The 144,179-nt window shown below is 36.4% G+C and overlaps 4 protein-coding genes across 5 annotated transcripts; 2 read left to right on the forward strand and 2 right to left on the reverse strand.

Moving 5' to 3' along the window:
- Positions 1–15,497: 15,497 nt before the first annotated feature.
- LOC110445563 (ankyrin repeat and death domain-containing protein 1A-like) lies at positions 15,498–70,189 on the forward strand. Of its 2 annotated transcripts, none has more exons than XM_021490227.1 (16): positions 15,498–16,617; positions 30,338–30,410; positions 55,648–55,751; positions 57,082–57,180; positions 59,431–59,529; positions 59,873–59,977; positions 60,890–60,988; positions 61,321–61,419; positions 61,800–61,898; positions 62,444–62,542; positions 63,081–63,179; positions 63,828–63,926; positions 64,290–64,385; positions 65,336–65,534; positions 66,039–66,167; positions 66,677–70,189. In XM_021490227.1, the coding sequence occupies exons 1-16, from the start codon at positions 16,576–16,578 to the stop codon at positions 66,745–66,747; spliced, it is 1,611 nt and encodes a 536-aa protein (XP_021345902.1). In that variant the 5' UTR covers positions 15,498–16,575; the 3' UTR covers positions 66,748–70,189. The 2 variants fall into 2 exon arrangements, with proteins under 2 accessions (XP_021345902.1, XP_021345901.1); XM_021490226.1 differs by having other exon boundaries at positions 15,499–16,617; positions 59,873–59,980; positions 66,677–70,188.
- A 12-nt stretch (positions 70,190–70,201) lies between these two features.
- LOC110445564 (3-oxoacyl-[acyl-carrier-protein] reductase FabG-like) lies at positions 70,202–77,106 on the reverse strand. The gene is made up of 9 exons (XM_021490228.1): positions 76,965–77,106; positions 75,872–76,011; positions 75,406–75,498; positions 74,818–74,956; positions 72,039–72,079; positions 71,631–71,700; positions 71,352–71,388; positions 71,186–71,240; positions 70,202–71,009 (listed from the first exon to the last, which is right to left on the reverse strand). Exons 1-9 carry the CDS (start codon positions 76,999–77,001, stop codon positions 70,815–70,817), a joined length of 807 nt encoding a protein of 268 aa, XP_021345903.1. The 5' UTR covers positions 77,002–77,106; the 3' UTR covers positions 70,202–70,814.
- A 6,206-nt stretch (positions 77,107–83,312) lies between these two features.
- On the reverse strand, positions 83,313–90,418 carry LOC110445565 (3-oxoacyl-[acyl-carrier-protein] reductase FabG-like). Its single transcript, XM_021490229.1, has 9 exons — positions 90,193–90,418; positions 87,753–87,892; positions 87,260–87,352; positions 86,505–86,643; positions 86,248–86,288; positions 85,029–85,098; positions 84,660–84,696; positions 84,358–84,412; positions 83,313–83,690 (listed from the first exon to the last, which is right to left on the reverse strand). Exons 1-9 carry the CDS (start codon positions 90,227–90,229, stop codon positions 83,505–83,507), a joined length of 798 nt encoding a protein of 265 aa, XP_021345904.1. The 5' UTR covers positions 90,230–90,418; the 3' UTR covers positions 83,313–83,504.
- Positions 90,419–96,296: 5,878 nt separating this feature from the next.
- LOC110445566 (very long-chain acyl-CoA synthetase-like) lies at positions 96,297–109,282 on the forward strand. The gene is made up of 11 exons (XM_021490230.1): positions 96,297–96,463; positions 96,709–97,084; positions 97,792–97,902; positions 99,024–99,242; positions 101,070–101,228; positions 103,501–103,625; positions 104,230–104,421; positions 104,676–104,787; positions 105,213–105,408; positions 105,798–105,895; positions 106,568–109,282. The coding sequence occupies exons 2-11, from the start codon at positions 96,715–96,717 to the stop codon at positions 106,876–106,878; spliced, it is 1,893 nt and encodes a 630-aa protein (XP_021345905.1). The 5' UTR covers positions 96,297–96,463; positions 96,709–96,714; the 3' UTR covers positions 106,879–109,282.
- Positions 109,283–144,179: the final 34,897 nt, after the last annotated feature.

Consider the following 144,179-nt stretch of genomic DNA (forward strand, 5'->3'; position numbering starts at 1 on the left):
GTATTTCATTATTTATCTGACTGCTCTGACTGGTATTTCATTATTCATCTGTCTGAATGCTCTGACTGATTTCTCATTATTTATCTGTCTGAATGCTCTGACTGATATCTCATTACTTATCTGTCTGAATGCTCTGACTGGTATTTCATTATTCATCTGTCTGAATGCTCTGACTGATTTCTCATTATTTATCTGTCTGAATGCTCTGACTGGTATTTCATTATTTATCTGTCTGAATGCTCTGTGTTAGAACGTTATTATGATATGATGATATTGTACTCGTGCATCACTGTTGTACCACATTCTGGAATAGGACAATAGTATCATCAATTTTAGAACATATTCTAAAAACTGGCATAACGATTTCAGAATATGTTACAATGTTGTAAGGAATACAAATGCACGTGTACGTTCCTTTGGTATCAATTTTAGAACAGATTCTGGAAGTTAATTTGTTATAAAGTTTATTTATTTTACAACAATTATGAAAATTTCACATCAACTTAAATGGATTATTCCTGTGGTCTGGATGTTGGACCTCGGATGTCTTAATGACGGAGGAGACAAGGCTACCAAGGGGAAACCCAAGTGGTCGGGCAAGTGACCCATACCTTTACCTGTCGATTAGGAATCGAAACCCGGCTGACGTTTTGAAAGGCAAGTGCGCCACCCGACCGCTATAAAGATTCTGGGATTTGACAGTACCTATTCAGATTCTAGAGATTGGCAGAACAGGTTCTATAATATAACGACGTTCCCATCTTCTGGAATATGCCAATATGTTCCCCGTGCATCAATGAAACAACATGACGATACTTTCATTTTTCCTCAATATTAGAAAAGGGTCTAGAATTTGACAGCATATCCCCCCTAGTATGCCAATGTTAGAACATCATCTGGAACATGATTGTATTCTTTTATTCATCGATATAAGAACATATTCTACAATATAAATTCGGCTTAAAGACGTCAGTTAGTTATCGGCGAAGGACTCCAGACTGCAGGACGACAGTTTATCATTGATGTTATTGTAAACAGGCACCAGGAAGACAATACGTATTTCACAATGCTCATTGTCCTGTGTTGCTGTCCTATACTAAAAGCCTCTCTGTGAGCAACATGTTACTGTGTTTCTGTCGGAATAGTCAACCCACCTTTTATATCATATTGAACAAAGCTATATGTATTGCTGCTCGAAATTGATTACAGGCTACCCGTCAGTCATATGAATCGAAATATATAATTGTAGTTAACTTTTTGTTCAAACTCAATATCAGCGCTCACAACCAGTTTGCATACGGCTTGGCTCGGCAATAATGATATTGTGGGTAAAACCTCCACAAGATGTATCATTTACCGACATGAATTTGGTCTGTAACTATAGAATGATAAAAGACCGCAACGCCCTCCTTGATACCAATTGACCCTTCGATCGGTAGACCAGACAACGAAAATGTTCTGATGTATTTTTGCGGCTGAAATGCTTCGATGGAGGGATCTGTTGTTCATGCCCCTCTCTGTTGGGTTCCTTTGAAGGTGATATTTCAAAAAGTACTGTAGATGACGTAACTAATATTTGTGGAAGTTTAAATACAATGAACCAAGTACACACCAATATGTTACCTCATTTACATTTCTGCCTTTCATGTAGTTTTGAGCTCTATTATACAATGTGTATGTGTTGTGTAAAGTGGTTTCTTGCACAGCATTATCGATTTCACCAACTCTAAAATTCATGTCTATATGATACTGAATTTATCATAATTACTATTCTATAGTAATAAGCAAATTAAAACATAGATATCAGGAACGAATTTAAATGTGTCGGGTAAGTGGGTTTGTCCGATATTATGGGATTGCAAGAATATAAACTCAGCGTTCTTTTAGTACATTCGCACTACATTTCATGTATATGCTTTATGCTTTAACATGTTGCTCTGGCACTTCTCAACTCTTTCCTGTGTTTCTCTTGGTATGGTTAGCAGTCTGTAATACACAAAATCAATGCGTCTCTATGCCTGCAGCAACACATTACTGAACCTCACGTCTTGTTTTGTCTCGCAGAAATGTGTGTAGTTATCACTGAACTGATGCCTTGTGTGCACAGTGTCACACCACTTACACACAATACCGGCATATACTACTGCAACTCACGTGTATTGTAACAGTAGACTTAGTGTGCAGGGTGACACACCACTTACACAGAATACTGTCACACATTACAACTCACCTTTTGTGTGACGGTAGACTAAGTGTGCATAATGATGTGCGCTGCTTACATATAACGTGTGTTGAATGGTATGCACTCGTCAAATCATTCCTGTACTCTAAAATATACTATAACTATTTTTACTTTCATCAATAATAAACTATCACTAGTTCATACTTGTAGTCGTTGGCGTAGGTTATCCATGATAAAATAACTACGCATGATAGTCTGATTTGAACATTCTTTATTCACGCACTGTAGGCGTGGCCTGAATTTGTTTACCATAACTTCAGGAATTTGTTGGCTGACTTCTGCTTTAGCTTGCAGTTGCACTTGTAGTTCGAAATTATGATATTTGAAACAGGTACATGCATACATGCAAGCCAAATGTAAAGGTAAATATCAACAAAACACATCAATGTTTAAAAACAATGTACCCTCGATAAAAACTGACTATCAATTCTTTCCATATCTTATATATTTTGGACATCGCCAAAATGATATACCTCATACCCCTTGTCACTTTGTCTTGTATGCTTCTATGTACACACCACTGGCACTATTGTCACACAAGATGGTTCCCCCGTTCTGACCTATACAAACCTTAGTTTGATGGTTCCCCCGTTCTGACCTATACAAACCTTAGTTTGATGGTTTCCCCGTTCTGACCTATACACACCTTAGTTTGATGGTTCCCCCGTTCTGACCTATACACACCTTAGTTTGATGCATTGTATAACATTTACACTGATAACTACCATACACTGACATTACACCGATAACTACCATACACTGACATAAGACGTATTACCTAAACGTATACATATACAGTTTGTGTCTATCCTCACTGAAAACGATGTAATAAGTGGAAGAATGATTTTCCAAGAACCTTTTAAAAATTTATGATTTCATTTCGATGGGCGATATAATGTCTCTCAAGCAATAACGTAAAGGCTGTTATAGTGTTATGTTTCACCAATGATAAAACAGTCTTTGACGCACAATCAAAGACTTGAGTGCCTAGTAATGTGAAAATTATGATATTCGAGGGTTGTTCGCGAACGGCACATGCAAAGGTAAATCTCTCAATTCCCCAAGACCTTCAGATCGATAGATCGTCTAGCATTAAATAGTTACACTTTTTGCATTTGGAGTTTACGTTGAGTAGTGTGATAATATAGACCTAAAATTGAACGAGTGTACACGTCTGACATTTCAATTTATATTTGGGGATCGGCATAAATACGGAAATTAAATTAGCTTTCTTCCGAAGCGAAATTTGATATAGATTCCATGAACTTAACTTCTACTTAGGGTTCAATTGAGACGACGTCAGGGATCACGTGATTCAGTCTTCAGAGTCTGTATTACGAATTCTCATACTTCAACTTGGTGGGAAAAAACCCGGGTTGGGCAATTGAACCCTAAGTAGAAGTTAAGTTCATGGAATCTATATCAAATTTCGCTTTCGGAAGAAAGTTCATTTAATTTCCAATTCCATGAACTTAACCTACTTAGGGTCCAAATGAGATTTCAGAGATGAAATTCGTGTTACGGTAATAATCAGATACATTGTGTACACAAATCAGAAATCAATATATAATTCAAACTGTAACTGTATGTTTAACTCTATTTACAGGTTATATATACAAGTACATGACCAGCCCATAAAGTTAACAGTCTGTCTGTTAATATGTTTAGTTCTTTGTTGTAGAATTTATGAAACTCGCTGTCACAAGCCCATCCGGCTGTTTCATAATGGTAGGCATCGAAACATTGGCTGCTTTAGCAGCGGACACTGGGACGCTTCTAGTGCTGTGCGGTTTCAAAATAGTCACGTCCACATCAGACAATATGAGTACTTTCCTAATCCAGTTGGATATAGTTTGTTTACAAACAGGATGATGTGTTGCATTTTTTGCTAGAAACAGTCGAGTATGGTCACTGTTTCGCATAGTTTGTGTTCGTCTCAAATATACCAATAAAGTCTGCACTACACACAATCTATGGTCTTGTTTAATCGCCATTAGTTTGATTGGACTTATGTGCTGTCCAGGTCTTGGTTGTTTAAGTAGATCTGTCACAACAAACGTCGCACAATCTGAGTTTACAGTGATATTACGTACATCAAGCATATGAATTGTTTGACATATTTGACTTGTGAGAATTGCTAACAACATGACTAATTTGTAACTAAGTAACAGAAAAGATATGGTATTTACAGGGCTTAAGGTTTCCTGGTATTCTAACACAATCGATGCATCCCATGTATTGGTATATCTCGGCAGAGCTGGACGTTTCTGAAAAATACCCTTCATAAACCGTTTAACAATGTTACTGTCTATAGTATTCTTGTTTCCCACTATTTCTAACAGGGAACTAATACATGATTTCGCGGTATTGATGGAACTGTAAATAAGGTCCATTTTAAACATGTCCTGCGATAAATCTAATATGTCAGTTAGAGATGGACAAAGTGGATCACTCTGTCGTTCACTACAAAATGACATCCATCTGCGGAGATGTACCCCATATTGTTTTTGTGTAAGACTTTCGTCATGCTGCCATGATAATTTCGGCAGATTTCTTCGAAATTCCTCGATTCTTTGTCCCTGATAACTTGCAAGCAATCAGTCGAAGATTCTGTATCGGATGTTCCTTGTTTGGTTTGTTGATCAGACGTAGAATTGGTCCTCTGTTGGGGAGTAGAACTGGTGTGTCTACCAGAAGTCGAAGTAACGTTGGGAACCAGGTTGGCGTTGTCCATAGTTGGGCCATTACTACAGTTGTGGGACCGCACAACGCACCAAAAATAGCGTGCGCACACCGTGCATACATCGTTCACACACCGTCCTCACATCGTCCACACATGGTGCGCACAACTGTGCACAGTACTACAGCGACCGTCAGGCTGTCAAGAATGTTTGGCTCCAAGGTAACAAAACAGGCAAATAACAAATTTTATGAGTGTCCGGAGTTTTACCTGACCAGTGCCTGACACACAGAGCTGATATACGATACCGTTTGACCGTAATGAATAGTATTTGTAATTTGCATTCGTTTGCCTATAGCTCCCCTTCACCTGGATTTTCACACCCCCGGCCTTACCCGACGAGTTACGTAAGTGCCCCAGGCGGGGAGAAAACTAAGGTCCAGGTACAGGTACAAAGCGGTTATGTTTACCTGTATACGGGATTGTGTTGTAATTTTTTACATGTGTCGATTAAGTTTGTTTCAAAAACACAGAAAACACAATTTCTAAATATAAGAATGTATAGACAGAAAGATAAGTGTATAGATGGTGCTAGAATATAGAAACATACGTAAAAATCAAGTTTATATGATTAAACACGAAACCGTATAAAGTGTTAAGGCATTCCTCAATTTACACCAACCACGATTGTTATCGCACAACGTCCGTCCATCGTGCGCACAGATGTGCGCAAGCAATGATCGTCCAGCTTTCTACAGATCGCCCATCGTGCATACACCGTTCGCACACCGTGCACACATCGTGCGCACACCGCACATCGTGTAACGTTGTGCGATCCCACAACTGTATCATCTCTGCCCCCTCCTCCTTCTCCTCTGCTTTCTGTATCACTCGGCCAATGATGCTGAAAGAAGGAAAGGCATAACATAGTTTAAAGGTAGCCCATGGCATGGTGAACGCATCAACAGCCACTGCTGTTAGGTCAGGAAGGAAAGAGATATAAGTATCAATATGAGCATTAACACGTGACGCGAAAAAAGCAATGCATGGATTGCCAAAATGTACACATATGCTTTGGAATATGTTGGGGTGTAGGCGCCATTCCAAGTCATCAGAAAGCTTCCGTGACAAGTTATCGGCCTGAGTATTGTGAATCCCTGGTGAGTGGCATGCCGATAGCCATATGTCCCTATGTATGCACCACAACCAAATCTCTCGTGCGAGGTCAGTTAGCTCGCGTGTCTTGCCACCCATATTTTTAATGTAATTGACAGCCACTGTGTTGTCCAAATAAAGTCTTACATAAATATCGGATTTGCTCCCACAAAAACACTGTAGTGTTAGGAAGGCTGCCCATAGTTCAAGATAGTTCTTGCTCGACATAAGACCAGTGTCCCTCAGTTTGTAGTACTGTACTACCGCGCACTAGACCACCCCAACCTGTACCTGAGCTATCAGACTCTAGCGAAATATCAGGTGGTCCACGATGTACTGGTTTCTCACTAGTGGTAATGTTATATTACCACCATGAATTGATCTGTCGCGCGTTTGTAGATAAAATCATTGTCTTCTCAGACCGACCTTTCGAAAGTTTTAATGCATTATCTTTCTCATGTTCTAGCGGCTTATAGAATAAAGATGCATGTGGTACTGCTGGTTCACATGCTACGAGCTTCCCTATAAGTTGAGCCACATGTCGAATGGAATGTTCGTGCTTTTGTAAAATCTCTTGACACTTTTGTTCAACGTCCTTTGCTTTCCTGGTTGTCAATCTGATTGTAATAGTTTTAAAGTTAAGCAGAGACCCTAAGAACTCAATGCATTGTGTCGGTGCCGATACTGATTTCTCTAGATGAACAGTCAATCCTAGCGAATCAAGGAGATGCACTGTGTCTGTGATGTTTGCCTGACAACTAATGACCGTGTCAGCTTTCACTAAGGTGTCGTCAATATATGCAAAGTTTGCATATCCTCTTTACCGAAGCGTAGAAAATACAGGTTTCATCACCTTAGTAAATATCCGAGGTGCTGAGCTCATCCCAAAAGGAAGACAACAAAATTGAACAATTGTCAATCCACAAAAATCTAAGGTACTGCCTTTCTTTTCTTCTGAACAGGTCCGGAGTAGTACGCATCTTTGAGGTCACTAGATGCAAACCAGCAGTCCCTCGTCATTAGAGTGATGTCTGACTTCAGTGTTTCCGTCTTGAAGTGTATGTGTTCAATATCATCATTGAGTTTTTTGAGATTTAGGATAAGACTATACGATCCATTCTTTTTTTGGTCTTAAGAAAATTGTCGATATGACCTCAGAGTATATACGGTCTTCTGACGATATCAACTGAATGACTTGTGTTCGTTGCAGTTTATTGGCTTGATCATCCACAAAAACGTGTTCATCTTTGGAAATTTTTAGTGGTGATGGTGGTTTCTGTTGATGAGGAATTTGGAGAAATTCAATAAAATAGCCTTGATTTTGTGTTAAGAGCCATCTATCTGATGTGATAGATTTCCAAGCATCCATGTCTGACCTTCCCTGCACAAAAAAAATCAGAAGTGTTAAGAAGTTGTGAAAGAATGCTTTTACTTACACCTACATCCATCTGGTGAGTGACTGTGTCAGTTATTCTTTCTTCATGTGTTTGTGGCGGTCCTGTAGTGTTCTTGTGGCTTGAACCTCTGCCCCCTCCGTATGAGCCTTGGCGGTGTTGGCCATACTGGTTCTGACCCTGATAATAATTTTGCTGATGCGTTGTGCGTCAGAGAGTTCTTTAATTTTGTTTTCAAGGTCATCTCCCAAAAGCCATTTCGTAGGTGGGTCTGAACCATCACACAGAGCCTTGAAGTCTGAATGTAGAAACGGCTTTAAGGCCTGTCGGCGGCGGTAGGTTACATCACTGAAACCTACTTATAACAATCTGAATGTATCATGCGCCAGCGTGAGACAATCTTTCACTGCTGTCGGTGATAAACCTCTGCTTCCCTTAGTTAATATGTTGGTCAGGTGTACCAAATGATACATGGCACCACATATGTATGTTTGTGTGAGTCGAAGACCGCTGTCTTTGGTTTTTGTTCCAACTCTTTAGAGTGGAAGTGACACTGCTGATGATTTTTTTGGACTGTCAATTCACAGTTCTCCGGACACAATTGTTTCTGTAACAACTCCTTGCGTTGATCGTCAATATCCTGAAGGAAGACATGAGTGTCAAAATCTTCCTCTTCGATTTCTTCTTACGCCTCCGCGTCAGAGCTGACCTCGTGCGTAGATCGATGGCCATGGTCTAACGTCCCTGGCATTCCCTTGTTGGACGATAGGTCGCTGAAGTTATCAGCTGGCGACTCGTCCGATTGTCTCTGTGGAGTGGTTGGCGGTCGAGTTATGGTCGCCGTTTGGTGTCCTCTTGACATTTGCGAAAGCAGCATCAGCATAGATTAATTCTGTGCCAGTGACATAGCACTGTTCGCATTGTTCATGGGCGCGGCCTTATTGGATCCCGCGGCCTCTCGTCCTACCACGTTTGTAAATGCGGCACATGTTCATTTGCATAATTAACGCTGGGCATCGGAGACGATGATGGAGGTTGAACAGAATGGCGACCGGCCACTGTTGTGATCGTCGCTGCAGACATAAATGTTTCACACAGAACGTTCAATGGCAGAATTATCGCTCCGGTAACGGAGTTCATCCAAGAAATGGGTAGGTGTGGACCAGAAATGGTGTTTTGAGTCGAAGTCTGATTGTCAGACATGGCGTACGTAGATGAGTACAGGAGGTCGACCAGTGTGCTGACCCAAAACGTTAACAACACGAGACCACGTGGTCCGTAAGTGGTGAAAACCACACTAAAATGACGATCGTCACTTTCTTTACAAAGTCGCTAATCCAAGTGGTGTAATTCTTGTTAAATTCCTGGAATAAAAAGGAAATTTGAGAGCACAAACAATAGTTGCTGTTGCTGAATCAAGAACAATCTTGTCTCTGAATCACGTGATCTCATTTGGACCCTAAGTAGGTTAAGTTCATAGAATTAGCGCATTTGTCGAACGTTTCTCTAGTACATGTATGATGGGAACTTTTGATAGCTGATAGTTATCTGGACTAACGTTTACGATGTAGTCCGGTCGGGATTTTATATCAAAAACATTCAAAACCTACCATTATGTGATCCTAATGAAGGACATAAACGAATTGATAAGCAATGTTTTATATGCTTTCTCAGAATTGATCATGTATGCTGGTACCACACTCTCTAATAAACAGCAAATCAAAGAGAATTTTTTCGGCTAATTAACATAAAAGATGGAAAATGTACCGTTGGAGTTTACAAAATTTATAAATATACACATTAATATAAGGATCCTATAAACAATGTATAAACAAGGATCCTATATGCTTAAACGCCTGTTGTTTGCAACATACGTGGGTCTGTAAGGACTGTTTGCGATATAAACGATAGTATACATCTGAAAGGAAATCGTTTTCAGAATATACTTCCTATATACTCGATATCTGATGCTAATAAAGATTCCAAGTATTGTTTTGACGACATTATGATGTTGAATAACATCCAGTGTTTAGATTTTAATATCAACTTATTCAACTTTTATTAAATGTAAACTTGCACTGTGTCTAGTTTTTTCTTCTTCTGCGTTGTTGTATTCTTTATCGAGGCTGTTTGGTGTCACTCGACATATAATGAACGAGTCTTGTTCTGGCCGTCTGTATCAGCGAACATATCCCACTGATTTGTTATTGCTTCCTCGTCGGTACAATCGCCGGCCAATCTCCTGTTCAATCACACGCCTAACGGAGCAGTCGTTTAGTCTACGCTGAGTTAGTAGTGTCTTTATCATTGTTCGAATTCTTCAGGGAACAGTGATATGATTGATTAGTTGGATACTCTTTAATTAATCTTGCGTCCCTGGTCCACCGGGGATATTCTTAGGATACTGGGCTCTCCCGAACATATCACAATGGGACAAAAATCAACGCACGAAATCGTAACAAAACATGCACATATGTAAGCCACGTGAACCTCTCTAGTGGCGCCTCCACCATTATCTATTGCATCAGTAGTATATTGATGTTGTTGTGCCACAAACAAGCACACATTCGACAGAGTGGCAATCACTCATACTCAATATGCTGCACAAACATTGCAGGACAAAGTTAACATAACATATTGGCTGGGATATGTCCCATAGGACTAATTTTGAAGATGTGCATGCATATATGGGGAAAGTGTTTGCTCATTGAAGCATGCAGGTTAAATAGAAAAGCACATGCATGTGAGTGACATTAACCATTTATCGTTTCACCGATGTAGGTAATTACGTGTACTGTATACACAGCCACAGGAGACTGTAATTACTCCCCACCCAATCACACCATCTGTCGGCAACGTGTGCAGAGAGTACCGTGTGAGGAGTACAGGGTTTGCTTTATAAAGGTACGAACAGAACTCTTTCTCACATTTTCCCCTCATTGTTTGAAGGTCAGGTATTCCACTTGCGCGGTAATTTGCTACAGGAAACCCTTTTTTTATACCGTATACTATTGATTTAACGTAATGTCTACCCACTGTAAAAATAGATGTCTGTCTCATATATCTGTTTCTGCAACGAATGGTCCCTGTTGAACAGTTTCCATGTCAAGCATTGAACGGTACAGATGTCGGTTACTCAGAAACGGTAATGAATATGTTAGTTAACACATTCTATCATTTACAATCCTAAACTACGGAACATTGCAACTTGACTATTACAGCCATTTGACTTGTTGCTTTTCTATGAACGGTATCCATCTACAATGTGGTAACATAATAAACAAATGGAGAGTAATTAGCTTTTCAACACAAAGTCGATTACAATCGAACCAAATAGCCTTTTTGTAGTACTCCAAAATAAACTATTAACTAATTGAACTGAACTCACAACATTTTGACTTGTTCGGACTTTAGTGACGTGACCTCAAACGTTTAATAAGAGTCATTTACAAATGTATAGCATGTTACCCCATCGGGATATAACCATAAACGGATAGGCATATAACCAGGAGGCTTACATATGAGAAGTGTTAACGTCGTAAAACACATGAGGCATTTAAAGTCAGTCAAAGTAAATAATAGATACAGTATTGAATAAAGTTCAAGAGGTTTCTTGTAGTGTTGAATACGTATGTTGGGTGTGTTGGATGCTAAATATGTATGTTGGAAAGTGTTATGTGTTAAATATGTATGGTAGGTGTGCTGTATATATGTACGTATGCAGGTTTCAGTTGTTGTTGTATATGTATGGTATGATTTGTTGGTATGCTGTATACGTATGTTGAGATGTGTTGTGCGTTGTATATGTATGGAAGGGTGTGTTGGTATGCTGTATACGTATGCTGAGATGTGTTGTGCGTTGTATATGTATGGTAGAGTGTATCGGTATGCTGTATCCGTATGTTGAGATGTGTTGGGCGTTGTATATGTATGGTAGGGTTTGCTGGTATGCTTTATACGTATGTTGAGATGTGCTGGGCGTTGTATATGTATGGTAGAGTTTGTTGGTATGCTATATACGTATGTTGAGATGTGTTGTGCGTTGTATATGTATGGAAGGGTGTGTTTGTATGCTGTATACGTATGCTGAGATGTGTTCTGCGTTGTATATGTATGGTAGAGTGTATCTGTATGCTGTATACCTATGTTGAGATGTGTTGTGCGTTGTATATATATGGTAGAGTGTATCGGTATGCTGTATATATATGTTGAGATGTGTTGTTCGTTGTATATGTATGGTAGAGTGTATCGGTATGCTGTATACGTATGTTGTGATGTGTTGTGCGTTGTATATGTATGGTAGAGATTGTTGGTATGCTTTATACGTATGTTGTGATGTGTTGGGCGTTGTATATGTATGGTAGAGTGTATCGGTATGCTGTATATATATGTTGAGATGTGTTGTTCGTTGTATATGTATGGTAGAGTGTATCGGTATGCTGTATACGTATGTTGTGATGTGTTGTGCGTTGTATATGTATGGTAGAGATTGTTGGTATGCTTTATACGTATGTTGTGATGTGTTGGGCGTTGTATATGTATGGTAGGGATTGTTGGTATGCTGTATACGTATGTTGAGTTGTGTTGTGCGTTGTATATGTATGGAAGGGTGTGTCGGTATGCTGTATACGTATGCTGAGATGTGTTGTGCGTTGTATATGTATGGTGGAGTGTATCGGTATGCTGTATACGTATGTTGAGATGTGTTGGGCGTTGTATATGCATGGTAGGATTTGTTGGTATGCTGTATACGTATGTTGAGATGTGTTGTGCGTTGTATATGTATGGTAGAGTTTGTTGGTATGCTTTATACGTATGTTGTGATGTGTTGGGCGTTGTATATGTATGGTAGAGTTTGCTGGTATGCTGTATATGTATGTTGAGATGTGCTGGGCGTTGTATATGTATGGTAGAGTTTGCTGGCATGCTGTATATGTATGTTGAGATGTGTAGGGCGTTGTATATGCATGGTAGGATTTGTTGGTATGCTGTAGATGTATGTTGGGATGTGTTGGGCGTTGTATATGTATGGTAGTGTTTGTTGGTATGCTGTATACGTATGTTGAGATGTGTTGGGCGTTGTATATGCATGGTAGGATTTGTTGGTATGCTGTATATGTATGTTGGGATGTGTTGGGCGTTGTATATGTATGGTAGGGTTTGTTGGTATGCTGTATACGTATGTTGAGATGTATTTGGCGTTGTATATGCATGGTAGGATTTGTTGGTATGCTGTATACGTATGCTGAGATATGTTGGGCGTTGTATATGTATGGTAGAGTGTAGCGGTATGCTGTATACATATGTTGAGATGTGTTGTGCGTTGTATATGTATGGTAGAGTGTATCGGTATGCTGTATACGTATGTTGAGATGTGTTGGGCGTTGTATATGTATGGTAGAGTGTATCGGTATGCTGTATACATATGTTGAGATGTGTTGTGCGTTGTATATGTATGGTAGAGTGTATCGGTATGCTGTATACGTATGTTGGGATGTGTTAGGCGTTGTATATGTATGGTAGAGTGTATCGGTATGCTGTATACGTATGTTGGGATGTGTTAGGCGTTGTATATGTATGGTAGAGTGTATCGGTATGCTGTATACGTATGTTGGGATGTGTTAGGCGTTGTATATGTATGGTAGAGTGTATCGGTATGCTGTATACGTATGTTGGGATGTGTTAGGCGTTGTATATGTATGGTAGAGTGTATCGGTATGCTGTATACGTATGTTGGGATGTGTTAGGCGTTGTATATGTATGGTAGAGTGTATCGGTATGCTGTATACGTATGTTGGGATGTGTTAGGCGTTGTATATGTATGGTAGAGTGTATCGGTATGCTGTATACGTATGTTGGGATGTGTTAGGCGTTGTATATGTATGGTAGAGTGTATCGGTATGCTGTATACGTATGTTGGGATGTGTTGTGCGTGGTATATGTACGGTAGAGTGTATCGGTATGCTGTATACGTATGTTGGGATGTGTTAGGCGTTGTATATGTATGGTAGAGTGTATCGGTATGCTGTATACGTATGTTGGGATGTGTTAGGCGTTGTATATGTATGGTAGAGTGTATCGGTATGCTGTATACGTATGTTGGGATGTGTTAGGCGTTGTATATGTATGGTAGAGTGTATCGGTATGCTGTATACGTATGTTGGGATGTGTTAGGCGTTGTATATGTATGGTAGAGTGTATCGGTATGCTGTATACGTATGTTGGGATGTGTTAGGCGTTGTATATGTATGGTAGAGTGTATCGGTATGCTGTATACGTATGTTGGGATGTGTTAGGCGTTGTATATGTATGGTAGAGTGTATCGGTATGCTGTATACGTATGTTGGGATGTGTTAGGCGTTGTATATGTATGGTAGAGTGTATCGGTATGCTGTATACGTATGTTGGGATGTGTTAGGCGTTGTATATGTATGGTAGAGTGTATCGGTATGCTGTATACGTATGTTGGGATGTGTTAGGCGTTGTATATGTATGGTAGAGTGTATCGGTATGCTGTATACGTATGTTGGGATGTGTTAGGCGTTGTATATGTATGGTAGAGTGTATCGGTATGCTGTATACGTATGTTGGGATGTGTTAGGCGTTGTATATGTATGGTAGAGTGTATCGGTATGCTGTATACGTATGTTGGGATGTGTTAGGCGTTGTATATGTATGGTAGAGTGTATCGGTATGCTGTATACGTATGTTGGGATGTGTTAGGCGTTGTATATGTATGGTAGAGTGTATCGGTATGCTGTATACGTATGTTGGGATGTGTTAGGCGTTGTATATGTATGGTAGAGTGTATCGGTATGCTGTATACGTATGTTGGGATGTGTTAGGCGTTGTATATGTATGGTAGAGTGTATCGGTATGCTGTATACGTATGTTGGGATGTGTTAGGCGTTGTATATGTATGGTAGAGTGTATCGGTATGCTGTATACGTATGTTGGGATGTGTTAGGCGTTGTATATGTATGGTAGAGTGTATCGGTATGCTGTATACGTATGTTGGGATGTGTTAGGCGTTGTATATGTATGGTAGAGTGTATCGGTATGCTGTATACGTATGTTGGGATGTGTTAGGCGTTGTATATGTATGGTAGAGTGTATCGGTATGCTGTATACGTATGTTGGGATGTGTTAGGCGTTGTATATGTATGGTAGAGTGTATCGGTATGCTGTATACGTATGTTGGGATGTGTTAGGCGTTGTATATGTATGGTAGAGTGTAGCGGTATGCTGTATACGTATGTTGGGATGTGTTAGGCGTTGTATATGTATGGTAGAGTGTATCGGTATGCTGTATACGTATGTTGAGATGTGTTGTGCGTGGTATATGTACGGTAGAGTGTAGCGGTATGCTGTATACGTATGTTGAGATGTGTTGTGCGTTGTATATGTATGGTAGAGTGTATCGGTATGCTGTATACGTATGTTGGGATGTGTTAGGCGTTGTATATGTATGGTAGAGTGTAGCGGTATGCTGTATACATATGTTGAGATATGTTGGGCGTTGTATATGTATGGTAGAGTGTATAGGTATTCTGTATACGTATGTTGAGATGTGGTGTGAGTTATAAATGTATAGTCGAGTTTCGTGGAGTAGACGTATGTTGAGATGTGTTGAGATGTGTTTGGTTTTGAATATTTATGAAAGGGTTAGTTGGATATGATTGGGCTGATCATTTTGTTCTCTAGAATCAATTTACTGACGTAATGGCGAGTTTATTGTGTTCTGTTTTATTGAGAAATGGGAGTCGTATTGATTACGTTCTATTATGCTATTACATTATTTCCATTGTATAATTGGCGTATATCAATGCAACTGAAACCCAGCTATAAAGTATATGGACATTGGTTATATGTTTTCTAGGAATACAATTTACATAGGCAATCATGCACGCTTTACCCACGACTAGGGAGCACTATATACGTGTACAATTCATTTTGTTGAAAAGATATCGTCCTACCGCAGTGTTCGGGGCGACTCTGGGTTGATTAGTCGGCCATAGCTGGTATTCATGTGCCAGGGATGTACTGTTTTAACCTATTCGAACCATTTAGGGTTTGATGTTGCCGTTGATACTTTTGATTACAGACAGAACTCCATGTGTAACGAAGACTTTGTATCAAGGGCGTACATGTTAAACAAGTCTTTTTGGCGTCTCCAGCAGAGCTCCTAGTGTCAAAGGCGTAACCTGTTCCATACTGTACTAGATTTGTTGTTGATGTAGAAGTTTTTGTCAGCAGCAGTGCTCCCTGTGTCAATGGCATACACATTATACAAAATGTTTAGAGTTTAATGCTGCACGTGTTGTTTTAGTCACCGTCAGAGCTCACAGTGTCAATCATATACCTTAATTGCCATGGTAAGCAGTTGGAATTTTAGGTCATAGCAGAATACGATATACCTTATTTATACCATTGAAGTTTGGAACTGCCGTGAGAATCTTTGTCGCTAAATCATCTCCCATTGTCAGGGGAGTTCCTTTCCCCAATCCCTGTCGTGGATATATCGCAGACACAAAGAGCAATCAGAAGACAAAAAAATGCTCCCACAATGAGCGATGGAGTCGCAGGGTAAATTGAAAACAATCGAAACTGTGTGCTTCCGTGGCGTGCGTGTATAGCCCACCATTGGTGCAATGTACACCTGTCCTCGGTGCTGTGCTTTCTGGCACTGTTTTAATGAAAATTCTATTGATTCGCCAGCCATGTTTAATCATGCGAGCGCTGACACTACTCCCCAAGCGTGACAAGTCATAGAAGACACTGGTCTCTGTACCAAGCCTACGGTGAATCTACCATAGCTAGCCTTTGGATATTGTTAGAATATGTGTGTTTTACGGTTTTAAAATGCTGTTATGTTCCCATGGTTACGCGGATATTGAAACATATCGCACAACACATGTTCTTTCTTGGAAATTCCCTAAAGCATGTCTCCTAATGTGAAGGAAGTAGGTAATGGATGGTTGGTGATTTTCGCTGAAACGTTCGATGGACAACCGCCGTAATTGTGTATTTAACCGTGCTGTGTAGAGCTGGCACCTCGGTGGTTGTGTTACATGTGGACCTGATTCGGTGACCAGGACGACAGGATGGACCTGTCCAGGATTATGGATATCCTCCCCTCCTTTGAGGTTGTATACTTAATCTTCTGATCCCCATGTATTTATTTATGGTTCATCTGGGGCTATTCTGCTGTATTTAAACGAGATATTTAGTTTATCCTATTATGTAGGTTGCTTGTACAATATTTTATATATTTATGTAAAAATGATCATTTTTAATATTTTCAAACATATTTGTTTGTAGTAACTTAATTTTAACTTGATGTATTGTAAAAAAAGGTAAAATGCTAATTCAATTTTCAAATCGTTCGTTATATTTTTGTAAACAAGGATTTGCATAGGAAATTGGTAGTGAGCTTCTCTTTAGCGTGATTTAATCTAGTACAATGCATATTTCTCATGAATCAATACATTGCTGGTGTCGTATTACATTTAAAGTGTTAGGTATACATCTAGCCTCTATAACCTAGATACTGCTGCCATTCCTGTGTATCTTACTTAACAACAAAAGCCTATTGACATTTAGTATTGATTAAGTCGTAAAGACTGACACTGGCACCTCTATTCGCCATCAAGCACATGTTTGAATACGTAGTTACCTCCCTTACATCCTTGTTCGATCGTTTACGGCTACGCAAGCAGAAAACCGATATAATTTAATATCAAATTTGCTTTAAACGGCTATGTAAATAAATATCATCAGACGGCATCGATTCTTCCCCATACATAACCTCGTAGAGATGAGTTATTTGTGTTCTGCCGCTATATTAAGGCCTGGCGACCCAGTGGAGAACACAGACCTGCACCATTATCCCGTAATGTGATGTGCTATGAATATTTTAAGGATTCACTTACACAAACTATTTGTCGCCGTACAAGCGTTTGATAAAATCGGCTATAGCAAGGCGACCGTTATTGCTATGCCCTCGCAAACACTGGCTTTACCGTGGAAATCATGTTTATTCTGCGATAACACAAGTCTGGTACTACAATGTATGTGTTGTAATATTCTGGTATATGAGGAGACCATTGATAGTCATAACGGTTTCTAGTATAACATACAAATAAAAATCTTGGAATATTTCCCAGCTGAGCAGGTCACTAAATGTTAAGGTGGTATTGCCGGATAAATTGTTACATATACAGACCTATATTTGATACCGACAAGCTGTACAGCTTCACTTAATCAAAACAATTGAAACGTGTAAATGAGGTTTACATGAAATATAATCCCAAGTGATACATTGGCAAAGGATTTCATTACAAGAAATACATTAAGATTACACATGAGATATCATAACATCATTATAAACACATCATTATAACTGATCCATTGGGGTTTACATGATATGTCACTATTTATTATATAATACAGGCTATTTCCGTGCAATATTGCCGTTCAATAAAAACGTTATAGCACACGTACAATAAACATGCAAATGAGTCTTGTCACCGTGAGAAACAGGTCATATTCCTACGCACTACAACTTCTACGTTTGTAAACAAAATGTCTGACCGAGTTACTGTTTGCAATGATAGCAGAGGCAGGGGCACTGGGAGGATAAAATTAACAAAAGAATTTAATAAATTCAATATTATATAAACACGAGTGTCAGCTTCACACAAATTTAACACCTGCATGTTCAACTTCCACTTGGACTTCTCCGAAATACACACAATCAATGGCGAACACGTGTAACCGGTCAACTTCATCAGTGTTCCAGTTTCATGGCGGATTCCACAGTATATTTTCTGGCTCAGTGACAGGCGGAAACATCGAGGTTCACATTCAAAAACAACCCTCTCCAAAAACAATGCGCTTGTGTTACAGAGAGTGACAATCACTGCAGTCCCTGTATGTATATTGTGATGACCTTAAACTTGACAGTGCACGCGCCGTTGTGCCAAATATATGACGTCACTGCTTTTTCGTAAACACCAATTCGTTGAATGGTTGTCGTATAAAAAAATATTATTAATGTTGTTATGATAGTTATTAAAACATTGGTTGATGAAGAAAACTTAAATGATTATAAGTTTCTGAACCTATTTTTGTTTGTGGCGCAGCGAGCTCTAAACAAAATGCATGTAATGTGTCCTTTCGTCAGCCATCGGTACAATTTATATAGAGGAGACGAATTATATAATAAATAGAATCTAACACTCGTGTTCATGTAAAATTGAATTTATCAAACTCGTTTATTGATTTCATATGAAAATAATAAACTCGTTCAATAAATTCAATATTACATGAACACTCGAGTCAGATCCTCTATATATGATACATGCACATTGAGGATGAAATGGAGATAGCCATTAATTAATGTTAGTTGATCATATTATGGCAATGGCAAGTTCACGTTCTGATGGTATTTAGTGTGTATCCAAATCATACATGGAGAGGCATCAACAAAGCAAAATGAACATCTTGACAAACAGTGTTTTAATGCTAGCTTAATTTGCACGTAGTGTTACCCTAGAAGTCTATTAATTTATATTGTTCCAGTGTCTCTGAGTATATACTGGTCTTGTAAGCAATAGTCGGCGAGGAGTCCGGAAATAAATACAACGAATACGAAAAGTTTTTGTCATATGTAGGACTCTCCCCTTGGGAAATCTACGTCTCTGTAAAGACCACATCCATCATTTATTCGTCCTGGCTTAGCTGTCTCTCAAGTGTGTCAAAGGGAAAGAGAAAATAGCGTGTGTCAGTGTGTCAATACGATACCGGCGTAGACGTCATCTTGTACCATCGCTCGTTCGAAAATAAGATTAGTTATAATAGGACAATCTTATATTAGTATTCAGCAGGGGCGACCATCGAAGACGTGTGCTGACTCTGGATAGGGCTGGAATAATAGCTCTCGATATCAGTTTACTAGGCATTACCTTGGAGAGACATCCAAACTACAATCTCTACAATGAGATTCGTTCTGCTTTTTTTGATGACTCTAATTTAATATTTCAATAATCTGCAAGATTCTTACCGGGAGAATGAATTTTATATTGTTGTGACATTCTTGATTGTAGTCTGTCACCGTTTCGAAATATTTACTTCTTGTCGGCAAACATTACTTCCATATATATATATATTTCACTGGTTGTGCTATATTAACCTCAGCGTTGTTTCCAAAGGATCCTGGAACCACAAGCTCAAACACAAGTCCAGTTCAACTTTCACATCCCTGTTTGAGACCTATCTTATATTGATCAGGTACTTAGATGTTTCCCATGACTCTCTTCCCTGGTTTGATAACTTTGTTCCCTTAATGTCCCGCTCTCTCACTAGTTTTAATCTTTTTTTCTCTTTAAGGTGTCTGCTGTGACCTATAAGACGTTGTCATTCCTCTATTTGTTCCTTCAATGAACCCTATCAGAAAGCTTATTTGTACCTAGACAAGACGTTTGACAATATTCCCCTTCCTCGTCATAGTTTGCTGCATAGATCTTCCATCAGTCGTCACTGATGCAGAATAACGGGTAATTCCTGGAAAAGCTCCATCCTCTACAATGAAACCCATGTCATTTTCCTCTCAGGAAGGTTTCGTCCGGTTCATGAAACCTGGTTGTCAATTTGTCACTTCCATCTCTTCCTCTTCTTATCTTTCTGTACTACTTGTCATATTTGTCACCTACTGCTTTAAATTTAGGAAACCAACATCTTGTCTTCCGATTCAGTTGTTCCTGATGATATGGAACAAACACATTTATATTCTTTACTTCCCACACCACAGTGGTTGTAGTCAACGTTTTCCGTGTTCTTGTTTTTGTTGACTCGCAGTTATTCGTGCATTTGAAGTCCTCCAGTGCCATCTGCATGCTACATTTTACGACTATCAACGCCTTATTATAGTTCGATCTTACTGCTCTAAAAGACAGCCTTTCCAAAGATGTAACTCATGTATAAAACAAAGAAAATTGGTCAAAATGCATTATTCAACTAAATAACGTAGTTAAACATGAGTAGTCATGATTAACGTATTTGATGTACTATGTAGTTTTACATCCTTTCTCGATAAACAATCGTATTTCAATTTCCTTGTAAAGTCTGATCGTGGCAAGGATTGTTATTCCATAGAGGGTTTTCTAACGTCTGAAATTACAAGTTGTAAATACATCTTAGGAATGAACGAATCGATTAATCTCAAAACTGGAAAACTTGGAGTGATATTGTATTACATTGTTTTATGGATTGGAGTCCATGTACTTTACCAACACACATATCCGACACCTAGAAATCGATACTCCTATCCTCCGGTTTATACCTCAGAAATGGGGTTAGTATTGCTACGTCCATAAAGAAGACGATTGGTTTGTCATCAGCGTTGCTGTTTTACTGACAGGTCCAAAAATCAATGGTATGGTGTGAGGTTAGCCCGTGCACGCGCTCCGTCATAGAGCACTTCACATATAGGGTGACGATTCGTTCAACAAATCCAATTGAAAAACGCTTCCACAAATGGTTCGTCATTTCGACATTAAATATTAATAGTTCAAACTGTCATTGTATCTATAGATAGAAAAAAGGTGGTGAAACCATGATGAACAGCGGTAATGGCGGGTATACACACTATAAAACGGCATGTTAGACTAGAAGGCCCAGTTAGACCCATGTGTCCTGTACAATATGTGTTCGTGTTGGTTAGGGATCATGTATATTACAAGGGGTGGGAACTAAAAAGAACGCTGGAATTAAGTGTACATTTGTGATAAGTGAAGGTTCTGTGGAATTATATTACATAAACCGTAGAAATGGAGACATATAACCGAGTGGGACCCCAATCACCCAAATATGGAGCAAAGGTCTTCACCATGGGCTTGGAGTATGGTATGGTATTAAACAATCTCGGTTTTTTTTATACTGAAAAACATCAACAGTGTTGTGTTTACAGTCCCTAACAAGACTGGCTACAACACACACGTTCTAAACTCATTTAGAGTTAGAGGTTCCTTCAGCTTCTACTGTAAAGCTAGTAAATGACTTTTTTTACAAATTATGTGAGGTTTCAAAATATTTGTCTATCAAAAAAAAACAATCAACTTACAACCAAGAAATGTTCGTGTCATACCGGATTCCTCATGTCATACCGGAAGCTTTTGTTGACTCGGTGCTTTATTTTTGTTCAATTCCTGGTGTCATACTGAATTCTGGTATTGATTCGGTGCTATGTTTCTGTATAAAGCCTCGTGTCATACTGGAATCTGGTGTTGACTCGGTGCTTTCTTTTTGTTCAATTCCTGGTGTCATACTGAATTCTGGTATTGATTCGGTGCTATGTTTCTGTATAAATCCTCATGCCATACCGGATTCTGGTATTGATTCGGTGCTATGTTTCTGTATAAATCCTCGTGTCATACTGGAATCTGGTGTTGACTCGGTGCTTTCTTTTTGTTCAATTCCTGGTGTCATACCGGATTCTGGTATTGATTCAGTGCTATATTTTAGTACAAATCCTCGTATCATATCGGAGTCTAGTGTTGATTCGGGGCTCTATTTATGTACAAATTCTGGTATCATACCGGATTCTGGTATTTATTCGGTGTTTTATTTTTGTACAAATCCTGGTGTCATACCGGATTATGTTATTGATTCGGTGCTATATTTATGTACAAATCCCGGTGTCATACCGGATTCCTCATGTCATACCGGATTCTGGTATTGATTCGGTGCTATTTCTTTTTCAATTCCTGGTGTCATACTGGATTCTGGTATTGATTCGTTGCTATGTTTCTGTATAAATCCTTGTGTCATACCGGAGTCTAGTGTTAATTCGGGGCTTTATTTATGTACAAATCCTGGTGTCATACCGGATTCTAGTTTTGATTCGGTGCTTTATTTTTGTACAAATCCCCGTGTCATACCGGATTCTGGTATTGATTCGGTGCTATGTTTCGGTATAAATCCTCGTGTGATACCGGAGTCTAGTGTTAATTCGGGGCTTTATTTTTGTACAAATTCTGGTGTCATACCGGATTCTGGTATTGATTCGGTGCTTTATTTTTGTACAAATCCCAAATTCATACCGTATTCTGGTATTGATTCGATGCTATGTTTCTGTATAAATCATCGTGTGATACCGGAGTCTAGTGTTAATTCGGGGCTTTATTTATGTACAATTCATGGAGTCATACCGGATTCTGGTATTGATTCGGTGCTTTATTTTTGTATAAATCCTCGTGTCATACCGGATTCTGGTGTTGATTCGGTGCTATATTTTTGTGCAAATTCTCGTGTCATACATGTTGTTGTCCCATCAAATCTGGATAACTTCGTCATGTGACTTTAGCTGACAGGGAGTCGTAAATGAATACAAACAAATAGAAGACATGTTTTATATATCTGGGTTTGTTATGACCTATTTGTACTTGCACAAAAGCCTGTTTGATTAATTATATTGATTACATAATTTTTTCAAATAAGTCGTGTTTTGTCGTTTTCGCTTAAGATTCACTACCCATATTCACTTATTTTTTGGACTTCTAATAGAAATTATCAGAGATAACAAAATCAAAAATATAATTCATTTTATTTTATCAATTTCTTCACGATTCATCAACAAATTGTCAACAAAAACTGACACCTATCTTTTGTGTTTGGCGATTATAGCAATGGGTTTGTCACCAAGAGGTTAACATCCACATTTGGGTTGTTAGGGCCGCCTCAAATAGATAAATATATCAAAATCTGTCATTTGTAAAATGTTCAAGCTAGATCCGAAAATGACTGTGATCAGTCGCCATTTTGACTAGCTGTCATTAAATGAAAAATATATAGTGAACTCCTATAATTCCTGGTGGCAACGTATAAACCGCTCTGATAAAAGTAAACCATATGCCCATTGTCTATACTACCAACACTCTCTGACGAAATGTCACCTGGATCAAAAGGAGATGGCGAAGCCATGACGGTTTTGACTTGCTAACTCCAAGAAGACCAGAAGACTGTAAATCCATAGATATGTACATGACAATAAAAATAAAACAGTATCAAATAAAGAACTTGTAGGAGGATTGATTGGGGATTATTTTTCCCGATGACAACTCGTATACGTTCAGATTTGTAAGAAGACAGGGGATGTAACTCCGATCAGTAAAGCCAAGGGAGGTTACTCCCTTTGGTTTAAATGTGTAACAACACTATTCATTAGTACTCTGATAAACGGATCTATATATTATCAAATAAATCCAAACATAACAGATGTCACCGCGGTGTCCTGAGTGACTTATGCAGACATCAGCATTAGTGATTGAGCCTAATGATATGTAAGGTTGTGATATTGTTCTATTTCAATAAACTCCATTGCAATGACGTATCTTGTTCTTTGGTTCACTTCAATAACACATGTCAATGTTAGGTTCATGCTTCAATTGACGTTGATATTATGACATTACAATACATGTTACACACACTGATGTCAGGTATAATTGACGTTGATATTATGGCATTAAAATACATGTTACACACACTGATGTCAGGTATACTTGACGTTGATATTATGACATTACAATGCATGTTACACACACTGATGTCAGGTATACTTGCGGGACACCTATTGCTTGCTGTATGTCTCATTGTTTTGACAAGTATTTATGTTAAGTTCATTGCGTTTTTAATATCGATAAAGTTTGATTTCTTACAATTGCTCATGAAAAGGTTTGGCTCTTTCAGAGACATATACAGTATAAGGTTCATTTTTATATCACGTGTAGATGTTTGGTCATTTGCTTTCTATATTTGGTTCATTCCTATATCACGTTGTGATTGTTTGGCAAATTGCTTTCATTCATATGAATTTTTGACATTGTCATCATACCTGATTGGTCTTGCACGTGGTGATGTTTGATTTAATGCAATTACACATGATAGTATCAAGTAAGTTACAAATACACATGTTAATATCAAGTAAGCTACAAATACACATGTTAATATCAAGTAAGTTACATATACACATGTTAATATCAAGTAAGTTACAAATACAGTTGTTAATATCAAGTAAGTTACAAATACACATGTTAATATAAAGTAAATTACAAATACACATGTTAATATCAAGTAAATTACAAATACACATGTTTATATCAAGTAAGTTACAAATACACTTGATACTATCAAGTAAGTTACACACATGATAGTATCAAGTAAGTTACAAATACACATGTTAATATCATGTAAGTTACAAATACACATGTTAATATCATGTAAGTTACAAATACACATGTTAATATAAAGTAAGTTACAAATACACTTGTAAATATCAAGTAAGTTACAAATACACATGTTGATATCAAGTAAGTTACAAATACACTTGTAAATATCAAGTAAGTTACAAATACACATGTTAATATAAAGTAAGTTACAAATACACTTGTAAATATCAAGTAAGTTACAAATACACATGTTGATATCAAGTAAGTTACAAATACACTTGATACTATCAAGTAAGTTACACACATGATAGTATCAAGTAAGTTACAAATACACATGTTAATATCAAGTAAGCTGCAAATACACATGTTAATATCAAGTAAATTACAAATACACATGTTAATATCAAGTAAGCTACAAATACACTTGTTAATATCAAGTAAGTTATAAATACACTTGTTAAGATCAAGTTAGTTACAAATACACTTGTTAATATCAAGTAAGTTACAAATACACATGTTAATATCAAGTAAGTTACATATACACATGTTAATATCAAGTAAGTTACATACACACTTGTTTGTGTTGGATTCATTGTTTTGATACATACTGATATTGATGTTTGGTTCACTGCTTTTACATTTGTTGATTTGAAGCTCTATGCAGCATCGCCTGTTGTCTCGATCAGTGCAATAGCAAATGTTGAGGTTAGATTCATTGATTAAATTCTTGTTGATTTTTGTTTCAAGCCAATTGGACATGATGTCCATTGCAATAACTGCTATAACACAAGGCACAGAAGTTTGTTTTCTATACTATTTGCAGTCTTGTATTCACAGTTACAGTACTTGTTTAAGTTTACTGTTTGATGTATTGATATATTCCCCTGCTATACTAACAAAAAACGTGTGTGGTTTGCTATAATATAATCTGTTAATGTGTGGAAATTGCTCTCTAATTGTATGACATATTTGTATCGTTTTGGAAAATAACGGTATTTGCAATGTAGGGTATCACAGGAGTGTTGGAGGTGTTTCTATGATAGACTTACCCTTTGTTCATGTCGGTCTTATTCAATTTACCTTAGATTTACTTCAAAACTGTAAAAAATAGACATTATGTGCCAGTGTTTTTTTATGTACGTTGTTAATTAGCCTTTGCGTTGATCTACGTTACGGCCAGCCATCGAACATGTTTATTGTTGCTCATACTGCTTTTATGAACGGTTGCTGCCAAAAAAGATTTAAATTCAACGTTAAGCCGATTTTGTTTACTGATCAAAATATAGGGCTTTTTCATGCACAAGGAAGACATGATAGCGACATCATCATCAAAGGTACAATCTCTACAACGATAATATGTTTATTGTTCCATTGTGCGTCTGATAAACAGAACAAAGTTGGTACAGGAAGTGTGTATTGAAAATAGGTTAAGAAATATTTAAAAAATGCCAAACATAGAAAATACACGGAAGTTGTCTTTGTCTAAATATACCTAACTGCCACATGCCAATGGAAGAGGTTGTTGTTATGATAATTGCTTTAGCTATGTCTCGTGTTCTGCGGTTATTATTCTTCATCATCAGAACTACTGTATTCGTCACAATAAAAAACTTATTTTGAATGATAAAGTGTTGTCGTAGCATATTCAAAACCCTCTTCACAAACCCAGCTCCAAATTATCACAGCATACGTATGACTGAAAGATTATCTGCATGTAACTGCATAAATGGTCCTACAGATATAAATTATTATATAACTATAATTTAATCTTGCTTGTAACAAGCATTTTCATTGGCTTAAAAGTTTATGTTATCAGCCCAAAACGGTAAAAAACTGACGTCGCCGTTTGTAACGTCGCTTTTGATTTGCTGATACAGCGGCGTAATAATTTCTAAGAGAATAGAGTCCATCAATAAAAGTGGATCTCCACAGGGATTGTGTATAGTAGATTATATCATAAGGATTAACTTGAATATATTTTGTATGTTATGGAGCTATTACACACAAAACCGGAGTGTACTCTCATCATAAACTGCTTCACAGTTTATTTAAATTACACTCCCTTTTTGTGTTATATCTCCATAACATTAAAAATATATTCAAGTTAATCATTAAATACAAACGTAGGACTAGATGTTGATATGACTGCATACGTTGTATGTTGGTCTACATGTCCTTATGACTGCAAACGTAGGTCTAGATGACTAATTAATTCACACGCCTAAATGAGTATGCATCTTGGACTAGATACATTATAATTGTATACATGCAGGTGAACCAAATCTATCAACCGTACTTGGCATGTCCTGTAATGGAGTGATAAAAAATATCAGATGAAATTCGGCATGCCGGATAAAACACCCAAATCTAGTCATGTCATCAATAAATACGATTACTCAAATAACCGCAATTGTGAATTTAATAAATATTTGATACGAAAAACCATCCATTTCCTCCTCTTCATTACTCGCTACAGAGTGCGTCTGATACTACCCAGCGGTGTGTAAACATGCATTGGTGACACAATTGTGCAGATGTTCGAACCACAACAACGGTACTCTTCTTCTTCTTGTGGATAATAGCAATCCTTCACATAAACTAAAGGTTACATGCTATGCGCTGGGAAATGTACAAGGGAATAAGGGTTATTTTTTGGATTTTTATTAAATATAGATAAAACTATTTACAGGGTACAGATTTAGAATGTTGAAGACAGGTATGACACAGGGATAGCAGACTTGAATGCTTCCACTGTGTCAGTTGATACGGCTGAATGAGGGAAATGATTCCATTGACTGATGGGTCGAGGATAGAAGGAAAATGTATACGTATCTTTTGTGGTCTGTATGTGTTTAAAGGCATGATGAGTGTGGTGGCTGGATCTGGTTCTACTGTCAGCTGGTATTAAAAGGTTTGTTGGATAAATTGCTACTACATTATTCAAAATTTTGTAAAACATGACCAGTCTGAAGTATAGTCTGCCAGTGTAAAGGGGAGGCCAATGTAGTGTTTCCATCATTTCAGTTACAGAGCTGGTGTTATGATATCTGCTGCAGACAAACCGTGCAGTGCGTCGTTGGACTTTTTCAATTTGGTTACTTTGGTTGTTGTTATGTGGGCCCCAGACAGGTGAGCAGTAGTCAAGTTTTGGACGGACAAGGATTTTATAGGCATGATTTTTTACTTTGGAGGAATTTATTTTCAAGTTTAGGTTTGCTTGTAACGTGACGACAAGGTATTTTGCCGAATCAGTAATTTCCAGAGTGTGACCATGAAGTTGATAATTTGAAGTAAATTTACTTTGACGTCTGTTGAGAACTTTTAGTACTGTGCATTTATCAGGATGGAAACTCATTAGCCAATCTTTTTCCAATTTTCTAGCGGCACTCAGATCTGATTGTAATTTCTCAACATCATCTTGTGTTTTTATGGTTTTATAAATTATGCTGTCATCGGCGAAGAGGCGTAGAGTGCTGAATTTGATATATTCTGAAAGATCATTAATATAAATGAGAAACAGGATAGGTCCGAGGACCGTACCCTTGGGGCACCTGAAGTTACAGGGATTGTAGATGATTTTTCACCATTTAATACTACGGACCGTGTTCTGTTGGATATAAATGAAGACATTCAGTTAAGTGTGTTGTTCTGTATACCATAGAATTTTAGTTTATAAAGTAGGTGGGGGTGAGAAACCTTGTCAAATGCTTTAGCGAAGTCCAAAATTATAACATCAGTCTGGAAGTTGTTGTTCTGTGTGGAGGCACGATCCTGGATGACAGAAATTAGCTGTGTTTCACATGATCGAGCTGGCCGAAATCCATGTTGTAAGTCATGTAAAATTTTGTTGTTTTCCAAATGTTTCATAATGTTACTACATAAAATATTTTCGAGGAGCTTACAAAAAATACAGGTGAGTGAGATGGGACGATAGATTATAGGATTTTGTTTATCACCTTTTTTTGTTACAGGGCATACATCAGCATGGTTCAAATCATGAGGTACTGTGCCCGAAGTTAGTGATTTTTCAAAGAGTAGGGAAGAATTGGTGCTACAAAAGATTTAGATTATTTAAGAATTCTGCCATGTATTTCATCGGGACCAGTGGCTTTGAAGGGATTGATGTTGTTACGTAATTTTTCAATGCCTTGTATGAATGTCATCCATGGTAGGGTGGGGACTGGGGCCTTTGTCTGGGATTGGTGTGTCGGTACCAGGTGTGAAAGCCTTCTGGAATTGACCGTTCAGTATATTCGCTTTTTCAGATGGTTCATTGTATAATTGTCCATTATTTCGTAGTGGTGGTATGTTAGGGCCTTCAGATTTTTGTGATTTTATGTAGGAGTAGAGGTTTGTTGATCGCTCTCTGGGATGTTTAATATCATATTTTCTATATATGTCCAGTAAGCTGATCGAGTTTCCCTCTGTATTTCTAATTTAAGTGCCCTTAGAACATTGCATTTGGTGTCTTTCCCTTGTTTTTTTTGTTGTTTTGTACATCCTTTTATACTTTTTTATTTTCTTCAATAAGCAACCCTTGATCCAGGGGGAGTTCTTATTTTCCTTTAATAATTTTTGGGGGATATTCTCAGAGATGGATTTTGAGAGACTGGTTTTAAAGGTACTCCATATTTCATGTATGTTTTCAGTATCATAGGCTTCTTTTAGAGTTTGATAGATGGTCTTGAGGTCGTCATTGATGTTTTCCCGGTTAGCTTTATTAAACTTCGGGATCTAACGGGGTTTGGTATGGATACGTCTGAGTGATGTTGATAATTCTGACAGTACGATATCATGGTCGGCCTCGCCTAGGGGTGGGATTGTACGGATGTTGTTGATGATATTGGGATGGTTAGTTAGAATAAGGTCTAACATTTTGTCATTTCTAGTTGGGATATTGACAAGCTGATAGAGGGAATGGTCATTAATGATGTCAATTAGTTGTTGGTGGGTGTTTGGGTCTCTCGCCAGCAGAGCGAAGACTCAGGGGGGATAACTCTCATACTTTAACGTTTGCAACTATCCATATGTATCAATTCTCATTTATTATTCATTTGTTTCGATTCTGGAAACGGAATCATTGTATTGAAATAGAGTGCATGCTCATACAATATACCGTAGCAGTCACTTGATGAAGGAGATTTCAAATTGATGGCAAGTAGAGATATACGGTACGCTACCTGTTGCCCGAAGCGGCCAATCATAGGTATAATCCCTGATGAGAATTGCCGTAGCAGGAAATTAATTATCCGCTTAGTCGCGACCTTTCCCTGTCCAACACTTTTCCGTCAAGGGATGACAACGTTATTACACCGCGGGTGCACGTCTCTATAGGGCCACATTCGACTTAAACAGCGCGCGCACAGACTGATGGACTTGAGATATGATCCGCGGTCCAGTGAACATACTTTAGTGGTACATTTACGTAGTTCTCAGAACAGGATGTATGTATTATACACACAGGTGAAAATTGAACATAACCCTGCATACGTGTTAGAGGTGCCAGTGTCAGATACCCTGTGTAACACATGAGATAATGGTGGTAATCGGTGCGATGTAGGGACTGTATACCCATGGAGAGTACCTAACAGTCCGTGTATATATAGACATGACGGTTAACACAATGGCCATTAATTCACAGGTTGAGGAGGAGCTGAAGAAAAAACTCAAGGATAATGACTGCGGAATGTCGACAATGCTCCAGGCCGCGGCAAGTAAGCACCCACTCCCGATTTAAGATATTTTTTTACATTTTGTATGGGTCCATCGTCTAATGTTAACATATGTTTACCGACCCATGTCTATAACGTCACATGTTTACACACACACACGCGAGCACCAGTAGCTTTCAAAACATTTTACAAGTGGAAACACCACATTCTGTATTTATCATACTACCATATTCTTCACGTGCTTATAGTATTTTGCGTATGCATTCGAGATATACTACTTTTGTGTGACATCATCAAATGATTGTGTCAGACTTCAAGATAAATATGACGTCACAATGCTGTCAATAAATATTTATATATATAAACGTCAAGAACTGCACAAAAATGTGTGTTTCATAGTAACATTCGAGAAGTTCTTCATCGTTTGATTTATCAATATTTTAGATTTGGTTTCCCACTCTTAAGATTATTAACACTTACCTTGTTCGTCAGAGACTGGGACTGTCGTGCAGTGTATCTGAAAGAAAGAAACGTACAGTGTATACACTGGTTTTGTTATGCTTATACGAAACTCAAAATAATAAAATATCCAACTAAATATGTGTTGTACAGTTGCTTACCGTAATATCACACTGAGGAATCTGTCGTCACCTGTTTACATTGTACATGTGTCTACCGGCACTTATTTACACTGTACAGGTGTTTACTTTTACATGTTTACATTGTACAGGTATATACCGTCACATGTTTACCTTGTACAGGTATATACCGTCCCATGTTAACATTGCACAGGTATTTACTGTGCCATGTTTAAATTGTTCATGTGTCAACTGCAACTTGTTTACGTTGTAGATGTGTCTTCTGTTACATGTTTACAATGTACAGGTGTCTCCCGTTGAATGTTACATTGAACAGGCGTCTCCTGACGAATGTTATATTGTACAGGTACATACCGTCACATAATTACATTGGGCAGGTGTCGCTCGTCGAATGTCTCATCGTACATGTGTCTCATGTCGAATGTCTCATTGTGCAGATGTCTTCTGTCGAATGTTATATTATACAGATGTCTCCTGTCGAATGTTATATTTTACATGTGTCTCCTATCAAATGTTATATTGTACAGGTATCTCCTGTCGAATGTTATATTGTACATGTATCTCCTGTCGAATGTTATATTGTACAGGTATCTCCTGTCGAATGTTATATTTTACAGGTGTTTCCTATCGAAAGTTATATTGTAAAGGTATGTCCTGTCGAATGTTGTAATGTACAGGTGTTTCCTGTCAAAAGTTATATTGTAAAGGTATGTCCTGTCGAATGTTATATTTTACAGGTGTTTCCTATCGAAAGTTATATTATAAATATATGTCCTGTCGAATGTTATATTGTACACGTGTCTCATGTCGAATGTTATATTGTACAGGTATCTCCTGTCGAATGTTATATTGTACAGGTATCTCCTGTCGAATGTTATATGTTACAGGTGTTTCCTATCGAAAGTTATATTGTAAAGGTATTTCCTGTCGAATGTTATATTGTACACGTGTCTCATGTCGAATGTTACATTGTACAGGTATCTCATGTCGAATGTTATATTTTACATGTGTCTCCTGTCGAATGTTATATTTTACATGTGTCTCCTGTCGAATGTTATATTTTACTGGTGTCTCCTGTAGATTGTTACATTGTACAGGTGTCCGTCGTCTCAAAAGTACAAATGTGTCCGCCACATACTTGAACAAATGTTTACCGTCGTGTGGTTACATGCTCCACTGCTTCTTATACGGAAACTATTTGTGTTGATGCATTGCTTGCAACACTGTTAAACCTGACACGGTACAATCATGGACAACCAAGTTCACAGTCAATATAAATACAACAGTTTTAAAAAAAGGCGTTTCGACGACAAGACTTCGTGAAATTGTCTTTGTTGTATTATCGTTATTAGAACACTGATATGCTTGTAGTTCTATTCGAGCGTTTAAGGATGACAACCCACCGACAGCTGTCTTTTCTTTTGTGCATGTAGTATTCCGGTTTAGATTTTCAAGACAGGGGGTCTTGTTTTTGTCATCTCATGCACCTGTGTATAACAGCATTATTAAAAATGTAGTTATCCATGAAGTATTAAGCCCTATATAAGCGCTGAACTGCGATTTTGGAAACACTTATGACGGTATGTGTACTGTAGTACACAGTTACACGAATAAATCAGCGACTTAGTACATTAATCCTAATCCGATTATACCTTAATCTCGAAATCTGATTACGGCTCAGATTGGTCCGCTTGTTACTGAAATAGTACTACAGTTAATTCTGTGGATGTTACCCAAGGGTGTACGTGTGTGGTGTTTGAAAGCATTTGAGAGTAGAAGCCACTCCTGTTATGCGATCTATTTATTTATAAATACCGTCGTTTACTAAAATAGTCTGTCTCATTTTGTCTCATATTATAGTAAAATCTGCCTTTTTTTACAGTGTTTCAGACTGTTTTTAGATTTTTATACTCTGTGATATATGTCAATGATGGAATTAAAAAACCTTTTATTAGGTCAGATCTATTATTATTCTTAGTCTTAATAAAAAATATTCTTTTTTTATTTACAAGCTGCAATGTGATTTTAATTATATATTTTATTCTAAATTGTGATATCTTGTAATGACATGCCTATTTTACTTGAATAACTATGATTATTATTATGATAAATGTGTATACCGCTTATCCGTGGAGTGCTTGAGCTGACGCGGATGAGTGGTCGCTTTTCCTTTACAATTTAAATTAATTTTGCTACTGTCGATATGACGGTACATGTAACAAATGTAATAACGATTTCTAAATTAAAGTTCTATTTTGAAAATTTTCTAAATACAGGTTTTATGCGTGTTAGACATGTAAATTGTACGCATTTCGATACACAGTTTTTGACTTAATATGTCTGTACAATTTTCACATGCTAAATTGACATCTTAAACAAGCATACTTCTATGTACAATGTAGATTTGCAATGTTAGTGCTCGATTGTTATTTAATTTTAACACACATATATGTACAATGAAGATATGCTGTATTGATGCTTAAACGACATAAAACTAAACATACATTGTACATATATGTACAACGTCAGTATGCTGATATATAGAGAATAAAACATGCCTTTTCCCATATCACACCCAGTATCAACCCGAGACTCCAATATCAGCCCGAGGGGAAAAGGGCATATTTTATTCTGTTTATTGCATACTTACGAATAAGATACGGATAGATCTTCTATCTGATGAATTATTTTTCTTTTGAAATTTTGAAAAACAAAAAAAATCAAAAGGGTTCCGAATGACGTTGTTGGTGGGCTGATTTGGGTTAAAGCAATTGTGTCGTATCGCATATACACAAAAAAAAACGCATTTTTCTTTAAGTTTGTAATAAATTGATATACACAGTGTATAAAACAATATATATGTACAACGTTCATGTGCTTTACAGACATATAATCATCACATGTGTATGCATATGCACAAATACTGTGTTTACATCTAACTACTCACGGGTGTAAATATGCCTCATTATACCCATGTAATTTAACATGTACATACATCTAAAATACCCACATGTTATATCGACATATAACTTTACATAGGCACAATGTTAGCTTACTATATTTCCATAAAACTATACATGGGGCATAGACTTACAAGTCTGATTGAAACAATTTGTTGAGCTATTTGAATGATATTTGTATAAGGAATCTGAAAAGTTTTAGTGCTTCACTTCAATAAAATGATGAATGTTCTATGCAGTGGGAATACTCTAGACAATGAGGATGTTTGTGAATACTCTAGACAATGAGGATGTTTGTATTTGACATCTCGCAAAGGTTTTGGGAAGTGGAAATGCCAGGATGAGACGTTTGGCTAAGGTTCTAGGTAGTAGGATTGTTTGAAAGAGATATTTGGCAAATATCGTTACAGTAATAGTTTATGTCAGTGGGAGTGTTTGAATGAGACATTTCGCAAATATTCTAGCTAGAAGTACTGGTCTCAGGTAATGGAAATGCTTGATTGAGACATTTTACAAAGGTTCAAGGTAGTCGGAATGTTTGAATGAGGTATTTGGCAAACATTGTAAAAGTACTGGTTCAAGTTAGTGGGAATGTTTGCATATGACATTTTGCCAGGGTTCTAGGAAGTGTGAATATTAAAATGGTACATTTTCGCAAATATTCGTTAGTACTGGTTAAGATAATGGGAGTGTTGAAATGAGACATTGGCAAAAGTTCTAGGGTAGCAGAGAAGAGTAGAAATGGCTTGACCCTAAAAATAAAGGGCATGACTCGGATAAACATGGATAGCGCATTCATCCTGCACAACACACCTACATATATACATATATTTATAAACTACATTTTGAATACGTTTTTTTAGAAGAATGAATGCTTTTTCAAAAAGTAATTTCCCCAGATTTGGGACTTGTGAAAACCATGGTTAGTTACCACATCAAAAAACGCCAAAAAATGTAAAAAAAAAAAAAGGAATTAACCCAAACTTTGGACCACGCAAGTAGTATTTTTTTTCTTATAACCTGTCTTAAATTAAATATCACCTACTCGGTCACAAATACTCACGTTTTAGTATAGGTCGTCAAACTAAATTTATTACAATATTTACACATGTGCTGAGTATAAAAATAGACTTCACGAAAAGCTAACTTTTGTTGTGTAAACGCAGATTCATAAATTGGCAAAAAAGTAGTCTCAAGTCAAATTCGATTTGGTTTTTTTAAATGTGAAGCCCACATAGTCCAATTCATCATGTATATGCCAATTTTAGATTTTTTTTAAACTTTTGATACATGTAATATTACAGGGGTTATTCATTGTACAAAAATATCACCCATGGCCACCGTACGCTACTGTACACTGCTACCTAGATATTGGGATATTTGAATGAGACATTTGACAAAGGATCTAGGGAGTGAACATGTTTGAAGGAGACATTTGAAAAAGGATCTAGGGAGTGAACATGTTTGAATGAGACATTCGACAAAGGATCTAGGGAGTGAACATGTTTGAATGAGACTTTTGACAAAGGATCTAGGGAGTGAACATGTTTGAATGAGACATTTGACAAAGGATCTAGAAAGTGAACATGTTTAAAGGAGACATTTAACAAAGGATCTAGGAAGTAAACATGTTTAAATGAGACATTTAACAAAGGATCTAGGAAGTGAACATGTTTGAATGAGACATTTAACAAAGGATCTAGGTAGTAAATATGTTTGAATGAGACATTTGACAAATGATCTAGGGAGTGAACATGTTTGAAGGAGACATTTGACAAAGGATCTAGGAAGTGAACATGTTTGAATGAGACATTTGACAAAGGATCTAGGAAGTGAACATGTTTGAAGGAAACATTTGACAAAGGATCTAGGAAGTAAATATGTTCGAATGAGACATTTAACAAAGGATCAAGGGAGTGAACATGTTTGAATGAGACATTTAAAAATGGATCTAGTAAGTGAACATGTTTAAATGAGACATTTGGCAAAGGATCTAGGGAGTGAACATGTTTGAAGGAGACATTTAACAAAGGATCTAGGAAGTAAACATGTTTAAATGAGACATTTGGCAAAGGATCTTGGTGAAGGAAACATTTGACAAAGGATCTAGGGAGTGAACATGATTGAAGGAGACATTTGACAAAGGATCTAGAAAGTGAACATGTGTGAATGAGACATTTAACAAAGGATCTAGGGAGTGAACATGTTTGGAGGAGACATTTGACAAAGAATCTAGGAAGTGAACATGTTTTAATGAGACATTTAACAAAGGATCTAGGGAGTGAACATGATTGAAGGAGACATTTGACAAAGGATCTAGAAAGTGAACATGTTTGAATGAGACATTTGACAAAGGATCTAGAAAGTGAACATGTTTGAATGAGACATTTAACAAAGGATCTAGGGAGTGAACATGTTTGAATGAGACATTTGACAAAGGATCTAGAAAGTGAACATGTTTGAATGAGACATTTAACAAAGGATCTAGGAAGTGAACATGTTTGAATGAGACATTCGACAAAGGATCTAGGGAGTGAACATGTTTGAATGAGACTTTTGACAAAGGATCTAGTAAGTGAACATGTTTAAATGGGACATTTGGCAAAGGATCTAGGAAGTAAATATGTTCGAATGAGACATTTGACAAAGGATCAAGGGAGTGAACATGTTTGAATGAGACATTTAACAAAGGATCTAGGAAGTGAACATGTTTGAATGAAACATTTAACAAAGGATCTAACATGTTTGAATGAGACAGTTAGCAAAGGATCTAGGAAGTGAACATATTTGAATGAGTCATTCGACAAAGGATCTAGGAAGTACATGTTTGAATGAGACATTCGACAAAGGATCTAGGGAGTGAACAAGTTTGAATGAGACTTTTGACAAAGGATCAAGGGAGTGAACATGTTTAAATGAGCCATTTGGCAAAGGATCTAAGAAGTAAATATGATTGAATGAGACATTTAACAAAGGAGCTAGGGAGTGAACATGTTTAAATGAGACATTTAACAAAGGATCAAGGGAGTGAACATGTTTAAATGAGACATTTGGCAAAGGATCTAAGAAGTAAATATGTTTGAATGAGACATTTAACAAAGGATCTAGGGAGTGAACATGTTTGAATGAGTCATTCGACAAAGGATCTAGGAAATGAACATGCTTGGAGGAAACATTTGACAAAGGATCTAGGAAGTGAACATGTTTGAAGGAGTCATTTGACAAAAGATCTAGGAAGTAAATATGTTTGAACATTTGACAAAGAATCTAGGAAGTGAACATGTTTGAATGAGACATTTGACAAAGGATCTAGGAAGTGAACATGTTTGGAGAATACTTTTGACAAAGGATCTAAGAAGTGAACATGTTTGAAGGAGTCATTTGACAAAGGATCTAGGAAGTAAATATGTTTGAATGAGACATTTAACAAAGGATCTAGGAAGTGAACATGCTTGAAGGAGTCATTTGACAAAGGATCTAGGAAGTGAACATGTTTGAATGAGACATTTGACAAAGGATCTAGGAAGTGAACATGTTTGGAGGAAACATTTGACAAAGGATCTAGGAAATGAACATGTTTGAAGGAGTCATTTGACAAAGGATCTAGGAAGTAAATATGTTTGAATGAGACATTTAACAAAGGATCTAGGAAGTGAACATGTTTAAATGAGACATTTGGCAAAGGATCTTGGAAGTGGGAATGATTGAACGACCATTTAACAAAGGATCTTGGAAGTGAACATGTTTGAATGAGACATTTGGCAACGGATCTTGGAAGTGGGAATGATTGAACGAGACATTTAACAAAGGATCTAAGTATTGCAAATGTTTGATTGAGACATTTGGCAATTTTTCTAGGAATTTGAAAAGTGTGAATTAGATATTTAGTGACGGTTCTTGGCAGTGGTAATGTTGTAATGAGACGTTGGCAACGGTTCTATGTTATGGTCATGTTTTAATGAGACATTTGGCAAAGATCTAAGTTGTGCGAATGTTTGAACGATACATATGGCAACGGTTCTCGGTAGCTGGAATGTTTGAACGAGACATTTGGCAATAATTCTAAGTCGTTGAAATGTTTGAATGAGTTATTGAGCAATAATTCTAAGTAGTTGAAATGTTTGAATGAGTTACTGAGAAGGTTGAAAAAGACATTCCGAGACGGATCTTGGGTGTGTAAGTCCTTGTTGGAGATATCTACTAAAGGGTCTGTGTGACAAGGATGTTTGAATGATACATTTGTACATTTATATGGGTCTTAGGAGTGTTGACTTTTGAACGATACATCTGTTGAAGATTTTTGGCAGCGGAGACATTCGGTAAAGGGTCAAAGTAATAGAAACGATTGAAAATGCATACAGCATGTACATGTATAATACAGCTGACCGCGTCTACGTTTGCTACTAGCCCGCAACACGAGAATAAATAATTGATGGTTCGGAGTCGGTGGGCCTATGATCCGGAGCGTACGTGCGATACACGTGTGCTCGTTAAGACGTTTTAAGATAGCAATAGAAGCATGGCCATTAAGTTCGTGACTGTTTTTCTGGTAAGATAAACATGACACCAACAAAGCCCCACATGCTTTCTTGCATCATGTTTCTTTGTGTAAGTTCTTCAAATATTTAGAAACATTAACGATGATAACAAATCAAATCGTTGCACATAGAAATATACAATATATACTAGCGGATAAAAATAACTGTGCATGCATAAAATGTGTTGTAAAAATAAATGTGTATGACGTAGAACAACAAGGTTTTCGGGGATAATTTATTTGTTATTTAATAACAGTCACATTCCATTTTCCACGTTATGGAATCAATACGTTCCGCTCAGGAGTGACGTAAACACAGCAGTGGTCAATACCGAGTTCACAAAGTTAATACCTCGTATGTCGACCGTTTGCCTAAATGCAAGCCTGGTAACGTCGACGCATGGAGCCTATCAGACGGTTCAAGAATGCTTGTGGGAGGGCATTCCAGATCTGTACCAACGCTGCAGCCAAATCAGTCAACGTCACCGGTTGATTAGGTAATGCCCGTAATCTGCGCTTCCTTTCATCCCAGACGTGATCAATGGGCGACAGATCGGGGGATACAGCAGGCCAGGACAACACGTCAACGTTCTGCTTGGCCAGAAAGTCCATAGCGACATGAGCTGTGTGTGTCCTGGCGTTGTCCTGCTGTAGCGTTATGTGACGTTGCTGCCCTTGCACGATTAAACGACGTGAGTCCGGAAATCTCGTCACGGTAACATAGCGCGTTTAAATTCCCGTCAACAACCACCAGAGGCATTCTCCCGTTGGCTGTGATGCCGCCCCAAATCATAACGCTGCCTCCGCCGAAAGAGCGTCGTTGTACCACACACGCGTCACGGAAACGTTCTCCAACGCGACGATACACTCTGAAACGGCCGTCACTACTATCCAGGTGGACTCGCGACTCGTCCGTTAAAAAAAATGCCTGCCCAATCCCGTCGAGTAAATCGCAAATGCCTTCTATACAGTTCAGACGTGCTACACGATGACGTGGCAGAAGAACTGGGCGGATTGCAGGACGTCGCGGACAGATAGCTCGTTCACGCAATCGGTTCTGTACAGTTCTCGGGCTTATTGGTAGCAACCCAGAGATTGTCCGTGCAGTCAAACTTGTCGTTTAGAAGCAATTTCTCAAATGGACAAGCCGAACATGGTTGTCCTGTTGACGTGACGTCACACGTGGACGTACCGCACGAGGTCGATCGCCGACGTGGCCAAACTGTTGATGTCGTCTCCACAAATCCCGGATTGTGTTTCGATGGACATGAGAACGTGTAGAGACAACGGCTTAGCCCATACCAGCTTGAAGCATACCAATAATCTGGAGGCGGTCATTTTCATTGAGCCTCGGCATAGTATTAATCACAAATTAAAACGTTATAATGCTCTTTTTACTGTTCACTGGTCTCAACAGAGTGACCCAACAGTTGAAAAATAAACTTTCATTGTCGAATTGGATGGCTGGCCGAGAAAAACGTGCAAACTGGTCAACGCCTATAGAGAGCAAACTACACGGGAAAAACTGTCAATGACACACGGATAGTGTGTATGTGCCATACTCGGTCATGTGTGTGAATTTTCATGTATATACAGTTGTTAATACATGTTCTATAACAATTCTTCGCATACACAGTTTCTTTTCCGCTAATATATATATATAAGTACTGAAAATGTGCACATATATCCAAACACACGCGGGCACTTAGTGAAATTTCCAATCTGAGAACACTTCAGTTATATAGTCTCTTTGTGCTTTCCAGTATAGATGTTTCCATAGAAACGGATATTGATATTTTTAAGATACTGGAGAGACTCGCCACATAGTGTGTTATACTGCTTCGTGACGGTGCTACATAGCGCTGACCTTGTAATGGCTGTGTGTGTACTGAATCCATATTCACATCCAATCATTCTGATGTAAAACTCAATCAACGTATCTATTATACTGTAAATTATCTATAAATTTCCTGACTTCTTCCCGCCTTAGTATGGTATACTAGTGTTCCTCATATCTCATCAATCGTCTGTTGTATATCGTGTCTTCCTAGAAGAGGGTATTGGCTACGGGCATCATGATTAATGCTTACATAATGTCACTGAGAACCCAAATACCTGATTTCAATTAATTATGAATGATTATATATTACAGCCAGATATGCCAAACTGGATGCAGTGTATAGTTAGCATTGCCTTTACATACACTGTGCTTCATATTATATACAGTGTATCTTGTGCATTGTGGGGGGAAATCTTAATGAAGACTGCATGTGTCGCCGGTCTCAAATCAATGACATATTAAACTGTGTCGTGGTTTCCTTTGTTTTTTTGTAAAAAAATTAATCGAACATGCAACTGTGCAGATATTCGAAATATTTTATCTTTACATGTGGAGACGCATGTGGAAGACGCCACTCTTAGTATGGTCCAACGGCAATCGAACGTTCTATTCTTTGCGTAGATTTTCAGTTTCAAGTTTATGATGAAGCAACGGCAGAATAAGTGGTTGTGTGTTCCACCTATGCAGCCTACATTATTGTTTTTACATAAATACACTATTAATATCATTTTTGTCTGGAAATCCTGACGCTTTAACCCAGAAGACGGTTGATATTTTATCCAGAGGAACATTGTCAATAGAAATAATTGTAACAATCGCTGCTTCTCTTTTTTAGAAGATGACGTCATTACCTAATCGTTGACATTTAAACGTACATAAGCGTGATGTGTGACAAATATTGAGTGACAATGGTGCTAAATGCATAATTAATGCCATTAACTATTTATAAAATAAATATAATTAAATTAATTGAAGTATGCAGGATCCGTTCCCTCGAGGTTGTTGGACTGTCAGTTACTCATTTTCATAAAAAAGAGATTGTGGTCCAGCAGGTTTGCTGCATTTTCAACCAAATTTGACAGCCAATGGTTTTGCGCTAGTTATGCGACGTATTTTAAGATTGGCCATTGAGAGAAATAAAGCAATCTATATAGATTAAGAATACCGGTGTTCTCACATATCTCATTAAAAATCATACCAATCTTGACAAAAGTATAAAGTTTTGATGATGAAGCTGGTCTAAATGAACATCCTTCGTGGATATCTTGGTGACAGCTTTGTTTTATTTGAACTTTTGGTCTCTCGCACCCGCTCGGAGATATCAAAAATAGCATCCAATCGATTATCTACAGGGGAAGCCCGAGTCTCCTCTGGCCCTAACACCAAACGTAGTCACTTTGACATATATATATAGATGTCTGTCAACATGCATATGTCTAAGTCTGTTGTAAGGGTCAGAGGGAACTCTGGCTACTACATTGTACCTGCGACCAAACGATATAGCGGATATAACAATAAAAATATCCCAGAAAAACCACAACTGCCGTCCATTTATTTCAAATATTGAATGGCGAAAACATTACTTCTATATTATAACTTAGTTGAAAGAATGAGAGAAAAATGATGCATTTACCTCAAGCATGCTTGTAACAATAGTATCGATGCATCTACCACAATATACAATTATGTCGGCCCCTGTAAATATTGTTCAGACCAGGTCCGTAACTCAGGGATAGACCGAAACGGAAGTCCACAATTGTTTTATTATATGACATTTTACAATGAGATTAATAATGTTTTATGTCGTAAACATATGGAGGGCATGGACCATTTTAGAATCACAGAGTGAAGGACTTCAAATTCAAAATAACATACACAAAAAATTGAATTTCAGATTCAATTCATGTGCTATTTAATTTCAAGTAAATATTATTTGCCCAATCGACATCATCAATAATTACATAGTTCAGAACTTGATGAGATAATTCATTTGTAGTTGAATTCAGCTGTGTGATTGGTAACAGAATTACAGACTAGCCTGGGAATTACCTAGGCCTATTTTTAGTAGTGGTTTGCGTCACTTTTCTATTTATAGGTCGAGGTCTGTAACACTTTTCTACTTAAAGAACGAGGTCTGTAACTGATGATTTGATTGCAATTGGCTGTTAATCGATGTCTTGGAAATTACCCAGGTATATTTTTAGTAGCGATTTGCAACACTTTTCTATCTATAGATCGAGGTCTGTACCTTTTTTCTTTTCATAGAACGAGGTCTGTAACATATTTACAGACTCGTCACATAACGTCGCTCCTCCAATCAGGGCGGGGAATTAGCACCAGGCATTTAATTATGTGTGGTATTGCATGTGGTTTTGCAGTCACTCAGTTTTCCCGAGGAAACCAAACATCCATTTGTTAATGGGATGCATAATGTACATTGTAAATATATACTCCAGGTATATTGCCAATTTTCCACAAAATTACCTATTTAAACTACAGGTAGCATTCATGCTGATGAATAAACCGTACTTTATAGTTAAGATATGTATGAAAGTCAGCAGTAGTAAGAAAAATATACATACAATGAATATACATGTATATGTATATGTGTATATATATAATTGATCTACCGATTGACAATGGTTTAGTATGGCGTTTACCTTGTTTATTTTACATAGTAAATATCTTAAATTCACAACCGATGAGTTGGTTTTAATGCTGCTGTTTCTGGATGAGAGGCCAGGAACAGCGAGATATTTGCCATTGTAGCTATTCAACCCGATCTAACTGAGAATGTTCATTGTAGGTGTGCGCCCAAGCAGCATACACACGCATTGTGTATAGAGTGACTATTATATTAAGTTTATCATATCTACAAATATGTCATCTTTTAAAATGATGTTTAAATTCAGTTCATAGATTGTAGATCAGTGGCGGATCCAGAGGGTTGAAGAAATCCCCCCACCCTGAGAAGTTTCTTTAAAAATCATGTATTTTTCATCACTTCCTCAAATTTTCCCCGTATTGAAACTCCTTGGAAATTTGGAAACCGCCCGAATAGATCTCTGGATCCGCCACTGTAGATACATTTGTACTTAGTCCATATGCTGTTTTTACATTTTATAATATTTTTTGACACGTAATGATCTAGGTGTACACTATATCCTTACTGACCGTGGCCAAAACTTCAACGGATTCACACCAACCAAAACCTTACTGTACCCGATAAAATGAAACTATGTTATTTGTATGAAGTTTTCTATTGAAACTTTATGAAATATATTAAAGTTTATTTACATACAGTTTCTCTGTTCTCGTTAAAGTTGTTTGGGAAACGCCATTGTACCTATATGCCTACCTATGCCATTGTACCTATTTGCCTACCTATGCCATTGTACCTATATGCCTACCTATGCCATTGTATCTATATGCCTATGGCATTGTACCTATAAGCCTACCTATGCCATTGTACCTATATGCCTAACTATGCCATTGTACCTATATGCCTACCTATGGCATTGTACCTATATGACTACCTATGCCATTGTACCTATATGCCTACTTATACCATTGTACCTATATGCCTACCTATGCCATTGTACCTATATGCCTACCTATGCCATTGTATCTATATGCCTACCTATGGCATTGTACCTATATGCCTACCTATGCCATTATACCTATATGCCTACCTATGCCATTGTACATATATGCCTACCTATGGCATTGTACCTATATGACCACCTATGCCGTTGTACCTATATGCCTACCTATGCCATTGTACCTATATGCCTACCTTTGTTCGGCTAGTATTCCACATTCGTTTGCATTATCAATATAAGCAAATGTATTGGAGCATTCAACATTTTACCTTACTCAGTAGAATATAAACGAAGTGCCTGTTAATTGTCATTATAAGGTATATCGAATGCTTAAGTGGCTAAGCCGAAACCTTAATCTAAGACTGTTGTGAGTGCGAGTCATGCTAATCCTGACAGTTTCATTCCCACCTTAAGCTTTGAATCCAGAAACACTTCGGAATACAGACTGGAAAGCTGTCTCCCGAAAATAATAGCTGAATATATAGCTGCATTATTGCATCTCCGGAGGCTGGATTAGGGTTAAGAGTTCTGAAGGGAAGGAAATGGAGTCAGAATCTAAAAAAGAAGATATATACTATGACACATGACATGTCAACGTTATTGTTGTCTGAACGATAAAATTTGATAATTGAAGTGATATGAAAGGGATCCTCACTTCATACATTCCTGCTGAGACAACTGTTAAGAATCTGCAGTAACAACACGGTACTATCCGGCCTACAGTGGATGCTATATCAAAAAGAGAGCGTTCTACTCAAATAGATTAACAATGGAACCTACCACTCGAAGGCTGAATAATAATTCGATAATAATCGTTTTTCTACAGTCTACGTAAAGCTTGAAACCGTTTAGATGACTTGTAAATTCAGCCTTTCATTCACTTTAATGTGTGACAGGGACTAAACTTAATACAATCGGTCGTGAACAACATTTTGAGGAACACTTTGTCTCATTTGCTAACAGCAATATCTTCTCTCAAAGGAATCAAATATATGTCTTAGCTTTGAATACAAGTGACCGTTTAAATGCTTGATCGATACGGTGGCTGGTTTGCTGTCGAGATGGCGTCCCCAGAAGGCTAAACAAATCGCTACGTCACAGATACATCATTCATTAATCCGGTGTAATTGTCAGGCCAGAATGGTTTAGCTGTGACCGCTACAGACACCAATGTTTTGCATGCGTTGGTCCCACTTTCACCCTCCGCTCTCTCGTCCATATCTCAGCGTTTATGGAGCCTGATCTCGCAATATACTGGATGTCTGTTTATTTCTTTTGTGAATATGTGGTCCAACGATTGCGAGGTCTTACACTCAAGTAAGTACAGTATGGCATTGTCCACGCAATGCAGCCTATTTTGTTTGTGTCATCGCAATGTATTTAGTGTTATGTTTCCCAATGCATTCTTTGAAAGCCTCGGCTACATAAAACATACTCTTTTAGCACTAAACGTTTAAGACCCTGTTTAGGACTCCGTAACGCTAAGTGTTCATCTATCAAAGTTAATGCATACTGACCTGTAGCTTGCATATTGCCATTTGATAAGACACGCCCGCCTCTACATGATGGGATTAGCAATCGTATGTCGTGAGAGTGTAGCCATGCAGTAACATGTACATGTACCAAAGTACATGTTTACCGGCGTTTTCGGTAAACTGGTCGTCTGCTCAGGAACAAGCGTACTGAGACTAAATACTGTACATTGCAGAATTGCATGACGATGTTTCTACATGTTGCGTTCTGTCCGCTTTGCAAGTATGGAAGCATGCATCATTGCCATTAAGGAGCTAATGCCTGTTTCAAAACTGATTAACACTCTGCCATGTAGACTGCCGTCACGTGGTTCAACAATACATCTAGTCGAATTGCTGAACAGACGAGTATATAACACCAAGAGCATACTTCTTTTGTGTTTTGTCAGCCCTTTGTATTATTATATGATCGACAATTTAGTTTCTTTATTTACTGAGACTTTAAAATGAAATTATTTCTTAATCGAAATTTCCGTCAAAAGCTACAAATTGTTCCCATATCTAAATTGCTCAATCTGCTGCATGCTGCTGTTTTCTCTGATTTGTCAAGACCAGAGCCAAGTTAAACGCCACCTTTGTCTAGTGTCTGTCAGACATTCCTTTCACATCCGTACTTCAGACCACTGTAAGTGATGTCTGTCTGTATGTCATTACAGAGCTGCTGCACAGACTAAAACAAAATGAGAAATATTTACTCCTTTGTGTATTTGCGTATGTCTGGCGAGCCAATCTCATGTTTTTAAGAATTGGTCAAAGTACAATGGATTACTCCCAATTAACTTTCCTGGCGTGGATCCCGTGACTTGCCTGGGTCTCTCGATCTTTGGTTGATTATAAGTCAATTTAGACTTTGCTAAATTTGCTCCCTTGGATGTTTGATTTTATGTTTGAAACTAGGCAGATATAAGCTAGTAAAATAATGTTGGAAGTCAGTCAATAAGTACCCCTTACGTATGGTACAAAGTGTACAGTCGTTTTTAACAATGAGACAAGGGTAGACATGGTAATCGCTATATAGGTGTGGTCGGGAGGCGCAGTGGACAGCGCACGCGCGTTTCGCCAAGATGGCCTGAGTTCAGTTCCCCGATCAGACGTGTAAAGGTATTGGGTTACCTTGCCGATCACGTGTTGTTTTCCATTACTCCAGTTTCCTTCCTCAATAAGGCCATGTTCGCTTCAATCCGAGCCAAAAAGAGTTATAACTATCAGTTGGAAGAACTGGTTTTATAACTGTTGTAAAATAAATGTATATACAACCTCTCTATAGCTTGGTCGGACTGTAAACTTTCCTTATGGATAAAGTAAAATAAATGTATATACAACCTCTCCATAGGATGGTCGGACTGTAAACGTTCCTTATGGATAAGGTAAAATAAATGTATATACCACCTCTCCATAGCTTGGTCGGACTGTAAACGTTCCTTATGGATAAGGTAAAATAAATGTATATACAACCTATCCATAGCTTGGTCGGACTGTAAACTTTCCTTATGGATAAGGTAAAATAAATATATATACAACCTCTCCATAGCTTGGTCGGACTGTAAACTTTCCTGATGGATAAGGTAAAATAAATGTTTATACAACCTCTCCATAGGTTGGTCGGACTGTATACTTTCCGTATGGATAAGGTAAAATAAATGTATATACAACCTCTCTATAGCCTGGTCGGACTGTAAACGTTCCTTATGGATAAGGTAAAATAAATGTATATACAACCTATCCATAGCTTGGTCGGACTGTAAACTTTCCTTATGGATAATGTAAAATAAATATATATACAACCTCTCCATAGGTTGGTCGGACTGTATACTTTCCGTATGGATAAGGTAAAATAAATGTATATACAACCTCTCTATAGCCTGGTCGGACTGTAAACGTTCCTTATGGATAAGGTAAAATAAATGTATATACCACCTCTCCATAGCTTGGTCGGACTGTAAACGTTCCTTATGGATAAGGTAAAATAAATGTATATACAACCTCTCTATAGCTTGGTCGGACTGTAAACTTTCCTTATGGATAATGTAAAATAAATATATATACAACCTCTCCATAGGTTGGTCGGACTGTATACTTTCCTTATGGTTAAGGTAAAATAAATGTATATACAACCTCTCCATACCTTGGTCGGACTGTAAACTTTCCTTATGGATAAAGTAAAATAAATGTATATACAACCTCTCCATAGCTTGAACGGACTGTAAACTTTCCTTATGGATAAGGTTAAATAAATGAATATACAACCTCTCCATAGGTTGGTCGGACTGTATACTTTCCTTAGGGATAAGGTAAAATAAATGTATATACAACTTCTCCATAGCTTGGTCGGACTGTAAACTTTCCTGATGGATAAGGTAAAATAAATGTTTATACAACCTCTCCATAGGTTGGTCGGACTGTAAACTTTCCTTATGGATAAGGTTAAATAAATGAATATACAACCTCCCCATAGGTTGGTCGGACTGTATACTTTCCTTAGGGATAAGGTAAAATAAATGTATATACAACCGCTCCATAGCTTGAACGGACTGTAAACTTTTCTTATGGATAAGGTTAAATAAATGAATATACAACCTCCCCATAGGTTGGTCGGACTGTATACTTTCCTTAGGGATAAGGTAAAATAAATGTATATACAACTTCTCCATAGCTTGGTCGGACTGTAAACTTTCCTTATGGATAAGTTAACAAAAAATGTATATACAACCTCTCCATAGCTTGGACGGACTGTAAACTTTCCTTATGGATAAGGAAAAATAAATGTATATACAACCTCTCCATAACTTGGTCGGACTGTAAACTTTCCTTATGAGTAAGGTAAAATAAATGTATATACAACCTCTCCATAGGTTGGTCGGACTGTAAACTTTCCTTATGGATAAGGTAACAAAAAATGTATATACAACCTCTCCATAGCTTGGTCGGACTGTAAACTTTCCTTATGAGTAAGGTAAAATAAATGTATATACAACCTCTCCATAGCTTGGTCGGACTGGAAACTTTCCTTATGGATAAGGTAAAATAAATGTATATACAACTTCTCCATAGCTTGGTCGGACTGTAAACTTTCCTTATGGATAAGGTAAAATAAATGTATATACAACCTCTCTATAGCCTGGTCGGACTGTAAACGTTCCTTATGGATAAGGTTAGTACAGTATCTATTTCAACAGCAGAACAAACAGGTTTCACATGTTTCGATACATCTCCGTGACAAATCAAAATCATGGTCATATATAAGAAGCTGAAACCCTAGTCGGCATTATGTTTCCTTTATAAGTTCAAAATGATGATGAAACTATTAATCAAAAGTTTGTGCAAAACGTATGGCAAAAGAATTGCTCGTTTGGAAAAAAACAAAAGTATGTTTAGTTATTGCCTTTAAATAACGAAGTCAAAATGATCATCCAAAACACGATAATGGTCATCCAAAACACGATAATGGTCATACAAAACACGATAATGGTCATACAAAACACGATAATGGTGCTCACAAACAGACGATGAGTGATAAACCCGCTAAATGTCTCAGGAAGTCTAGACTATGTCCGTCAACTGTCTCTTCGTCAGATGATCTAGAGGTGTTATATTAACAACTATGTGTCGCCACTAGTTCTGGCAATATCCTAATTATATCGACTGAGAGTAAAAGTCTACGACATCTTTTGATGAGTTTTTGCGACCCGAAATAAATGATGCTGATTGATGGTTTATCTGGTGACCGATATCAAAAAACGGAATGTTGTGAGAGGGTGTATATGATTGGTTCAGTAAAATTACTCGTTACCAAGTCAGTAAATGGCAGATGTGACATGTGGAATACTTCCAAGGAAAACAATGTTTATGCAATAAATAAGGAACATATTGAGCGTGATGTTAGGATGATGACATGTAAAAGATTTGTTTACTGCACTAATTTTTTTTTACTCAAGATTCAAATTGTTAAACATTAAACACGTGATATTTTAACTACTGTAAATTTAACATTCAAATACCTTAGACATTTTGTCAAGTAGATATTTCATTGTTTGCTTACGTGCCCGCAGGAAGGGACGAAAGTGAGGGTAAGAAACGAAAATGTTAAATCACATACACTATTCAAGATTCAATGAGAAGGAGGTAATAAGGAAAAGAGTTATTGGCCAGCATACCCTCATACAATGTTTCCCCGCTGTTGACCTATACAATGAACCACAGTCACAGTTTTCAATGGAATTTTCAGTATAACTGTATCAACATCATAAGTATACTTCAAGTAGTCATCAGACACAAAACAAATAGAGAAAATATCGACGTTTGTCAATTTTGTTTAATTAATCAGTTTCCTTTGAAATCGTATATTTCAAATCATTTGTATGAAAACAGTTTAATTATGAAGAGAACTAGCACGTAAACCATCCAAAAGCATCATATACTAGTGAATCAAACGTATTTATTATAAATAGAAGTTGAGCAAAACTAAAGTAAAGATAATACAGCAAATCACATAACTGATCCATTTTACTATGTCTTACTGCTATGTCATAACTATGGTATTACACATCTGTAATAAAATACTACTTTTATCACAATACAACATGATACATTAACTGTAATTTTAAACTAATTTGAAAAGTTTGTTTTGGTATTTTCACTGCCATTTAAAACTGTACATTATTTATTTTTAAAAAGAAAGAAAAAATCTTGAACTACTTTGCACTGCACAGAACGACAATACCATGATCGGCAGTTTTAACTGTCAACTGAGAACACAAAATTGTCTCTGAATTTGTTTGGCAAATTATGAATAGTATGTGATATATAAAATCTTCCATTCGTGGTCATGTCATATTGAATTCATACATGCATGTATTAATATATAACACGCATTTATTTCTACAAACAAACAAAAACAACTCCAAATTCTAACACCGTATCCGGTCTCGTGTACAACACCAGGATCGATTGAACACCTGGAGTTTATCATAAGGCTGCCACATGTGGACTCCGGTGGGGAGGGAATATAATAACAGTGCTCTATCATGCAAATCCCTTGCTGACACTGGCAATGATTTAGGACTACTAGTACTAGACAATCACTCCTATTATTCAACATCCCCAACATAACTATATTGATCACTTTGAGCTGCTATTGACATAGGCCATACCCGGTGATTAATTTCAATTACAATCGTGTGCGTTCACGCTCGGTTATTTTCCTTCATGTTAATTTGTTGTGTTCCGAAGTTCCCGCAAAGTACATACAAGATAGTCACTTGCTTTCAGTACGCGCTCACATGAAACATATCTTCTGGTGCATTGTACAGAAGAAGAATTGTTCGAGTTTCGAGCATGTTTCGAGCATTGAAAAAAACACCTTCTAATAAGCTTAGAAGACATTAGTCCCACTCAGGCCCTGGCCACTGTCGATCCTACACTTCGTCAATGATGCTACTAAGAGTTTGTAGAGTTATTGTTCTGTGTCAAACTGAAAGACGAATACCCCACCAATGTAAGTATATATACACCCGAACTGCATGATAATAACATGTTTTTCAATTTGTGTGAGAGGAAAGGCTAAAGTTACATGTATATAAGTTCGTTGACGGTAACACGAGTCCACGTTACAAAAAATGTACTACCTTAATATTTAGTAATGAGTGACTTCGTAAAAAAAACAATGTTTTAATGTCATTTGTATTTATTGAGTATATGAATAAACGAGTTACATGTTTGCTTCGCAAATTTGAAGCCAGCTTAGTTCCGTTACAGTAAGTACACATTACTGGTATCTAGAGCCACAGCTGTGTAGCTGTTACATTGTACACGAGTTTAATCACGGGTTAGGGACCAGACATAGCAATGATGTAGAGACCGGATTCCACAAACGTATGCGATATTCAATATATGTCATTGATTGTTAGCGAGTATTGCGTATGAATACCAGATCAATGATAAGATTTCATCTTTACAGAAAGTGACAAACATTTCTCATATGTGACAGGGATTTTACACATATGTAAGTCCGAGTTGATAAATCGTGTTGACAGTGTCTCGGTGTAGATGAACATTGTGTAAGCCTATACTTGTTTGTGTTGACAGTGTTCCGGTGTAGATGAACCTTGTGTAAGCCTATACTTGTTCGTGGTGACAGTGTCCCGGTGTAGATGAACATTGTGTAAGCCTAGCCTATACTTGTTGTGGTGACAGTATCCCGGTGTAGATGAACCTTGTGTAAGGCTATACTTGTTCGTGGCGACAGTGTCCCGGTGAAGATGAACATTGAACCTTGTGTAAGGCTATACTTGTTCGTGGTGACAGTGTCCAGGTGTAGATGAACATTGAGTAAACCTATACTTGTTTGTGGAGACAGTGTCCCGGTGGAGATGAACATTGGGTAAGCCTATACTTGATCGTGGTGACAGTGTCTCGGTGTAGATGAGCATTGTGTACGCCTATACTTGTTTGTGGAGACAGTGTCCCGGTGAAGATGAACATAGTGTAAGCCTATACTTGTTTGTGTTGACAGTGGTCCGTGTAGATGAACATTGTGTAAGCTTATACTTGTTTGTGGTGACAGTGTCCCGGTGTAGATGAGCATTGTGTAAGCCTATACTTGTTTGTGTTGACAGTGTCCCGGTGAAGATGAACATAGTGTAAGCCTATACTTGTTGTGTTGACAGTATCCCGGTGTAGATGAACATTGTGTAAGCCTATACTTGTTTGTGGTGACAGTGTCCCGGTGTAGATGAACATTGTGTTAGCCTATACTTGTTTGAACATTGTGTAAGCCTATACTTGTTGTGGTGACAGTATCCCGGTGTAGATGAACATTGTGTAAGCCTATACTTGTTTGTGGTGACAGTGTCCCGGTGTAGATAGACATTGTGTAAGCCTATACTTGTTGTGGTGACAGTATCCCGGTGTAGATGAACATGGTGTAAGCCTATACATGTTTGTGTTGACAGTGTCCCGGTGTAGATGAACATAATCCTAAATTATACTTGTTTGTGGTGACAGTGTCCCGGTGTAGAGGAACATTGTGTTAGCCTATACTTGTTTGAACATTGTGTCAGCCTATACTTGTTGTGGTGACAGTATCCCGGTGTAGATGAACATGGTGTAAGCCTATACATGTTTGTGTTGACAGTGTCCCGGTGTAGATGAACATCGTGTAAGCCTATACTTGTTTGTGGTGACAGTGTCGCGGTGTAGGTGAACATTGTGTAAGCCTATACTTGTTTGTGTTAACAGTGTCCCGGTGTAAATGAACATTGTGTAAGCCTATACTTGTTTGTGTTGACAGTGTTCCGATGAAGATGAAAATTGTGTAAGCCTATACTTGTTTGTGTTGACAGTGTTCCGATGAAGATGAAAATTGTGTAAGCCTATACTTGTTTGTGTTGACAGTTGTTGTGGTGACAGTATCCCGGTGTAGATGAACATTGTGTAAGCCTATCCTTGTTTGTGGTGACAGTGTCCCGGTGTAGATGAGCATTGTGTAAGCCTATACTTGTTTGTGTTGACAGTTGTTGTGGTGACAGTATCCCGGTGTAGATGAACATGGTGTAAGCCTATACATGTTTGTGTTGACAGTGTCCCGGGGTAGATGAACATTGTGTAAGCCTATACTTATTTGTGTTGACAGTTTCCCGGTGTAAATGAACATTGTGTAAGCCTATACTTGTTTGTGGTGACAGTGTCCCGGTGTAAATGAACATTGTGTAAGCCTATACTTGTTTTTCGACAGTGTCCCGGTGTAGAGGAACATTGTGTAAGCCATACTTGTTTGTGGTGACAGTGTCCCGGTGTAGATGAACATTGTGTAAGCCTATACTTATTTGTGTTGACAGTGTCCCGGTGTAAATGAACATTGTGTAAGCCTATTCTTGTTTGTGTTAACAGTGTCCCGGTGTAAATGAACATTGTGTAAGCCTAGACTTGTTTTTGTTGACAGTGTCCCGGTGTAGAGGAACATTGTGTAATCCTTTACTTGTTTATGGTGACAGTGTCCCGGTGTAGATGAACATTGTATAAACCTATACTTGTTTGTGTTGACAGTGTCCCGGAGTAAATGAACGTTGTGTAAGCCTATACTTGTTTTTGTTGACAGTGTCCCGGTGTAAATGAACATTGTGTAAGCCTATACTTGTTTTTGTTGACAGTGTCTCGGTGTAGATGAACATTGTGTAAGCCTATACTTGTTTGCGTTGACAGTGTCCCGGTGAAGATGAACATTGTGTAAGCCTATACTTGTTTGTGTTAACAGTGTCCCGGTGTAAATGAACATTGTGTAAGCCTATACTTGTTTTTGTTGACAGTGTCCCGGTGTAGAGGAACATTGTGTAATCCTTTACTTGTTTATGGTGACAGTGTCCCGGTGTAGATGAACATTGTGTAAACCTATACTTTTTTGTGTTGACAGTGTCCCGGTGTAGATGAACATTGTGTAAGCCTATCTATACTTGTTTGTGGTGACAGTGTCCCGGTGTAGATGAACATTGTGTAAATCTATACGTGTTTGTGGTGACATTTTCCCGGTGTAGATGAACGTTGTGTAAACCTATACTTGTCCGGTGTAGATGAACATTGTGTAAGCCTATACTTGTTTATGTTGACAGTGTCCCGGTGTAAATGAACATTGTGTAAGCCTAGACTTGTTTTTGTTGACAGTGTCCCGGTGTAGAGGAACATTGTGTAAGCCATACTTGTTTGTGGTGACAGTGTCCCGGTGTAGATGAACATTGCGTAAATCTATACGTGTTTGTGGTGACATTTTCCCGGTATAGATGAACGTTGTGTAAACCTATACTTGTTTGTGTTGACAATGTCCCGGTGTAGATGATCATTGTGTAAACCTATACTTGTTTGTGTTAACAGTGTCCCGGTGTAAATGAACATTGTGTAAGCCTAGACTTGTTTTTGTTGACAGTGTCCCGGTGTAGAGGAACATTGTGTAATCATTTACTTGTTTATGGTGACAGTGTCCCGGTGTAGATGAACATTGTGTAAATCTATACGCGTTTGTGGTGATATTTTCCCGGTGTAGATGAACGTTGTGTAAACCTATACTTGTTTGTGTTGACAATGTCCCGGTGTAGATGATCATTGTGTAAACCTATACTTGTTTGTGTTAACAGTGTCCCGGTGTAGAGGAACATTGTGTAATCCTTTACTTGTTTATGGTGACAGTGTTCCGGTGTAGATGAACATTGTGTAAGCCTATACTTGTTTGTGTTGACAGTGTCCCGGTGTAGATGAACATAAACCTAAACTTGTTTGTGGTGACAGTGTCCCGGTGTAGATGAACATTGTGTAAATCTATACGTGTTTGTGGTGACATTTTCCCGGTGTAGATGAACGTTGTGTAAACCTATACTTGTTTGTGTTGACAATGTCCCGGTGTAGATGATCATTGTGTAAACCTATACTTGTTTGTGTTAACAGTGTCCCGGTGTAGATGAACATTGTGTAAACCTATACTTATTTGTGTTAACAATGTCCCGGTGCAGATGAACATTGTGTAAACTTATACTTGTGTGTGGTGACAGTGTCCCGGTGTTGATGAACATTGTGTAAGCCTATGCTTGTTTGTGTTGACAGTGTCCCGGTGCAGATGAACATTGTGTAAACCTCTACTTGTTTGTGGTGACAGTGTCCCGGTGTAGATGAACATTGTGTAAACCTATACTTGTTTGTGTTAACAATGTCCCGGTGTAGATGAACATTGTGTAAACCTATACTTGTTTGTGTTGACAATGTCCCGGTGTAGATGAACATTGTGTAAACTTATACTTGTGTGTGTTGACAGTGTCCCGGTGTAGAGGAACATTGTGTAAGCCTATACTTGTTTGTGGTGACCGGGTCCCGGTGTAAATGAACATTGTGTAAGCCTATACTTGTTTGTGTTGACAGTGTCCCGGTGTAGATGAACATTGTGTAAGCCTATACTTGTTTGTGTTGACAGTGTTCCGATGAAGATGAAAATTGTGTAAGCCTATACTTGTTTGTGTTGACAGTGTCCCGGTGTAAAGGAACATTGTGAAAGCCTATACTTGTTTGTGGTGACCGGGTCCCGGTGTAAATGAACATTATGTAAGCCTATACTTGTTTGTGTTGACAGTGTCCCGGTGTAGATAAACATTGTGTAAGCCTATACTTGTTTGTGTTGACAGTGTCCCGTTGTAGATGAACCCTGTGTAAGCCTGTTCTTGTTTGTGTTGACAGTGACCAAGGGTGAAATCAACTTCCACAATGCTGCCAAAGAGAACGATTTACCGGCCATAGAGAAACTTCTCTCGGACAGAGTGGACATCAACTGTAAAAACAACGTTAGTTTGTTTTCTAATTTTGTTTTGGTGTGTCCTGACTTTGAAGAATAAATATTTTCAATACGTCGTGTGTAAAAACGTAATATTTAGTTATTCTCCTCCATTGGACATTTGGAAAGATTATATTTTTCTGTAACAGTTAGATAGATGTTCACTTACCGATGACCAATTATAATAGCACTGCCATTGTGCAAACATATAGGCATTGCTTTACATAAGTGTATTTTCCTTTTTGACATTTGATCTTGTGGATAATGATAAAGTAAACACATCTTTACCAATCTTAATGGTAGGGAAACGAAATATCGACTCTTAGGGAAGAGCATTGACTTTCTAACCTTCGGCTAAAGTGAAAAAAACTGCCTCCGATTAAACTATCACAGTAGTCTCTTTAGGGGGATGATTTCTCAATCCTACCCTCAGGGCAAGGACTATCCTTTTCTTCGCATTCAAAATGTCTCATATGCGTATTGCTTTGTTCTGTTTATTGACCGTTTGACATTATTACTACACATACTCATCCAGTGTATGGGTATTACTTTGTTCTGTTTATTTACCGTTTGACATTATTACTACACATACACATCCATTGTATGGGTATTGCTTTGTTCTGTTTATTGACCGTTTGACATTATTACTACAAATACACATCTATTGTATGGGTATTGATTTGTTCTGTTTATTGACCGTTTGACATTATTACTACACATACACATCCAGTGTATGGGTATTACTTTGTTCTGTTTATTGACCGTTTGACATTATTACTACACATACACAGCCAGTGTATGGGTATTACTTTGTTCTGTTTATTTACCGTTTGACATTATTACTACACATACACATCCATTGTAAGGGTATTGCTCTGTTCTGTTTATTGACCGTTTGACATTATTACTACACATACACATCCATTGTATGGGTATTGGTTAATATTAATGCAGTTAAAGAGATGATGTGAATGAGGCCAAAAGTGACACAATTGATCTGGTTAATAAGATTCTTATTATATGTTAAATAGATAATACTGTATATGTAATAATAACTTTGCCCTGTTGTTGCTTCCTTTAATTGCGTTGTTTCTTGTTTAATTGTAAACGCCTGTATGACTCTCTAATCAAACAATTTCTATAAGCTTCCTTCTTTTATTTTAATTAAAATATATAACATGCTGATCTACTGATCACTGTTTTAAGTGTGCTTGCAGAATTCTCATTGGTTGAATCAATGCCAAGCTAGCTGAAATTTGCAAGAAAAATATTTTTAGTGCTTTCTTCTGACACAGTTAGTACAATTTGTATTTGATCTTACTGTTAATTTTTAACCACAGCTGGACAGAACAGCGCTTCACTGGGCTGCTGCTAATGGCAATACGGCTATCATTGAGAAATTGATCGAAGGAGGAGCGGATCTGGAGGCTAAGGACAAGGTAATGACACCTACAGGGCTACCAGCTATACATAGACTCATGTCTAATTTGTCTTGTTAAGATGCGACTAACAATTGCAAATGCTGTATGTTGTAAGAAAGCGAACCCCTTTACAATCAAGTACTAGTACTATACCACTTCTTTCTCGTGACGTATCGAGAATGTTCTTTCATTACGTGACGATCATGGATACATTTTTGAAAACTTGGTTCAAGATTTAGGATGTGGGATGTAAGCAAATACATCATACAACATACAAAATTTGTCATAAAATATACGGTTCATAATTATTTCATTAAGCATTCCTCTTGCTTTCCGAATGATTTAAACAAGTTTTAAATCTCTACGCATGCCGCTTTCCTTAGATATGTTATTTAAAGAGCATATTCCATTTAAGTTCCCTTATATTTAAAGTTTGACATCAGCCATTTACATCTCACACATATTTTTAAATCATTTTGATAATTTCCTTTTATCATGGTCATTTTCATTTCCATTTGCTGTATCTATGATTTGCATATTGGGTCGACTTGTTGTTTCGGCAACTGATCCTGGTGTGTCGACTACTAATCATGTTCTGTCAACTACCAATCATGTAGTGTTTATTACTGATCACGTTGTGTCGAATACGGTTCATGTTGTGTTGATTACTGATCACGTTGTGTCGCCTATGGATCATGTCGTGTTGATTACTGATATGATCGCATATTGATCATGTTGTGTCGACCATTGATCATGTTGTGTCGACCATTGATCATGTTGTATATTGTGTCGACCATTGATCATGTTGTGTCGACCATTGATCATTTTTTGTGGACTATTGGTCATGTGTAGGCAACTGGACATGCTGTATGGACTACTGATCATGGCATGTCGACTACTAATCATGGCATGTCGTGCTGTGTCGACTATTGATCATGTTGTGTCGACCATTGGTCATGTGTATCCTGTATGGACTACTGATCATGGCATGTCGACTACTGATCGTGCTGTGTCGACCGTTGATCATATTTTGTCGACTATTGGTCATATGTGTGCTGTATGGACTACTGATCATTGCATGTCGACTACTGACCGTGCTGTGGCGACTATTGATCATGTTGTGTCGACCATTGATCATGTTGTATATTGTGTCGACCATTGATCATGTTGTGTCGACCATTGATCATGTTGTGTCGACCATTGATCATATTTTTTCGACTATTGGTCATATGTATGCTGTATGGACTACTGATCATTGCATGTAGACTACTGATCGTGCTGTGTCGACTATTGATAATGTTGTGTCGACCATTGATCATATTTTGTCGACTATTGGTCATATGTATTCTGTATGGACTACTGATCATGGCATGTCGACTGCTGATCGTGCTGTGTCGACTATTGATCATGTTGTGTCGACCATTGGTCATGTGAATCCTGTATGGACTACTGATCATGGCATGTCGTCTACTGATCGTGCTGTGTCGACTATTGATCATGTTGTGTCGTCCATTGATCATATTTTGGTCGACTATTGGTCATGTGTATGCTGTCTGGACTACTGATCATTGCATGTCGACTACTGACCGTGCTGTGGCGACTATTGATCATGTTGTGTCGACCATTGATCATATTTTTTCGACTATTGGTCATATGTATGCTGTATGGACTATTGATCATGGGATATCGACTACTGATCGTGATGTGTCGACTATTGGTCATATGTATGCTGTATGGACTACTGGTCATTGCATGTCGACTACTGATCGTGCTGTGCCGACTATTGATCATGTTGTGTCGACCATTGGTCATGTGTATCCTGTATGGACTACTGATCATGGCATGTCGTCTACTGATCGTGCTGTGTCGACTATTGATCATGTTGTGTCGTCCATTGATCATATTTTGGTCGACTATTGGTCATGTGTATGCTGTATCGACTACTGATCATTGCATGTCGACTACTTATCGTGCTGTGTCGACTATTGATCATGTTGTGTCGAACATTGGTCATATTTTGGTCGACTATTGGTCATGTGTATGCTGTATGGACTACTCATAATTGCATGTCGACTACTGATCATGCTGTGTCGACTATTGATCATGTTGTGTCGACTATTGATCATGTTGTGTCGGCAACTGATCATGTTGTCATGACTTCAGAACAGTGAGTTGGCTATTTGTTATGCTGTGTATGCAACTGCTCCTGATTTACCGCCTGCATATCTTCTGTATTGGCTTCTGACGATGCTGTTTATTTTATTTCAGTATGGTATGCGGCCAGTTTTATGGGCAGCCTGGTTTGGTCACTTGGACGCCCTCAAACTACTCATTAACTCTGGTGCTACTGCTAAATGTTCTAACAAGGTGCGTTACTTTACGTATTCGTGATTCATTCCAACCTCGTTGAATCCCTGAATTTGATTATAATTTTTTATAGTATCAACTGAAAGTTTGCTATATTATAACGTTGTTTTCATAATCCATCAACATCTATGATGAAAACAACTGTAAAGTTTAGAATGAAACATAGTATATATATATATATAAAATACCTTTGTCTTTCTGTAGCATGGCTTGTGGCGTATTCATTATGTCTCAGTGATTGTTTTGTTTTCGTTTTTGCTTTTTGACCTTTTAAACATGGTGAACAATTACTGTCTTTTGATTAGTTAAATGTGCGTAACAATTCCAGATATCTGTGTTTCAGCAAGGGATGTGTATACTCCACTGTGCTTCACAGAACAACAACGTTAATGTCATAAATTTCGTGCTGGAATCTCTCGAAAACGTCGACGTCAATGAAATGGAAAAGGTAGTACGTATTCAATAAGTATGACAAGGTTCATGTCAATTTTCGAAGGCAAATCGTACACATGTACTCCTGTAATGGACAGGTAATGCTATGTAATTAGTATTACATAGAAGTACTAATATATCTACAATAAAAGCTAAATCATATCCAATTGCAATGCAAAGCTACTATAAATACATTTGTAATATAAAGGACAATGAAGTAAATATTCAGCTATAATACAATCGAGATCATATGCAATTGTTATGAAAAATAACATTAACTCGACGTATTTGTCGATAATAGAAGAAAGAGAGTATACATAGTCAAAAGGTAATATATGAGAGTGTGACAAGGTTGTACACCTATTTATTTAAAAAAAATGTGAATAGTTTACAATTATAATAATAATGAAATTACACAAACAAGAAGTACATACAGCTATTGATATTAATGAGATAATAGTTTTATACATTAATATAAAAATCGATATGTTCAATAGCCATGTGCAACGGCACACATCTACGGAGGAAATACCATTCTAAATTAATCTGAGTACTAGTCCTAACCTATATCGGGTTTTTAAGTGACTTTAGTTAGATTTCGGTAGAGACAATGTGTCTATAAATACCAACAATTGCAGGGCGTAACTGAGTTAGCTTGATTAAAACCAGAGATATTAAGATATTGAGACCTTGAAAGCAAAACGATTTTATTTTTGATAATAATGTGCTTCAGAGACATTATTGTTTATTACATCATAATCACAAAAGCAATACTAAATGCAACGCCAAATGGATTACCTAACAAAGAAGTTGTTGCAGTAGATGTTATCGAATTAAAAACATTTCACCAATTAAATTGATCGTTTTATGTCGATTCATTCCTAAGACCGTTCAATAGTTTAAAAAAAAAAGTGTTGTATTTATGTAGGGAGAGCGGACAGCACTACATCTAGCCGCGGAAGCAGGTCATTTAGAGACTGTGATGCGGCTCATAGACATGCAGGCTGATGTCAATAAGCGCGACAAGGTAACGGAACTTCCGCGCACCCAACCAGACAGACACCAGATAAATGCCATATGACACGCTAACGATCTTAATCAGCGTTTAAGGATGATGCCCTTTATAGTAAATTCACTTTGAAGGAACCAAAATATAACAATAAATGGTGCAACAGACCTGTGAATATATCCATAACAAATTGGTTTTCAAGTTTATATCTGAGTGCTACATATATCTTCCTTTATATTCAATTATTTGTAATCTGGTTGTTTGAAATATCTGTTGAGATAATGTTGAATTACATTTAGATTGATGATGTGTCGTTTTCCTTTCCTATTTATGTACCGTGTCACTGATAGGTTGGGGAGACAGCACTTCACCTGGCAGCCCGGCACGGTCACGTGGAGGTGATCAAACGCCTTCTCATGGTGGGTGTGGAAATCAATGACAGAGATGTGGTAAGTACTAACTACTCCTAGACCATGTAAATAGGGACGTTGTAAGTACCTTCTCCACCTAAACCACCACACCATGGACGTTGCAAATATTAATTACTAAATAAAAATCTCAATAGGGACGTGACAAGTATATTTTACTCCTAAATCATCTCATTAGTGACTTGAACGTACCAACTACTCCTAAACTTTCTCCCGAGAGAAAAGGTAAGTACTGACTATTCCTAAACCATCTCCTCAGAACCATAGTAACCAACTGCTCCTAAACCATCTCACTAGATATGTGGTATGTTTGTCAAGCCAATTCTTTTTCTGTGATGTTATATTGCACACAACCTTGGTCTGATCTCAATTTATTGACGGTTTTCAATTTGTTGTTGAAGGATGGGCGGACAGCGTTACATATATCAGCAGAAAGAGGTCATGCAGACGTGGTTGATGTGCTGGTGGAGTACAATGTAGGGTGTAACGCTGAGACCATTGTGAGTGCTATTTAACTACAGTATTGGTACTTGTTCTAATGTGTTCGAAACTATATGTTTAATGACAACATATTTCCGTTTTTATTTACTACTTTGCTGGTCACCAATATCTGTTAAGGTACCGTTTTGATTTAAAAGTTTTGAAAATGTCGCCAAGCACTTTTATAACGCATAAACATTGTTGGAGATAAGATGGCAATAAAACGAAATTTTAATGTACAATATAATTATGATTTTTCTGGTTTTAATTGACGATTTGATGAGCTATATAATATCGTTCTTGTTCGGTACTATTCTACAAAATTGCAAAATAGTTTCGCAAAAAGCCACATTAATGTATGCTGTAGCTGAATAATTGATATTGGTTATTTAATATGATGCATATGTATCCTGACGAGCCATGGAGGAGTTGAAATATCTCTGTCTAGTACTAGTATTATACAAAGCAAGATTTGTATTTGAATAGCATATACATAATATTAGAATTAGTTTGTATCAATTTACTCTCTCCACAACAGTAAAAATGCGTTCATGTCTCTTTTCAGAAAGAGTTTTCTCCCTTGCACTTGGCTGCAATGCATGGTCATTACGACGTAGCCAAATCACTAATAGAGCACGGTGCTAATATCAATGCTCAGAACTTTGTAAGTTTGTGTATTCAATCTTATACTGCTACAAATATGTAATGATCGTCTGTTTGCAACTTTCATAAAAGAACGATATGTATGTGTGTCATGTAATTATCATTATATAATAGAACATTAGTAAGATAAGGTAATGTGAAAATAACCAAATTAATAGCATACCTTACACCTCTTCCCTGGTTCTTAGGAACACTGAAAGTCTAAAAGTCGAGGCCTAGTACCAAAGTTATGGGTTTTGTTAATTTGTCTTAAAAGGTATTATAAATATATGTCAACTGGCAACATTTCTTGTAAATTATAGAGTTGTCAGGTTGCCAATATTGATAGATTATTCCATACAGTACACTGTATTTATACTCACCTAATATAGTTTGTTATATGAGACATGTCTAAGTTAAATAACGCTAGTTATAAAGGTGAACCATAGCAATAGGGCCGGGTAATGTACGGTTGGACTATCGTTGGTGAACGTTACTACTAGTACTCTGACACATCAATTGATACAGTCTAACGTACGGGCTATTTTGTATTTTAACAGCAAGGGAACACAGCTTTACATCTTGCCGCCACAGGGAATTACAAAGAGGTCGCACAGCTCATTGTGGAGTCAAACGCTCAAATAGATCTAGCAAATCTTGTAAGTTATTGATTCTTATTTTTCTTTAAAAACCAATTTTCGTGATATTTTTGCGATATGGTCAATCATTGACAGTAAGAAACCCAGACGCTATCTAGCCGTAGTGGCATTGCGCATCATTTTAGCAATACCTGAAATCCAGTGTAATTAGTGCAATTGGGTCGTTATACGATAAAGCAATGGTAAAACAGATATAGCACGTGCCAGTCAGATGTGGTGCGAGTCTTGATAATAATGCTACACAGCCAACAGTATCACATGTACAAACAACTCAAATCACGGACAAATATATGATAATGATAGGTACAAGGGAAGGCAATATCGAATTTTTTTCCGTTATGCCACTGGATGATAAGACGTTACAAAGTATTGTGATTTCATTATCTGCCTTATACTACCACTCCTAACTGATGTAGGGATGCACTGAGACATCATCGAGATTGTGTATGGTCTGTCAAAGATATATGTGTCATGATAACATGTATTATTGATGCAGAGATACATTGGACGTCCCAGATTCTTCAGATTTAGCTATAAATTAAAGTGAGTTCATGCTTTCCAAAGTCTATCATATTTACAGAATAAGCCCGATATGCATACATTTCGTTTTATAAATAGATATGAATAGATGTTTATATATATTTACAGAGGTCCCAAACACCTCTTCACGTGGCAGTGGAGAACGGGTTCCAGGACACGGTCGAGGTTATGTTAGCGGGGGGAGCCAGTCTGCTCACTAAGGAAAAGGTACCATCCTTATTGATGTTGTCCATTATAATCAAGACATTTAGTATCTGAGCGCTAATGACTATCAATTTACGAATAATAATGTCATAATGTATCAAACGGCCATTAGCTGTGGCCATTGTTTTGTCTATACGACAAATCTGTCAAATCTAAACTACATATATTCAATTTATAATATAATGTCAAGTTAACCTCACCAGAAAAATCGGGTAATACTCAGTTTGTTCGTTTGGAACGAGTTATGATTTCGACGTATTGATTTGATAACAATCCTTTTTGGACTTTTTTTTATAATTTAATGGATAACCATCCTTTGTATATCAGATATATTGTAGGCCATACACTACATTTACTTTTTTCCAGTTAGGGAAAACCCCGTTACAGCTAGCGTCCCGAGGCAGTTTTGTTGCTATTGTTGACATGGTCATCAAAGCAGAACGGTACTACGCTGTAGCAAGGGTGAGCATATAATATGTTTTTCCTAATCACCACGTGAACAACTATTCAGTTTTTTAATGTGTTAAGAATACGGGTTTATAATTTGAATATACAAAAAAAAGGATTGATCGTGGACCCCCATATGCGTTCTTATTGTTGAGGCACCTGGAACGACATAGACATGTTTCTTTCATTCCTTCAATTGGTGAATCCTTGTTTAGCGTAATGACAATATGATGCAGAAAAATGTTTGCTTTGTTTGGCTCCCTACAATGACAAAACTAAATGGTATACAGTTGTTTTTCTTCCTTCGTACATTTCCTAGTAATCGTTAAGTCATATATGTACTATGAACAACATGAATGATCACGGTAAGAAATAACTTGTGTGAAAAAGGGGACCTACTGAAAACATTCATTTTCTTCCTATTTTATGATCCATATATTTCAACTTAACTGAAATTAGTGACCGACCTACTATGGTGTGTTTTACTGCATTTTTAGAAACTTATCAACACGCAGTACAGGAAACACCTAACGTGTCGGGACAAATTGTTTAGCCTTCTTGTTTTGTTAGGATCATGTTGTTTTCATATTTCTCTTTGCGATTGTTCTGTTGAATTTGTTGTCTTTGTTCCAGCAAGAATTTAGTTCTGTTTTTCATTTTGTACTTTGATGTCTTTGCGAATATCTTTTATTTTGCTTCTAAATTTTCAGCTTTGATATTTGAATATACAATTTATTATACAATGTCTTACTTTGATTAAGATCATTCAAAATTGAATTTCCTAAAACCAACTAGCGCTGGTGACATTGACACGCTACTGACATACGATGGTTGACTTCATCTTTTGATTCTTATGTCTATTTGACATAAGACTGAACATAAACAAAACTACTGGTAATGTACGGAATATATGTCCGGACTGACCCTAGCGCTAGATAATAAGACGTAACCAATACCTTCCTCAGGACTACCACGAGAAGGAGCTCGACTATGTTGATCCACATCGGTACCTCAGACAACCCATCCACCCATCATCCATCCAAATGAAAGATATTCTCTGGCGATTAGCAACAAAGCAGCTGAAACCTGGGGACTGGAAGAAACTCGCCATACAATGGAAGTTTACAGCCGAACATGTCCGCGCCATAGAACATCAATACACAGGTATGTCAGTTGATAACATAGGTAATTAACAGTAACTGCAGCATGCACACATATGTACTAACGAGTAAGTAAATTCTCATTTTGTATTATCGAAATCAGTTTTTTTCAGTATACGGACTTTATTTAGTTACTTTTACTGTATCAGATTGGAACTCTTTTGCATTGTTAAAAGTAACAGGTGAAAACATTGAATACTGCCATATATTCACACAGCATTCATAATTATTCGTTTTATTTATTTATTTTTGTTTATAAATTGTCTTTATGGGCGTTTTGAATAATAAAGAGAAAGACGGAAAAGTGTAAGCTTGATGTTGGTGAGTTATTTCCCTTCATTGCTATAACGCTGTAGTCCATATGCAAAAGGGATAAGGTATCGGTAAGAAATATTGTAACGACAGTTAATGTCCAGGGAAGGTAAATGACAAATAATTTCGTATCATATTTACCATGAAGCATTAGGTTTTCAGGATTTGTATAGTTTATGTTTTGTACAACATTCAGGAACTAGCAGTTATAAAGAACACGGATTCCGGTTGATGATGATATGGCTACACGGAGTCCGAAAAGACGAAAATATCATGAAACTACTGTTTGAATCGTTAGTGGCAATTGACAGACGGGTGCTGGCAGGTATGGCAAGTGTTGTGTAGTACAGACATAACGATGTAGTTTAGTTATATATTCCATTTTATTTCACATTTCATTATTGACCATATTGTTTTTGTATACATTAAACAGTTTTCGTTTTTAGGTTTTAGGTTTTCAGGTTTTATCAAGAACTAAGGTCATTTAAGACGCCTGATTCCATGTATGACACCGAGTAGGATATGTTCATTGTATTGGACAAATGCCAATAAATAATAGATAATTTCATGTAAGTTAATGACGTTATTAATGACCTAAAGAATGCAAATGAAAAGAGATGAATTTCTCATTTGCCTTGAGGCGATTTCGGCACAAACGTAATCATCAAACCAATCTGTTTTACTTTCAATAACTTTTCAACTTGTAACATGCCCTGACGTGTGTTGGTCCCTGATCAATACATGGTATATAAATGTATTCCTGAGACTGTGACACGGTTCTGACTTTGCGTTTTCATACAGAATATGAACATTCATATTCTTTTTATATTTCAGAACAAATACGACGGCGTGCAGATTTTGGTCACGATAAATTCTGTATGGGCAATGTGTGCAATGTAGCCTAACTTTGGTGTGTACAAACAGGTGGAGTTAAACCGCAGTATAGCCTTAAGTTGGTGTGTACAGACAGGTGAAGTTAAACCGCAGACAATCTATGCCAGTGTAATCATTGGTGCACTTCGTATACTTAAACAGAAGAGGTTATAAAGTGATACCTATATTTTGTTAGCATTAGAAACGAAATTTTATATTTACACGGAAAACAAAATATAAAAAATACGTTCAAATAATTTTTATTCTTCTGTATACTTTAAACTCTGCTGATTGCCTGGTTAGACATGTTTGCTTTTACGGTAGACATTTTGTCTTACCAGTTTTCGAACATGTGGTATTTTCAACAGTATCACACTACTGTTTCTGTTTATTTCGTTAATGTGAGGTTCTGACATAACTTTATTGACATAAGCTCTGCTATTACATGTATGTCTACGGTGCCTTATATATTAAGTTGGGCGATATATGTATTGTGAAAGAGATAAACTAACGCACCAACGTGTCTTTAGCAGACCTACACCATTTTACTACACACAGTTATGCGCGAAATCTACGTATATCTATATTGCTGGTATCTTGAATTTCTCAAAGTATTACACGAGTCTTGTTAAAGGCCGTCCTCGTGTCTTGATCCTCTACTTCAATTCTGCCTTGTTTGATACTGTTTTTATAAGGTTGGATATGTAATAGGTTTTCTACAATAAGGTCATTGACTGAATTACGATATAGATACTTTTTTCACATTTTCTATTTATGGTGTTGTTAGTTATCTAGAATATATCATTTATAGTAGTGTTTGCAAGTCCTTTCTTCAATATGTCTGTACTTGGCGGTTGATGTTCAATGGCTTAGTTGCCAATCAAAATGATAATTTATTTAGTTAGTGCCGATACATCGTCTGTAAAATTATTTGTAAGTTGGTCCTGTCTGTTATTGTCAAAAAAGACATCAACATAGAATTATTAAATATACTCAATCACACAGTAGCTGTCAACATTTCTTTTATGAATTCCTTCAAAAGAACATGTATGGCTCAGGCGATGTTAGCCCCAAAAATACACCAACGTTGATAAAAGTATAGTTTGAATACTTCTGCAATACAATTACGACAAGTGTTTTTTTTAGAATCTAGGTAAATTCGCATCAATTTATAAAATTTGAAAATTTAGTTACTTTTGTCAGGGTTTCTATGTTTTCCTTTTTGTTTTCTTTTTTAATCATTGTTTACATTTAACAACCACGGATATGTATTTCATTCTGGAACAAACGTCTTCCCCTAAAGACATATTAACTGGTGCTTTCACTTTTCTTATACATACTTTATTCATTTAGCACTAATTAAAAACGAAAACGAATTTGATTTGTCATAAAAGTATCGGGAAGTAGTCAAATTTGACTTGATAATTTTAAAACTCACTGAAAGGTTTTAATTTTTGATGGATGTTGGAACTCAAGAGGCCTCAACCAAACAATATCATTTGAGAAAGGAAAATAGTACACGACCCAGTTAATTAAAGAAATTAAACATACACCTTGCTTATAAATGGGTTTAATGTTGTAGATGAAGCCTTATTCTTTAAGAAAATACCTCACAAGAAACACGAATGTATTACTTTCAATTAAGGAGCCAGCATGTTCTTTTTCGAGAAATTATTCCTTCTATCAGATTTCGAACTATACAAATGTCTGTTAATTATTAAAATCTCTTATTTCGTTTGTATGGTTTATAGTCACCAAATCCAGAACAATTGTTATAGTTAGTGTAATCATATAACTAATTGTGATATACGACAAGGGAAAGACGGATGAACTGTGTGCCGACACTGATTTTATAGTCTGTTCGGTGAAAACAAGTTATTATACTTAGTTCTGAAATGAATAACAGTTATGTATATGTACTACTCACATTTTGATTGTCCTTTTAATTCATCAGCATGCAAAAATTCCAAAAGCATTATTTAAGTCGGAAAATGAGCAACAGGAAAAGGGTTACCCTTAGCATCAATTACAGCTTCACAACGTCTGCGCATGCCCCGAATGAGATCGCGTATCCGGTTTTGTGTGAAAGTGTTTCATTCGGCTACCGAGACTGTTCCAAGCTCCTGGAGCGTTCTTGGATGAACATTTCTGGCAGAGAGAGCTGTGTGCAGCATGCCCCATGAACAGTTGAATAGTCTCTTGCTGTAGATACTGCTCAGTCACTCTTGCTCTATGTGGCCTAGTATCATCGTCCATAATGATGAAGCCAGGGCCGATAGTGTCTGACATAGGCATCAAGGATTGCATGCAGTAAATCTGGGTACCATTATGGAAGACTTGGGGGTCAGTTTTCCCACGAAGGCTTATGCCTGCCCACACCATCACTGAACCTCAGTCATATCGGTCATGTTTCACAACGTTACCTGCCTGGAACATCTCCCCGTGTTGTCTCTATACTCTAACGCATCGGTGAAGTGGAGACAGAATCTAGACTCGTCAGTTAAAAGAACCGGTTTCCATTCCCTAAGAGTCTAATTGCTGTGAGTCTGGGCGCAATCTAATCGGTCCCTAACATGGCTGGCAGTTAAGGAAACTCGTATTGCTGGTCCCGTGGCCTTTACCAGCATCATGAGGACGGTTCCTAACTGTCTTGAGTGGCTACCCGGGTACCAAAAGCATTTAGGAGGTCATTTCGTAAAGCTGTGGCAGTCTGGAACCTGTCACGCCGTGCCTGTATGAGCAAAAAGCTTAAGCTGTCTTGGCGGTGCGTTGTAGTCCTTTGAACGACCTTCAGCAAGACGTCTGGAAGGGTTTCCGTTAGTTTGGAAATTATTCTACATTCTATTCACCACACTTTGAAACACCGCAGGGGTCATCAAATTGATTTCCTTATCAAATTGAGCAACGCCTTACTTAGCTTTTGAAAGGGGTGTACACGTGGAAAAACGTGTGCGCGCTTTTATGGTTGACTGAACACACCCACACAGGACGATTTGGAAGGGTAACATATTCGCCCAAAACCTTTCCGGAAGGAAAATATAATATCCTTTCTAAATTCTTGATTTTTTATTCAAAATATAGGTGATTCTTAGCAAAATGTGAGTAGTAATATATATCGTAGTGTAGAAAAGGGGAAATGTGTATGTCTGTGCATTAATTACGGTAAGTACAGTAATTGTTTATGAATTGAGCTGATAAAATGATCAAGATTCACTACTAGCATTGAATCATAACGTCTTCACCATTCTAAGTTAGTCTATTTGACGGTGCAAGCTAGTTCGCTAGTTCAGTGCTTAATCCTATTTATTGTTTAACCAACGTTGTTTAGACTATCAATATAGAGTTTCTTTTGTATCTTCATAAATTTTACTTGCGATATCCTTTATATAATTGTTATCATTATACGTTGTTCATTGGGTCGTGTAATCTATTATGTTTGATGCATAATCCAAAAAAAAGAAAAGAAAAATATGAATAAATAAAAGAAAATATTCAACGTGTTTATTTCTGTTTTTAAACCAACACGAAACACTATTTGATATACATCCACTGTAGTTGTTATATCATGTGGCAGCAAATTCGAAATGCAAAGACATTGGCAGTATACCTGACTGTAACGGATCCCCGGAATCCCGAGACAGGTTGCTGATACATATAACTGTATAGCTGACTAACGGAATCCCGAGACGAGACATGTTTTGATATCAGTATACAAGACGTTCACGGAATCCCGGGGAAAGTTGTTGATATCAGCATACAATACCGTCAAGGAATGCCGAGACAGGTAGTCTTTGTCAGTTTTCCTTACTTTAACGGAATCCTGGCAGAGAGTGTTGATATCAATACAAAGTATTTACCAAAATGTCACGGAAAGCTGAGATAGGCTCTCGATATCAGTACTCCGATCTGATGCATACCCATGTGTTCACACAAATACAACAAATAATTTCAATTCTATTTTTGCTTATATTTTTGGCTGAGGCCTGCGAATTAAGTTAACAACCATCTGATATAAAGACGATGTGCATTATATTATGTTAAATCTAAATATGTGTATCATAACAGCCCTTTGCATTATGCTACATATAACAATTATGCTTCATGCGGTCATTGGCCGTGAAGCAAATCCAGCTCCAACACAGTGACGTCCGCCGTCGACATAAAGGGCGTTTCCGGTTGTGAAGGACGCCATGTCCGACGCCAGAAAAGCAATTGCATTGGCTATCTCCTCGGTTTTTGGAAGCCGTCCCATTGGGTGTTTGCTATTTTCTCCCATCATCGTTTTCTGCAAGATCTAGTAAACACATTTCTGAAGTTTATACAAAACATCATCCTTCAACGGAATTATTTAAACTGCAACATGAATAATTGATCTATTTAATGCAAACAAGCATGGTATGATGTAACAACTAATCACTTAGTACTTCACTTACTTACATTTATATTTATACATTTAGAAATGATATTTACCTCAGTATTTCCGCCAGTCATGCCATCATAGAAATTCGTGAACACAACGCCAGGTCTGTAATAATTGAACACATTTTGATGAAGATAGTATGCCGGCCGATGCATCAATTTACATATGTTTCTAGCGCTATCAAAGACAGAAACAAAATGTATTAAACGATCTTACCTTACTTCATTCACACGTACTCCAAACTGGGCCATTTCTGAAATAGAAAATATGTAGTATATGTCTACCATATATATCATTGATGACCGTTACTAAGTCGCGTCTGGTATCGAGCGACCTGTGACAATCATTTCACAGGTTATTGTCGGATTTCAATTGGCTAGCTATCACGTCCAGTTTATAGGTTTCTGTAAATTATGCTGTATTGCTATATTTCATTGCCTTAAAACATTCAAGCTTGCGGTGTATATAATGTTATTTTATTCGAGTCGCCCTTACCCAGTGCCAGGGTTTTTGTAAACATTGCCACAGCTGCTTTAGTCATTCCGTAAACGCCAGTATACGGCATCTGTAAATATACAATCAATTTACATTAAATTTACTACATCATATATATATATATATTGTTATTTTGTCATCGTAGATCAATAAAGTAGATTAATTAGATTTTGAAATAATTTAATATTTTGAAATTGAAATAATAAAATCCCAGCATTTAAGTCAAAGTCGCTTCGTTTGTAACTATTCTAAAACACGCTAAATACAAGGACTGAAATTAAGTGACCTTTCTTGTCTCTTTTTACAACTTTTTATATGCCGATTAAGAGAGAAATATTTTTTACACCAGGAGATGGAGCAATATTAAGTGACTGTCACATTGTGAAGTAAGAAATACACCCATCTTACCGCTTCCTCTGCTACAATGCTTGCAAGATTAACAATGTTACCTGTAATGATACAAGAAATCAAGTTTAGTATTTCCACACGATGATGAGATTTTTGGCAGTAATGTGCCTGCACCGCGGCGTTTCAGCCTTGGGCGATACACAGAAAACCCCGAAGACTGCCGTATTTAGAGTGGCAATTTATTGTTGTATTAAAGTAAAGGACTGTAACTAATAGAAAAGAACTTCTATTAGTATTTTTTGTTGATTTACAAATGAAGATGAGGTATGTCTATACTGACCTGAACATAATTTTCAAATGCTTTACAATATTGTGATTTATTTCTCCTGTAGATTCACGTACGAACAATACATAGCTCTAACAGAACCGCGATTCCTAAGTTTAACAATAATTATTACAGTATTAACTCTCCCTAATGATGTCACTAATAATTCGCCAAAGGTCAACTCGACCCAATAATTTGTATGAATTATTATGGACAATGTACTTGGTCGACATGACTGACTAAACTGATGGAATTAACCACATGGCAATGTTTATCGCGACAATGCCAGGGTTAACATCGACAATAGCATAACAGTCTCAATTACACAGTAAAATAACATGTTAATCATTGCAAAGGTACAAAACTTACATTATGGTATCACAAACTTCCAGAAAAGAAGAAAAGCTTGTAATGGCCAACCGCACGGTGTGTATGCCTTATTACATGTACCTAGAAGAGTTCTTATTGACACTACCGATACATATGCTGATTACATGGACAAAGGGAACTAACTCTGCCACCCTTATGACCTGTTCATTCACAGAACAATGACGGCACAAGTAATAGTGCAAATCATAGTAAAGTTATTAAATATACACAACCAAAATTGGGGACACAGAAACCAGGCAGATAGTTCACTTACGTATTTGTTTCTTTAAATGCCGTTAACCGAAAAAATGTTGCACAAGCTGTAAAAAACATGTTGTAGATATTTGAATTTGTAACTACTTTCTGGTAAATCTGCAACTTACAAACCTGTATTAATCGAACGTTTTAATACATAACGTGGCAAAAAGAAAGACAACTTAGCCGAACAGACTTTAAATGATATGATTGGTCGAAAAGAAGTTATCATCCCCTCGTTTTACACTTGACATAGTTTTTATTGATTGATGACGTGTAGAGGTGCCCCAAAACCAAATATAAACCAGATGGAATTAAATGTTTATAAACCGATAGCATTATAAAAAGGGAAGGGAACACCTGAGAAATGAGTGCGGTACATTATAGACAGGGAAGGGAACACTTGAGATATGAGTGCGGTACATTATACACAGGGAAGGGAACACCTCAGATATGAGTGCGGTACATTTTACACAGGGAAGGGAACACTTCAGATATGAGTGCGGTACATTATACAGAGGGAAGGGAACACCTCAGATATAAGTGTTGTACATTATACAGAGGGAAGGGAACACTACAGATATGAGTGCGTTACATTATACACAGGGAAGGGAACACCTGATATATGAGTGCGGTACAATATACACAGGGAACGGAACACCTCAGATATAAGTGCGGTACATTATACACAGGGAAAGGAACACCTCAGATATGAGTGCGGTACATTATACACAGGGAAAGGAACACCTGAGATATGAGTGCGGTACATTATACACAGGGAAGGGAACACCTGAGATATGAGTGAAGTACATTATAAACAGGGAAGGCAACACCTGAGATGTGAGTGCGGTTCATTATACACAGCGAAGGGAACACATTAGACATGAGTGCGGTACATTATAAACAGGGAAAGTAACACCTGAGATATGAGTGCGGTACATTATAAACAGAGAAGGGAACACCTCAGATATGAGTGCGGTACATTATACACAGGGAAGGGAACACATGAGATATGAGTGCGGTACATTATACACAGCGAAGGGAACACCTCAGATATGAGTGCGGTATATTATTCAGTGGGAAGGGAACACCTCAGATACAAGTGTGGTACATTATACAGAGGGAAGGGAACACTACAGATATGAGTGCGGTACATTATACACAGGGAAGGGAACACCTGAGATATGAGTGCGGTACATTATACACAGGGAAGGGAACACCTGATATATGAGTGCGGTACATTATACACAGGGAAGGGAACACTTCAGATATAAGTGCGGTACATTATACACAGGGAAAGGAACACCTCAGATATGAGTGCGGTACATTATACACAGGGAAGGGAACACCTGCGATATGAGTGCGGTACATTATACACAGGGAAGGGAACACCTGAGATATGAGTGAAGTACATTATAAACAGGGAAGGGAACACCTGAGATATGAGTGCGGTTCATTATACACAGCGAAGGGAACACATTAGACATGAGTGCGGTACATTATAAACAGGGAAGGTAACACCTGAGATATGAGTGCGGTACATTATAAACAGAGAAGGGAACACCTCAGATATGAGTGCGGTACATTATAAACAGGGCAGGGAACACCTCAGATATGAGTGCGGTACATTATAAACAGGGAAAGAACACCTGAGATATGAGTGCGGTATATTTGCTTAAGTACTTTACTTCCAGAGCTATAAGTGTAACTGAATTTATATGAAATGCCAACTAATATATTGGATCAATATGAAACATTTCACTTCAATGTAATATTAAATGGATCAGAGAGAAAAAAGCGATACTGATCAATGTTAAGCATTTTGATATTACACAAACATTTAACACAAGTTGTACAGGTTATTTCACTTAGTTTTAAGAAAATGCCTACCTTTAGATGCCTTAAGATGCGGAACAGCTAGTTGTGTTATATAGAGCTGTGCCTTCACGTTCAGATCCATCAAAGAATCATACATGTCCGATGGTGTTTGTGACAGTGGTGCAAATCTTCCTATCCCAGCATTATTTATCTATAACATAAACTTAAAAATTCTTAAGTAAAAATGGCAAACACAAATGTACAACCTGATTCATCTGTAAGGACAAAACCAGAAATCGAAACATTAATACAACAAAATGTACTGATATATAAATCAAATCAAATCAATGAATCTGCAAAACACGAAGGTCGAACAAAGAGTTTGTTTAGGTAATTGTTGCATTGTCTAATTAAGAAACTTTTACTTTGTCAGCTAAGCAAGATAATGTTAACTTTGTCTTTTACAATGAAAAACATTGAATACCAATAGTTTTATTTCATGTCATAATGATAGAGGTAAAAGGTCTTCATTGAAGTAGATTGACGTTCTTGCGGTAGAAAACCTTACTAAGAAGTAAGGTTGTCATAGGAACGTAGCTCTTAAGAAAGTCCTGTGAATCAGGCTTTGACATTAGTAGCAAACAAGCTTTAATATCTTACCAACACATCCAGTCTGCCAAACTTTGAAATGCATTCATCGATGACTTTCTTTCTGTCGTCTTCATTTGTGATGTTTGCTTCGACAGCAAGAACCTGCAACAAAACAAGAACAGCAATCACAATCTGATGCCACTGTAATTCTTATCACTCATATTTCACAAGATATCTATTCTCGTGTTATTTCGCGAGGATAATATCTAACCTTCAGGACACGCTTATGAAATCTTTTCTACTGAATCACTTAATGAGACATGTGATATTATCTAAGTAGATGAATAAACAATTCTAGAACACCAGCTAATCTTATAGCGGAACATAGTACACAACTTTATAATACACATCGCCATGTCTAGACGAAATTGACAAATATTCATTGTATGTGCTTTTACTATGATCGATGGTTTTCGTTAAAAATGGAAATGCGTTGGACTTGAAATATACGAAAAATTCATAAAAAGAATCTTACATCATCTTCTGATAGCCCTGCCTTTTTGCATTCCACTGCTACAGCTTCAGCACCACTTATATTGAGGTCGGCTAGTACTAGCTTAGCTCCATATTTAGCAAAAAGAAGCGCCGTTTCTCTTCCTATTCCCGCTCCTCCACCTTTTAAGAAGAGAATCAATAAAAAAGTTATTCATCATTCTGTTCACGATTTTATTTTACATCTTGTGTAGGAGTTGTTCTCTCGTGACAGAAAAATCAAAAAAGGTATTCAGGACCAAGTAAAATGTACCTCAATGTCAGGATACTAAGAAAAAAAACAGATTTTGCGTTTGAATAACAGCTCATTTGCATTCGTTTCTGTTGGTGTATTCAACATAACATGAACGATATATTTTACTTGTCATGTATTCTTAACGACACGTTGGGCAATACATGTATTTGCGATTGTATATATATATTGTTTTCATTTCGATAACGCTGTGGACTGAGATAGAGGGTATCGCTCAGCCGTGATAAAAATACATTTTTGAAGGTCAGCTGGAATCTTCTCCTGGTTTCTGACCTCACCTACGTTATGCACATTCAGCCAGTTGCTACTTCCCTGCTCACTCGTTGGTTTAAACCTTTTTTAATTTAAATTTGTTTGACAATACATCGAAATTCATATGGTACATTTTATAGAACAGAAAAGTAAACAGAGACAAGTGTCATGACACTTATGTAAACTTGTTACCTGCTTGATAAAAAAAATCAACACTAGCTACAGGAATGAAGTAATACAAGTATGTACAACAGAACAAATATGGGAATACGGGAAGGGGTAATGGATTGATATGCAGTGGAAACCAGGAATGTTCACAATTATGCTTAATAATTTGGTCATAGTATAAATAGTGTTAAACTAAAATTACTGTGTAAACTGTGTGTACTGCTTTATGACCCTATGTGACTATATTTAGTACATAGAGATACTGACTTTACGTGTGTCCAAAGAAGGGAACTGAGGTTACTCATCTGTGTATTTCCCTATGTACACAAGGAGGAGGAAAGTATATATTTACCTTGACATCATGGTACAAATGACATTTAGCGTACGAGACAGTTTACCATACCTGTGATGATAGTCACTTTGTTCTGGAGAGATTCCATCACTGGAGTTTCTAGTCGTCCTGCCCGTTGTCGTATCACCTGTAATATGGAATGTACACACCAGCAGGTTGGCTCCAGGACATCCTGGCCGATAACGTGACGCTTAGTCGTATAAGATAACACTTGATTATGTATAAGAGGATGCCCATAATCTGTCGCCTCACCTAGCATACGTTTAGCATTTTCCTATATACAGGCAAGGTGTTTGGTGTATGCTAGGTAAGATTTGGTGTCGGGGAACAATAGGATTTAATTACAGATAAACTATTGTCTGTTTTCACCATACATGTACATATGTATAATTATATGGGGCAACGAAGGATTTCCAACAGTGTGGACAAGTTTAGGTTGTCAAATTTTCGGAGCGATCCGCTCCTTTTTCAAGACACAGTGAAACAGAACAGTTACATGTACATATACATCATATTACAAGAAGATATAATTGATATACTATAATTGAAAATATAGCTATTATATAAAACCAATAATCCCCTCGGACTGCAGATGCATGTTATTATCAAATAAGTTAGTGCAGGAGGAATAAGTAGATGAAATAATTTGATAATTACATGCATTATTCCTGCAAACCAAAAGAGGCACATGAATTATTCCTGCAAACCAAAAGAGGCGACCAAGTGTGGACCCCCTGCTGTGACTGTTAGATCCATCGCAGAATTGAGAGGCGACTTATGAGACATTCCGTAGCAAATTGAGATTTTTCACATTTACCGGGCCAGATTTCCACATGTACATCTTCCACATTTTTGATATCCCTCGTTGACTCACTTTATGTGATTCACTCTTGCGCAAGAATAGGTCCTCTACATCAGCGTTCCTTGTCCGCGATGCTCTCAGCTTAATTGCTGCCTTCGGCTGTCTTTAGCCGAGGGGACTATTGGTTTTATATAATAGCTATATTTTCAATTATAGTATATCAGTTCTATCTTCTTGTAATATGATGTATATGCACATGTAACTGTTCTGTTTCACTGTGTCTTGAAAAAGGAGCGGAGCGCTCCGAAAATTTGACAACCTTAACTTGTTCACACTGTTGGAATTACTTCTTTGCCCCATATAATATTTTAAGTAATTCGTATCTTACGGACATACCTCCATATGGGATTTTACCGTCTATATTACGTAATAAAAGGAATTTTGGTCAAAATATGGGAGGTTATATTGGCAGTGTATTTCACGGCATAAAACCCTATATAATTCCACTAAATCAACTTCATAAGGTAATAATACAAATTAACAAACTTTATTTCGACCTTTTTTTTCACAGTGTTTGTATATGATTATTAGTGGCACAAACTTACGAAACAGAATACCACACATTGATATCAGGCTGAAGAAGCAGATGTTTATGGACAATTTCAGCAAATTCGTTTGTATATATTAATAACCAAAGCATCCACGTGTACTGCTTATGTTGAGCTAAACTTATATTGTTTCAACTTTGAACTGTGAACTTAGATAAGTTTGTACGTTTCAGGCAATGGTAGATAATATGGAAACATAAGGAATAAAATGATCAGCTGTGAAAAAAAGCAAATTGTATTAAGCATTAAAAGTTGTAAATTTTACATTTTCCTTTCAGTCGCAGCTTGGTATTGTTGTTGAACACATCTCCAGTATACATGTTCATTTTTTCTACTTCTGATAGAGAATTTGTAACAATTATTTAAAAGGAAATATCAACCTATGCCATTTTCAACAACAAAAGTAAATCTGTTTTTGTTCGTTAGCCATACCAAAAAAATGATTAATCAGAAATGTTCTGTTATGGTACTTTTAAATTAACTCTTTTAAATAAAATAAAAAAAACATAATTGAAACCATTTTGATATCAACTTTCTACTGTCATAACTAACACAATAAAACAAACACTCCGATTTCATTTATGAAATATATATCATTTATAATCTTTTTTGGACAATGCTTTACAGATTGTTTAAATAAAGACTGATATTAAAGTTAGTTAACAAGGTTTTACTTCTGATCCGCAAAAACTAAAGATTTCAATGATTGGAATATCATGCGGAGGAAGGTACATTACCCGTCTGATCTCTCTATGTTGGATCAACTTTCAAAACAAAGACGGGGGCCATATCATTAACCGCACAGGTTTATGTTTAATACAGTAATACAAGACCTTGCTTCGTTAAAATACACTCATCCTATCCATATACTTGACAAATTAGAAAAAGAATGAATTTCGTACATAGCCCCCTGCTCTGGTCAGACCCAAAACAAGAAGAAAACCACGTTCGGCTTACCTGCTGACACACTATTTGGGTAAGTTATTTGTGCAAAGTATTAGTATGATAAGGTAAACACTGGGCCATAAATTAGTCTTATCAACCACCATCCTTTATGTTTATGAAAACGGACATTATACTGACATGTACAGTCTACATATCCACCTTTCGATTGATACATGTCATTGCATAAACCAACATATTACTATCTATGGTATCAAACGTTGAATCCACTTTGTATCCTTTATTTATAGACTTGTACGTTTCATCTTAGATTGTAGATGGCCTGTATACTCTGCAGCATTTGATGGAATACACGCCAGGTGCCACACCAGATGAGTACAAGTTCAAGTTTAAATCATTTTCATTCCGTGGAAATCCCTTTTTGAGGAATACTAGTGTCGGGAAACCTGAATTCACTCCAATTAAAGCATAACGTCGCAAATGACGTTTTTTTTCTTAGTTGAAGCTCGGTTTATATTTTGTTCCTTCTTCTTAGGCGTTTTTTTCACTCTCATTCATTCTGTAAGTATATTTATCAATAAAAAATGGTTTTAAACAATAAAAGTATAAGGATGTCAAACTTTGGGAGCAATCTGATCATTAATGGAGACCCAGAAAAACACAGAACACTTACATCACATTTTAAAACATGCAACGTTTCTCTGCCTTTTTCAGGATTTGTATGTTGAATGTTTTCTGCATACTTCCAACATTTAAAAGTACACTTTATAAGTCGCCATTAGTTCTGCGCTATCACCAGGAGGCAAATACACTAACATACCCTGTCTCCGGCACATATATACACATGTACACATACACACCATACATGGAGGCACGTCCTTAAATGACCTTAAGGACGTTAAACAAAATAAAACCAAACCAAACCACAATGAGCATAGGAGGTTTAGATAACGGAATTAAATAAAAACGAGAGTGATCTGTATTCTTCGTAATGGAACATGTAAATGAGATGTTTCCTTGGTTATCAGACAAACTAATGTTCATTTGCATGCAGTAATTAAAAGAAATAACAGACGAGGACCAAGTTATTAGATACAAGATGTACTTCTCTGTCGATACAACTTTATACTTGGAACCTTTAAGAAACCACTCGTACTATTTCATTATGTTTACATTAAGATCGGCATTTATTACGTATCAAGCCGAATTACAGTTGCGTGGATATGTAAACATACCATGCTGAAGAAGTGATTATTCTAAGGTCGTCTGAAGTCAGCTGTTGCTTCGTTTGCTGTTAGTTTAAAGGAATTAAAGTCATTGTTTCAAAAAATGGTCGAGCAATTAATGGTACTAAGAAAAACATGCAGTTCGGGCCGTGTTTTAGCCATATCTAGTGGCGAAAGCATGGTAAAGACGCTTGACTCCCACGACTTAATGAGATCATTCATATGTTTTACAGTAGTATTAAATACCGTTTGCATACTGCCAGCTACCAATTAGTTAGTATTGTAACGTTCAAAATGACATATTGTTGCAGTAATGAGCTCGGAATAACCGTTAAACAATATACGAGTGTTTTTTATGCAAAAGTATGGTGGAATGTTAATTTCGACGGAATTGCTGTATATCATATTACTGATGTTAATGTCACCTATCCGATTATTGGCAAATTCGACTTTAAGAAATTCTTGAGCTTTCGTAGCGCAGTGAATATCTTCTCGAATAGGCTTCAAAAGTCATAGCATCAATACTTATATGTAGTATTTCAGCTTACTTCAACGCCATATGAAACAGTAGTCTGTATCAATAATGTCTCCACTGAGAAATGAACAAACTCTTTCGCTGGTAAAATGCATCATGGACTTGACAAATTTCGTACAGAATCTGTACGGTAATCATAACCAAATTGTGCAGCAGTTTCTATTTAAGGTTCATCCCGTTGTCTACCGTAAGGTGTTCTAAGTATATTTTTTATTTATTTTTCTAGCATGCAGTCATTCCGAGGCGGAATAGAATTATCGGGGGGGGNACCGTTCGTTCGATGTCGCATTGTCATTTTGTTTCACTCACATACACCACAAATAAATCCAATGAGAATATACTTAATATTTGTCATATTTCTTTATGGAGACTTAAGAGAACAGAGATTTCTAACATACATTCTCATATTAGCAAATCCTTAGGTTAGCAGAGTACAGTAGAAATGGCTTGACCCTAAAAATAAAGGGCATGTCTCGGATAAACATGGATAGCGGATTCATCCTGCACAACACACCTACATATATATATATATTTATAAACTACATTTTGAATAGTATTTTTTTTAGAAGATGCTTTTTTTCCAAAGGTGATTTCCCCAGATTCGGGGACCATGTTTACCACATCAAAATACGCCAAAAAGTGCGAAAAAACATGATTTTTAACCCAAAACTTGACCCACGCAAGTAATATTTTTTTCTTAAAACCTGTCTTAAATTCAATATCACCTACTCGGTCGCAGAAACTCACGTTTTAGCATATGTCGTCAAACTGGATTTTTCACAATATTTACACATGTGCTGCGACCAAGTAGGTGATATTTAATGTGATATTACAGGGGTTATTCATTGTACAAAAATATCGCCCATGGCCACTGTACGCTACTGTATACTGCTACCTTAGCATTTATGTTTAGGTGGCTATGGAATAATACCAAATCATTCAGAATCATATAAACGTGAGTGTTTTAACTTTACCTGTATTTAAGGGTAAGCAGGGTAAGTAATATTGTTTTCTGTGATAATTTACCATAAGAGTGAATAGAATTTTAAGATATATATGTATATGCACTTAAAGGGTGTTTTGGTACTGCAATAGACTATATGAACACTAGTATATACAGACAAGCGGCCAATACAAGCTAGATACAGATACATGGACTGTGTTACCCTTAACATAAATGAACTGTTCCGGTCGATATTCGTATCCAAATAAATATTAATGCAGATATATCGGAAGTTGATGGAGTAACTTTCTAATATGATGTTAACTAAAGTTAAAAGAGGATATCTAACTGTCTTCAGTAATACCTAATAACATATTTTGTGTGATATCTTTCACGAGTGCGCAGGACGATTGAAAGATATCAAAATAATAGCCACACGAGTTAAAATCAAATGGTATTACTGAAGGCAATGCTATATATTCTATTAATTTCATTTTTGTTTTACGAAAACCTACCCCGGATTGCGAAGCGACACATCGAGCTGACAATACTAACTTTGGATCCTTTTACCACAAGTATATCTAGGCAATCCCTCGCGACCAAATATAGACCTTTCTGCTTATATTTTGATAAAATGTCAATAACACATCTTGAAAATTCTTTAATTACCTATTTCTATAAATCAAGTACCTCGTTCATTTATGTAATGATGTTTTCCAAATTACTAACGAAATGTCCTTATTTCATAAAAGTCCCGTGATATCAATTCAGATCACAAAATAGTGTGGAGTGGGGAAAATGCAGAGTTGTTGTGTCACCACTTATCCTGATATCAACAACACCTGTGTAATATATATTTAATCACTATCACTGTCAGAGATGACCCTAGTTATCTTATACTTTTAGCCAATCGCTTAGCCTAAATTTGCACTTGTAGGTAGACGCTGACACCGTGTTTCCGCCGAAAAAGCTGAATTGCTGACTGCCATAGTAGCTGGCTTCCTTAAAATGAATGTTAACTGTGGAATTAAACGTTTTGTTTCCCCAGCGAAAATCCCCCCATTGTAAGTAAAAGGTTTGATTATTCTGGGCAGATGTTTGTATAGTTAAGCTAACCAGGTTTTGATCATATGGTCCACTTCTAATTGTCCTCATGGTAGTTTGTAATCAGTGATCTGATAGGTCAAATCAGCTAAAGTGATATCTTTCACTAAATTAAATGATATAAAATATTTCACTGGTACAAATGTAATAAATAAGGCTACATTGTATCTCAGCTCTTTTGCCTGTTCATAGCATTGAAGTGTCTATACTTAAAATGTATGTACAAATAAAGTATTAAAAGATAAGTAACCAAGGTATTTTAGATGATATTTATTTTATTTCATCTTCTACAACTATATGTCCATGATATTTTTTCTAATGTTTAGTTGACTAGCATCACATATATATGTACGGGCGAAAAATCGCAATGCAGCCAACCAACCACTCTGACTATGAATTTATGTCTCCCTTAACCAATTAATGGTATATATTTGGTTACAGCAGTAAATGTGATGGACTAGAGGCACGAGCTACTGTGGTTTTAAATGGGGGTTGTATCTGGCACCGACACAATGGCGTCCTCCATCCACGTAGAAGAAGTTACCGGTACTGTAGGAGGATAGATCACAGGCAAGGAAGGCAACAGCATTGGCAACCTCTTCTGGTAAACCTAATCTTCCTAGTGGGTGTTCGGAAACAACACTCTTCATCACATTCTACAACAAAATATGTACAACATTTACAATAAAAACTGCGTTTGTTTTTCAATGAAATGTATCATCACGATGTTTTGTTGGAAAATAAGCTTACCAATAGTTGCATGGTTATAATTATATTGCATGGAAGAGTGTAAGAAACAAGCAAAACAAGTTTCCGTTAAATACCAGAAAACTACTTACATCTGAAAATAGGAACATGATTGAAGTCAAACACAACCATACTATGATATACACAATGACCGCTAATGCTCGGTACTTTTAAAATAATATTTTATTTTCTTCTTATCATGAATGAAATTCAGTTAAGGGTTTATCCTATTATTAGAGATCGTATTCTGTTTATCGATGCCTTAAATCATATTATTAGAGATCGTATTCTGTTTATCCATGCCTTAAAATCGTATTAGTTAAGACTGAATTTCGTTGCCTGGACAATTGACAAATCTGTTGCAACCTTGCAGACATCATATTGACTTTTGTACCTATGTTTACTGTCATCAAACATGTTTAGTGCTTTATGTTACCTGTAAATTGCTTCAAATGTCAACAAAAAAAACGTGACGGATAGAAGATGTTTGACAAACCTGCTGGCGCAACCTCAGCAGAATGTCAAAAATGTCGAACATCAGTGGTAATACATTGTTTGATATTACATTACACTCACCGCAACGTCTTGTCCAAAGTCGACATCATACAGGCCAGTATGCATTGTTCCAGGGCTGTAAGAAAGCATTGTAAATATATATATACAAAAATATATATCTAGCAACATAAACGGTTCAACAATGAATGGGTTATAGCTTCGTTTTAGAATAGGTTTGTCTTATAATCATAAATTCGGGGAGTTTATTATATAGTCGGTCACATGTACATGTAATACAGCTACATCTGTATGTTATTTATTAGTTTGGTAATGATGTTTTCCAGACAATTCGGAAGATAAATAAGTAGTAATGCAATACACACCGCACTGAATTCACGCGCACTCCAAATTCGGCCAATTCTGAGAAAATAAAAGTTTCAAAGCTAAAAATATATATCATTAAGAACAAATTTTACCTTTTGTTTATTAAATTGTGTATATTTTACATTCCTTTCCTTTAGAATTTAAAATTTATTCCATACTTTTACTTCTTATTAAATAGATAAAGGATAAAAAGAATCTTAAATTCATAAAGTCCCAGTTTCTCTTCATCTTGAGTATACATTTGCATTAACGGAGATAATTTAAAATGAACTTAAACCTATAACGCATCTTAATACAAAGATATTTGAATGGAATTTGATAACGATATATTTTTGTTCTCTTGCAATTTAATCCAACGTGATACATACCCAGTGCAAGCACTTTAGTGACGCAGTCAATGCCCGCTTTAGATATACAGTAAACACCCGCAGCTGCTACCTGTATAGACAAACTTAAGTTAGTCAGACGCTTACGATATATAATAAGTATATGTAGCCATGCTACCACGTGTCTAGAATACAATATTCTTTAATAATTTTTCGAACCGTAAATATGTTATGTTTAAAAATGAAGTATAAAATGTTGTACGCTTTTAAAGTAGATTTTATCATCAATTTGGTACAATTCCATTCAATTTGATAAATACAGTGTAGATGTTATTTAGCATATCAAGTGAGGACATCATTTATGTGAAAAACTACTATGGTTTAAGGGTTTTATTGGGTGTATCCATGTGTGTAATGTACGCGAGTAGAGGAGAGTGTGTTGATATATTTGCCTCCTTGCGATAGCGCGGTTTGATGCCGATTATAGAGTACTACCTCACTGCAATGCCACTCCGAAGGCACCCGGAACATTATTCAAACTCTTAATATTATATTCAGAACGGGTAAACTAGTTATTGCGATTAACCGTTTTGATGAACGCTTAGCAGGTAATACCAACAACCATTTTAAGGACTTGGTATTTCCTGACGTAAGGACAGAACACATTGTCTTCCCCACAGGGGCGAACATTCAAAGCTAAGGCCAACCTGAGGTATAAGCACGCACGGAAACAGAAACGGTAGAAGATGATGGAAAGTTTTCAAATGTTGCAATGGGTGCAGCAGGTTTAGTTTGATTGCTGTTTGTCCCCAATAAGAGGGCACAAATGCAAATCCAAAATTCTATTTGGGGATGTCACATGAGTTGCCTCTCACAACATGCAGGGGGTAACAGCAGTTATACTTTCCCAACCTCGGAACTGCAGGGGTGACAACACTTCATAACATGACACGATAATAATTCCTACCAAGTGATGATTTTCATAGGTGTCGTAAAATGGAAATATATGTCAACTATATGGAAATTCAAATTGATATTAAGAAGATACATTAAACAAATGAGTATGCACCACGAGCATCCACTTCTATAAGATGTTATAGGTGCAATTGTGCGCTCCAGAATGACCACATTCTGTCCACTTGTGTGTTATCTTTCCCGATTTCTTATCAAACACAATTATGTAAATTAAGATAGAAATTGTGTTAATACTTCAGATTAAAGGTAGTTGCAGACAAAACAACAGATATCAAATGTTACTCACCGCCTCTTCAGCAACGATACTTGAAAGATTCACAATTGTTCCTGAAATCAAAGTCAGTTGTACTTTCACATATCTGATGGAAAAGGTAAGCAGTTCTAATGTCAATTGGAAATTTGTTATTTTATGATACAGACCAGTAATACACAGATAAACAGAAAAAAGCACTCAAATTTTGTTTTGTTGATAGTTTTGGTGAGACATATGTAATATCTGGGACGCTGTTTCTGTATTTAAATGGGAAGATTAAAACATGCTACCTTTTGTCTTTTTGAGATGAGGGACAGCCAGTTGTGTAAGGAAAATTTGTGCCTTCAGATTGACATCCATCAGAAAATCATATGTATCGGAGTTTGCATCCAACATGCTCTGCTTACGGTATATGCCAGCATTATTTACCTGCGTAATCAAACTATAGTTATGTAGTGAACCAAGTTAAAAAATTCTGTAAAACAAATTCCATACACCAAGATTAGTGTAATCAGGTTCGGGTATATCACTAGACCCTACCGTTAAATGGTAGATATGGCCTGGTACACTTTCGGTTACCTTTTAATATCGACACAAATGTGTAAGTCAATATCATTCGGTTGCAAGTACTTTTAAACTTATTTCTACCCAGATAAAATGGTGTATTACTTGTGACGGTAAAGATTATTTCATATTTATAATCAATAATATGATATAATAGTGTTGGTTATTAAAGCATGTAGCATATTTTTAGACAATATAGCTCATGGAATTAGATCATCAGATCAGTTTTGGAAAAATATATTAGGCGAACATTTTAATTACACTGAAACAATATTGCAAAGGTTTGTTTAAATAGTGTTGAATTGAATGATTGCTTGCAGCAGAATTCAATTAGTAATAATGTGATTCGATTATTGTTATTTTACGGAAGTATATGTATTGAACTGAACATGTGAAAATGAGCCTGATTAAGACATTTATGTTTAATATCGTCAATTGTTATTTCGAGTTATGATCATAAAAATAGTATCAATACTCTTACCAAAATGTTTATCCTCCCAAATGTTCGTATGCACTCATCTACTACTTGTTTTCTGTCAGCATCCTTCGTGATATCACATTTAACGACTAAAACCTGAAACAAAGGAATGTAATGCTTACTTAGTTAGCATATATACAAGTATATACAAACATTCAATCCAAAATACTTAGGTATGGGCAATACATTGATAAATTTCCATTTTTTCATAGGACCCCTTTGTTGTAAATCGTACATTACATATTCCACATTACAGCCAACATGGAAGAACAGCATGTTATAAACGATTAAGTTAACATGAAGCTTATAACACCACGTGACACAAAACAAACAAAATTGTGGAAGGGCTAGTATGCTACATGGGTAAGTGACGTATTTGTAATAGATAAAGTTGTCATACATGTAACTGAATCGTGAAAAACGATGAATATACAAATAAAGACTTAGGTAATAAGTATTATTGCTTTTCTAATTACTGTTTAACATGCACTGTTACCTGACTCTTTTTGAGACCAGCGTTGACACATTCAGCAGCAACGGCCTCAGCTCCCGGTAAATTCATATCAGCCAGAACTACCAACGCTCCATATTTGGCGAAGAGCAGAGATGTGCACCGACCAAATCCAGATCCAGCACCTGATTAGCATAATATCCAAAGATTTGCAGTGCATAAACTAACAGTATTATACATGTTTCTATTTCAGCGAAGAGTGGAGGTTCGCCCGACCACATCCAGATATATGTTTATCATATATAAACTAACAGTAATGACATTTTCATATGTTGTCTGTCATTGTGCTAACATGCAGAGGTGTTATGTACATTAAGTTATTACACGCAAACAATTGAAGTCTACATTCTTCATAAAATACCTATTAACATATTTACATTAAATAATTATATAAATTGTTTATTTGGTAAATGTGTTTAGTCCACTGAGCACACAACGTGTGGTTAGCTAGCGGTGATTAGGTAGGGTAGAAATGTTGTGGTTAGCTAGCGGTGATTAGATAGGGTAGAAACGTTGTGGTTAGCTAGCGGTGTTTAGGTAGGGTAGAAACGTTGTGGCTAGCTAGCGGTGATTAGGTAGGGTAGAAACGTTGTGGTTAGCTAGCGGGGATCAGGTAGGGTAGAAACGTTGTGGTTAGCTAGCGGTTATTAGGTAGGGTAGAAATGTTGTGGTTAGCTAGCGGGGATTAGATAGGGTAGAAACGTTGTGGTTAGGTAGCGGCGATTAGGTAGGGTATAAACGTTGTGGTTAGCTAGCGGTGATTAGGTGGGGTAGAAACGTTGTGGTTAGCTAGCGGTGAATAGGTAGAGTAGAAACGTTGTGGTTAGCTAGCGGTGATTGGGTAGGGGGGAAACGTTGTGGTTAGCTAGCGGTGATTAGGGAGGGTAGAAACGTTGTGGTTAGCTAGCGGTGATTAGGTAGGGTAGAAATGTTGTGGTTAGCTAGCGGTGATTGGGTAGGGTGGAAACGTTGTGGTTAGCTAGCGGTGATTAGGTAGGGTAGAAACGTTGGGGTTAGCTAGCGGCGATTAGATAGGGTAGAAACGTTGTGGTTAGGTAGCGGCGAGTAGGTAGGGGATAAACGTTGTGGTTAGCTAGCGGTGAATAGGTAGAGTAGAAACGTTGTGGTTAGCTAGCGGGGATTAGGTCGGGTAGAAACGTTGTGGTTAGCTAGCGGGGATTAGGTAGGGTAGAAACGTTGTGGTTAGCTAGCGGTGATTAGGTAGGGTAGAAATGTTGTGGTTAGCTAGCGGTGATTAGGTAGGGAAGAAACATTGTGGTTAGCTAGCGGTGATTAGGTCGGGTAGAAACGTTGTGGTTAGCTAGCGGTGAATAGGTAGAGTAGAAACGTTGTGGTTAGCTAGCGGTGATTAGGTCGGGTAGAAACGTTGTGGTTAGCTAGCGGTGATTAGGTAGGGTAGAAATGTTGTGGTTAGCTAGCAGTGATTAGGTAGGGAAGAAACGTTGTGGTTAGCTAGCGGTGATTAGGTAGGATATAAATGTTGTGGTTAGCTAGCGGTGATTAGGTAAGGCAGAAACGTTGTGGTTAGCTAGCGGTGATTAGATAGGGTAGAAACGTTGAAGTTAACGTGTCTGCATTATTATGCATGATAAGGCTTCAGTTTAACTGATAATACTACGTCGGCTATGTAACCACACCTTCATTGATAAAAAAAAACCTGTTTTATTGGACGAAAAACCATGCGCGTCAATATATTTCTTTGGAAAAAGACCATGCACGGGCAAATCTCTTCCGAGCCTCAGACTTTGTGGAATTGGGTTGCACGTATGATTTTTGTAGATATATTATGGTACTCTGGTATGCTTTTGGTTGATTCAAATAAACATCATCGTCTGCCAATATAATAGCGATTGAAATTGAAGCTTGTGAGTAGCTAATATCAAAAATTGGAGAAAGGCATTTAAAAGACTTGAGCCAATTTAATGAATTTTACAAGCCAAACAAAACATTTGTTCAGCTTGCTCAAGATAAACAGTTGAGCTCAGCAAGCGGCCTTTTCGTTTGAACATTCTCTCAACTTCGTTATATTACACATTAATACACGCACCTATCTTAAATTTATATATAAACTTATAGGATGACGTCATATGGTACGACCTCTTATGACTGGAACGTCTTATCGATATGGTTTTGGATCATTTTGAATGTCCGCCGCATATTTATGTTTTCTTTGACAATACCTTCAATGACATTATTCATTATTTTAAAACAGACTTTGCTCGACATATCTCTGACAAGCATTTGTGTCGCTACGAAAACCGCCTCGAAACTCTTTGATACCACTTTGTAAAATAGACTTGTAAAATGAAAAAATATGTAAATATTACAAAAAATCTAACCAACGCTATTAACATTATCATTAATACCTCTAATGCAGCCTTTCACTCATATAATCATAGTTTACCTGTAACAATCGCTACTTTATCCTTCAGTGACTCCATAGTGATCCCTGTTTGAATCTATAACTGAAATGGCAACTGGACTTGTTCTTCTCCCGGTTCTTCGCAATATGTGGCGATGTTCTTCTGTGGTTAAGATAGCTACGGTACAATTCGTTTTCTACCATAGAGAGTCAAGAATTCTTGCCAACTTATAGACACGTGGAAACAACCTTGCGATTAGGGTGACCTTGTAACACATTTGGTGACTCCGTGTACATGACTAAGATAAGTACTGTATACGCATAGGCTCATAAATATGAGAACAAATAGATATATGATCAAGGAAAGTACTGCTTTAATCAAAAGCTAATAGGAAAGATTGAATACAGCTTTCCCAACAAGTGGTAACTGGTTGTCACAGTTATCTAACTAGAGTAAAATTATCATGAAACGTTTTAAAGACAGTTAGTTAACCAACACATAGTGGGTGTGTTGTTACAGAATGTGTGTTAAGGTTTGGTTTGGTTTATAGGGTTTTTCATCCTTTCAAATGTTAAAATCATTTAAAGGCGTGCCTTGTGTAATGTATGCATGCATGAGTGTCTGTGTGTTGGACGCATGGAAGGTGATTGCCTCCTTTTGATAGCGCGGATCTGATGCCGACTTTAAATGGCTACCTCACTGGAATACCGTGCAAAATGCATCCATCATGGATGGTCGGGTGGTGCAGTGGATAGCGCACTTGCCTTTCACCAAAGCGGCCGGGGTTCGATTCCCCGATCGGACGTGAAAAGGTTGGGGTCACCTGCCCGACCACGTGGGTTTTCTCCGGGTTCTCCAGTTTCCTTTCACACTAAGACCCTCACGCGCTAACATCCGGGCCAACACGAGTGATTTATATAAGTTGAAATAACTTGTTTCATGATAGTTGTTAAATAAATAAAGTTTATATTATATAAGGCAGCCATCACAGTAATCCGCCTAGTCACATTATACTGGTAAAGAATGAACCAGTTGTTTTCATTGTCCGTAATGCTGTACGGTAACTAGGAAAAAGCACGATCCATGTTCAAGAACACCCGGCATGGGGACAGAACTTATTGCCTTCCTCACCTGAGCGTACAACTTTAAAACCAAAAGTGAGGTCTTGCCAAGCAAAACGATAAGACACAAACCTTTGTTAAAGTACATGTGTATAAATGATGATGATTGGGAAACGCGTGCTTCTGTCTACAAGTGAGAGTTTGTGTGTTATGTCTGTTTGATGTTGATGTAACAACAACAAAATGAAAGAAAAGAAAAAATAAGAAAAACAAAGTGCACATGGGAAATAATCCACACACTTGTCTCGTCTTATCTAGAAACACGTAACATCTGTTTATCTTTCTAAGGGCATTTTATGCAAACTCGTGAGAATGATTTAAAGAGTGTCTGCTGACTATCTTTAGATGTTTTGTTCTATTCAGACACAATAAATAATACGGTCAAACTTTAAAAAACAAACTGCTCGAAGATAAACGTTTCTTCCAAGGGCTGTGTAAACTAATAAATCTAACTATATAATTTCATCACGTAGCGCGGCATTTCTTGTTGTCCATAACATGTAACAGTACAGCTGACATATCTAAAGTGCCGTAATCCTGGGTTTAAAGAATGACATTTATGGTGTATGAACTAGTTACTTCTAGTCAAATCCAATACAATATTTCATGTACCCTAAATAACCATCATCGAAATATGAAATTAAAAAAACGTACAGTTTTCCACAGAACAGTTATTTCCGACACATGCACAATCACTTTGTTAAGTCTAACCGGAGACAGCTTTCCATTGCAAAAATCAAACAATAGTTATGCATATCATATTTTTTTCCTTTCAAAAATCAAATATAATACACGTATTCCAGAGGTAAAAATACCAAGTTAAATATTTCTAAGAACATTTTCTGATACTACTCTTTTTTTCAAATATGTCAGAATTACGCCTAGCCCGTAAGTCTGGTTGGTAATATTTTTTTTATAATGGTCAAATATTGAAAAAATTACAAATAATACAACCAAACCCCTACCCAACCAGTCATCCGTGGTTAGTTTCAGAGGTTGGAAAGCATTGACAAAAAATTGTATAACATGGCAACAGGTTGGGTTCATTTGTTCTCTCTCGATAGCGAAGGCGACTGGACAAATGAAGGTAACAATGCCCTAAAGTAGCGTCTAATTGTCCCTTATTATCGTTTTTTAGCCGGGTACGGACAGTAATGAGCGGCTCACCGTCCCTGCAACACGGGGTCGACGGGGCGATACCAATCCTAGCATTGTCTCTTCATCACGCGAAATCATGAAGGTTGGGGATGGTACAAATCTGTCACTTTAAATCAGCCTTCATATTCTCTCACCCTGTCTGCATAATGTTTCATTTTCATACTGGGTCAAAGGAGGTTATAAAACTAGCATAGACGAGACAGATAAGATACTCAAACTAAATCGGACAAGTCAGGATGAGTAAGATAAATAGACGGACTGTCAGAGGTCCACACCGAATCCAGTTATATTGAAATATATTTTTGTCTTCGCTCATCAATTAAATTCTTTATAATATTACATTTTGAGCAGTTATTAATAAGAAGTACAATGTGGGCTGTTTTCAGATGTGTATGGATTGTATAATCATCAAGCATAACAAATGTGTGCATTTATGTTTGAAACAATTAATTGAAATAATATACAAAAAATCATGATTTGTAAACTGATTTATTACATAAATATTATACAATTCAAATGCATTGATCCATAAAGAGTGTACGCTACTGGTGTATAGATCCGTGCAAATAAGCTGTCCCCGTGTCGTTCAATGTGAAGTCTGGAATGTACACTTTCACTGTTACAAAAATAAACTGTTAACGTCCTTTATCAGAATGAATGTACACTTACACTGTTACAAAAATAAACTGTTAACGTCCTTTATCAGAATGAATGTACACTTACACTGTTACAAACATAAACTGTTAACGTCCTTTATCAGAATGAATGTACACTTACACTGTTACAAACATAAACTGTTAACGTCCTTTATCAGAATGAATGTACACTTACACTGTTACAAACATAAACTGTTAACGTCCTTTATCAGAATGAATGTACACTTACACTGTTACAAACATAAACTGTTAACGTCCTTTATCAGAATGAATGTACACTTACACTGTTACAAACATAAACTGTTAACGTCCTTTATCAGAATGAATGTACACTTACACTGTTACAAACATAAACTGTTAACGTCCTTTATCAGAATGAATGTACACTTACACTGTTACAAACATAAACTGTTAACGTCCTTTATCAGAATGAATGTACACTTACACTGTTACAAACATAAACTGTTAACGTCCTTTATCAGAATGAATGTACACTTACACTGTTACAAACATAAACTGTTAACGTCCTTTATCAGAATGAATGTACACTTACACTGTTACAAACATAAACTGTTAACGTCCTTTATCAGAATGAATGTACACTTACACTGTTACAAAAATAAACTGTTAACGTCCTTTATCAGAATGAATGCATTTTTACATTGTACATAGCATCAGCGTTATAATATTCGGAATAGCAAGTCTTCTTTTGATGGTGGCACATTGCTGACGTTTTGCGTGACAGGGAAGATAACTCGTGCAAGTTAAATGTTTTTGAAATATGACGCGTTCCTCTGTTTTCAAAAATGAACAAAGGCACACAGCGTTTAATTTCGTCAGTATACAAGTTTTCTAAACATAGTTTATTACTAAAATTTTATCCTAGTACGATTAATCACTCTCTTATACAAATGTAGATAAAAAACACCACTATTTTGAGGATACATAATAATATTTACATCTGTAATTTATACAAAACTGTTTGGATTACATATCACATTATGTATATTCCCTGTCAAACCATGTATTTTAATAGGCATTTCTCAATTGTGATTCTAAAACATACGGTAAAGATAACATTTATCAATTACATGGACGGCATATTTCACATATAGTGGAAAATGGAGGACATAAAATAATTAATTTTGCGCACCAAATACTTGTTTCTTTAAATCGTGTTTATTACATACTACTGGACAATGATTTTGGTGCCAGTTTTAGCTAGAAAGAAACATTACATGCAGTCATGTCATGAAGGAAGAGATACCATATGTCCCTTAAAGATCATGATGGCAGCCATCAAACATTCCATACTCATCTCTGGGACCTACTTTGTCCGTCAGCATTCGACATCTATCATGAAAGTTGTATATCAGTCGTTATACGGACACTCTGATTCTAACATTCATTTGTGGTATACATTCCCACTGGAACTACATGTTCACATGACCAGTACAATGAGAATTACATGTACACATGACCAGTGCAATGAGAACTACATGTACACATGACCAGTGCAATGAGAACTACATGTACACATGACCAGTGCAATGAGAACTACATGTACACATGACCAGTGCAATGAGAACTACATGTACGCATGACCAGTGCAATGAGAACTACATGTACACATGACCAGTGCAATCAGAACTACATGTACACATGACCAGTGCAATGATAACTACATGTTCACATGACCAGTGCAATGATAGCTACATGTACACATGACCAGTGCAATGAGAACTACATGTACACATGCCCAGTGCAATGATAACTACATGTTCACATGACCAGTGCAATGATAGCTACACGTACACATGACCAGTGCAATGAGAACTACATGTGCACATGACCAGTACAATGAGAACTACATGTACACACGTCCAGTGCAATGAGAAATACATGTACGCATGACCAGCGCAATGAGAACTACATGTACGCATGACCAGTGCAATGAGAACTACATGTAGACATGACCAGTGCAATGATAACTACATGTTCACATGACCAGTGCAATGAGAACTACATGTACACATGACCAGTACAATGAGAACTACATGTACACACGACCAGTGCAATGAGAAATACATGTACGCATGACCAGCGCAATGAGAACTACATGTACACATGACCAGTGCAATGAGAAATACATGTACACATGACCAGCGCAATGAGAACTACATGTACACATGACCAGTGCAATGATAACTACATGTACACAAGACCAGTGCAATAATTTGTGTTATTGTCGACGTTAATGGGCGTGACAAGAAGTCGTTGATATTTTTCAGCCCCTAGTTTGTCACTTATGCTATGTGTATAATATGTCTTCACTCATAGATGAGTCATACTTTATTACATCAAACATCTTTTACACTAATTAATTTATCTTTTGACATTTTTTTTTCAAAATTCTTAACTTATGCCTTAATCCCATTGGAGATATGATACAAATAAATAGGTTTAAGTCGAGATCGAAATTCTTCTTTTTCTGAATGGCCCCATTCTTTTGCCAACCAGGACAGTATACCTCATCATTTATACAACAATTAATTAGCTTCTCCGGGAGATGTTTTAAACCAAATCAGTTAAATATCATTTCACATGCAATTTGGCAATAACTGTTTTGCTATTTCTACTATTAATTTATGCAAAAAAAAAATTCCTTGCCGAACGAATGGTTCATTCCAGATCAACGTAACATACAACCGCATTTATATATGTTTACGATATTAATCAACTTCCCATATTGGCCTCATCTCCTTGCACCGTAAATTGTGCCCTTCAGTTGAATGAATTTCCCCAAGTTAACTATGCATCCTAACATACTCCAACAAAGCATTAATACATACATTTTGCAGTAGTGCATTTTGACATGTATATGATATTGAATTAAATACATGAAAACGAGAGAAAATAATGTATATACACGTACTGTTGGTAAAACTAGTTTAAAAGTGCTACTTGTCGCGCAACCTCTTTCAATATCTTTGAATTACTTCACACGCGTCACGTTTCTATAGTGTGTATATAGGGAAACATGCGCCACCGGACGATCTACTTGCATAAAGGAGGAATTTGACTCATTAGAAAACCAACGCAGGCGGGTTTTTATGTATACGTGTTTGGCAGAGTACACATTTTGTTTGATTGTGGTCTATCTGTGTATCTGCTACACTGTTATCATTCCACCTTGTCCCTTATTGTAGTTCTATATACTGACCTGTATAAAGTGATACAACAACAGCTATATGTATAGGTATAAAGGCATAGCATGGTGTTTAAGTCAGTAGTGTTATCGCACAGGGGACATGTTCTACGATAAATCTTATCTAAAGGGGCCTTACTGAGATAGTCGTACAACGACATCACGACAGGTAAGTCTCATGCGCTAACACAGATATTTGTTATCACATATTCATTTTTTTAATTAGTTAATACTAATATCATCATTTCACATTGTTCATCACGGAACTAGTGTAATTAGAACAACATGATACATGAACACTGGAACATAATATCATTTTAAATTCTCCATTGTATGCATTATGTTGCTTCATTAGCGTTGCCAAATATGTCTAATTTGACAGTATAACACTTGCTTATTTTGATTTCCAATCAGGTGACAATGCCTCCTAGCCGGAAAAACGTTCTTTATGGTGCAGCAGGAACAGTAGGTGGCGCCTTAATCGCATGGCGTTCCATGTTTCCATGGATCGGGGACGATTTGACCACCATGTTAGGCCTTAAACAAATAAGTGACAAGATGAACCCGGATCTAGACAACGGGGTTTATATCATTGATAAGTTTGAGGAGCACGTAAAGCAACATCCCAAAAAAGTGTTCTTGTATTTTGAAGATAGAGAATATAGTTATGAACTCGTCGACGCCATGGCAAATAAAATCGCAAATATAATTCTGTCCCTTGATATCTCGCCTGGCGATACAGTAGCCGCAATGATACAGAACGAACCCTCGTTTGTCTGGACACTTCTTGGTAAGTATTCCGCTGGAACCCATTGTGATACAAAGAGAATAAAATCAAACTTTATATTTCCTCCATTTTTATTAAGCTTGGTATATTCAAAGGTTCTTTTAAAGTAGAAATTAAATTTATGTTTAGGATTCCTCAATGTAGTAATATAATATACTTGTCAGTAAATAATGAAATAATTGTCCATGACAATGTTGTAAGGTTATTTACTAACCCGAAAAGCAAGCCATCATAACCTAAATTAATCAGTTTGATGTGAAATAAAGACAGCAGCCGTAACAAACCTTGAACGTTCGGGAAAATGCAAAAAAATAAAAATGTTTACAAGTAAGACAGAAATACTGAATGTGCTATGAAAAAATAGTGCCAGTGCCTTTTCGGGAGGGTAAAGGACTTTTGAATTACTTTAAAAATGGAATTGAGATATTGACATAACACTTATTGATATATTTGCCTAATGTGTACCTAACATTGATATCACTGTTATGTTGTACTTAGTGCTATCTCGTAAAATTATTTTCTTGTAATGCTTATTTTATTCTTTACAATTGCAATCCTTAGTATTAGTCAAGTGTTTCGGTCAGATATATGTTACGGTCAGATACAGTAATGATAGTACTTATATCAAGCATCACCAATCCATGTTGATTACCACCACCTTTATCACAACAATAGATATAACGTCCATTGATATAAATCATTTTTCACAGGACTACAGAAAATCGGTATGGTGGATGCCTTCATTAACTACCATCTAACTGCCGAGCCGCTTCTCCACTCCATCCGGGCCAGCAATGCCAAGGCCATCATCGTCGGCTCGGGTACGGGGGAGAATGTCTAATCAATTGATGTTAATGCATTAACCAGACTCAGAGTTATATATGTATTGTAATTACACATACATTTAATTATGTCATACAGTGTAAGAAGCGAAATAATGGTTTTAACACTATTACTTGCAGTCCGATGAGTTCTGTAAACCGTTCTTTGACTTAATAGGCAACGCAATGTCATTATAAAGGCAAACCAAAAACTTGCCAATGTTTCCCTTTTTAAATTTAACGTCAGTATTATATTTCTTTCATCGATGGTTATTAAGATCAAAGGAATGCAATGATTGTTTAAAGTGTTCCGACAAAAGGGAAGCGGCGCCCATCATACCCTTTATAAAGATAGTAATTTGCTGCAATGGATAATTAGTTTTTTAACTAGTCTTGTGCAAACCGTTCCAGAATAAACTCATGCCAATTAACTATATGATTAGGCCAATCCCGAGGTTTAATAGTCAACTATCAAAGTAAACTGACATTTACAAAATACGTTTTTATAAACTTTTCATTTTTGTGAATTCATCAATGGGATTCTACTTCTACATGTAGCAGCAAAATCTTGTAAAAAAGAAAACAGGCACCCGCATGCCGACTATCTAGGAGGCCGTTTGCTCGATTGTAATAGATATTACAGCGGGCTTATCGAGCAGGACCATCCACGTTCTGCAACGGAATGTCGTTTTGCACTGTTATGGAAGTTGATGATATACTTGTCCGTGATAAATGTATAGGTTGTTTCCATTTGCAATACTGATATTGCTGTGTAGACCACATCCTTTTACCGACCAATATTTGCTTGACATGCGCCATATCCGCACTGCACGTTCCATATCTGTTTTACTTCCAGATAATAACCTTTCAGAAAGATCACATCATATCTGCTATCGAGCTGTGCTATCGCCAACAATTCTGACATACCAAACTATGTGTACTGTGAAATATGTGATATAAAAATAATAGGGTATGCCAATTTCTGTAAGTGATTCCGAATCAATGCTAGGATATCTTGTTTTCATACTGAATAGTATACAACAGAATTCGTTAGCATAGCACATATACAGATGCATACAGATGGTTATAGAATCATATTTTTTTTATTAATCATGTTATAGGAGAAGGCTTGTTAGAATCGATTGAAGAAATAAGGAACAGCTTATCAGACAACATACCAATGTATGTACAAGGACGTTCAAAGTGTGAACTCCCGCCGGGATATCATTCGTTGGATGATGCCATGGAGAGAACACTTCCGCTTCCACTTAGTAAACACCTACGTTCACATGTAACGCTGACGTCACCAGTATGCTACATATACACATCTGGCACAACAGGTACATCGATATTTACCTTACTGAAATACGTAATAGTTTTGGTAGTTGCAATGTATTTTGTTCCAAATTGGCAGGAGTAACAATACACTATATGCTATTTAGTTTTCAAATATATCAATATTGATACTCAAAAATGTTATGTATGTTTCATCAAAAGTATTGATATCTATAAAATGATAAATCATATTGTCGAAATTAGCCGTTTAACCGACTGTATCTATATCTATGTCAAATTGATACATCAAACACCATAATTAATATGAAATAAATGTTCGTATACAAGCAAGTATAGAACGAATGCCTAGGAACTGTTACAATTTTCATATGACACAAACCAGAGTAGAAGTATTATAAATTCGTAAGTTTACTGTCAAGGCTTTAGCATAGAAAAGGTTGGTGAAGAGAATAGGCAGGTTTTATGGTCATAATTATTTGGAAATATTCTTTTTCCTCGTGCAATATGAATTTAGGTTGATGATGTGGAATTTGCTCATGTGTTAACCATGTTGTTTCGTCGTCCCTCTCCCTAATGTCATTTTGTTGACATTACTTGGATATCATCTGGGTTTACTGCTTCAAAGCTGTGTAGTTTTATCCAAGCTTGTTTTAGTATAACGTAATTAATGTACTGTTGCAAATTGGGACACATTAAAAATTGGCAACAGACATGGTTGTTTGTATGTCGGTAAAGACATCACATTTACATGAGGGAGGAGGGAGACTTGTCTTTAATAAAGCATTATTCGCCTACCTTTCCAGAAAGCAGGTCTTATTCTCCTTGACTTGCAATTGAATCTTTCCTTTGTTGATATCTAATCCTCATTGTACTGATTTTGAGATTTAATTACGATTTTGTTGATACTTCGCTATTGTCTTCACTTTGTTTCCTGTAAACGATACATCGCCAAAGAAAACATAAATGGCCTGAATGATCACATTAAATCAGCCATTCTGTATACTCAAGACTTAAAACATAGCGATGATGTCACAAGTGTCCTATGAGTGGCATGAACTGTCCACACCTGTTTTCTAAGTGCTCAACTTAATGGACAGTTGTGACAGCACATTGTAGGGAACAGATGTGCCGAGCCAATTGGAGTAATTCAGCGATATAGCTAAATAAAACTATAAGCGCATATGCTTTTTAGTATAATATGAAATCAACATATACAATACCAGCGATGTACTATCCTTAGAATTCACAACATTCAAAATTAAACAGCTAGCATACTGTACCAGCAGTGTTAATATCCATGGAAATCACCACATTCAAACGTCAACAGCTATCCTGTCTGCTTGGTGTATTCAAAATTGTCTTTCTCCTTTTCAGATAGGGATGACAAACTATTGCTTAAATCGGAAATTGTGCCCCTTATTTTCCGCTTCCATTTCCAAAATGTCAATCTCTCAAGCATCCTTAAATTTTGACTGAGTTTAAAATGATAACGTCCTCATTGCCAGGAGACATTGTGCCATATGGACACGTGTGAATCCACAGACTCCAAAATCATGCATGCATGAGGTTTGCATGAGAGTGGCAATAGGTTCACCTTATACTATCCAATAAGTTAAATGGGTCAGCGAACACCAATCGGGAATTTGTTACCTGAATCAGCATTAGAGGCATTCAGAGGGGACTTTGTTTTAAGTTATATATAAGCCTAAAACTGTCCAATAAGTGAGAGAAAGAACAGGTCTCGGCATTAACGGGCCTCGACACCTGTACTTTCTCTCACTTATTGGACAGTTTTCGGCTTATATCCATAACTTAACATACTGTAACACCAATAGACAAAAGCTTACCATATCAGTTTTTGACTGTTCCAGGTCTGCCCAAACCAGCCATATGCAATCAAGCTAAGGCGATTGGCTCCTCGAAGATTTGGTCTTCGTTTGGTTTCAATGCTGTTGACGTATCCTACGCGGTAACCCCTCTCTACCACAGTGGAGCGACTTTTCTTTGTCTGTTTAACACCATTGCTGTCGGTAAGAGATCTGGACCTAGTTCAAAATGTATCTAGAACGGCACAAAGATAACTGCTGACGTCATGCGCTATTTCCCATACAAACTTGAAAAGACTCCGCAACTTTCGTTAATAATTCATTTGATTTTGATTTATATATATATCATATTCTCGATACATAAATTGTAACAAATGACATTTTGTAAGTAACTAATCAAGTGTCGTAAAACATTTTCCGATTTAATTGCGACCAATATCCGGCGCACGCACTCAACGGAAGCCCGCCGTAATCAGGTCAGAGTTATATTTGCGGTCCGGCATGTTGTTGATGTTGATCGTGCAACCGGAGAAGGTTGAATTGGTGAAAAAATCCAGGCGTAAAATTGTTTGTTGATCTCACAGACACTTGAGACAGGCAGCTGGTGTTAGGGATCAAAGCAGAAGATACCGATAAGTTCGGTAGTGACACTGTTAAGTCGCTCGGAGTTGCAAAGACCAACTTCAGTTATAGTCTTATAAGATGAAGCTGCTATTGGCAGTACTTTAGTAGTAATATAGAAGGGCTTTGCCACACCAAATGTAAATATTTAACATTTACCACAAAACGCAAAGAGCACACATAAGTATAGAAATTCAAGAAACGGTTAATTACGGTGAGAGATCTCCCCACCCTACCCACATTTCAAACTCATAACTGCCGTACTTACTGTAGTAAAATAAAGATTTCAAAAGATATCTTTATGTGGCATATAATAACAGCATAGCCAATAAATATGTATAGCGAAATCTAAAATAAAAATCTACCCTTGTATCGTGGATCTTTGGCTTTGTCTACTGTAAAATGATGGCTTTCCGAATGTAACTGTTCAACTGTCCTATACTGTATGTTAATACTTAAGGAATGATTTTTATTTTTTCAACATTTATGAGGTCATAACAACAATGGGTTTATGGACATATTGAATGAATCGCGTTAGCGTTACATTGACGAATCATTTCAGTGTATCGATATAACAACGAATAAAACAAATAAACAGGGTTTGTTCCTGCTTATACACGGGTGCAACGCAGTGGCGAGAACAGAGTTTTTTCGCGGGGAAATGTGACACTATCGTGAGAGATCTTAGCAACCGTCAACAACAATAACACGACAAAATGTAGTTCCATATTCAATGTTTATTTGTAGCACAGGACACGTGAATACGTGGATATTTCACAAAGCACAGTTCAATAATATTTTAAGATGTAAGAATTAAGCATCTAGTTCGGTCGTTCCAAGTGAGTAGTTTTTGTAGTGTATTACTACGCAGTGTGATCAGGTTACTATCAGTTCCCACGTGCTGAGATTCTATGAACACCTGTGTTATGCATTTATGAATGTAATTTTTGTCAATGGGTCTACGCATACAGAATGTAAATATAAACATCTGCATATCAACCAAGAACCAACGGTAGCCAGGTGTCTGTAGTTCCTTAACAGCCTGCACCCGACACTGGTAGACTAATCCTCTCCTGATAGCACATCCGGGTTCGACGCGTGTTAATTGTAGTTAGTATTTAGTGGTTATTAAAAGGCCTGTTTTCATATCAGACCCCAAATTGACCCGAGCTACCTATATCAGGCCAAAGGGCCGAAGGCCTGCGGGCCTGATATAGGTTGAGGGCCAATAGGCATGTTTTAACATTTTTATCATACACCTTTTACTAATGAAAAGAAACACATTAAAACAAATAGTTTTCCGCATCGTGTTGCCATTATCCCTGCTGTCGTCAAAACTACCGGTGTCCCCCATTTCGATGTTAACAAACCTTGCCTCTTGAAACCTTTGATCATTTTCGTTGTCGATAAGTTCATCTAATTCAAGTATTCGTTGAGCTAACGACTCGAGTACTGCCTCCATGAGACTCCATTGTAGACGAGAGGTGCAGACGACAACAACAACAAACCTCTAAAATGTGAAGCGGTCACCGGACCGGTCTATGTTGAAGACCCGGATGCGGGCTGATATATCCGAAAGCGGGCTGATATCACCGGATGCGGTCTGATATCGACATGTTATTACACGGGCGGGCAATATCGATAATTGGAATTATATATTCAATTTGGTCGATATTTCAAGCAAGTATATGATACATGCTGATAACATATCCCTTAAAAGGTTAAGAGAAGTGAATTGACTCGTATTACTATGGACAATTTGATAACTTATTAGGTTAAGGATTTACCAATAGAATTCACCAGTACTGTAGCCGCGTTACGTGTATAATCTCCTATATTATCCATTGTAACCCAGGTTGTACCATGGCACTACGCCGGAAGTTCTCCGCCCGCCATTACTGGGAAGATTGTCGCAAGTACAAAGTCACCGTGGTGCATTACATTGGAGAACTCTTCCGGTATATTCTAAAAGTTCCTGAGGTATGAATAGTATTTCTGACATTTTTTATGGAGTTAAGATTATAATTTCTTCTCTACTACAGAGCTTTTTCTAAGTATCTGGAATTTCTAAATTCCCTTGAGGAATAAGAAAATATTAAAGAATACAGATGTGTAAAAATAAAAGATTTACATGGAGATATTGTATTGGTTGTCTGTAGTTTAACGTCCTCACAATAACATAGGTCATCTAATTACATCTCTCACTTCTTCATATTAAGATGAGTTCTTCAGGAACCACTGCCGCAAAAAAGAGAGCATAGAAGAGCAAAATAACAGATACAAATTCCAAGTGCATCTAAAGATCATTTTTGGTCCCTTTCCCCCCCCCCCCCCAAAAAAAACCCCACCTGGATACAGTTGCTTTTTCTGAAAAAGCCTTATTTATTTATTTATTTATATATTCATTTCTACTAAGCGTCCTTGGTTACCGTTACATTGAGTTTTAAAGTTTGAAGCTAGGGTACATGTATGTTCTAATTGTCCTAACGAATGATGTTCCTTTTATTGAATCAACTAAAACATTAATTTACTGTTTGTTAATAACAAGGTTTATTTAGTGGAATCATTATTTATTTCGTTACAGTCACCACTTGATGGAGTTCACAATATTCGAGTTGCAATGGGGAACGGTCTTCGATTGGATGTATGGAAGACGTTTCAGGACCGTTTCAAGATTCCTATGATCGTTGAACATTTTGGGGCTACCGAGGGGACATCAATCACAATTAACCTCACCAACAGAGTGGGGGCCATCGGCAGGATATCACCACTGATGGTGATATGTTCAAGTCAAACATAATGAAGTCGGGGACAATAATTGACATCTATTTATAACATTTACTATATTGAAATATCACACTGAATTTATACAGCGATTTACTCAAGTAAGGGTTTTCTCTCTTCATGTAACTAAAACCCAACTGATGTTTTTCATCAACCAGATGCCAGTAAATGAATGTTTTCAGCTTTTATTATCTTCGCATTGTCTTATCGATAAGTATAATAGTGTATGAGCTTTTTCTGTTATAGCGACTGGCTTCCAAATACAAGATGAGTGTACCGGTGCGTGTGATACGTTTTGATAGGATAACAGAGGAACCAATCAGGGGAAAGGACGGATACTGCATTGACTGCGGCGCAGGTTTATATACCTAGATCTGTTGAAAATCTATGAGATATTACCGTTGCTGTCATCCAATTGATTTTAATTTGTTTAAAGTTTGTAAAGTTTGTCATCGGAAATTTCAAAACGTGGAAAATATTGAAATATTTAATATAGGTAGGGTTTACTGTCGTTACATAAAATAAATGTAAAATTAATTATATAAAACTAAGTTTGATAGGCAGGACTGTAAATAGATAGATTAATGTAAGAAACATTTTTACGAAGTGATCTGAAAATGTATTACATAAATAATGTACTGAGCAGGTAAACTAGAACTTCAGTAAAGTACATGTAACTTGGCACATGGACAATTGGTATGTAATCCACAAAATCGAAAGATGTTATTCAATAAAATATACAGTATATGTATTTCATTGTATTAAGAAATGTAACATCAACAGGCGAAAACGGTTTGATCATTTCTGCCGTACCGGAAACTACGACACAATTCTACCTGGGATCCAAGGCGATTAATGAGAAAAAGTTCCTCCGGGACGTATTTGTCAAAGACGACGCCTACTTTAATTTTGGTGACGTAGTTGCCATTGACAAAGACTATTATTTGTACTTCCGGGACAGACTGGGGGACACATTTCGGCAAGTAACACACAAACACGGCAAATGCATGTATCAGTAATGATTCTATTCAGGAAACATGAATCCTGTACATAAAGACAATGATTTATGTTAAAGTATTGTTTCTGTTTACTGTGTTCGTCACCACTGCATATTTTGGGAATGTGTAGAAAACGATAGTGTTCATAACTTAGTATTTTTCTCCTGGTGTCAATCTAATTTTACTCGAACAACTACTGACTTTGAGCTTGAACATTGAAATGACATGCATGCGTAACCTAGCCTCCTGTATTGATCAGCATGAATGATTGTTTTATTATTGTCGTTACACTATAAACTGTACTTTTAATGTTTGTTAACAAACATTATGGAAATGATTTAAGTGTTCATGGTATGTTTTTACGTTACAGTTGGAAAAGTGAAAACGTGTCTACACGTGAGGTAGCTGAAGTGTTGAGTACCCTGTCGTTTATACAGGATATCAACGTGTACGGTGTAGAAGTACCGGGTTAGTATAGAATCTTTATGGCGAAGATTATTATTCTTATTGTTTTATTTAGCGTTATTGTTAAATATTTAACTGTTTTGGTTTACATCCATCTTCGATATGAATACTTTCTGGAATGTGTAAAACTGTGTAAGTAGGCTTTATGCCTAATTTTCTCGTTCTAGTTGGTATTCAAATGACTATGATTACCAATTAAATGTCATTCAATACCTATATTAACCTATTTTTTCTGTTTTTAATACATCTGCATTAACATTATAAAAGTTGAAATTAGTTTATCATACATGTTCAATTAAATGTATGTACCGCGTATGGTTGGTATGTGAATAGAACAGACATCTTCAAAGGAGGGTGAGCTGTATACGACGTTCACCGTTACAATTAGGTCGTCCTTATAATAATAAAAACAGTTTGTGGGAAATAGCATATACAATCGATATGAATAGCAATTACTTAAATGACTTTATAAAGTGAAAGTGTCACAGTGAAGTAAAAATAGAATTATGATATTATTATTTATAAATTGTTACAAAAGTCATCTGTATATGCATTCATGTGTTTGCATCCATTTTACTTAAACTTTAATGCGTAATAACACGTATGTTTATACTTGTGTCTATTAAGTACATCCAGTCATACTATGACTGACCAAAGGAACTTTTTATTTTGTAGATAATGATGGGAAAGCAGGAATGGCAGCTATTTTGTTAAAGGATGACGTTTCCGTAACACCGGAAATACTGCAGCAAATCTACCGGAAATGCGCAAAGTCACTTCCAGGGTATGCTCGGCCTATATTTCTACGGTTTCAGGCCAATTTCGAGGTTACCCAAACAATGAAGCATAGAAAGGTTGACCTTGTTAAAGAGGGTTATAACCCTGACCTCACAAGCGACCCTCTGTATTGTGTGGATGTAGAAAACAAAACATTTTCACCGCTAGTTTCTTCATCTTATCAACAAGTTATCAAGTCGAGGCTATAGAGAAAAATACTGTAAATCGTTTTGTATTCGTGTGAACTTTAACTTAGATACGGTGCAGATTTATTGAATTTTCCAACTCAGGTGGTGATATTTTGATATTGAGAGCAACTAGCTATGCAATTTCTATTTGCATAAGATTGATGTTAGCAAATGCGTTGTTTCGTTATATAATGCGAAAATTAGTATCCCTCAAAAATAAAGATAGGATATTTGTTAAAGGAAAATAGTATGAAATAACATAAGAAAAAACTACTCTGCGTCAATCATTCAAGAGCGACTACTCGTTTAGCCTTACATGACAAAAATACATTCTGTTTACGTCACATTATACTATGTCAGGAACGATAACTCAGATTATCCTAGAGTCTATCCTGTACAGTACAATGATGGCAAGATGATTCACGTCCCCTCTCAAATTCTGGGAACCTATTGATATTACTTCTTTTTTCAATAATGGTGACATTGTACTATCTTGCTGGGAAATTGTCTGTAAATTTTATAAAAAAAAACGACTGTCGGACTCCTGAAACGTCAGAACGTTAAATGAAAGTATTGACAGGCAATTTACTCCTATATTTTTGTCTTTCCTTTTTCACCCTAGATAGCGACCATACGTTGTGATTATCCAGGACATTAAAGGTTTATAACGTGAGTTGCATTTGGTCGGGTTTGTTCATATTTTTGATGATCATACATACGATGAACTTTTGTTATTACATCGGTTGTTGAGGGGGAGTACGTAACAGTCTATTTCAATTATAAAATGTACTAACCTTTCAAGACACTATATTGATCAGTGTGCTTTTGTAATTTGATTTTTACAGGGGCGTAGGTGTCCTGTCATGTAAGCAAAGAAGCAGTTCCATACACATACAGTATTCATAAATATTATATTTAATTCAATATTATTGTATTAATTATGTGTAGTTCGAAACCGAAATAGTGATGTACCGTCTTGATGGAAGAAATTCTTAAAAGGGTTCCTTAAATAAATAATAACTTTGTAAAAAAAGTCTTAATTATTAAATGCATCCAACACTCAAATTTTGCTCCCAAAACCCAATGAAGAGCACCTAAGATCTAGATATCCAATGATCCCTGGAAAAGTAGCGGTCTCCCTAAGATAACTAGATCACAACGTGTGCTTGCACATCGTTAACTGATAAGCTAAACGTTGTTTAACAAATATGATACTATGATATAGTGTGTGATTAGTTTTTTCGACTTACTCTCTATTGATTGGTGTAAACTTATCACATACCTCAACAAGAGTAGCGCAATGGTACTTAAAACAGATTAAACAATTATTATATTTATTAAGTTGTAAACCTTAATTCCTAAAAGTGTCTATCAAATAACATTTTAATACATGATATAATTTGATAATTAATTTTGATATATAGAGTGGCTTTTATTGTGTGTTAGATTTATGCCAATAGAAATTCGATGTTGCAATACGAAGGTGAGCCTATAAGTATTACCTAATGGGCGAAATAGCGATTGGAATCTTATTTATATAACACATAGTAGTCAATATAAAATGATGGAGACTGAGATGGATATTCGTTGTGTTGTACATTTCCCACATTGTCATCGCACATAGAAATAATCGAACCATTTACGTCGTCACAAAACGAGATAAACATATTTCGTCAATAGATCAGTACCATACATATGTTTAAGCAGATTAAAGAAAATCAGCTCTTACAACATACATGTACAATGAACCGTTTAGCTGTCAACTCATCCCCCCTTTGTCGTTGGTAATAATAACAATGAAGAAGAATATAATACATTTAACTCAATTAAATTAAGAATAAAACATGAAGTGAAATGAAGGAAAATGTGTACCGGACATTGATAGAAAAATCACCCGATTGTGCTATCTGATATTGATATATCAATTTTGATCTTGCCCCATCAAATAAAATAATGCGATAACGCCAATACACATTTAAAATGACGTCGTAGGCAACACAGAAGCGCGATGATTGTCTGGGCTGCGATATCCATTATGCGTAATTCCACGTGATACTTGTTACCGCTTCGAGTATTTTCAGATACATCTACATCTAGATATGCATACAGGAATATGTCTCATTCGTAATAACGACAATATAATCCAATATGGACACTGGATCCGAAGAAACAAACGTTCGTTGGATACGTATTACTGCAATGGATATATACGCAAAATAATAAGAACAGTGCAGAGAAGGGAATTTGGCAGATTTTTAGGGCAATTCACTCCCTTTTCAAGACAATTCAGGGCACTATGAAACCAATACTACAACATAAAATACATAAACACAAATCAGTTATCACTTATGAAACATACTGTTGTTATCGCAAATCCCTTCTTTAAGTATGTAACCGAAGACATATTATCGTAAAAAAACCATCTTGAGGAAATAAATAAAAAAAAATGTATATGTGCGTGTTTTTTTTTTTTTATCTAAGAGGTACACGTGGTATAACATAAATAGTATTTCAAGTGGTGAACTTGAGGTAGATAAACGCAAAACGCTTGATAACAAGGAAATTTTGAAAAATTCTACAGTTAACTTTTTGAAAAAGACCCTACACGACCAATCTTCCACAGGCATTGTTACACCATAGTTTACACTGAAGGGAACCCAGCTTCATGAACTACATGTACTACATGGGATAAATGGCAGATAAATATAACGAAGATGACATATTTGTTATGATCACTAATTTAATTTGTCCATGTTTGTATGTTGTCAAATTAATATCTAATATCATTCCAAAAGCCGTAAACATGAATCATGCGGTCATGACCTTTCAGATAAATCATTAGGCTCCGAGTACACTATTGTATTGCTAATATAGAATGAAATACGTTAAGTAGAACTATTTATTGACTTAGAAGAGAACCTGTCGGTTGTTTTTTCATAAATCATATTGGGATTGACTTCCATTTATTGTGGAGGTACATCAGTACGTTAAATGATCCGCCATTCATACTTGGCTTTACAGAAAGTAAATTAAAAGTTTATTTGTAAAACGTACTTCACCTAAACTTAAGAGTATCAGCATCATAACATCACATATGCATTCCTGATTAGTAGAAGACTCGTTGGAGACTAGCTAAGCAGTGCTATTAGTCCATCGGTATTTTTATATGAACTTAACTTAAGTCTTATTAGAAAAATAATGCAGACAGACAAATTATATGAACTTGATTTTCATATTTTTATTCACGTTCAGGATATATTAACAAGTACCCTAAAATCCGGAATAAACCTGATTTGAAAATATGTGTACTATTATGTCAGATTATTTAGAAAATAAGCCGTGTACTAGTTTGTCAGGTTATCCAAGACATAAGCCGGATTTGATGAAAAACGCCAGTCATCAACGCTCCCGGCCCAAACACGATTGACAGATACTTATCACATTACAGGATTAACTATTTCAGTACGATACCTGGACACTTCCATGTATCAGTAAATAAAGCATCGCAGGTGGTAGAAAGAATTGATCCCTCTGCTTAAATTTTTTCTATAGAAGACGTTTGATCATTCATGTGCTCATTCTTTATTCGAATAATTATTAGCTAATAGGAAAATGATCAGTTCACTTAAAAGATACCGCTATATATACAGTTCAAAGTGACATGTGATTGCATACCTTGGTATGGATGAATTTGCTGAATAACAACAATAAGAGGACTAATCCAGCATATTTGTGACACATATTAGATTTTCCCGGATAAATCGCTCTGTAAACTGTTGTTATTGTGTTGATATTATGGTTTACGGTTAAATACAAAAAAAGACATGTGCCTAGCAATCGGAAATCAAAATATATAAAACAAAACTGAATCAAACAAAACTGAATCAAACAAAACTGAATCAAACAAAACTGAGAAATAAAAAGAAAATGCCACTAACCGCGAAGAGCCAGAAAAGGAAGGCATATGAGTGATTAACACATTACGACAAAGAACATATGTTTGTGTTTAACTATGGCGGGTAATTAGGCAGACAACTCTGATGCTTAGAATGGTCGGGTGGTGCAGTGGATAGCGCAGTTGCCTTTCATCAAGGTGGCCGGGGTTCGATTCCCCGATCGGACGTGAAAAGGTTAGGGTCACCTGCACCAACCATGGGTTTTCTCCGGGTACTCCGGTTTCCTCCAACACTAAGACCCTCACGCGCTAACATCCGGGCCAACAAGAGTGATTTATATAATTTGAAATAAAGTTTAAGTTTATATTTACACATATACTACACTTTTGTTGGAGATGTTTGTTAATTGTTGACCATAAATCGGTAACTATCAACATGTAAAGCTCACGATGGCGCCTGTCTGAGACATAATTACAAAATATACCTTGTAAACTGTAAACGATGTGAACATGTGAAGCTCACGATGGAGCCTGTTTGAGACATAATTACAAAATATACCGTGTAAACTGTAAACGATGTGAATATAACTTGTAATAATATACATTTGGTGTTTAACAACAATTAAAGGCTTCAAACAAAACGAAACATCCTGTGATATAATGGACAATTTCATGTATATATTGTTCTATGTGAAATACGTATAAAACCTATTTTTCAATGCAAAGACGGAAAATTGAATCGCTTTTATTCTTTTAATTTGTGTCAATCCTTTATTTTATAATGTATGTTGGTAACATCTCTTTGTACAGAGTATAACGTTATTTTTAAGTAGATATATACATATAATTTTTTCTGAAGTACATGTATTTCTTTTAATTAATAACATCAATGTAATCTAATTAGATATGTAGACTATCAGTGTTGACTGTGACTTGGCAATGTTTCACTTTACTGTTGGGTTTTTATACACAATGGACTAATCTGATACGCTAGTTTGTTTCCACCGCAATACGTCATGTGTCGACCGCGCACGTCGTCTCCTACATCAGTACCGAGCAATATCATACACGGAAACCATAAAATTCAGCCTTCACTGTCACTGCTGCGGCGGGATGATAGAGTTATGGCGACAACGCGACACCTTTATTCATTTTACAGTTGAGCACTCTACCTAGTAATTGAAAACTGAGCTTCGAATTGTGTCAATTTTGTATCAATATACCTGCTTTGTCAGATTGACGTGTTGAGTAGGAACATTTTCCCTCACTTGAAACATTTCTTTATTATTGAACGAAATCTATGTTAACGATTGATCGTTTGTTGTTACAATCCTTTGACAATGTGTTGTTTAGTCCTTCATAACATTGTTTTCTGTTGGTTGACAACATCATCGTAATTTTCATGGTTTTGTATTTTGATTTTTACTTTTCTAACTTAGTTCGCGAAATAAAGTGTGTGAAATTCAAATGCAAGAACTATTGCCCACGCCTAACCAATCACATACATTTATAGCCCGCAAGACCGCCTCGCAAACACGTACAATAGAATTATATGACAAATCCTATAAAAAGTTATTAAAAGGTACCAGGAAGTGACATTCAGATTGTCACATAACTACAATCACTTGCACGGTATCAAACAAAATATATAAATGGTGTGATGTAGCAGTATTGCCAAATTATTCTCGAAGAACAACAAACCCACAATACATCGTTGATGTTTTAACTTTATGACTACTCGCGGAAATAATTCCAGCTCAAATAAAAAAGGGAAATTTGCTAGCACACATATACAACCAGATGAACACTTATCTGGGATGGACACCTCAACCAAAATTAGTTCTCAAAGTTACATATTGACAAATATAACATTTGGACGTTCATTTTAGTTGCGAAAAAGTGACTTTCGGATGGATCTTATTTCAACATGAAAGATCTGGTTCATTTTGGCAGACTGACGATATTATTTATTGCAGAATGTATGCATACTGTATGAACAAATATGAATTTCCACAGGTGGCTAGTGTTCAAAAGAAGCGTCAATTTTATTATCTATTATATAATTTAGACACGGTGACTTTTCCAGTTTATATACAGTTACAGGAACTGTATTTTATTTCTTAAGATCAGTTTGAATTTTCATTTTTTTGGCCTATAGCATCACGGAGGGAGACGCAACAGCTGTTATGATGCAGTGTAATTCAATTACCAAATTTGATAGGTGAAATCACATATGTGTATCTTGCGTTCATCTTTGAAAAGTTTAAAGGCAGATTATTTTACCAGAAATAGTTTTGATCGTTCTATAGCAACTAGCTAGATATTATAATATCATAGCATGGCATTCGTATCATACAAAGAAATGACTATTGATTCTAGTTTGAGTAGTTTGACCATTTTGTATGACACCGCAAGACAAATGTAATATGAACACGTAAACAACTGTTGCTTATAGAGAATAGTTTATGATTAATAATTTGGTATATCATTATAGCGTATAGGTATAATACATGTACATTTTAACCTATTTAAGGTGGTGTTCCAGCTAATGTTAAACTTCCCATAGAAACCACCCACACCCGGATTTTTTCCAAACTTTGCATGTTTGTAGTACTATAAATGGCAATGCAAAATATACACCTGAATTTTCATCTTTTAGATTAAAAAGGTCCAAAGGGCCCACATGTTCAGTGAACTGACCATATGTCAAAACATGCGTCAATGACATGTTCTTGTACCAACTTTTTCATAAATTCTTATTTTGTTACCTTCCTGAAACATTATTCAAATTTCGATTGGTATATTGGTATATAGATAGTTTAAGGGGAAAAGTAGTAGATTTGTAACATTTTCAAATATAAAAACTTTGTATGATAGTAGTCTTGTCATCCATTTTGATTTACTTAAAATTAGCTTCAATATGTGTTTTATCACCTGTTAAAAATTTGAAATAATTGAAATCCAGGAAAATAGTTTTCGAACTACTTAAACACTAATGTTGCAAAATTTTGGATTTGAGAAAAGTGTCTCCAGTTCATAAAAAACTTAAAGGGGTAATGCACAGCATAGTTACATAATAATTTGATCATTATAAGCTGTATATATAATTTGATGTTAATATTTGAAAACATTATAATTATATAATGCAGAAATAGCCTGAACAATGTTTTTTCTTTGTTTTCTATCAAATCTTTATATTTGTTGTGGTTTTCCAGCATTTGAATAATACTTGTCAATGAATATACTTAAATAATATTTGCTTGCAAAAATGTTCTCATAAAGCATGCGCAACAAAATCAACCCGTCACATCAACAAGTTCAGCATAACAATGTATTAACCCTCACTTAGCCAATGTCTCTTTATTTTGCAAGTCAATATCCAAATGTGTTATCAATAGTTGCTTAATAAGGACTAAAATAATAACTATATTGGTCTTTATTGAACAACATGTAAACATAATAAGTAATTACACATATGAGTAAAACCTGGTGTCATTCCACATTGTGCCTGAACATGTATTATTCAAATGAAAAAAGGCCAAAGGGGCACCCTTGCTAATGTCTACACTTTATATTTAAGATGTATAATAAGGCTGGTACTAAATCATTGAACATCTGAATATTGAAATGTAATATACCTTAGGCATAGCTGACAACATAAGCCATAGTCAACTAGTGTATATGTAAATGTAATTAATATAACACATTTTATGCAAAACTATTATTTTATGGCAGAAACACAGTTTCCTTTTAGGGTCACTCAAACCAGGCAGGTTAATAGATAGAGACCAGACAACTAGTTAACCACACACACATATCGGCAACTTTGCTTACTTACAAAATATTATATAATTATTTACGTTAATGGAGAAAATTAACTTTTTTATGTAAATACTTCCAACACTGTTGCATTATGGCCTATTACCAGGTATGGCCTATTCCATATCATATATAACATTAATTAATGCTAAATTACCTCTACCTATTAATACATATATATTATATTATGTCATATTCACATAAAACATCATTATTTTCAAGTTAGGGTAGATTCTAAATATCTATTTTTCGTTAAAATGACTTTAAGGATGTTTGACATCATTTCTGTCACTACAAACTACCTATGTTCATTATGCTAGAAAACTATTTTCCCGAATTTTATTTTTTCTGAAATTACTTGTGTGTACAGAGAATACATGTAACCTATTTTGGAAATGGTTTTAAATGGTGGACAAAGGTTATGACATAATGGTTTGATGACTTAAACTTCAAAATTGAGATCTGATAAATTGAAAAATAATTCATATCCCCCACCCCACCCCAAGTTGACTTGTGAAAAAAAGTTAAGTTGCCTTGTGAGTAAAGTTATCATTCCAAAATGATAATTATTGATGTGGAAATGAAGTTACAAATGTCTGCAACAAATCTGAGAGAACAATATGTCCCAAAATGTAGAAAAGGGGTATCTTTGCGGCACTTAAAGATATTTAGTGTAAAAAAGTGAATTTCAGGCCCTGTGGACCTTTTACATTTCACAACTGGAAAAGGAATGACATATTCAGGTATGGTTTAGTATACTCTAAAATACTGCAAAGTTTTTAATAAACGGAGGGTTGGTGGTTTTGGAATCCCACCTTTTTACACTATTTGATTTCATTTTACAAATGTAGAAAAGGGGTATCTCTGCGGCACTTAAAGATATTTAGTGTAAAAAAGTGAATTTCAGGCCCTGTGGACCTTTTACATTTCACAACTGGAAAAGGAATGACATATTCAGGTATGGTTTAGTATACTCTAAAATACTGCAAAGTTTTTAAAAAACGGAGGGTTGGTGGTTTTGGAATCCCACCTTTTTACACTATTTGATTTCATTTTACAAATGGAAGTCTAAAATACCAGGCGTCTTAGTCTTAATCACATACATATATATTGTTTACTTCATTTTGACATACTTTTCCTTAGCTGAAAGTCGAGTAAGAACCAAGAAAATGTGAACCAACTATCGAATATAACACATCACAGTTTGTACTGAAAGATGAACGTAACATACACACTAAAATACCCAACGTCACACTGGTCCATATAAACAAGCTGGTTAATGGAAGGCTATTCGATAGAAATGTTTCCTTAATTAAGGATTGAATAATACTTTGGTCGATGAGAGTGGTGCAATCAGTACGTTGTAACAAAATTATCATGAATTAATTTAAAGTTCATTAAATGTGTCTCAAGACCAACATTTCATCAATCAGAGAAATCAAGAAAAGCGATATCCGATCATTATATTACAATTAATCCAATTTGTTAATACCTCAAACTCGTGTAAGTCTAGCATTAAAAACGTAATATATATTGGAGCTTTTTCAAGTCTGTCTGTAAACTTGACTGCATTTATTGATGTCCGTTGTCATGGACATGGACCGTGTCGGAAATAATTCACTCCGAAGAGAACATCGTTATGATACAAATGAACAGAACAATTTTGTATTGCTTATTTCTATAATTATTCAAGGTACTGCCTATGTCGTTGCGGGTGATTTGTACAGGCTATGCGGTGTGGAGTAAGACACAAATTTATACTTCCATGCAATCTTAGTTTTCACGTTGTTACTCAAACAGTGTATTACATACCACATATCAACATACACCAGCTACTTCAGGTTTTTAAGCGCAGTGACATATTAGCTTAGATAAGACTACCGCTTAAACAGTTACGTTTACATCATATATTTATCACCTCGGATCATTGTTTAATTGTTTGATAAGTCAAGAGTATTAAAATCCTCAAATGTCATGATTGATGTCATATTCAAGATAATATAATTTAATTTATGCATTAAGTACAGAGAAAAAAAAACATTCTTAGAGTTATGGATTATAATAAATGTTATATTCAACACTCGACATGTCACTTCATTCTTAAAATATACCCTATTATATAAGGTCATAGTTTATACTTCAGTGTAAAGTCACTTTATTTTTCATAAACCGTAAACAAAGAATGAATTAAAACATGAGTGAATTTTTCCATCATTTGTCAATTAGTACAACCATTAAGTATATTATCTTCCTCATTATCCATTATGTAGTTTATGTCGTAGTGTCAAACACTACGCCTTTGGGTTGTGATAACTTACATAAAATGTTCTACCCTGGGTTCTCTAGGCAATACAAAAATATCATACAGCTTTGCAAAAGGATACTGTTTGGGAGGTGTTGGGAAAAGTAGATATGACACTTCCCTCTCTGAAAAGCAGCCAAGGTTCCAATTTCGGATTGGCAGTGAAAATATATGTGCTAGTCTGTCCGACCACGTGGGTTTCTCTGGTCTCCAGCATTATAACACCCTGCCTAAGCGAAATTGATATAAGTTTATAAAACTGGCATCATATTGTTCTAAACTATGCAACGTTTATATACGTATAAGAAAGTTGCTAACTGTAGGATTTCCGAAATGTATTGAAAGCATGTGAATATAATAACATAGCGAATATTAAAACAGGTATGCTAATCAAAACAAATAGTTTATCAAATACAAATTTAATGTTTTTCTGCATCTATCAGAAAGTTTTAAGTGTAACTATTGATAACAAATTGCATTTGTCCAGTTATGTCACGATTTCTTCAGAGTTGATGAACGACATATCATTATTACGTGGGAAGAGAGACAAAATATTTGCCAAAAACCTGTTTTATCATTCATACATACACCTTCATTGAAATTCCATTAAACTAAATAATTCACAATTTTACTAAATTGTTGCAGAAAAGTATAAGAAAACTCTTCTACGAACGTGCTACCAAGTAATAATTTGTTTAAATAAAGTAACATAATATATATACTGTCTTCTTTTTATAATAGAGTATGCAAATTATGCATACGAATTTATTTATCTATAACTAATGAACAAATGTTGCTATTATAAACATCACACTAAACATATAAGCATGTGATGGTACCTTACAAAATGGAATTTTATACTTAAGCCCTTTACTTAAATTTCAAGTTTTTTGTCTTATGGTTTAGCTTATAGTATTCTATCTAATAGCTGAATGTTTTATTGGTCAAACTTTTGTAATCAAGAAAGGCTGATATATTGCTACTGTTAAAAGGAAAGGAAACCAATGTATCAATCTCGACGAAAACATCATTGAGATATACACTTAAGTATGGTTTACGACTAGTGTAACTGTGATATACACTGTAGTATGGCTGACGAATAGTGTTACTGTGATATACACTGTAGTATGGCTGACGAATAGTGTAACTGTGATATACACTGTAGTATGGCTGACGACTAGTGTCATTGTGATATACACTGTAGTATGACTGACAAATAGTGTAACTGTGATATAAACTGTTGTATGGCTGACGAATAGTGTAACTGTGATATGCACTGTAGTATGACTGACGACCTGTATTATTGAGATATACACTGTAGTATGGCTGACGAATAGTGTTACTGTGATATACACTGTAGTATGACAGACGACCTGTGTCATTGTGATGTACACTGTAGTATGACTGATATCTAGTGTTATCGTGATATACGTTGAAGCATGGCTGATATCTAGTGTTATCGTGATATACGTTGAAGCATGACTGATGTCTAGTGTTATCGTGATATACGTTGAAGTATGGCTGATATCTAGTGTTATCGTGATAGCATGGCTGATGTCTAGTGTTATCGTGATATACGTTGAAGTATGGCTGATGTTTAGTGCTATCGTGATATACGTTGAAGTATGGCTGATGTCTAGTGTTATCGTGATAAACACTGTACGTAGTATAACTGACAACTAACATCATTGTGTTAACACTGTAGTATGGCTGACGACCAGTGTTATTGAGATATGCACTGTAGTATGGCTGACGACCAGTGTTATTTTAATATACACTGTAGTATGGCTGGCCAATTATGTCATTGTGATATACACTGCAGTATGGCTAACGACAAGTGTTATTATGTCAGTATGGCTGTCGACGAGTGTCCTTTGATATACACTGTAGTATGACTGACGACTAGTGTCATTGTGATATACAATGCATTATAGCTGACGACAAGTGTTATTGTGATATGCATTAAAGTATGGCTGACATCTAATGTTATTGTATTATATACTGTAGTAAGGCTGACATTTACTTTGAATCTGATATACACTGTAGTATGACTGACTACTAGTGTCATTGTGATAAACACTATAGCTTGGCTGACGACTGATGGCACTGTGATATAAACTAAAGTATGACTGACGACTGATGTCATTGTGATAAACAATGTAGTATGTCTGACGACTGATGGCATTGTGATATAAACTTCTAGTGTTATCGTGATATACGTTGAAGTATGGCTGATATCTAGTGTTATCGTGATAGCATGGCTGTTGTCTAGTGTTATAGTGATATACGTTGAAGTATGGCTGATGTCTAGTGTTATCGTGATATACGTTGAAGTATGGCTGATATCTAGTGTTATCGTGATAGCATGGCTGATGTCTAGTGTTATCGTGATATACGTTGAAGTATGGCTGATGTCTAGTGTTATCGTGATAACACTAGACATCAGCCATGCTATCACGATAACACTAGATATCAGCCATACTTCAACGTATATCACGATAACACTAGAAGTTTATATCACAATGCCATCAGTCGTCAGACATACTACATTGTTTATCACAATGACATCAGCCGTCAGTCATACTTTAGTTTATATCACAGTGCCATCAGTCGTCAGTCATACTACAACGTATATCACAATGACTCTAGTCATCAGTCATGCTACAACGTATATCACAATGACACTAGTTGTCATCCATACCACAGTTAATATCCTAATATCACAACTCGTCAGCCATACTACAGTTGATATCACAATGACATCAGTCGTCAGTCATACTACAGTTTATCTCACAATGCCATCAGTCGTCAGTCATACTATAGTTTATATCACAATGCCATCAGTCGTCAGCCATACTACAGTTTATATCACAATGCCATCATTCGTCAGTCATACTACAACGTATATCACAATCACACTAGTCATCAGTCATACTACAACGTATATCACAATGGCACTAGTTGTCATCCATACCACAGTTTCTATCCGAATATCACAACTCGTCAGCCATACTACAGTTGATATCACAATGACCCTTGTCATCAATCATACTACATTGTATATCACAATGACTAGTGTCATTGTGATATACAATGTAGTATGATTGATGACTAGTGTCATTGTGATTTACAATGTAGTATGATTGATGACAAGTGTCATTGTGATATCAACTGTAGTATGGCTCACGAGTTGTGATATTAGGATATAAACTGTGGTATGGATGACAACTAGTGTCCTTGTGATATACGTTGTAGTATGACTGATGACTAGTGTGATTGTGATATACGTTGTAGTATGACTGACGCCTGATGGCATTGTGATATACAATGTAGTATGACTGACGACTGATGTCATTGTGATATCAACTGTAGTATGGCTGCCGAGTTGTGATATTAGGATATAAACTGTGGTATGGATCACAACTAGTGTCATTGTGATATACGTTGTAGTAATGCACTGTAGTATGACTGACGACCTGTATTATTGAGATATACACTGTAGTATGGCTGACGAATAGTGTTACTGTGATATACACTGTAGTATGACAGACGACCTATGTCATTGTGATGTACACTGTAGTATGACTGATATCTAGTGTTATCGTGATATACGTTGAAGCATGACTGATGTCTAGTGTTATCGTGATATACGTTGAAGTATGGCTGATATCTAGTGTTATCGTGATAGCATGGCTGATGTCTAGTGTTATCACGATAACACTAGACATCAGCCATACTTCAACGTATATCATTTTCATCAATCATACTACATTGTATATCACAATGACTAGTGTCATTGTGATATACAATGTAGTATGGTTGATGACAAGTGTCATTGTGATATCAACTGTAGTATGGCTGCCGAGTTGTGATATTAGGATATAAACTGTGGTATGGATCACAACTAGTGTCATTGTGATATACGTTGTAGCATGACTGATGACTAGAGTCATTGTGATATACGTTGTAGTATGACTGATGACTAGTGTCATTGAGATATACGTTGTAGTATGACTGACGACTGATGGCATTGTGATATAAACTGAAGTATGACTGACGACTGATGTCATTGTGATATAAACTGTAGTATGACTGACGAATGATGTCATTGTGATATACAATGTAGTATGGCTGACGACTGATGTCATTGTGATAAACAATGTAGCATGACTGACGACTGATGTCATTGTGATAAAAAATGTAGTATGACTGACGATCGATGTCATTGTGATATACAATGTAGTATGATTGATGACTAGTGTCATTGTGATATACCATGTAGTATGATTGATGACAAGTGTCATTGTGATATCAACTGTAGTATGGCTGACGAGTTGTGATATTAGGATATAAACTGTGGTATGGATGACAACTAGTGTCATTGTGATACACACGGTAGTATGGCTAACGACTAGTGTCATTGTAGTATACACTGTACTTTTACTAAGGATTGATGTCATTGTGATATATGATATACAATGTAGTATGACTGATGTGTTGTGTCATTGGGATATACACTGTAGTATGGCTGACGACTAGTTTCATTATGCAGTATAAAAATAGGAAGCTGACAAGAAGGCGCATATATGAAAGAATATAAATGTGATATGCAATAATTACAGTTAGTTCCATTATTAATGTTTGACAAATGGGCTGTTATGTTTATTGCGGTGTTCTGCTGTGACTAGTCCATCCTTGCAACAAATATGAGTGGCCTTTACATCTTGTCACAAAGCAGAATGTGCAGGCGTCTGTTGCACATAAACAATACTTTTGCGATGGAGGTTAACACTAATGTATTAGCATTCCCATTGTTAAATACTGCATGTGAATCCATAAATAGCGTTAGTGTAATCTAGTTCTAACACAGTGACTTATGTAAATGATATTTAAACTTTCCGCAATACTTATCCCATTGCAGTCATGCTATTAACCGTTACGCTAAGTGTTTTTCAGGTCCTGGGACCCTTAATTTGTTTACGATTCTTACTTTAAGTCCAAAAATGCCGACTTAAAAGTATAATACGCCCCCGTAGTCAATGTCTTTGACACGAGGTTTGATCTTCAAATTCAATATCACCATAGGGCGAACATCCTGTAATCGACTGGAAGCAATTCTCTCAATGATGTAAATAACTGAAATGCATACTTTACTTCCACTTCCTACGCAAGAACAATTGCCGTGTACCAGGGATATTTGCCCTGTGTGACAAGAGGTTTGGTATTTGACAATTATTGAATATGTTACGTGTTAATTTCGCGATATATGGCTGTTGCCTGATCCGTTCCGTATTCTTTTTACATAGCGCGTGAACTATTTTTCGATATCACCACGCAATATGAGCACATCTTAATCAAGTATTCTTTGGAAATATCAGTTGAGTGCATTTTGATTGTGCTAGATGTCAAAATAGTGTGGTTCCTGCTGTTAAGTTGATCATTAAACGGGGAGCTGAACTCCCTCAGCATTTCAGAGTTGACTGCTAGGAGACAGGCTTATGAACTTATATTCCCTCGAGAGAACGATGATTGATTATATTAATCATATTGAGAACATTTCGTTGTTTCTGGTGAATTTTGTTCACTAACTATAATATAATAATTTTATGATGAATTTATAGATGATATAAGCTGCCCAATGCCACATGCACCATGCATAATGTATCCGTATTGATATATATATATAACTATGGTCCTGATCAATCACCACGCAGACACCGGGATCCTCCACTGGCACTATGAGACTGTTCACTGACACAAGGCAGCAGCTACTGGTGGGGTAACCGGACTCCAAGAACTTTTCAAAGACACGTCACAGACACGGGGAAGTCTGACTCTGGTAGTGATCCCAGTGGAACCAACTCTAGTTCACCAAACAGGAAGGCATATTTAAGACGATGGGTACTAAAACAGCTGCACTGAAGGTAAGGTTATAATAGTTAGTTTTATTTTATTGTCCTGCTGTTGTAATAACACGTTAAATAGAATATAGTGTCACTGATCCTATTGTCGGCTTACAAATAAGGGCTTTTATATGTTGTCATAACTACTTTTAGAAAAAGCGAGTGACATAATTTGCTGTTGAAAGGTTGTTAAACTATTTCAACAGTACATAAAGTTAGTTTTTAAAACAAATTCTCCTTCGTTCACGAAAACAAATTATCTAGAATATAGCATTAAATAATACTTAGAACACAGCATAATAGCATCGTAATAAATATCGAAAAGGATTTTTTGCCAAAATAGACCAATGAATTGACTTCAAATTTACCAGAAATTACAACTATCACAATTATTAACTATATCTAAAACTTGCTACTGACAAAGTTCATGCACCGCCTGAGTCGCAGAAATACCTAGGAGAAATTGAGAAAACGTTTAAGGTTACTCGACACATCGTCATCAGCGGCCATTTTCATGACGTACTTCCGAAAAAAGTACAGCGGACCGAATATTTCCAAGCGAAATGTGCCCATACACCGTAAAAAGTAACTCTCCAGCTTTGAAAAATACAAAAACATACTCAATCACTTGAACGCTTTACAATAATGTCGTTTTCGCCACTGTTTTGAAAGGACCGAAGAAACACTGATTGTGTTACGTTGCTAATGTCCACAATAGCTCTAGAAATGGACAGATAACCACGGCAAATTCACTTCAGGAAACAATGTCAGTGAACTGGACAATAACCATGTGCACCGTGACCATGCATACAGTAAATGGAAGTTTGTTTAGCATGCCAGTTATCGAGACAATACAAATACCGGTCCATTTCATATTTTATCAGTATAGCATATGTGTGATCGTAACGTGACCCTGTGCATCAAGCAAACAAAATATGGAAAGTTAAACCTTTTTGTGCTTTTGTTTATATAGAAATGAGCGGTATATAGTTGTGCTATCTTGATATCACTGGGAAAATATTATGAAGCAGTGGAAAATTATATAAGTCCAAAACAATACAATCTTTGGAGAATTATATCATGTTAGGCCCTAGATATTTTATAATGCATTTGTTCCATGTGTATTGTTTAATGTTCAATTCTACATAGAGTTCATAAACCCAGTATTTATTTAATAAGATAAGAATATATTACAGTGCCAATATCACCTATTCTACACATTTTTGAATGCAAACAAAGCATAATCAAGTGCATATTTGACTCCAACTCCATGCTTGTTGGTAATATGTTTTTAATTTTTGCTTTTTGAATATTTATAGTTTCTGGTGTGTTTGTGCCAAAACATCAGATTATTTGTATCATATTTATTGTACTGTTGCTAATATCATCAATGTATATTGTTTGTCTATTTTGAAACATTATAGTTATTTGTTATAAATCATTGTTTATTTCATTTGGGGAAAAAAAAGTTATGTTTTGGAAAGTGCACTGGCTAAAACTGCCCTATGAAAAAAAGTTCCTGTTTAATCAAGAAAGATAACTCTCAAAAGGAAATTTCAATGTCATAATTGTTCAATTTTGAAAATATCTAATTGATTATTCATTTATCATTCAATTTAACAGTGTTCATTAATAGTATGATATTTGTAGAATATGTTACAGACAAAATTATACATATTTAACCGTCAGTTTGGGAGATATTCCCGTTTTTGTTGTTTTTGTGTTATTTTGTTGAAAAAAGAAATAGTTCCAAATACAATTTTGAAACTTTTTTTACTTGTCCTTATTTGTTACGTGAACATGCATAATTATGCAGCCTCAAAAAAGTTGAGAACATTTTATTTTGGAAAATTGGCATTTTCCATGGTTTTTGGGGGAAAAAAATGATGAGCTTGCCGGATGCTATACTAAGGTCTAGGAAGTTATTGGGTAATCATAGGAAACACAATAGTTAGATTTCAATGGTTTTTATCCATTTTTTCGTGGTGTGTTGAGCCACCTTAAGGAACAGTATTCAGATTACTTGTTCCCTGTATATCACATAATATACAATTGTTGATTTCATTGTTCTTCATTGCTCGAGTTTTGAAGCACAAATACGGTTGTTTCAGCTATTTTTTGAGATAATGAAAAAATTAATTCAAACTATTTTTCAAGATGCTTATACCATTTTACAACTCTCGCTATCACATAATTTTGAATAACTTACGAAAATTTGAACTGGAAATATTTTCTTTTTACCTACACAGACGAAAACGGGTCAGAATGTCATTTTCAAGAAACAGAATATTGTTGACGTCATGGCTCTAATTGACAATGATCAAAAGCTCAACTTGCTCTGTGTACGACCGATTTTCAATAAATACAACATAACTTTTGATGCTAAGAAATGTTCAAAGTTGTAGAAGGACTATAAATATTAATTGGCAGTAGTAATTTATCACAATTTACCAGTAAAATATTGAATATTATTTATTCTGGAAAAGTTCAGTGAGTGAAAAATATCAGAAAAATATCGCTTTTGCTGATTTGACCAATCAAACCCCTGATTACAAACTACCATGAGAAGAATTACCAATCAGAAAGCCTGACATTATACAAGTAGTCCAAATGGTCAAATCCCCGTTAGCTTAATTTTACGCAGGCTTCGAAATAATCCGTTCGAGACATCAGCCCATTCTACTGCCTACAGAAAAATCAACTTTTATTTATAATAGGGGAACTATTCTCTGGGAAAACAAAACGTTTAATTCCACAGTAACGTTCAAAGAAGCAAGGCGACTATACAGGCCAACAATTTTAAATATTTGATCGGAGGAAACCGATGCCAAATGAAACACAACGTCTCCAAGTGCTAAATTAGGCTAAGAGATTGGCAGAAAGTACCAAAGAACAATGGTCAGCTCTGACAGTAACAGTGATTAAGTATAACGTACACAGGTGTTGTTGATATTGTATCTTCAAGATACGTGGTGACACAACAACTCGGCATTTTCCCCTATCTACACTTCGTAGAGATCGCAGTTGATTTGATGGAACTTTTTTAAATAATTGAATTATGATAGTTATTTGGCTTACTTAATTAAAACATGAACTTAAGTTGCTGCTTTCTTTAAAGTTTTGTAATCAAAGGAATTCAATGATTAGTTTTTAAAATTTAATTAAGATTTACAGAGAGGACTATATTTCGTCGCGTGGGGTTGTCTAGATACGCTAGTGGTAAAATAATCCAGATCAAGAATTGTCATTAAAAGTGATTAATATAAGTTGAAATGACTAGTTTCATAATTGTTGTAAAATGAAATAAAGGTAATGTTATATTATATTTTTTTATGTTATATTGCATTATCAAGTAGTTTCAGATGAATTAGTCGCTACGGGAGGTTTTTGTATAAAAGGTAATAAGCAGAATACCTAGCAGTGACTTCAGTAATACCATATACATTTCACTCGTGTGGCTAATATTTTGACATCTTTCACTAGTGCGAGATAGCCTCTATATATTGATAGATGTGAAACAGAATCTTGCTGCTGGAAATATCAATCGACTGACAAAACTATACCCGTATCTCAAACATTCCCGTTCTTCCCTATTCAGGGGATTGGTTTTAATGTACGAATTCCTGCGTATTGTCAAGGGTAAAAAAAATCAAATTTATACAAATGATTTCTTACGGCTTCATCGTTGTGCTTCACATTAAGTCTTTAATGTCATTGTGAAATGTAGTCTTAAATCGATCACCATCATCTCACAGACGGAACATTTCGCTATAACGACAGTTGAAGCACACGCTTTGTAATCAGTGTCTACAAAATTAACAACGGAATAGTTTCCTATTTGCAGTTGAATGTGTGCCGAATTGGATTAACACAGTTTCATAGTAACTTCGTTTTACATACTGAACGTTGTTTTACTTTCATAACCTTTTGTAAAATGCAAGTCTTAATCAGCTGTCAATTTAGATGTAATTTAGTATCAAAAGGGGTTTACTCTAGCGGGTTCGTTCACAATTCACCTTGGTTCCATATTCTTATACAGCTAACAAAGTAAATATGCAGGGCCAAATATACATGTATCAAAACAAGTCAAGGCTCGATCAAAAAAAAAAAAAAAAAGTTCCGGATTGATAGAACAGCCGGGTCCAATATTATACAACAGTCAGGGCTTGATATCATCAAACAGTCAGAACCCGATAGCGCAAAAACATTCGAGGTCATATATATCAACACAAATCAGAGCGCAAGATTATAAAATAGTGAGGGTTTAATTACATAAAATAGTGAGGGCCCAATATCATAAAACAGATACGAATAGATAACATGAAACAGGCATGTCCCGAAAACATAAAACAATCGGGTCCCGAAAACATAAAACAGTCAGGTCCCGATAGCATAAAACAGTTACGACTAGATAACATGAAACAGTCATGTCCCGAAAACATAAAACAGTCGGGTCCCGATAGCATAAAACAGTCAGGTCCCGATAGCATAAAACAGTCAGGTCCGAATAGCATAAAACAGTCAGGTCCCGATAGCATAAAACAGTTACGACTAGATAACATGAAACAGTCATGTCCCGAAAACATAAAACAGTCGGGTCCCGATAGCATAAAACAGTCAGGGCCCATTAGGCAGCCCAAATAATATAAAGCATTCGGGCCGATATATCGACAAGTCAGGTCCCGATAGCATACAACAGTCAATACCAGATACATAAATCAGTCAGGGCCTGATCACATAAAACAGTCAGGGTCCGGTTTGATAAAACAAAAAATAGCCTGGACCCAATATCATAAAACATTCAGAACACATAACACAAAAGAAATCATGATCCGACATATCGACACAAGACAGAACGCAATATTATAAAACAGCCAGGGCCCGTTACAATTAAACAGTCAGAGCCCGTTACAATTAAACAGTCAGGGCCCGTTACAATTAAACAGCCAGGGCCCAACTATCATTAAACAGAACATCCCCATATATTGAGAGTTGATTTATACTAATATTTGACCGAGTATGTTATAGGGTTGTTGTATATATTATTTCGAGGTGATTTATAATAATATTTGACCGAGTATGTTATAGGGTTGTTGTATATATTATTTCGAATGTTAAGAGCTATTTATAGCAATATTTGTTTGGGTAAGTTATATAGAATATCTAGAGCTGATTATAGCAATATTCGATCTAGTAAGTTATATGGAATATTGATAGACGATTTATAGAAATGCAATGGTAATTGTCCTCTGTTGAGGTTTGTTTTATAATCAGGTTCGTACTGAATGTATCTTCATATGGTTCATGTCTGTACCTTTTGATTTGTTTATGGGAGTTTCAACTTTTCAAACAAATCATACGATTTGCGATTTAAATTATCATAATTGATATGAAGATCAATGTGGATAAGACTTGATATTTTTTATCGAATTATTCAAAAGAAGTAAAATAATAATGATAATAATAATATACAACATTTGATATAGCGTATATCTAGTGTAACATAAGCCACTCTAAAGCGCTTTACAGTACATAGATAAACAATTAATACAATTAGGATATACAATGTTTGAGGAATTCGCAGTAGCTCCTATGCCACCTGGCTAATACCTTCCTATGTGTGTATGTCTGCGTGTGTGCTGGAGATGTATTGTGCTCTGTTTGTTGTGGGACCGTGCTTCCAACGGCATCTTTTATAGTGCCACCCAACTCGAAGTGTTAACCACTCGACCAATCCGCCCATGAATAGTTTAATGAATTCTCTGTAAATGGCATTCTGTTGGCAGTGACGTCACATACCCAAATTAATTCTACCGACTATTTTAGAGAATAATACTGCTATTTCATCTGCAATGAACCTATGATAAACCAATAAAGATAAAACAAAATAACGAGTATCAGCGGCTACAGTATCGACCGATTCAATTTGACACATGTAATACCACTTTATGAACTTCCCAAATATCTCTAATGGACTTGCTGAACATTAGCTTTATGACTGATAATGAAGTTTTAGTGTGAACTGTAGCGTTGAAACTTCCTGGAATGCATCAATCTTGACGTTTGGTAATATAAAATACAAATTAAATAACCAATATTTTTTCGTATTTCGTTACAGGATATAATGGAATTGTTCTTGTAATAGCAGTGTTGATATCGGGATCCTATGAACTTTAAAGCGGTACACACTTTGTCAAAGAGAAACAACACAATTGACATTGTCGTGATATCTTACGAAGGCTTTGTATATATTTACAGCTAATATTGATAAGGAACGTTGTTATCAACTTCATAAAATAAAATAAAGCATACCTATATATCAGAATTTTAACTTTTTATAGTGCCATTGAATGCAAAAAGCAAAAGCGATGTACCAATTATTTCAAAAAATAAAGTTAATGAAACATAGAGCAGACCAATGCACCGATCTGTCAAGTGGTATTTTAAGAATTTGTTTTTATAGGTTTCAAGAAGAAAACCAGATGTTACACAATCGGTAACATACATTCTACTGACCGAAAAAGCCTAAAGAATTTTCAATCATAAAAACGAAAAAAAATCAATTGTGCATTTTTTATCCTTAGCATAACTCTAACATCTTAAATTTTGGTGTTTTGAATAACTGGGCAAAAAATTAAATGTTCTCAATAGTGAAGTCTTTAAAAACGTCATATTGTAAATGGTCTTTACTGCGCGAAAGATAATTATGAACTCTCAAAAATCTACACTAGAACGAATATTATCGAGGAAAAATGGGACCAAAAAAGTGATAGAATCAAACACAACTATATTGTATGACTGTATTTATTGAATACTAAATATGAGATAAATGGATGATATTGTCTAACGTTATATAAAGTAATATCTCAGATATAAGAACCATAACCTCTTTTAATATGTGCTTGAAAATTTCTCGCAATCGCATTGGCCGGATCCTATACACCTGACCAATCCTCAAAAACTCATGCAGACTGGTTATCCGGTGAATATCGATTTCTAAATATAGCCTATATGGTAATTCCCTGGAACCTGTCGTAGCGCATGCGCATTTAGACCGGAACGTGAAATATCAGACGAAAACAGAAGATGCCTGATCTGAAAATTTCCAAACTACTCGAAGATAAAGATTCTGGTAACACAAAAAGGACACCGAATACGCAGTGCGTGTCCTCTATGATAGTCTTTAGGGGAATAGTCTTAACGATGTCTCTGAAAACCGAACTGTTGGATTCCCCTGGCTAAATTATACACGGATGCTCGTTCAAGTAAAGGTTAACTATACAAAATCTTATTGTTGAAGCATATAATAAAAAAAATATGGGCTTTTGTGCTGGTATATATGATGTTATATGAACCTGAAAAAGTTCATCATGGATGCTTTGTGTTGTAAGTTTTCCTTCAGTGGTCATCAACAACCACCTCTGGATGATTTGTGTTGTAGGTTTGTCTTTCAGTGGTCATCAAAAACCACCTCTGGATGATTTGTGTTGTAAGTTTGTCCTTTAGTTGTCATCAACAACTACCTCTGGATGATTTGTGTTGTAATTTTGTCCTTCAGTGGTCATCAACAACTACCTCTGGGTGTTTTGTGTTGTAAGTTTGCCCTTCAGTGGTCATCAACAACTACCTCTGTATGATTTGTGTTGTAAGTTAGTCCTTAAGTGGTCATCAACAACTACCTCTGGGTGCTTTGTGTTGTAAGTTTGTCCTTCAGTGGTCATCAACAACTACCTCTGTATGATTTGTGTTGTAAGTTTGTCCTTAAGTGGTCATCAACAACTACCTCTGGGTGTTTTGTGTTGTAAGTTTGTCCTTCAGTGGTCAGCAACAACTACCTCTGGATGCTTTGTGTTATAAGTTTGTCCTTCAGTGGTCATCAACAACCTCCTCTGGATGTTTTGTGTTGTAAGTTTGTGCTTCAGTGGTCATCAACAACTACCTCTGGGTGATTTGTGTTGTAAGTTTGTCCTTCAGTCGTCATCAACAACTACCTCTGGATGATTTGTGTTGTAAGTTTGTCCTTCAGTGGTCATCAACAACTACCTCTGGGTGTTTTATGTTGTAAGTTTGTCCTTCAGTGGTCAGCAACAACTACCTCTGGATGCTTTGTGTTGTAAGTTTGTCCTTCAGTGGTCATCAACAACTACCTCTGTATGCTTTGTGTTGTAAATTTGTCATCCAGTGGTCAGCAACAAGCACCTCTGGGTGTTTTGTGTTGTAAGTTTGTCCTTCAGTGGTCATCAACAACCACCTCTGGATGTTTTGTGTTGTAAGTTTGTCCTTCAGTGGTCATCAACAACCACCTCTGGATGCTTTGTGTTGTACGTTTGTCCTTCAGTTGTCATCAACAACCACCTCTGGATGCTCAGCAACAAGCACCTCTGGGTGTTTTGTGTTGTAAGTTTGTCCTTCAGTGGTCAGCAACAACCACCTATGGATGCTTTGTGTTGTACGTTTGTCATTCAGTGGTCATCATCAACTACCTCTGGATTCTTTGTGTTGTAAGTTTGTCCTTCAAGTGGTCATCAACAACCACCTCTGGATGTTTTGTGTTGTAAGTTTGGCCTTCAGTGGTCATCAACAACTACCTCTGCGTGTTTTATGTTGTAAGTTTGTCCTTCAGTGGTCAGCAACAACCACCTATGGATGCTTTGTGTTGTACGTTTGGCATTCAGTGGTCATCAACAACTACCTCTGGATTCTTTGTGTTGTAAGTTTGTCCTTCAAGTGGTCATCAACAACCACCTCTGGATGTTTTGTGTTGTAAGTTTGGCCTTCAGTGGTCATCAACAACTACCTCTGCGTGTTTTATGTTGTAAGTTTGTCCTTCAGTGGTCAGCAACAACTACCTCTGGATGTTTTGTGTTGTAAGTTTGTCCTTCAGTGGTCAGCAACAACTACCTCTGGATGCATTGTGTTGTAAGTTTGTCCTTCAGTGGTCATCAACAACTCCCTCTGTATGCTTTGTGTTGTAAATTTGTCATCCAGTGGTCAGCACCAAGCACCTCTGGGTGTTTTGTGTTGTAAGTTTGTCCTTCAGTGGTCAGCAACAACTACCTCTGGATGCTTTGTGTTATAAGTTTGTCCTTCAGTGGTCATCAACAACTACCTCTGTATGATTTGTGTTGTAAGTTTGTCCTTAAGTGGTCATCAACAACTACCTCTGGGTGTTTTGTGTTGTAAGTTTGTCCTTCAGTGGTCAGCAACAACTACCTCTGGATGTTTTGTGTTGTACGTTTGTCCTTCAGTGGTCAGCAACAACTACCTCTGGATGTTTTGTGTTGTAAGTTTGTCCTTCAGTTGTCAGTGGTCAGCAACAAGCACCTCTGGGTGTTTTCTGATGTAAGTTTGTCCTTCAGTGGTCATCAACAACTAACTCTGGATGATTTGTGTTGTAAGTTTGTCCTTCAGTGGTCATCAACAACTTCCTCTGGATGCTTTGTGTTGTAAGTTTGTCCTTCAGGTGTCATCAACAACCACCTCTGGATGCTTTGTGTTGTACGTTTGTCCTTCAGTTGTCATTAACAACCACCTATGGATGCTTTGTGTTGTACGTTTGGCATTCAGTGGTCATCAACAACTACCTCTGGATTCTTTGTGTTGTAAGTTTGTCCTTCAAGTGGTCATCAACAACCACCTCTGGATGTTTTGTGTTGTAAGTTTGGCCTTCAGTGGTCATCAACAACTACCTCTGCGTGTTTTATGTTGTAAGTTTGTCCTTCAGTGGTCAGCAACAACTACCTCTGGATGCATTGTGTTGTAAGTTTGTCCTTCAGTGGTCATCAACAACTTCCTCTGGATGCTTTGTGTTGTAAGTTTGTCCTTCAGGTGTCATCAACAACCACCTCTGGATGCTTTGTGTTTTAAATTTGTCCTTCAGTTGTCATCAAAACCACCTCTTGGTGTTTTGTGTTGTACGTTTGTCCTTCAGTTGTCATCAACAACCACCTCTGGATGCTTTGTGTTTTACGTTTGTCCTTCAGTTGTCATTAACAACCACCTATGGATGCTTTGTGCTGTACGTTTGTCCTTCATTGGTAATCAACAACCACCACTTGATGTTTTGTGTTGTAAGTTTGTCCTTCAGTTGTCATCAACAACTACCTCTGGATGCTTTGAGTTGTACGTTTTCCTTCATTTGTCATCAACAACCACCACTTGATGTTTTGTGTTATAAGTTTGTCCTTCAGTTGTCATCAACAACCACCTTATGTATGTTTTGTGTTGTAAGATTGTTTTTCAGTGGTTATCAACAACCACTTCTGGAGACTTTCTGTTGTAAGTTTTCCTTCAGTGGTCATCAACAACTACCTCTGGATGCTTTGTGTTTTGGTGTTTTGTGTTGTAAGTTTGTCCTTCAGTGGTCATCAACAACTACCTCTGGATGCTTTGTGTTTTGGTGTTTTGTGTTGTAAGTTTGTCCTTCAGTTGTAATCAACAAATACATCTGGATACTTCAACCACATCTGGATGCTTTGTGTTGTAAGTTTGTCGTTCAGTTGTGATAAACAACCACTTCTGGAACCTTTGTGTTGTAAGTTTGTCCTATAGTTGTCATCAACAACCACATCTGGATGCTTTGGGTTGTAAGTTTGTCGTTCAGTTGTGATCAACAACCACTTCTGGAACCTTTGTGTTGTAAGTTTGTCCTATAGTTATCAGAAACAACCACCACTGGGTTCTTTGTGTTGTAAGTTTTCCTTCAGTGGTCATCAACAACCACCTCTGGATGCTTTGGATGCTTTGTGCTGTACGGTTGTCCTTCATTGGTAATCAACAACCACCACTTGATGTTTTGTGTTATAAGTTTGTCCTTCAGTTGTCATCAACAAATCCCTCTGGATATTTTGTGTTGTAAGTTTGTCCTTCAGTTGTCAGAGTTGTCATCAACAACCACCTTATGTATGTTTTGTGTTGTAAGATTGTTTTTCAGTGGTTATCAACAACCACTTCTGGAGACTTTCTGTTGTAAGTTTTCCTTCAGTGGTCATCAACAACTACCTCTGGATGCTTTGTGTTTTGGTGTTTTGTGTTGTAAGTTTGTCCTTCAGTTGTCAGAGTTGTCATCAACAACCACCTTATGTATGTTTTGTGTTGTAAGATTGCAACTACCTCTGGATGCTTTGTGTTGTAAGTTTGTCCTTCAGTTGTAATCAACAAATACATCTGGATACTTCAACCACATCGGGATGCTTTGTGTTGTAAGTTTGTCGTTCAGTTGTCATCAACTACCACTTCTCGAACCTTTGTGTTGTAAGTTTGTCCTATAGTTATCAGCAACAACCACCACTGGATTCTTTGTGTTGTAAGTTTGTCCTATAGTTGTCATCAACAACCACATCTGGATGCTTTGGGTTGTAAGTTTGTCGTTCAGTTGTGATCAACAAATACTTCTGGACGCTTTGTGTTGTAAGTTTGTCCTATAGTTGTCATCAACAACCACATCTGGATGCTTTGGGTTGTAAGTTTGTCGTTCAGTTGTGATCAACAACCACTTCTGGAACCTTTGTGTTGTAAGTTTGTCCTATAGTTGTCATCAACAACCACATCTGGATGCTTTGGGTTGTAAGTTTGTCGTTCAGTTGTGATCAACAACCACTTCTGGAACCTTTGTGTTGTAAGTTTGTCCTATAGTTGTCATCAACAACCACATCTGGATGCTTTGTGTTGTAAGTTTGTCGTTCAGTTGTCATCAACTACCACTTCTCGAACCTTTGTGTTGTAAGTTTGTCCTATAGTTGTCATCAACAACCACATCTGGATGCTTTGGGTTGTAAGTTTGTCGTTCAGTTGTGATCAACAAATACTTCTGGATTCTTTGTGTTGTAAGTTTGTCCTTCAAGTGGTCATCAACAACCACCTCTGGATGTTTTGTGTTGTAAGTTTGTCCTTCAGTGGTCATCAACACCCACCTCTGGATGCTTTGTGTTGTAAGATTGTTTTTCAGTGGTTATCAACAACCACTTCTGGAGACTTTCTGTTGTAAGTTTTCCTTCAGTGGTCATCAACAACTACCTCTGGATGCTTTGTGTTTTGGTGTTTTGTGTTGTAAGTTTGTCCTTCAGTGGTCATCAACAACCACCTCTGGATGTTTTGTGTTGTAAGTTTGTCCTTCAGTGGTCATCAACAACTACCTCTGGATGCTTTGTGTTTTGGTGTTTTGTGTTGTAAGTTTGTCCTTCAGTTGTTGTCATGTTGTCATCAACAAACAACCACCACTTGATGTTTTGTGTTGTAAGTTTGTCCTTCAGTGGTCATCAACAACCACCTCTGGATGTTTTGTGTTGTAAGTTTGTCCTTCAGTTGTGATCAACAACCACTTCTTGATGCTTTGTATTGTAAGTTTGTCCTATAGTTATCAGCAACAACCACCACTGGATTCTTTGTGTTGTAAGTTTGTCCTATAGTTGTCATCAACAACCACATCTGGATGCTTTGGGTTGTAAGTTTGTCGTTCAGTTGTGATCAACAACCACTTCTGGAACCTTTGTGTTGTAAGTTTGTCCTATAGTTGTCATCAACAACCACATCTGGATGCTTTGGGTTGTAAGTTTGTCGTTCAGTTGTGATCAACAAATACTTCTGGATGCTTTGTGTTGTAAGTTTGTCCTTCAGTTGTCATCAACAAATACATCTGGATACTTTGTGTTGTAAGTTTGTCCTTCAGTTGTCAGCAACAACCACCACTGGATGCTTTGTGTTGTAAATTTGTCCTTCAGTTGTCATCAACAGCTACCTCTGGATGCTTTGTGTTGTACGTTTGTCAGTCAGTGGTCATCATCAACTACCTCTGGATTCTTTGTGTTGTAAGTTTGTCCTTCAGCTGTCAGCAACAACTACCTCTGGATGTTTTGTGTTTTACGTTTGTCCTTCAGTGGTCAGCAACAACCACCTCTGGATGCTTTGTGTTTTAAGTTTGTCCTTCAGTTGTTGTCATGTTGTCATCAACAATCACTTATTGATGCCTTGTGTTGTAAGTTTGTCCTTCAGTTGTTAACAACAACCACCACTGGATGCTTTGTGTTGTACGTTTGTCCTTCAGTTGTTGTCATCAACAATCACTTATTGATGCCTTGTGTTGTAAGTTTGTCCTTCAGTTATCATCAACAAATACCTGTTTGTCCTTCAGTTGTGATCAACAACCACCTCTGGATGCTTTGTGTTGGACGTTTGTCCTTCAGTTGTTGTCATCAACAATCACTTATTGATGTTTTGTGTTGTACGTTTGTCCTTCAGTTGTTGTCATCAACAATCACTTATTGATGCCTTGTGTTGTAAGTTTGTCCTTCAGTGGTCAGCAACAACTAACAACCACATCTGGATGCTTTGTGTTGTAAGTTTGGTAAGTTTGTCCTTCAGTGGTCATTAACAACCACCTCTGGATGTTTTGTGTTGTAAGTTTGTCCTTCAGTTGTTGTCATGTTGTCATCAACAATCACTTATTGATGCCTTGTGTTGTAAGTTTGTCCTTCAGTGGTCATCAACAACCACCTCTGGATGCTTTATGTTGTAAGTTTGTCCTATAGTTGTCATCAACAACCACATCTGGATGCTTTGTGTTGTAAGTTTGGTAAGTTTGTCCTTCAGTGGTCATCAACACCCACCTCTGGATGCTTTGTGTTGTAAATTTGTCCTTCAGTTGTCATCAAAACCACCTCTTGGTGTTTTGTGTTGTACGTTTGTCCTTCAGTGGTCAGCAACAACTAACAACCACATCTGGATGCTTTGTGTTGTAAGTTTGTCGTTCAGTTGTCATCAACTACCACTTCTCGAACCTTTGTGTTGTAAGTTTGTCCTATAGTTATCAGCAACAACCAGCTCTGGATGCTTTGTGTTGTACGTTTGTCCTTCAGTTGTTGTCATCAACAACCACCACTGGATGCTTTGTGTTGTAAGGTTGTCCTATAGTTATCAGCAACAACTACCTCTGGATGTTTTGTGTTGTACGTTTGTCCTTCAGTTGTTGTCATCAACAATCACTTATTGATGCTTTGTGTTGTAAGTTTGTCCTTCAGTTATCATCAACAAATACCTCTGGATTCTTTGTGTTGTAAGTTTGTCATTCAGTGGTCATCAACAACTACTTCTGGATGCTTTGTGTTGTAAGTTTGTCCTTCAGTTGTCAGCAACAACTACCTCTGGATGTTTTGTGTTGTACGTTTGTCCTTCAGTGGTCAGCAACAACTACCTCTGGATGTTTTGTGTTTTAAGTTTGTACTTCAGTTGTCATCAACAACTACCTCTGGATGCTTTGTGTTTTGGTGTTTTGTGTTGTAAGTTTGTCCTTCAGTTGTCATCAGTGTAGTTATGTGGATGCTTTGTGTTTTGGTGTTTTGTGTTGTAAGTTTGTCCTTCAGTTGTCAGCAACAACCACCTCTGGATGCTTTGTGTTGTAAAGTTGTCCTTCAGTTGTCATCAATAATCACTTATGGATGCTTTGCGTTGTAAGTTTGTCCTTCAGTGGTTTTCATCTATCATAGCAATCCTGACATTCGGAGCAAGCTCTTCTTCATTACCAGATCTGCTTGGTCTGAATTATACATGTTTTGATTAACACACAAAATTATCAGGAGGCCAAACTACAGTTCATATTCATGATATAAAAGTCGGGCATTGAGATGAAGGCAAGTATCAGCGTTCTGCCTTAGACTCAATGAAATTTAGGATAGCTTTATGAAATTGATACAAATCTTGTCAACCAATCGAGGATTCGAGAAATTAAGTTTTTCATTTGTAAGTAGTTTATAGTGATACGCTGCAGTGACATGAAATTATGTGGTTTTCGTACATGATCCATTGTTACCGTACTTATGATCTGTAAAATCGGAGTTTTGCTTCATATTGACAGTATAAGTACATATAACAATGTTTCGTCAAGAAATGTTGAACAATATGTTTGCTTTATATGATATATAATTATAATAACAGAACCAATGAATTATTTATGGTTTATGTATCGACCAGGTCAAATATGATTAAAAATTCATTATGTCGAAAAATCTAAACCTAGCAAAGAAAGGTAAGTCTTTAGACACGAAAAGTGACAAGGAAGTAGTTCTAACAGTGAAGACAATATGTTGTTGTCAAGTTTTCGGAGAAATCCGCTCCTTAATCGAGACACAGAAAAAAAACAAGGACAAATTGCATAAGATAAAAACAATATTATAAATACTTAATTCCTAATTAGAGGGGTAATAAATATAACAAAGAAATTTAGACAAGACGGCAAGCACCACATGAGGTACATAAAACACTTACCCTCCGGGGCACCTATTTTTCTCCTTGGTTTTTTTTAAGGGAATGTCTTTGCTGTATATTAGTGCCTTAATAAGTCGTGTTTTTGCTTTTTCGTACCGATTATGAATTCCTATATTGCAGTTATGTATTGACGATACGGTGTGTAGTGTTATGTATTGACGATACGGTGTGTAGTTATGTATTGACGATACGATGTGTAGTTATGTATTGACGATACGGTGTTTAGTTATGTATTGACGATACGGTGTGTAGTTATGTATTGACGATACGGTGTGTAGTTATGTATTGACGATACGGTGTGTAGTTATGTATTGACGATACGGTGTGTAGTTATGTATTGACGATACGGTGTGTAGTTATGTATTGACGATACGGTGTGTAGTTATGTATTGACGATACGGTGTGTAGTTATGTATTGACGATACGGTGTGTAGTTATGTATTGACGATACGGTGTGTAGTTATGTATTGACGATACGGTGTGTAGTTATGTATTGACGATACGGTGTGTAGTTATGTATTGACGATACGGTGTGTAGTTATGTATTGACGATACGGTGTGTAGTTATGTATTGACGATACGGTGTGTAGTTATGTATTGACGATACGGTGTGTAGTTATGTATTGACGATACGGTGTGTAGTTATGTATTGACGATACGGTGTGTAGTTATGTATTGACGATACGGTGTGTAGTTATGTATTGACGATACGGTGTGTAGTTATGTATTGACGATACGGTGTGTAGTTATGTATTGACGATACGGTATGTAGTTATGTATTGACGATACAGTGTGTAGTTATGTATTGACGATACGGTGCGTAGTTATGGTTTGACGATACGGTGTGTAGTTATGTATTGACGATACGGTGCGTGTCTGTAGCGTTTAAAGCTGATGAAATCTATGAGCACGGTTATGGTCACCCTTCTGATTTTATTGTGAAGCATTCTCTTTCCTTATGCAAAAGTAATGCGTGTTTTGTATTATGCTCATAAACGTTCATTGTTGTTTCATTGTTTGTCACTACCCTGGTTTTCTAGTTGAGAATGTGACAATACTTGAATTGATCCTTAAGGAACATCTGGTAATTTTTCTCCGGGGACTTTTTCAAGATCCCCGTGTACATCTTTTCTTTTGTCATATTAGTGTGTCCGATAGCATTCAGATAGTAAGAATTTGTCTTATTGAAACAGAGATACAAATGTTTAGTTATTACATAATGTAATATTTACATTTGCATGACATTGTCACTATATAGCCTCTTTGAAAGCTGTGTTGTTGATGGGACTTTAATTTCCATGCATCACGAGACACAATTCTTAGCGTATGAATACAACACTGACCGGAACTACAATATCCAATATAAATAAACATGACGGCTGCTGAAATATCGCTTGGCATTGTGAGACTTGACGATGAAATTGTAAATTTATGTGCAAAAGAATAATGAAAATATAAAGAAAATACTTTTATTACATCAAAAACAAGACCAAGGTTTGCAACATCGTACAAAATGCACATCGGTTGAAATCACCAACGATGGCAATGGAAACAATTTGAACACTCATACAATTTATCACAAATGTCGTCTGTTATACTGCACTGATCAACAGGTGTTCGTTACAAATGTTTGAAATACACATATTATAGACCTACTGATACATATTTACAAACTTACTTATATGAGTCACAGCACTCATGAACATTCCGGACATTTGTAACGAACCCCTTGTGCTCCGTCGCAAGATCACTCATTTCAAACGCTATCAGTTTAACGCTTCTCGCAGCCACGATTTCCTTAGTTTCTGACGACATGTCAAATAACGAGGCTGTTATAGAATATATCGACTGTAGTCAGATTCCCATACAATCAACAAATAAATTCACCTCTGGATTCTTCACAAATTCGAACTTTTCTCTTTGCTCACTTATCTTCCAAAAATAACTCCCTCGTGGAGGACAAGGTCGGATTTACGGTGTTCACTGTATTTATCCATGCGCGAAATTTGTTCCGCGGAAAACAATCGAAACAATTTCAAATCTAACTTTCAGCTTAGAGTTCTATTGATAAACTTATATCATTCTGTGCCAAACTCTATCAAAATCCTTGCTTATGTCACAGAATATAATTCTGATTTCTTCTATAGACATATCATACGCAATTGTATTGATACTGAATTGTGGAATAACATTGAAGTGTTTGTTAAAATATCAAAGAACTACTTTGTTTGCCAATCAGCACGCGACAACACGCTGTTCAAACTATTGAACGAATTTGTGTGGACTGTCAATAAGGCGTGAATTTTAAATTTTGAATATCAATTGTATGTTAAAATAGAACGTAAGAGGCAGAGAAAACGTAAATATAAGTATTGAACTGTTTTTGTATGGTATTTATGATCTATTTGAATGACACAGCTTTGCAATTTTATATTTATTATATATTGTAATATACACACCCAGGCCTTACACGTTTAATGGGACTTTTTATATTTTGTCTACTCTATATTTTTATTATATAAGATTCAGATCTGATCTCCTCTTTAATTTTCTTAGGTGTTAAAGATACTAATTATACCAATTGCTATTTGTTTCATGAAATTCGCCACAATATTATAAGAACATGGTTTTGAACGACAAACAAAAGGTGTTGTAGGTTTGTTGCAATTTAAACTTTTCATTGAATCTAAATGTCTCACTAATTTTATTGTCGGCGTCGTTTACCATGTACATGTGTATGTCGGTCTGAGGAAAGGAATTATTGGTTAGTCGGTCACACAGCAGAAATATTTTTGTTTACTTTTTTTGACATTGTATTGACATAAATGATTGATCTAGAACTATCATAATGTTAAATTTCATCCAATAATCAATTTTATATATTGTGTTGTCCAATGTACAAGATTGTCCTTTTTCTCCCATTCAAATTTATTGCGTAGAAAACATTAAGGTTCTTCCATTAATCTCAGTACTGGTTTTTTTTATGTCTTTTGTGTATAATATACCAAATGTATGTTTATCATTATCTGTCAGATACCAAAAGTGTCCATTTGTTTTCTACATATCTGTACATTTTTAATCAACAGTGTATTTCACATTACAGTAAATCAGTAGTTCATATATATTTGATATTCCAACAATCGGTAAAACGACCTTTTCCTTCCAGATCCACTAGTTATATGTCTTTATTTATTCAGATTTATCGGCGGTTTCGCGTCTGCTCTATTTCTAAAAACATCAATCTATGTACGCCAAATTCCTTTCAAATATCACCCATGTCTCATGTCTTCCATACATCAACGCGGTGTCTCATTTTTACCTGGTATTATTATTTAATCTCATGTCTTGCATATATCAATGTCGTGTCTCATTTTACCTGGTATTATTATTTAATCTCATGTCTTCCCGATGAAATAGGTGATTATAATTTCATTGGTTTTATTGCGTTTATTAAATATAAATCTAATGACTTTTGTCTTTTAGATATCAGTAGTGTGTCTTATGCTGACCAATGCTTACGTCATAGAGGCCAGCTTCAAAAGGTCGATTTGGAACAGCCGTATAATTGGCCTTAAAAGATCATTAGAGAACATTGATCAGGATTCCAATCAAAAACGTTTTGGCTACTTATTTCGGGGATGGCCTCCCCGATTTAACAGGAAGCGGAATAATAACAGTAAGTATCAAAGACAAGGACTGCAGTGGTACTACGATGTAGGCATTTGTTGTAAATATTTCAAAGTAAAATTGAATGTTTGTAAAAGGAATATGGCAAGATTTCGATTGCCTGCTGACTTCTCTATATTGCTTTATTCCCAAGAGATTTATTTCAGTTCTTATTCACATAGAGTCTCGGTTTAGAATTAAACCCTTCAGTACATATCAAAATGGTTGGTACTTTCGAATTTGAAGTGTGAATAATATAACATCATATGAATACATTAGATTAACACATGTATATGACCAGAGACATAGCAGTACTGAATAGTTTTTACTTTCTGGTAGAAATAACTCCATCATTGTGTTGTCAAAACTGAACCTAGGTTAATTCATCACAAATAAAAGCCAAATATCAAAAACAAAAATCAACTGTCATGAACTGTCCTTCCACTGTTCAGCTGTAATTATATTCCAGCCAATTGTATTCTTCTCGCTTCAGTTTGTGATATATCATAACCCCTATAAACGTCATAGTCATGTATTCGTCGATAATAGCCACACTGTTTTTATAACCTTTTCGCTCCAAATTGTATACGCAATGATTGGTACAGCAGTAAGTGTCAATCATGTTCTCTGTTTTAGGAACACCGCCACCTATGAGTGTACTAAATGGCAAACGAATCGAACGATACGGTAGGGATATTAGCATACTTTATTATCATATTTTGATTTATGACTTTCTGACGTATGATAGATATTGCTGTCCTCTGTTGAGTCTTGACCCATATTATTACATATAAATGGAGGAATAAACCTTTTGAGGATATGAGTGCATTATTAGATGAAGTAAACAATAAATTGTAATAACAAAATATTATGTTCTGTTCTAACAATGTCAAAAATCTTTTGTGCTATAATTGTTTACTGTTTAACAAATTCACGAGTTTTTATAATAAATGTGTGTTATTTTCGCCTTGAAGGAGATGAATAAGATCAATTATTTCTGGAAATTAGGGTTGGGAATCCCGGTCCATTTGAAATCCCGACTTCTATACTAAGCCATATTAAAGGGGATCTCATTCATAGATAAAGCCGAGCGGGGATATTACCGTGGACCTATTTTCGGTACAGTTATGTCACAGCTGCACTTAAAGCCGGGCGTGATCAAACAAAGTACATAGTATTGAAATCATCGTAAGACTAAATTGCCTTTGAAATTGTTTTAATTTTTTGTTTGTTTGCTAATTTTTGTATGCTTTTATTTTGTTTGTCACCAGACTTTGATAAATCATCTGAAAAGAAAACCATACAATGCGGAGATTTCAAATCTTTGGAATGAAAACAAATAGAAAATTTGAAATCTGTTAGATATTATGTAGACAATTTGTAAATTGTTTTGATTTTGTTGCTCGTGCCGTTTGAAGAGTTTGTGTTTCACAAGGTGTAACACAAATCACCATAATACGTTTAAGCTATCTCTTATGTATTGTTCCAATAATACTTAACCTTTGTTTTTCGTATTTCAGATCTTCTTGGATACTACTGAGGCCACGACCTTCAAAACAGCGTGCAAAATGAATAACGCCATCATTTCCGTATGAGTTGTTAACTTTTTAATTAAGATTAAAATAAATATGCTTAGAATTGCTTGTTTGACTTTGTCAGTTTATATATAATCACATCGTTTGTTATTTACATGGATCGTAAAACAAGGAGAATTGTACATACCATTGAATATTAAAATCAATGACGCTCTTATACACCATTGTAATATGTTATCAGATCAACTTTGGAGAATTATTCACCCAAAAAACTGTAATTGAATATCAAGTAAAACTACTTAAACCCAACATAATCACACAAGGACATAATAAAAGTATATGAGAAGCGACAACAATGGGAAACAAACAGAACAGAAACCAAGGTAAAGACGTAATCGAACCTCGTAAATAACCAGTAGTTCAAGTATATGTCCTGAACACATGTGGCTACCGTACTGTTTTTGTTTAAGCTGGAGTGTATCAGTTTCTAAGCTGGACAAGGCGAAATTAGGTGTGTTTATCCGCTATTCAGAGCACTTGAACTTTGAATAAAATGTGCCATCACAGGTGTGTCTGGAATAGGTATATGTAACCATGAATAAATAAAATGTTTCTGATGTTATATTTTTAAATGATTTTTATTTAATGAAGGAATTAAGAAAGTGTAAAATGAGTAAAACTAAAGCACACAGAGCCTTCATTTTTAACACATTTATGTAAAACCGATGATAAACGCATAGTCTGCAAATGACATTTTCAGATGCGAAAAGAGGTACAGCATGCAGCATATACGCACAGGAATGCAAGCTAGAGTATCAGAATGCGAATGCATTAATTAATATTTTATAGAATACAACGTATAAATGCAGATTACAGATAATTGTATGTCGTGGAAAATAGCAGATTCCTAATGGTACCACCCATCATACACGAGATAATTACAA

This window comes from Mizuhopecten yessoensis, unplaced genomic scaffold, assembly GCF_002113885.1.
Source record: "Mizuhopecten yessoensis strain PY_sf001 unplaced genomic scaffold, ASM211388v2 scaffold2329, whole genome shotgun sequence".
Classification (NCBI taxonomy): domain Eukaryota; kingdom Metazoa; phylum Mollusca; class Bivalvia; order Pectinida; family Pectinidae; genus Mizuhopecten; species Mizuhopecten yessoensis.

Coding starts and splice junctions, on each gene's coding strand:
- LOC110445563 (XM_021490226.1), top strand. CDS start 16,576: ATGGACCTGTCCAGGATTATGGATATCCTCCCCTCCTTTGAG. Junction 60,989..61,320: donor ATGTCAATAAGCGCGACAAG/GTAACGGAACTT, acceptor TGTCACTGATAG/GTTGGGGAGACAGCACTTCA. Junction 64,386..65,335: donor GGTACTACGCTGTAGCAAGG/GTGAGCATATAA, acceptor TACCTTCCTCAG/GACTACCACGAGAAGGAGCT.
- LOC110445564 (XM_021490228.1), bottom strand. CDS start 77,001: ATGGAATCTCTCCAGAACAAAGTGACTATCATCACAG. Junction 71,701..72,038: donor GCATTGTAGCAGAGGAAGCG/GTAAGATGGGTG, acceptor GTATATTTACAG/ATGCCGTATACTGGCGTTTA. Junction 71,241..71,351: donor GTACGTGTGAATGAAGTAAG/GTAAGATCGTTT, acceptor CAATTATTACAG/ACCTGGCGTTGTGTTCACGA.
- LOC110445565 (XM_021490229.1), bottom strand. CDS start 90,229: ATGGAGTCACTGAAGGATAAAGTAGCGATTGTTACAG. Junction 87,893..90,192: donor TAAAGTAGCGATTGTTACAG/GTAAACTATGAT, acceptor TATGCTAATCAG/GTGCTGGATCTGGATTTGGT. Junction 86,289..86,504: donor TCATCTCAAAAAGACAAAAG/GTAGCATGTTTT, acceptor CTTTGATTTCAG/GAACAATTGTGAATCTTTCA.
- LOC110445566 (XM_021490230.1), top strand. CDS start 96,715: ATGCCTCCTAGCCGGAAAAACGTTCTTTATGGTGCAGCAGGAACAGTA. Junction 104,788..105,212: donor CTGCATTGACTGCGGCGCAG/GTTTATATACCT, acceptor TAACATCAACAG/GCGAAAACGGTTTGATCATT. Junction 105,896..106,567: donor GTACGGTGTAGAAGTACCGG/GTTAGTATAGAA, acceptor TTTATTTTGTAG/ATAATGATGGGAAAGCAGGA.